Raw genomic sequence first — 144,179 nt, forward strand, 5'->3', positions numbered from 1 at the left:
GTTAATTTATGATATTTTACTCTTGCTATTTGTGAAAAGGGAACTTTTCTATTTATTTTATAATTGTTTCTTTTTGTTACATAGAAAAAGTACTGATTTTTGTTATACATATTATATTTATCTGCCCAATTCAACTCTTTTGTTAGTTGTAGTTTTCAATTTGTAAACAAATTATATGGTTTTTCTTGTGGATACCATATTAATTAAAAATAAAAATGCCTCTATTATTTTCTTGTATTTATCCCTTTTAAGTACTTATCTCAAGTACTGACTAGAACTTCAAAAACAACATTAAGTACTACCTGCATTAACAGGCATATGTGCCTTGTTCCTGACATAAATAAGGATGTTTCAAGCTATTTTACCGTTAAACACAATGTTTGTTCAAGGTTTTTAGTAGATTACTTTTACTGATTTAATAAAATTTGACTCAGAACTAGATGTTAAAATGATGGGCCTTAAACGTCATTTATTGTAACAATGTTCTTTTTCTACTTTAAATGAAATATAATGAATTACATTAATGAATTTTCTAATTTTGAACTATTGTTGAATTCCTGGTTTAAAAATATTTTTCTTGATCATGAGGATAACTTATTTTTAATTTAATACTAAATTTAATTGGTTAATGATTTATTTGCATGTTCACATTATATTTCTAAGTGAAATTAATCTACAATTTTCTTTTGTGAATAGTAATAATTATTTCTCTTTGATCTTAAATGAACTGATCCTAAATATTGTCTGGACTTTGTACATATATTATTGTTACCTGTTCTGTTTCTTCAGTGGTTATAGAACTATTCATGTGTCAAACCCTTGTTTTGCTTAAAGAGCATCTTCTAAATTTTGACATATTTTGGTGTCAAGATGTATAAAGTGTTCTCTTACAATTTCCTTCCTATTTTCATTTTCTGTTTTGTGGTTATGACCTCTTTCTTATAGTAGATATTGCTTATTTGTTTGTTCTCTCCCCCTTTTAAAAAAAATTTTATAACTAGAGGTTTGTTTCTGTTGACCTCCCTCACTCATTTCTCCAGCCTCGATACCCCGTTTCTGGCAACTATCATCTGTTCTTTGTATCTATGAGCTGGTTTTTTGTTTTTGTTTTTTGGATTATGAATATAAGTGAGCTTATACTATATTTGTCTTTTTCTGATTGGATTATTGAGCTTATAATGCCCTCAAGATCTATCCATGTTGTTGAAAGTGCCAAGATTCCATTCTGTTTTATGCTAAACAGTATTTCATTTTATATACAGTGTGTCCGTAAAATCATGGTGCACTTTTGACCGGTCACAGGAAAGCAACAAAAGATGATAGAAATGTGAAATCTGCACCAAATAAAAGGAAAACCCTCCCAGTTTCTGTAGGATGATGTGGCAGCATGTGCGCATGTGCAGATGATGATGTAACACCGTGTATACAGCGGAGCAGCCCACGGCCATGCCAGTCGAGATTTGGACGGTACAGAGGAAAGTTCAGTGTGTTCTGTGGCTCTCTAAATTTGAATCCATGACCAAAGTGCAACGTGAATATTCGTGCATTTATAACGAAGCACCACCACATAGAAATAACATTACTCGGTGGGATAAGCAGTTGAAGGAAACCGGCAGTTTGGTGGAGAAACCCCATTCTGGTAGGCCATCAGTCAGTGACGAGTCTGTAGAGGCTATACGGGATAGCTATCTAAGGAGCCCTAAAAATCTGTGTGTGAGCCCACATCGAACTGCACTGAATAGGTATGAAACTGGGAGAGTATATATATAATGGACTATTAAACTGTTTCTATATCTTGGCTATTATAAATAACACTACAGTGAACATGGAGGTACATTTATATTTTTTTGAGTTAGTGTTTTCATTTTCTTTAGATAAATACCCTGAAATAGGATTGATGGATCTTACGGGAGTTCTATTTTTAATACTTTTGAGGAATTTTATACTTTTTCTTATAGTGGTTAAACCAATTTCCATCCCTCTCAAAGTGTCCAAGAGGGGTTTCCTTTTCCCCACATCCTCACCAATTCTTGTTATTTCTTGTTGTCTTGATAATAGCTGTTCTAACAGGTGTGAGGTGATATCTCATTGTGGCTTGATTTGCATTTTCCTAATGATTAGTGACTTTGAATATCTTTTACATACCTGTTGGCCATTTGTATGTCTTCTTTGGAAAATTTCTATTTGGATCTTCTGCTAAGTTTTTAATTGTATTGCTTCGGGGTCGAGGGGTTGTTCGATTGTTTTTTGCTACTGAGTTGTATGACTTCTTTAAAAATACATGTTGGGGCCCTGGCCAGTTTGGCTCAGTGGTAGAGTGTCGGCCTGGCATGCAGGAGTCCCGGGTTCGATTCCCGGCCAGGGCACACAAGAGAAGCGCCGATCTGCTTCTCCACCCCTCCCCCTCTCCTTCCTCTCTGTCTCTCTCTTCCCCTCCTGCAGCTAAGGCTCCATTGGAGCAAAGTTGGCCCGGGCGCTGAGGATGGCTCCTTGGCCTCTGCCTCAGGCGCTAGAATGGCTCTGGTTACAGCAGAGCAACGCCCCAGATGGGCAGAGCATTGCCCCCTGGTGGGCATGCCGGGTGGATCCCGGTCAGGCGCATGCAGGAGTCTGTCTGACTGCCTCCATGTTTCCAGCTTCGGAAAAATACAAAAAAAAAAAAAAATACATGTTGGATATTAACCCCTTATTGGATATATTTGCAAAAATTTTTTCCTACTCAGTAAGTTGTCTTTTCATTTTGTTGATGGTTTCCTTTACTGTGGCATTCATATTCATTATTCCCCTATATCTCACCTTCATTTGTCAAATTAGGAGAGAGGTAATTTATTGGTCCCCATTATACTTGTGGTTTTATTAAATTTTCCCTAAAATTATATATTTTTGCTTGATGTATTAGAAGGAACATAAAAGTTTGTGACTGATGTTTCAATGTATTTACCTCTTTATCGATATAAAAATCCCCTTTGAAAATTACATTTCTACTTGATTTATGTTGAGTTTGGTTTTAATATTGCAAACCTGTGTCCATTGTTAATATTTTAGAATATATTTCTGTTCCCTTTACTTTGACCTTGTCTAAGTCTCTTTGTTTCTGGTGCCTCTCTTGTGAGTAACAGATAGCTAGTCGATTCTGTGAATACTGCATAAATAGAGAGGTGACTGTGATAAAATCAGTAGTTATGAAGCATTTTAAATAAATGAATATCAGGATTGGATTTGCATATGGAAATGTACCTTTCCCACAGGTGAAGAAGAAAGTGGAATAAACTCAAAGGTTATTGCTTAAGATTTTAGTCTTCGAATCCTCCTATTTTAGTGCTTATCTAAAAGTGAAATATTAAGATAGCTACAACTTCTGCAATATAAAGAAAATGAAGTTTTAAACCACAGTTCAAAAGATTTTGACTACCAGATGCAAATAAATCATTTCTTTTTTGAAGATATTTTAAAGCTTTCAAAAAGTAATGACCACAGATTAGAACACACACTTCTAAAGGAAGGATGTCTTGCTTAGCCTTACATCCATGGTACTTTATGCATAGTGGTGTGCAATTAATGCTTACTTGATATAATTAAATTTAAAATAGATGACTTTGTTTTTCTGAAACTTTTTTTAGTCATTCATTCCATAGAACTGTCATAGCAAGTCCTTAAAGCTGAAATAAACTTTCATAATCAATGCACAAATTAACCTGAATTAGATAAATTAACTTGATACACGAACTAATTTGAACTTCTTGGAACAGCTTTGAAGTTGAGCCAGTTGCTCTAAAAAGCTAGCCCAGGGAAAGGGTTAAATGACAACTAGGTTTCTATGTTCACTGAAAAGCCACATAGTCATGCTTTGTACCCCCACTTGATAGTAAGTCTGCAGTTGTTAAAACAACCACAGTCACCTCACCCCACCACTCCCTACACATATACAGAAACCTCTTGGTCACTTCTCCCTGTCTGTATCCCCTGAAATAGCTCTCCAGTACCTCTAGCATAGCAGGCATTGTCTTTTGTGCATTCATTAAACACTAAGTCAGTCCCAGGCACTATTCTTATTGCTGGAGATATAGCAATTACCAATGCCTGTTTGTCTGCCTGGGCCACTGGTGAGATCCAAAGCTGGGTTTGAAATAGGTGAAAAGAGTTGGCAGTATATGAGGTATGCTATAACATGGATGAACTTTAAAGACATTGTGTTGACTGAAAGAAGGCAATCACAAACAGCCACATATTTTTATTCCATTTTCACAGAATCTCTAAAATTGGCAAATCTCTAGAGGCAGACAGTAGGTTAGTAGTTGATGTATGTATGCGTTATAAGGGATTAACTCATGTGACTACGGAGGCTGACAAGTTCCAAAATCTGCAGGGTTGAGTGAACAAGCTGGTGACCCAGGAGAGCCCCTGGTATTGTTCCCGTCTGAAGGTTGACAGGCTTGAGATATAAAAAGAGCTGATATTTCAGTTTGAGTCTTTCAAGTGATTGACAAGACTCACTCACATTAGGAAGAGCAATCTTCTTTACTCATTCTGGTGATTTAAATGTTAATCTCATCCAAAACATCCTCACAGATACACCCAGAATAATGTTTGACCAAATATCTGGGCACACTGTGGCCCAGACAAGTTGACACCCAAAATTAATTATCACAACTTTCTTTTTGGGGTAATAAAAATGTTCTAAAATTAGACAGTGGTGAAGGTTGCAAAACTATGGATATACTAAAACCAACTGAATTTGTACACTTTAGAAGGGTGAAAATTAAATGATATGTAAACTGAATCTCAATAAAGCTGTTTAAAAATAAGCCGATGTAATACATACTCAAAACTCAAAAACAAAAGTGAGAAATATAGAAAAATCCTAAGAGAAATATGGGTGCCATGAGATGTTCATCCAGAAAGTTTATCTGGTACCTTGTTTTTCAAAGTGTAGTCCGTGGACCAGCAGCCTGAGCATCATCACCTGAGAGCTTGTTAGAAGGGCATGTCTGCCCCGTGTTCTCTGCCTTTTCCCTTCACGACCCAGCTGTCCATGCTACACTTCATCTGACAGCGTGGAGCGGGCCTGTCCCTGTGCACACCGCAAGGAAGAGACATTTCCCAGCACCTGTGTGTCTGTGGGCGCCTCTAGCCAAACCCAGCCGTTGAACCATTGGAAATGCAGCTGACCTTCCCTGAGGTGCCGACACCCTTCACTCATAGCATTCATTGAGCCATCACACGGCATCCCGGTGACATTCTTCACAGCTGCTGGCAAAGGCCTTTAACTCATCTGGTATTTAAAGAGGGTGAAGCGCCCTCTGGCTATATATAGCGTGTGTCGGTGTGAGCTGAGCCTGGCTCATCTTCCACTACCTCTAGTTTAGGGTTTCACACCAGTTTGTAGTCTGCGGGCAACGCAGTTACTGTACACAGTGCTCTCCTTCCATCTTGTTTGTGCTTTTGCATTTCTATTCCTTTTTTTTTTTATGGGCTCTTCGTCAACAGAGAGTCACAGGAGAGAGCTGGAACACACCATTTTGCAGATAAGGAAAAGAAGCACCAGAGAACCATGCAACTAGGAAATATCAGAGTCAAGATGCCATCTGAACGGAGTCTTTCTGATTCCAATGTATTTCACCTGGAAATGGAAATATTTTTCTCAGCATTAGAGTCCTTAGCTATAACAGCATTAACCTAGGAATCACAGGGGATCCCCCAGCATTTTTTTTAAAACCATAGACTTTTTATAACACCCCCAAAAGATGTTACCATGCAACTATGTTCTTATCCCACTCTAAAGTCTCCTTAGTGCGAGCTCTCATAGAAGAAAATGATGCTACATATCTCCACATGTAGATTTTGAAATCAAAGCAGGACCATATCAAAAGAATCATGTATGTAATGTGTAAGAACTGTATCAGCAAAGACACTCATCTATGACCAGGGACAAAGCTACTCTTGGTGGAGTAAACAGGAAACCTGCCACCTGCCCGAAATCACACCTTGAGTCTCAGATTCTGCTCTTAGTTTCTCCCTCCTTCCATTGTGGGAAGTTTCTACTTTAGATATTTGATCTTAGTAAAACAGTGTTCTGCCCGAGGGAGGACAAAAGCATCACAGACGTGTGGAAGAGACTTCCTTAACTACAAATGAATAAATGATTATTTGGGGTATTCCTCTATTCTAAGTGATTTAGTGAGGAGACATAAATCCTGGTGTACACTCTTATGGAGACCTGTACTTTCTTATGGTTACTTCCTCAGTAGATCTTTCCTTACTCACCTATAAACTCCATGAAGATGGAGGCTTGGTCTCATTTAAAGCCCTTTTCTTCATTCAAAGCCCTGTGCACAAGATGCCCAATCAATTGTAGTTGAATGGATGATCTCGAAGTCTGTTTTCTGTTATTGTAAAGATATTGGTTACAATTATTATTTGAAAGTAGGCAAAACACATTAGGCTTAAGCAAAACAAGTTTTTTACCCAGCCTCAGGAACACACAAAAACCAGGGGATAGTTCTCTCCTACCTTTTTTTTTTTTTTAATCTGCTTTCTTTCCATTCCTTTCTGTTCCTTTGCTTAATTTTCTTTCCCACTACGTATCAGCTTTCTCTACGTCTCAGTCCACAGGCAAAATGTTTACATGTCTTCATTTTAGCTACCTGGGAAAATATCAGCATTTTCATTTCCAATATCAAATTTCTAAAGAAGGGAATTTCAGGGCAATTAATCACTTGTGTTCAACAGGGTGGGACTCCACTGTGTGTGTGGCAGCTTTTGCCATGGTGTTTTGGGGGAGTCTGCCACAAGGCAGTTCCTAAACAGAGATCCACTGCGGGTGTGATCTGGTTATTGCCACTTCCACTGTGTGAACTAGCAGTTCATTTTGTTAATTTTTTTCTTTTCTTATTTTGAGGTCTTTTCTTATTCTTACCAGAACTTCTTATAATAAACATATTAACCATTTTGTTTTATTTCCTGAAATAAAATTCAGTGTAGAAAACAGAAATCATTCTAGATATTTTTAACATAAAGGGACTAAACACAGAAAATTAGACGCTTATCAAATTCCTGGCAGTTCTGTAGGGACAGCTTCTAGGCGAGTCCACTGCAAATGACTCCTGAAACATTACAGAACTGGTCCTTAAGGGTTTTTACCACATCTGCCACCATCAAGAACATTTCACTGCAGCTGAGACCCAAAGAGTAGGAAGCCTCCATCTTTGCCACACAGGTATCTCCTGCCAACCACGCAGATGGGGATTAGAATCTGGAATGCAGCTCCAGAACACCTCTCATCTCTGCAGCGGGACCGAAAAACAAAGCTGAAGAGCCAAGTGAGGGTCTGCTTCCTTCTGCCTCTAAATCCCCGAAGGAATGGATTAATCAGTGACTCTGGTTTGAGTCTATCACTCTAGCTGCACAGGAGCCTGACAAATGTCAGATTTTACCTTTCAAACTCTGAGTTACAGGAAAGCACATGAAGAGGAAGTGGGACAAAACTCTTAAGCACCACTTGATCATCATGTCTAATACACACTTATAAACTACACATGCACGTGCACACACGCACACACACACGCAGAGTACATTCGAAGAGATGTAAATTGTACCTAAAACTTACAAAGTCATCCCAATCCAGAGGTACTTATTAAGTATTAAATTCTAGGTTCTTTTTATCCTCTGGTACTGTCATTTGAAAATAAGATAGCTGGCCCTGGCTGGATGGCTAAGTGGTAGAGCGTCAGCCTGGTGTGCAGGAGATTCCCGGCCAGGGCACACAGGAGAAGTACCCATCTGCTTCTCCACCCCTCCCCCTCTCCTTTCTCTCTGTCTCTCTCTTCCCCTCCCGCAGCCAAGGCTCCATTGGAGCAAAGTTGGCCCGGGCGCTGAGGATGGCTCTGTGGCCTCTGCCTCAGGCGCTAGAATGGCTCTGGTTGCAACAGCAATGCCCCAGATGGGCAGAGCATTGCCTCCTGGTGGACGTGCCAGGTGGATCCCAGTCGGGCGCATGAAGGAGTCTGTCTGACTGCCTCCCGTTTCCAACTTCAGAAAAATACAAAAAAAAAAAAAAAAAAAAAAAAAAAAAAAAAAAAGATAGCTGTAGAAATACAAAAATCAAAATAACTGTTAGGAAATAATACAATTTTTTTTAGTCAAAATGGTATTCAGTGCTATTATTCTTACAATTAAAAAAACAGTTATCAAAAATTTACAATGGACACATTAATTCAAATCCTACTTTGAGCAGTTTGAGCATTTTTGGCCATTTAAACCAGCTATAGGCAAATCGTGTCATCGACTAGGCTCCAGTGCCTCTGCTGGGCACTCTTTAAACACATAGATGAGATGGTAGTCTCAACTTCGGTCTGTTTTCAAAAACAACCAATGATGCAGAATTCCACAGGATCAGGGGGAAAAAAGGCGGGTATCGCAATTAAGTGATAGTCTCTATTTCATTTGATACTTTATTGAGGTTTTCCAAAATCTTTAATTCTTAAAAAAAAAAAAAAGTCAGACTCCACTAAACCTGTTAGAATATGTTTATTTAGTATTTAGACAGAAGCTCAGAGCGTTGTTTCTGCCACACTGTATTGGCCATGCTCTGCCTCCTTTTTGAGGTGAGCCGGGCGGACTGGATGCCAGCCCACAGAAAATGGATTTCCAGAGCGGAGTCCGTCTCCACACTCAGGTCCTTGGCTGTAGCTGGCGGTGTGGTCCTTGGGGCTCCCCTAGCACGACCAGTGGTTGGTTTAATCAACTGAAGCCTCATTCCAGCTGTAGCATCCTTGAGGAAATGAACCTTCTCTGATGTGCCTTTCAGTAACACTTTGTTAAGCCATTCTCTCCATCTTTACTATGGACAATCACGTGAGCTCATCCCTTTTGGGTAGTCTGCTGAAAAAGAAAGTGATTGATCTTGTGTTCAAAATCAGTGTTTCCAATCTTCACAATACATCAAAATAACCTTTAGAGATTAAAGAAATAATAAGCCCTGGCCGGTTGGCTCAGTGGTAGAGCATCGGCCAGGCGTGCAGGAGTCCCGGGTTTGATTCCCGGCCAGGGCACACAGGAGAAGCACTCATATGCTTCTCCACCCCTCCCCCTCTCCTTCCTCTCTGTCTCTCTCTTCCCCTCCCGCAGCCAAGGCTCCATTGGAGCAAATTTGGCCCGGGTGCTGAGGATGGCTCTATGGCCTCTGCCTCAGGCGCTAGAATGGCTCTGGTTGCAACAGAGCAATGCCCCAGATGGGCAGAGCATCGCCCCCTGGTGGGCATGCCGGGTGGATCCCAGTCGGGCGCATGCAGGAGTCTGTCTGACTGCCTCCCTGTTTCCAACTTCAGAAAAATACAAAATAATAATAATAATAATAATAATAATAATATGTAATATAGATACACCCAAAGATTCAAATTCAATGGTCTGAGTATCAGCATTTTTAAGATATCCAGGTGATTTTAGTCTACAAGCAAGGTAGAAAATGACTATAAAAACCGATGGCCCGGCCTGACCTGTGGTGGCGCAGTGGATAAAGCGTCGACCTGGAAATGCTGAGGTCGCCGGTTCAAAACCCTGGGCTTGCCTGGTCAAGGCACATATGGGAGTTGATGCTTCCAGCTCCTCCCCCCTTCTCTCTATCTCTGTCTCTCTCTCTCTCTCTCACTCTCTCTGTCTCTCCTTCTCCTCTCTAAAATGAATAAATTAAAAAAATAAAATAAAATAAAATAAAATAAAATAAAATAAAATAAAAAAAACCGATGGCCCAGTTACAGTGACCACGTGGTCCTTATTTACCCAGGAATTTCCTGGTTTTAAAACTGTAAGTCTTGTGTCTCTGGAGTCCCTCAGTCTCAGGTAAATGAGGACAGTTGGTCACCCCAGACCTAGAAATCTCTCCTCTTAACCTCCAAAGAAAGCCTGAGCTGTGTATATGCCCAGGGTTATGAAGAGGACACAGCCCTGGGCTCACAGGCTAAAAGCCTAGGTTGCAGCCCTTCCTCTGCCATTCCCTTTGTGACCCTGGGGGGAGGGCCTCAAATCTTTAGAGATAGAGTTTCCTGCTTCCTCGGTGCCATGTCACGGGGCTCAAACAACACACACATGATAGAAGGCGAAAGTGAGACTCAAGGAGGATAAATGACGATGTTGGGGTTACTGAGTTGGTAAGAGATGTGCCCAGATTCTCAGGCCTGATGGTCCTCCGCTCTAGCCATCCTGGAGGAATGCGAGGGTGTATTCACCCAGCGAGGACTCGTGAATCACTACCTTGGGCTGCGAGCGGAGCAGACAGCCCCCACCTTCCACACGCGCCCACATAGTGTGTGAGTTTTCTGGATTTTTCTCTTTGATGCTTATTTAGTACTAAGTTCATTTTTTATAAAATGTGTTTGGAGGAGATAGTTTAATTTTTTCCAAGTTGTAGGTCCTAGGGGAGAGTTTAGATTGTGCCTGAGCAGACTTTGAAGGGAAGATTCCAATTCCACCCCACCGCCACCGCCAGAATTCTGTGTTGGGGTCCATGCATATGCATGCATAAGTGGTCTTCAGGCTGCCCATGGAGACACGTTATGTTAGAACTTTATTGTTAATATTTCTCATGTTTTATCTTTCTGAAATAAAGATAAGTCGAGTACAAATAATACTTACCTTTACTTCAATGTGTATACATTTTCTGCAGTAATATTTTTATTTTCTCCCCAGACTACCCTAATTTAATGGTGTATGATACACTGAATGAAGTTATTAGTTTTCAGCAGATCAAAATATTTCTTTTAATTCAATCGACAGCCTTGTGAAGTAGCTTTTAGGGGATGGAGAACCTGCCTGAAGTCATCATGTGGCATCCCCGGGACAGGAGCCCACGCAGGTTACTGAAGGCAATAGAGTATGTGCACACCCTTTCCACACTTGGACAACATAGTGTGCACAGATTCCACACTCACAGGAAGTACAGAATTGCACCTCAAACAATACAGGGTGTGGCAAAAGTAGGTTCACAGTTTTTTGTATGGGAAAAAATACAATAATAATACAAGAAAAACTCATGTTCTTTGTTTGTTTTAGGAAAATAAACTCATGTTTTGTGACAACTGTTAAGACTACACTTGCCTCACCCTGTATTATTGGAAGTCATTAAATAGCCCCACTCTTAAACTCTCCCATCATAAAATTTAGGTAGGTGTCCCTCAAAGTTATAATGAGCTTAAAATGGTATGTTCACATTTGTAGGGACTATCAACTTTCTACCATTTGACATCCCATCAACAAAAACTTGATACCAACAGACACTTACATGAAACAGAAAAAGAATTGGAGCCCAACAACTCTGAGAAGACTTTCCAGAGGCATCTAAAGATTGCCTTATACTCTTTTGACCATACACTCTGACAATATAGCCTTCGAATAAATTTGCTTAATGAATAAATAAGGGCAACTGGCACCTTGTTTAAGTGATATTCTCATCACAGTTTGAGCAATTTGGTAGGACCCACTCGCCTATCTAGTGCTGAAGGAACAAAAATGAACAGATTTTTAAAATAATTATTCATAAGATGTCAACTCTCATAACACTGTTTCTTCATTATCTGCCGACCTGAGGGGCTCTTGCTTTGCTCTCAGAATAACGTGTGACATGCTGACATCCGGCTGGTCGATGTTAATGAGATATTTAGTGGGTGAGAGAGAAAGTCTTGATAAGTAAGTCCTTCCTCGACTCCCTTGTCTGCCATCCGTTGAGAGAATTCACATCGTTTCAGGGCGCAGAGTGAAATGAACTAGTAGCGGAGAGTCTAAGATCCTAAACATATATGTTCTAGAGCCGTGATGGTGAACCTTTTTATAAAAACTGCCCACTTTTGCAGTGTTGGTCAACCTGGTCCCTCCCGCCCACTAGTGGGCATCCCAGCTTTCATGGTGGGCCAATTGCCGCGCCATTTGGTTGCTCCACTACTGCCCACCATGAAAGCTGAAACTCCCACTAGTGGGAGGGAGGGACCAGGTTGACCAGCACTGCGAAAGTGGGCGGTTTTTATAAAAAGGTTCACCATCACGGTTCTAGAGGATAGGAGGCAAAGAACAAATAGTGATACAAGAAAACTCTAGAGTCTCTTGAGGGAATATTTAAGTATCAGGGAGAAAGTGTAGAATAAGAGAATATGGCAGCCAAGCAAATGTCAACTCCTGTAGGTAGAGCACAGAGCACATTCCTAGCAGCTGTGGCTGATGCAATGCTGTGAGAACACTCCAGCTTCTGAAACCCTCCTTGGCACACTCAGGAGGGAGCTCGCCTGCTGTAAGGAAATAACTCAGCACCAACCAGGCAGCTCCCTGACCTTCTTAGCCATTGGCTTTGAAGAACACGCTGTAACACCCTGTAGGCTGAACCTGTGTGTATAAGCTAGCTCACTTCCTGAATAAAGCGGATCTGAGTCACTGAACCTGGTCCCCGGAGTCGGTCTCTGCGTCTCCATTGTCCTCACCCCCGGTGGGCCTTGCCCACAAATTCCTTTTACAGTGTTGTAGCTTTGTGACCATGGATAAGTCACTTAAACTCTCTGAACCTGTTTTCCAGTCTTAAATAGGAGATGAGATGCCTCTGAGGACAGTGGTGATGATGAACTGGGTTAATCTACAAAAAGTGTCTTGTGCAGAGAAACATTCAAAATTATACTAAATAATAGGAATTTAAGTAGTAAGTAGTTCATATAATATTCAAAGGGACAGGCTGACCACTTGGCGGTCAAACTCATGGCTCTTAATCTTTTATTGTAAGAGGATTTGTATTAGCCAAAAAATAAGGCCTTCCTTAAGTGATAGTAGTTTTATTTAATAACCATTCATTTAAAAATACATAGTGATCATCAAAAACACTAACCTCCATCATAAATTCAAAAGTACTATAATAAAAAAAAACTCCCTGTAGCTGTAAAAACAACCATATGTATTTGTGAGATCTATATATTTATTCAGTCTGCAAGCAATGTGTGGCGAAGAAATTCTTACAAAAGTTACTGAGGTCCCCATGGGGGCAGGCTTTGGAACGTGGTTGAGAATCATTACTTCCAGTTTATGAAGGTGAAGTTCCATAACCTCCTCAACTTTGCCCCAACAGAAATACTTCACTCTGCTATAGATGAATATCCTCTGATTTTATGTAAGTTTGAGACCGACGTTTATGTTATCTAGTGCCACTTACAAATAATGAATTTCTTTTAGGATTTAGTGCCTTTTTTTTTTTTTTAAAGAACTAGGGTATGGGTTTTTATTACATAATGAGAATTGCTGAGGCAAGTGGTAAATATATCAAAGGAATCTACTTGCTGGCCCAGACAGAGACTTCTGAAGTGGCGACTCCAAAGCCTGATCCTTTAGTCAACAATTGCTTCCAGAGTGGACATGATTTTTGAAACTGATTCACAGTAACCAAACTCGGGGGACTGTTACATAAATGAGAATGGTGGCGTGTGGTTTCACATAGAAGGAGATATCTATCCAGTGGGGGAGCACTTTGGTGCCCACTATCTAGCACGCTGTCTTCCTAGTGTTGAAGTATTTGGGGCCAAGTTATTCCTCAAAGATTGGCTAGGAAATATTGACTTTGGCCAATATACTCCATAGTTTCTGGTCAGTTTTTTTTTCCTCCTTTTTCATGCATTTTGCTTTGAACACTTTTAAGAGCATTCTTCAGGACAATCTCTGTGTTTGTTTTTCTCCTTCTTTGGATTCTACCCAATTTTCATCCAATTTGAAGTGTCCCTACCTCTTTGGCTAAGTTTACCCAGAAGCAAACCCTGAGAAGAGGAACTAGTTTCAACTATTTATATGGAAAGGGGGTTCCGGGAACCACTAGTAAGAGCTGGGAAGTGAGACAGAAAGGGCAATGGAACCATGACAGGGTATGTTAAGGAGGAGGTTGTTATTGTGAGAACTTAGGTCTCAAGCCCACAGAGGACGTCTGGGAAATGATGTAAAACTCTCCTCAGAATGGCTGCACTGTGAAGGCTAAGGAAGCTGAGGCCTTTATCTCCCACCTTCGTCACCATTGGCTAAGGGAGGCTCCCAGAGACATCTATTCCCCAGAACTTTTGGCTTTCCCACCTTCACAAGCAGAGCATATCATAGAGAGTTTGCTAATAGGAAGTGACAGGTGCTCACAGCAGGAAGTCATCAGGTAAAACAAACATGGTGAGTGAGGAGGGATATGAGTAGGATACTGACGGCATCTACTAATATCCTCTTGGACGGGATTTCTGTCATGCCATTTCAAAGATGGTGTCTCTCTGAAATGATAAATGACTGTTTAAGTACTAGGTGCAAGATGTCAAGGTAGGTTTTCTTCAATGCATGGGCAAGGACTCTGAAAATTTGTGTGGCTATTTTCTTAGGACAAGAATAAGACCTTTTAAGCTTTAGGTATTGCCTACTTATCCTGGTTCCTAAGGTTATTGAGATGATGAAATATGACAGAGAGAAAACATAGAACAGAAAAAAGTGGTCCATTGCAATGTATTAGTTTTCCACTGTTACTGTAACAAATGGTCACAAACACAGCAGCTGGAAACAATGCACATACTTGTTATCCCCCAGTTTCTGTGGGTCAGAAGCCCTGGCACAGTTTATAATGGTCCTCTGCTCAGAATCTGAGCTCAGGGTGTCAATAGAGCTTCATTTTAATCAGCGGAAAGAACCTTGTTCTCAGCTCATTCAGGTTATTGGCAGAATCCGTTGCCTTGCGGCTATGTGATGAAGGGTCCTGGCTATCAACTCGAGATTGCTCCCGGGTCCTAGAGGCCATCACAGTTTTTTGCCATGGCATCCTCAATATGGCTGCTGGCTTTATCAAGTCATCAAGAAGAATCTCTGCTAACATTGATACGTAAAGACACATGCAGCCCCATGTTCATTGCAGCATTGTTCACAGTGGCCAGGACATGGAAACAACCAAAAAGCCCATCAATAGACGACTGGATAAAGAAGATGTGGCACATATACACTATGGAATACTACTCAGCCATAAGAAATGATGACATCGGATCATTTACAGCAAAATGGTGGGATCTTGATAACATTATACGAAGTGAAATAAGTAAATCAGAAAAAACCAGGAACTGCATTATTCCATACGTAGGTGGGACATAAAAGTGAAACTAAGAGACATTGATAAGAGTGTGGTGGTTACGGGGGGAGGGGGGAAAGGGAGAGGAAAAGGGGGAGGGGGAGGGGCACAAAGAAAACTAGATAGAAGGTGACAGAGGACAATCTGACTTTGGGTGATGGGTATGCAACATAATTGAAAGACAAGATAACCTGGACTTGTTGATCTTTGAATATATGTAACCTGATTTATTGATGTCGCCCCATTAAAAAAATAAAATTATAATTAAAAAAAAAAAAAGAAAAAAAAGAAGAATCTCTGCTGAAAAGGAATCTCATAGAAGATAATCACAGGAATAACAGCCCAACCTGTACCACACAAAGTAACCTAATCAAGGGAGTGACGTCCCATCACTTTTGACATATTATATTCGTTAGAAGCAAATTCCAGGTCTACTCAAGGGAAGGAGATTACACAAAGGTGTGAACTCAGGAAGCAGGAAATCACTGGGGGTCATTTTAGGATCTATCTGTCACAGATACCCAGTGAGTACTCACTAGATAGCAATTTGCTTCCCCAGCATTTGATGCTTCCATTACTGCACCTATTACTACCATCATAGTAAATTTAGGCTAGAATAAAAAGACTCATGATGGACATTGGCTCTCTGGGATTGAGAAAACAATTCAGACATGACAGCTCCATGGTGACAACAAACACTGTCAGATCATATTACCTGTCTGTACACAGTTATCACACATTTAATGTGGTGAAATGTTATGGCCACATCACAGTCAGGCTGAGCTGATGGTTTTAATTTGGACCTAAGGCTAGAGCGAGGCTGATGCTTTTCACTGCTGGCTACACTGAGGGGCGAGGGGTCATATTTCCATGAGTTTCTGCTATCAGGAGGAAGGCTTTGTTCCTGTTTTATCTTGAACTTTTCAAACAAGTGAAAGCTAGTGTTTACCAGGTGGAAAAAAACCTGTCATTATCCATTAGTCCCTTGCATTTTATATTGAATGAGATTCAGAGTGAGTTATGGAAATATAGGGGTTGGCATATTCAAGTTCTGGGACTTCTAGATGGCAATTGAAACCTGGCTTTCTTAAGGATTTGATGGGGAAATAAAAGAGCTGCCAAAAAGTAACCTGAGGATAAGCTACAAAAGTACTTCAGGTACATGTAACTACTGTCATTTCTGGATGAAGAACTTGAATAGACATTTCTCCAAAAATAATATAAAAATGGCCAAAAGCGTGTGAAAAAATATCCAACGTCACTAATCACAGGAGAAATACAAATCAAAACCACAATGAGATACCACCTCAAATACACCCATTAGGGTGGCTACTACAGAAAGAAAGAAAGAACAAAAGAGAGAAAGAGAAAGAGAAAGGAAGGAAAGAAGAGAAGAAAGAAGGGAGGGAGGGAGGGGAGGAGGAAGGAAGGAGGAAGTATTGGAAAGGATGTAGTAAAACTGGAAACCTTGTGTACTGTTGGTAGAATTAAAAATGATACAACTGCATGGAAAACAGTATAGAGGTGCCTCAAAAAAATTAAACACAGAACTACCATATGATAAAGATTTATCAACTTCTATGCACATGAGCAATGTGCATCTCTGCCTGTTTATTAGATGCACATTACTTTTACATAATTCTATTATTCAAAGCAATCTCAAGATCATCCCAGATTCTAGAGAAGCAATAAGGCCACCTCTTGATGAAAGGTATGACATGCTTGTACAGCAATGAAGGAATAATGGGTGGTTATTTTTAGACACCATTTTCCACAGATAATTTGATAGAGGGATGATGATAATCCTACTTTTGTTTTATTTAGCATTGCTTTCATTGTGAGTTTTTCATCTGTAGTTTGTAATTCTGTAAATTTGTTTATGCCTTGTGATTTTTAAAAAAATATTTCCAGCAGTTTAAAAAATTTATTCATAAAATGTCTTTATATGTTTGTTGATTGTAAAAAAAAAAATAGGATGGTGTCCCATTTCCTATCATATTTTTTGTAAAACTCTCAGTTTGTTCTATAGTATTAAATTCTTACATGCAAAAAATTCTAAAATTTTGTTTTCAAGTAGCAAAATCTGTTGAGGTCTTTTTGTTTTGTAACATTTTTTGACAAAATACATAATTATAGTGAATATTCATCTTCTTTATGGCAACTTAATTAATGTCTTCTTTAATTTGATGGAATTTCTGATAATCTGGGTTTGGTATAAGCCAGACAGACAAATACTCTTGGGAGTATACATGTATTCACAGGGGGAGCAGAGAAAAAAAATATTGAAATAATAACTACTTATTTATTTTATCTTTAAAAATATAAAAATTAAGTTTTACCAATACTTACCATAGCTTGACCAGGCGGTGGCATAGTGGATAAAGCGTTGGACTGGGACACAGAGGACACAGTTGGAAACCCTAAGGTCCTTGGCAGCTTGAGCATGGGGTTGCTGGCTTGAGCCCAAGGTCACTGGCTTGAGTAAAGGGTCACTCTGTCTGCTGTAGCCCCCTGGTCAAGGTACATATGAGAAAGCAATCAGTGAACAACTGAAGTGCCGCAACTAAGAATTGATGCTCCTCATCTCTCTCCCTTCCTGTCTGTCTGTCCCTCTCTCTGTTTTTGTCACACAAAAAAAGAAAAAGAAACACTTAACATAGACATGAACCCTGGGGCCTTTGCTTAGATCAGTGGTTCTTGAACTTTTTGAAGTTGGAGCGCATTTAAAATCCTACAAATAATTGTAGGCGCACTATATACAAATTTCTGAGAAATATGTTATAATAATTAAGTCAAATATTAAAGAAAAAAAAAGTCCAAGCATGCTTCTATGGAAATTAAATGAAATAAATACAACAAAATTAAATTTATTCTGACATTAAAAAACATTTTTGTTACATTTTTTGAGTTATGCTTTTTAGAATTCGTAAAAAAAAGGGGTTAAAAAATAAAAAAATGACAAAAAGGTAATCTTTTTATATATATATATAGATACATTCTTAGAAAGATTTAGTAAATTCAGTAGGTCCTGGCATGAATGTATTGTTTTTTCATTCTTGTGTTTATGAGAAACATGAGCCTGATGTGTCCTAGCAATTTCATCAATGTTTGGGCATATATTTGAAAGGCAAACTCTCATTTCCTCGTCAATACATTGAAGAATTCCTCTCTTTTTACTCTTGTGTTGAGCGCAGTAAATCCCCACCATACATATCATCTTAACTTTACACCAAACAAAGGATAGAAGAAACTTGCCTCCAGTCTTTCCAGGGAACATGGGGGGTAGTGTAAACAATTCAGTACCAGAGCTTAACAGCCTTTTGTAACATAATCAGGCAAATGAGGTGGGGGGTTGGGCAGACTGTCAGCTTACAGCCAATTCCCTATACCGGTGTCCTCCAAAAATCTAAACTCCAAAAACCTTGTTGGTTTTTTGGTCCCCAACAGGCACATATTTCTCTGGAATACCATCGGGCCATGGTGCACACTTTGAGAACCACTGGCTTAGATCGCATATCAGATGTTGGAGCTTCCCTGAGAGAAGACGAGGCTCTAAAACAGGGGTCCCCAAACTTTTTACACAGGGGGCCAGTTCACTGTCCCTCAGACCACTGGAGGGCCAGACTATAAAAAAAACTATAAACAAATCCCTATGCACACTGCACATACCTTATTTTAAAGTAAAAAAACAAAACGGGAACAAATACAATATTTAAAATAAAGAACAAGTAAATTTAAATCAACAAACTGACCAGTATTTCAATGGGAACTATGCTCCTCTCACTGACCACCTATGAAAGAGGTGCCCCTTCCGGAAGTGTGGCGGGGGCCAGATAAATGGCCTCAGGGGGCCGCATGTGGCCCGTGGGCCATAGTTTGGGGACCCCTGCTCTAAAACGTGGAAGGTTGGTGGTGCTACCATCCATTATGTCTTTTCAGAGCATTTCAGCATCTTATCTTTTACACGTAACTAAAACTTAGATTTACATATTATAGTGCCCAGTTTTATTTAAAGTATCCTTCAAATATGTATAAGAAAGCTTCCTGCAAATAAATATAGACTGAATACACTATTATCAGTGCAAATATAAATGAAAAACAAGAAAATAGAGTTGACATTCTAGTTCTTATTACCTACCTTAAAAGTGCTTCAGATCTGTCAAGAGATTGACCATAATGATTAAAATGAACAAGACAACTATTTGACATATAGAGATAGACTTACATCCAATGTAATACATTTTAGTTGCATAGCTAAGAGTAGGATGAAGTTACTATGATTGGCAAAATGGTTTATATATATAAGAATCTAATATATAAGGGTAAACCTCTGTAATTTTTCTCAGATATTAAAATTAATATTATACTCATCCAGTACTTGTCCCACTGAGCTTAATGATGAATGTTTCCACTGAAGTTTCTTAGTTACAACATTTCTGAGAGAAAATTTCCAGCTGTTGACAGACATTAAAAATTGATATTGAAATAAACTTAAGAAGCAGTTCTTTGAAATTCTTTTAAAAATATCTAAAGCAGTATTTTAGTGAAGCATATTCAATTATGCCGCCTTTAATAAAATGTTATTGATAGCCATTTTAGAGTATAAGTAAAATTCATTACTACTAATAATAATACAAAATTAAATATAATAAAATAAAGTAAAACTTGAATTTTCATCTTTATCACATAATTTTATAATGCATATTTGAATATAATTTTTATATATAGTCATATGTAACCATGAATGAATACATGTGTACTATCAGGAATATTGCTGGTCCACACAATGGGCAAATTAGAAATAGTGCTCTTTAAGTAAAAGGGTTTTTTTTATTAGTATATTCTTTATTTCTACAAAATAAAAAGATATAAAAGTAATCTGTATAAATAACAAAAATATGATTATTAAGCTTAAAATAATAAAGAATTTAATCAAAATAATTACAAATAATACAGTCAGAATTTTTTTAAATGATTATTTCTATGTTTACTTACTTTAGTATCTCTCCGTTTCCATACTTTCTGGTTTTCTCAAGATGCAAACCTTAAGTAGTTTTAAGTATATTTTAATTTTGAAACACAATTAAACACCGAAACTAACAACTGAATTTGGCTAAGTTACTTATAACCTTAGAGCTAGAAGAGTATTTAGATATGTGTCCAATAAATTATTACTGCAAACATTTTAGTGTTGAAATTTACAATATTTCAGAGGAAATTGATCTAGATGCTAGAAAACAGCTTAAAGATGTTACTCATCTATTTATGGCCTATCAATATCACATTCTCTATTTCAGCCATCCGTGTATACCAATTGTAACTTTCTGTGTAACAGTAGTATTTCATATTTTATATATTTCTTCAAATGAACACCAAAACAGACATGGTATTCTTTTAGTATCAAAGATCTTTTCTTAATGATGATATTGTTGGATATAAAAATAGAATTCTCATTTAGGAAATTTTGCTTTTGTATCAGTGATGCGTTGGCTGTGGGATTCCTAGCTAGAATTGGTTTCTTCTCCCTTTTAGTTTGTACCTGCAACAGAGAGATTGCAATTTCTCTATGTCAAGAGATTGCAATTTCTTTAGTAACAATAATAGATTTTTCATATGGGTCACTTTGTTTTTTAAAGGAATTTTTTAATCTCTTCGAAGTTTCAAAGGATATTATGTGTTTGAATTTTGGTATCTGCAACATTTTGTTCATAACATTAATTCTTTTAAAAATATGTTACATGAGCCCTACACAATACATATAAATGTGACATTTTTCCAAGTATACTTTCTATTCTAGAATTTATACCTTTATTAATACCATCAAAAAATTCTAAAAGGGTTGTTTACCTGCCTCTACTTGCATTTTTAGTAACCTGATGTTACCAACTCTATTTTCTATTACAAAATACTTACATTTGGTAAATGTGTTTCCAATACTTTAATTTTGATTGAGGCTAAAAACTGGTTGTATAGTCGGTGTAATATATATTAAAAAAACTATTCAGTGTTGTTAAAGAAATTTTTTGCTGTCTCATTTTCTCCCAGTTTAAAAAAAAATTCACAGAAAGTAGAATATAGGTATTCTATCATTAAAAAAAACTGTTGCAATTTGTTGTTTTCCCATGCACAGTATGCTATTACAGTAGTAACATTTTATCTTTGTAAGTAGTCTACTATTATTGATATATATATATATATAAAATCGCTTTTTAGTTAAAGCAGCTACTGGACAAAAATGTCCCAAATGGTCACATGTAGAAATATAAAACTTATATCTTGAAATTCACTTATCTAGCAATGATTGTCATCTGTTCTACATGGCTTAGATTTATGTGGTGTGCAGGAGACAGCTTGCACTGGTATCGAAAGCATACCATTAAATATTCAGGAATTTCTGAGCCAGTTTTTAAACTATTGGGAGCTTGAAATCAGCCTTATTAGGAGTGCTTACACCACTGAAATTGGCAAATGCCACAACCAGGGTTTTGTTTTTCTTTTTTAAGAGATTCAGTTTGTCAATACAGCACTCAACAATATATAAAATATTAGGATAATTATTAAAATTACATTATTAAATGATATCATGCATGTCATCTGTTACTGTCTTAATTTTTGCTTTGTATTTCATCTCCTAAATAATGAGCAATATTGCTATTTATTGTTAATGTTTGTATTATACATAACTGTTAGTCATAAAGTTATCAGGTTTTGCTATGGTTTCTACCAAATAAAGAAAATTCCCATTGTCATTAGCTTTTGTATATTATTCTCCGAATGCTAAATTATTTTACTAAACATTTAATTATTTATAGTATACATTATTAGTAGCATGTTAATGTTTTCTCATCTTTAAATAGTTTATTTTTTGTAGCATCAATAATTATACATATACGTGTGTGTGTGTGTGTGTGTGTGTGTGTGTGTGTGTGTGTGTGTGTGTTGTGTTTTAGGAGAGGTAGAGAGAGCGAGACAGAATGACAGGAACATTGAGCTGTTCCTGTATGTGCCCTGACTGTTTAATTTTCAATGCATATAAATTATGGTGCATTTCACCCTATTCCTGTTTTAAGACAATCTGCCAATCTGTGTTCCCATTTTCTTTGTGCAGCTGTTTGCTTTTCTCCATCCTTAAAGGGTTTATAAAATGAATTTATTTTTAGAAATAATACTTTCAGCTTTAAAAAAAAAAAAAGCTATAAAGAAGTTACCGGGTTTAGAATTTTATTTCATCATTTGTCAGAATTCTTGTGTAAAAAGTTTCCAAAAAGTAGAAGATAGAATTGTCTTATTTAAGATGGATAATCTCCACAAACAGCAGATGGAGGTTCTTCTGTTTAATATTCAGGTATATAAACATGTAACTGGATTAACAGAAAGTATATTTTATCAATGGGCTCAACATTTTTTTACTCTTTTTTTTTAAAGAAATCCACTCATTCTTATTGACATGGAAACAGAGAGTGAGTTAACCGCTTGCCCCTGCTGTGAAAGGTCTATACTAGAGTCTTCTGAGACTAGTCATTTCATTTCCTTCTTTCTCCCTGGCATTCAAGGATCCAAATAATTTTCTAACACTTTATTGTTCAATATAGTCTCAGTTCTGTTTTTCTGATTGTGATACGTTGTTTTCTTATTTTTTGAATATCTGGGCAGAAGTAATGTGATCATTTAATACATTTACTTTATAATGTGTAATATTTTTGCCTGCCTTCTGGTGGCGCAGTGGATGGAGCATCAGCCTGGAATGCTGAGGTCGCTGGTTTGAAACCCTGGGTTTGCCTGATCAAGGCACATGTGGAAGTTGATACTTCCTGCTCCTCCCCCCTTCTGTATCTATCTCTTTCTGTATCTCTTCCTTCTCTAAAATGAATAAATAAAATCTCTTCAAAAAAATAAAATGTCTAATATTTTAAAATTGTATTTATTTAATGAGCCATTAAACTTTAATGGCAATTAAAATTATATGATAAAATTTTCACATCAACCAAAAAAAACGGCTATGATATAATAAGATCATTAATATGGTAGTGGTAAATAAATATTACTTATTACATAGTGATTTGTGTAGAATGAAAGCAAAACTGAACTTAAGTTGGAGACTCTGCAATATCAGTTTAATAATGAACCAATGACACTACATACTGTGAATTATAAAATGAAGCCCAAAATTTACTTTTACCAATACAGAATTTTTCTATTTCACTCTAAGTTATTTTCTGATGAGCACATAAGTGTCCAAGTAGCTTCCAGGGTTAGAAGCATTGTTTATTATTACAACAACAAAGTCTTTTGTTTTTTTAACTTATTTCTTCTTCATGAGTCAAAGCAAAATTATATGTCTACTCTATTATGAGAAGACATTCTACTGGGTTGGTCAGGGAATAGTCACAATAAACATATAAATATTGATCCTTGAAACCTAAAAAAAGAATAGTAAAAATATTTTAAACAATAAACATGCCTACTGTGTGAGTGGCATTCTTGGTTGTATAGGACATGCTTCTATGGTGGGATGCACATTCAGGTCTGGGAGGACCCTTTCATTACTATAGTTTAAGTAAGTGCTAATAGACATTATTGGTACTGTAAATAAAAACAACATCTACAGTAGTTAATTTGATCAGTCTGTTCCTTTATGATTTCCTCCATTGGTTTTGCTTTCTCTTTTTTTTGCTTTAGAGTTATTTTCCTCTCTGAAATCATGGTACTAATCATCTATATTTTCTGCTATTTTTTGAATATTTAAAAACTTTTCAATTTTTGAATGTTTTAGTACATAATAGATAGCAAGAATTTAATTTTTCTCCCAAAGTTTTATCTATTATGTAATCATCCTCTACTTAGTAATCTTTCTCTATTGATGTAATTTTTATCATAATAATTTTTCATATACTAGAGTCTGCTCCTGTAAATATCTCTTTTATTTGTACATGGTTTTGTATCATTAACAAGATATGTAGGTTCAAAATAGGTAGGTTTTATTATTTAGTAAGATGACTCCTCACTCATTATACTTTAGTTCCCTTTTTTCATGAAATACTTTAGTCCATTTCTTATTTTAGAAGTCTAACATAAGACTTGAAAAAAAAAAAAAAAGATACTTCAAAGAGGGAAACAGGAAGGCAAAAAGAACTTCCACCGAATAGATGCCGTTGAGGCATAAAAACTATGTGAGTTTATATAGGAAGGTCATTTTATTTCCTTATCTCAGCTATCTTGAAGCTAAATGATATAAAATCATCTAGGTAAGACAAAGAAGGGAAAAATACATAAAACTCTACTAGAAGTATGAATCAACAAACAGTCTTGCCATAGTACTCATTGCTTTTATAATTTGCTCTTTAGAACATGTTATATAAATAGAAAGTTTCTGAAAATATTCTGAAAAAGTAAAATTTTATTTTCATAATCGTTTCTCCTAAATCTGATATTTACTTCACATTGCTTCCTACAGAAACCTTACCTCCTACTAACTTTTGTGAAGTGTCATATATTCTTTTAGTAAACCTGACTCAAGATTCAGGGAAGCCCTGGTTTTCAAATCGAGAGGTTTGGCTTGGTTTCATTTTGAAGTTTTGGAGGTTATAGAAACTAAAGCAAAATGAAAACTCTAGAAATCACCAAACCTTGATTTTATAATAAATATTTTGTAATAACCTCTGTTCTACTCCAAATGCAACTTATAATAAATTAACCTGCCTACACATAGGTTTTGAAAATTTAAAACTTTTTGACTTTAATATAAATAGAAGGAAAGAATTTTATAATTTTAATATACAAATACTTGGTCACAGTCACACTAAAAGATGTAATGAAACTGTTAGATATTTGTAACTATGTAGTGATCACCATGATTAAGATCACGACACATGCAGATTGATGAGGTGTGCTGTATTGGCAACTCAAAATCCTGAGCAGAGAGACTGTCAGTAATGTGATTTTCCAAAATAATAAATCACTTTTGATAAAATTCAGCCAAAACCAAAGTATTGAATACAATCTTTTCTTGATTTTTATGTAGTTGCATAATTGAAAATTTTGGTGTATGTGTTAGACACATTGGAATCTGGACTTATTTCAGTATATAGACATCCAATTTCTGAGCATATTCCAGAAGTGATATTAACCCTTCACATTTCTAAAGGGTAGGTCTTCCATCCAAATGTGGTATTGCCAGTATCACAGTGAGGTAAAGGACTGATCAACCATTATACTCTCAGCTAGGTCAGACAAATAGATGTGAGCACAGCCACAATAATAGAGAATGGATGGAATTCCAAACCGTACAGAAAACAATAACCCTAAGAAATTCAGCTGTTTGAATCAACAATCAGAAAATAAAGTCATTAAAATTTTTTTCAAAATATAGAATAATCTGAAAATAATTTCACCAAGTCATCCCCTTAGCTCTATAGCTACAAAAAGTAAATGAACCTACCTACACACAGATTTTAAAAAAATAAATATGTCTAATGCTAACATACATATTTTACAGTAAGTGAAATATTTCCACTTACAAAAGAGGGCTATTTTTAAATAGAATTACTCTAATTATGTTTATATACATAGGGTGAGGGCTACATGACTTGAGTTAGAATTTTATTGAAGTTTTTCTTAAGTAATTCTCACATGTCACTTGAGGGAGAAAAAAGCCTATTACAAACCAAATATTTAAAAATTTTAATAAAATGTCAAGGCGCTAATGGCCTCCTATAAGTTCAGAATCACCGAGCTCAGAGTCATGCTGCCTAATGCTCATCACCACCAGAATCTCGAATCTCCCCGTCCTATCCATGACACCTGCCTCACCCACTTCCGGGGAAATCATTGCTTCTGAGATCAGCATCCTCTTTCTGAATGCTTCTAACTGTGAAGTGTCTCATTACACTAATTCAGAACATGACAGGGAGCAAAGTGAAGCCATGAACCCTGGGGCAAAACTGAGTTTGAATCCTGGCTCTGCCACTCATCAGCTATGTAAACTTGAAACTCAACCTCTCTGCATTTTTATCTCTTCATCCGGTAAATGGGGGTGATATTGCTCTGGTTCTTCCAAGACTCAAGAGGTAACCTATATGAAGTGCTTGAGACAGTGCCTAGGAGATAGTAATTGCTACATAAAGGTTAGCAGAAATTTCGTCCTGGGTCTTCATTATACTCTTTGAATACTTTGAATAGCAGAAAATTGGTAGAGCCCCAGCTAAGGAGCCTAGATCCTGGTGCAATTTCTCATGTGGCATAATTTCTTTACATTTTCATCATGTTCTTCTAAAAATGGGGTTTCTAGTTTGAACCTATACTCAGGTGTGTTCTGACCTACACAAGGTATTCATACGGACACTTAAAATTCGCTGCCTCCTCTACTTCTAGAGATGTGTCCAAAAAGCTTATTCCTATAGGCAGCTTGAATGTCATTTGACAAAATGAGGTATCCAAGGACTTTCCTTTGTTTTTTATAATTGAATTCAATTTATACTGTGAGTCTTGATGCTACTGGAGACTGAGACTTAGCTATTGAGTTAATTCGAATTGTTTCCTTGGCTTCCCTCAGGATCGCGTCAGAATTCTGGACCCATTGGTTCACAGAACTCATAGTGTCAAGGTGTCAGGGTGCAGGGGGAGAAGGCATCTGGCTGTCAGTGGCATCTACGCTGTCATCCACTCAGATGTCCTGATTCCGTTCTAGACTTCAGTCATTGGTCATTGTGAGACCAGTATGCGCTCTCCCCCTCTACCCTGCTGTTCCCATCATTAAAGCCTCTTTAAGACCCTGATTCTTCTTTGAGTCACCCCTGTGGGGGGGGCTGGAGGGAACTGCTCTGAGTTGTGGAAACTCGGCTGTGTTTTCAGACACTAGAACCATCTGCTGCTGCAATGTCATGCTATGACACAGGGACCCGAGAGGCTTGCACCAGGCTGGTGGCGTGCAGTGCAGCTTGCTTCTCCCCACTCCCACCCCTAGACACAACCCGGAGACAGGTCTCCTCTGTTCTCCTTCCTCCAAATTTACCCGGTTTTCTCAACCCTCAGCCCAACCCCCTTGCCCCGTGAAGCCACCAGGTCTCCTCATGTCCTGCTCGAATCTCTCCGACCTTGTTCAGGATAAGTATCTTTGTTCACCTCTGTGGAGGGGGATACTGACTCTGAGTCATTAGGCATTCTTCCAGATAAGCCTAGGCTCTTTTGTAAAATCAAAACTTATGAACTGTACCACATTTAAAATCTACTTTCTCCTATTCTCCTATGGCACCTCTTTCCTGAAGAAATGAAGGCAAAATACCTAGCTCCCCAGATTGGAGGGAGACAAAAGAAGGGAGGACAGGGGTAACAAGAACCATGAGAAAAAGTGTCAGTTAGAATTATACAGTTGCTCACCTTATCTGTTTTTGATGCATTCAATCAAATGGAGTCACTTGAATGATCAAATAAGAAATATTATCTTAGCACCTATTGGTTTATATTATTTTAATTTAATTTAGTCATTTTAGAGAGGAGAAAAAGAGGGAGAGAGAGAGAGAGGGAAGGGAGGAGGAGCAGGAAGTATTAACTCCCATATGTGCCTTGACCAGGCAAGCCCAGGGTTTTGAGCCGGTGACGTCAGTGTTCCAGGTTGATGCTTTATCCACTGCGCCACCACAAGTCAGGCCACTTAGCACCTATTGTAGGAAAGGCATTGTGCTAGGTGCTAGATGTACAAGGATGAATAAGACATGGGCCTTATCAAAAAAAAAAATTGCCCTCATCCTTCAACTAGGTCTCATTCTCTCCATTTTTCTTCTGCTTTAAGAATGTATAATTTTTTTAGCTGTATTATAAGTTTTTCACCTGTGTCCTTGTTTCAGATCTCTTGTTTTCCACTTTTATGTGCCTCCTCCTTGTTCTTCACATTTACTTTTTTAAAAAATCTAATTGTATTATTCCTTTATTTAAAAAATTTGCATCCCTGGCCAGGTAGCTCAGTTGATTACAGCATCGTCCCAATACACCAAAGTTGTGAGTTCCATCCCCAGTCAGGGCACATACAGGAATCAACCAATGAGTGCATAAATAAGTAGAACAACAAATCGGTCTCAATACCCCCCTCTTTCTCTCTCTCTCTCTCTTTCTCTTTCTCTTTCTCTCTAAAATCAATAAATTTTAAAAAAAATTAAATTTGCAGTGGTTTCCCTCATTGTCAGGGTCAAGTGCCAAGCAAAGTCTAAGTGCTTAAAAATAATTATTTCCTTGAATTCTCTAAACAATTCTGTCAGGTAGCTATCTGACCTCGATTTTAAACAAGGAAACTGAAGCTTAGAACACTATGGAATCCTCAGAAATTCACAGAGCTTGGATAGCTAGCACTCACAATCGGCTTTCTTGTCTCTGGATCCACTGTTCTTAGTATTAGAGTTAATGTTCTTGTTCCTTGATCAGTTTCCCGTTACACTAAGGTGTGATCTATATAGAACGACTGCCGCTACCGTGACTACTATTAACTGTAACACGTAACCATTGCTTTAGACTGCATGCCCTTATTTACCTTCAGTATAAAGAAGGAAGGAGGAGGAAGACACTTACCTCATTGGCCAAGTCGATCAATCAGCCAAATGAACCTTGGCAGTCCATGGATGACAAATTTTGAGCCGAATCTCCCTCATATGCAACACATGACATACGAAGATTTAAAGATAAAATACGTCACTGGGAAAGACGAATGGAAATCCCAGTCTTCTGAATTCTCTGTCCACTAAGTCCTACTGCAGCACATAAAGCTACTGTCCGAATGAACAGAAACCTTTTAATAAGTTAGCCTGGTGTGACAGGCAACCTTACACGTTTGAAAGCTTTAAAATATGGCAATTAATCACTTCTCTAGGAAGCATGTGGTATACAGCTACCTGGCGATTCACAGGCAAACCTCAGAAACACCAACGTTGCTTATGACTGTAAACCTCACTCAACATTTTTTCCCAAGTGGTTTCACTATGCAGTTGGAAGAGTGACAGTTGGACTTAATGGTTTTCTTTTCTCACTTATCTTCAGAAACCAATCCATCTCACTGCTGCAGTGCTTTGCAACTGTTTTTAACCCACGACCCCTTTGGATAAACGTAAAAGTCTCACCACACCATTCCCTCCATCTCCGACTCCCACTCTGATCTGTGAGATTTGTGTGTGTAGAGAACAAATTCTGTTTCCTGCATACTGTGCAAGGCTAGTAAAAATTATTGCATTTTCTTTTTTAAGTGATTGTAAGAAAAGAGGTGTTCGCTTTCTAAATATAGAAATGTTTTAATTTATTTTTCTTCGAGTCACATACTGCGTTCTTTGAATAATGCCCCTTCCTGCCCCTCCCAGCTACTAACTCAGTGTGTACTCATACTTGTTAACAATTCACGGCCTATTCTTGTGCCTACTCTTGTGCAATATTAAAGTTCAATTTAAGAGTCTAAATGGGTCTAAATTGTCCTAAAATCTAAAGTATTTGTCATTTATGAAAGAGTTCCCAGCTAAAAATGAAGTCAAGCAATAGGAATGAAATTCACAGCCTCACAAGTAATCTGGGGATCAGAGACCCTCCAAAATTATGTGGTCTCATGCTTTCCACCCCACATCCATGGGGTCCAAAACCTTGGCCCCAGTGGCCTGGAGATATCTGAATTATAGACAAGCACTCAAACTGATTCTAATATCCACCCAGATTGGGGAACCACTCAGTTTCATTGCATTCTTAGGTGAGGAAACTGAAATGCAAAGACATTAAGTGCAGACATCCAGTCTGTAGACCTAACTTCTCTCTTCACTGGTATGTGGCTCTAAGGCAAACTCACCCAGAAACCCTTAGACACAAGGCTGCCTTCACTTTCCGGTGATTTGCTAGAGAACTGGCTGTTGCGTTGCTGCTTATCCCTTTCCTCACAAAGAACATGCATGCAATTTCAGCATGTCATGGTCATTCAGTATCTCTGAAGATGAATCCTCTAACTTATTCCTGGAAGTAGACACCTAGTTATGTAAAGGCTTGGTGGTTCAGCTCTTCAGAATGCAGATGTTTTAATTGACTTCCCCTACCCGTTTACACGGCCATCTTCTGCTGTGCTTGGTGCTTCTGATACAAGTCTTGCTCCTTCACTTTCATTGGAGAGTAAAACGTTGGCTGTCAGTGATGGGAACTGGAGGCATTTGGCTGCTGGCATCTGTGCAACTCCTAGTTAGAAAAAATATTTCTTTATAGTCACCTTTTCTTTCTATCTTTTCCAAAAGTTGACTGGAAAGCTAAAAGTGACAGATGGATTATATTCTTTTATCTCCTCCAGTAAAATACTACTAAAGGAATTAAAGAAACCTGTAATCCAGCAAGACAAAGGGAAGGCCTGTTCCCAGTTTTGAATGATGTAAAGCAGGTGACGGAGTGCTGACTGATGTAATAGATGAGCGAGGTAAAACCTAAAATGCTTACCCAAGGGGATGCCAGTGACAAGTGACTTATTTGCCCCAGAGAATTGAGGAACAGCTACTATGACACATGGCAATGGGTAGAGCTTAAAGCAGAGTGTAGAGGGACAGCTTGAAATTCCAGATGTGCATTCATATACCACCTTCCACACCGCCATGCAGAGATGCCAGCAGCCAAATGTCTGAGGGCGTCTGGATGAGTTTTCTGCAGCTGTCATAACCAGGTGACACAGACTCGGTGGCTTCACCAACAAGGATTGATTGTCCCACAGTTCCAGAAGTCTGACAGCAATATGTCAAAGGGTTGGTTTCTTCTGAGATCTCTCTCTCTCCTTGACTTGTAGATCATCTTCTCCCTCTGGTTTCTCATGGCCTTCCTTTTGCCTGGGTGTCCTAATTTCCTTTTAAGAACATCCATTATATAGGATTAGGGCCAACCCATATATCTTTTTACCTTAATTACCTCTTGAAAGACTCTTATCTCCTATTGTCATTCTGAGGTACTAGGGTTAGGACCTGAACTTATGAATTTGGGAGGAACACAAGTCTATGACAGCTTTAAAATTTTTTTAATGTTTTACTCATAATCATGGCAATCAAAGATCACTAAAAATATGGCCTGTCCTGTGGTGGCGCAGTGGATAAAGCATGGACCTGGAATGCTGAGGTCACCAGTTTGAAACCCTGGGCTTGCCTGGTCAAGGCAGATATAGGAGTTGATGCTTCCTGCTCCTCCCCCTCCCTTCTCTCACCCTTCTCTCTCTCTCTCTCTCTCTCTCTCTCTCTCATCCTCTTTCTCCTCTCTAAAAATGGGTAAGTAAAATCTTTTAAAAAATCACTATAAATATAAAGAAAGCTCTGTAAACATACTCACTCAAACAACCCCCCCCCCAAAAAAAGATAATGTAGGTAATGGAGGGAAACTTCAAAGATACTAATTAATATCTTCAGAGAAATATAAGAAAATCTTAAATTGATAAAAACCAGAGCTGAATAGTATTTTTTTAAAGCAACCAAAAACAAGAACTTGAAAAATAAAACCATGATAACTAAACATAAGTAAACAAAAAATGGAGAGTAAAAGTCAAAGAAAGCCCTCAGAAAATTGAACCCAACAAAATGTAAGAAACTGAACACATGAAAACACAGCTAAAGTGAAAATTAAATCTAAGAGGTTAAAAATCTGATTAATAAGAATTCCAGAAAAAAAATAGAAGAGAAAGATGGAAGGGAAAGATATGATCAAAGAAATAGTACTAAATTTTCTCAAATCTGTATCTCTAACCTCTAATTTTAGACTTGATTGCCTGATTCAGCTACCTACTCAGTATCTCCAGTTGGATGTCAAATGGGCATCTCAAATTAAATTTCTATAATTGCACTACTCTTGTAAAATCTTCTATCTTAATAAATAAATTTTTTCATATAGACAAAAAATCTCAAAAACCTCATATCACATTAGAAATTAATTAAAAATTAATCATAGACTGAATGTAAAATGTAAAGATATAAAATTTATAGAAAAAAATTGGAAGAAAAATCTTTACAACTTGAATTTATCAAAGACATTTTGAATATGAATAAAAATATGTTACAAAAAAGTAAAAACCACTGTTTTATGAAAGGCACTATTGAGGAAATAAAAGAGAAAAGCCATAGACTAAAAGAAAATATTTGCAAATCACATATCCTATAAATAACTTGTATACAGAACATACAAATAACTCTCACAATTCAACAATAAAAAACCAACAAAACAAAAAATACCAATTTTTTTTAAACGAGCAAACGAGCTGAATGAATACTTCACCAAAGAAGATATATGGGCCCTGGCTGATTGGCTCAGTGGTAGAGTGTCGGCCTGGTGTGCAGGAGTCCCGGGTTTGATTCCCGGCCAGGGCACACAGGAGAGGCGCCCATCTGCTTCTCCACCCCTCCCCCTCTCCTTCCTCTCTGTCTCTCTCTTCCCCTCCCACAGCCAAGGCTCCATTGGAGCAGGGTTGGCTCGGGCGCTGAGGATGGCTCCGTGGCCTCTGCCTCAGGTGCTAGAATGGCTCTGGTCACCACAGAGCAAGGCACCAGATGAGCAGAGCATTGCCCCCTGGTGGGCATGCTGGGTGGATCCCGGTCAGGTGCATGTGGGAGTCTGACTGCCTCCCTGTTTCCAACTTCAGAAAAATACAAAAAAAAAAAAAAGAAAGAAAGAAGATATATGAATTGCCAATAAGTATAATAAAAGATACTTAACAGTATTAATTATCAGGAAAATTAAAATTAAAACCCCAAGAGATAGATACCACTACCTATACAATAAAATGGCTAAAATGCTAAAATCTGCAATACCAAGTCTTGACATGAATGTAGAGCAATTAAAACTCTCATACATTGTTGATGGTAATGCAAACTGCTACAAACATTTTGAGGAAAATGTTTTGAAGTATCTTATAAATAACCTAGGAAAACAATGTTTTAATTAGACACTGGCTAAAGACAAAAAAAATCCATATAAACACTGTATTCTGATTGATAAATTTGTTTCTCAAAAGGTTACATATTAGAAAATTTTTAAATTTACATGTGCACTAGAATTGAACAAATAATATATACACACATACACACATATATACACATTATAAGAGAGCCAGATCTCTCATTCTCAAAACAAGAAAAAATACAAATAAGCAAAAGGGAATGCTAGGAAGAAACCTATTGTGCCATGTTGCAGTGGGAGGTCTCAGGAGGAACTCATGATTTTGTAAATATATATAGATATAGAAACAGAAATAAATATAAATTTGTGTGTATTCATGGATTATAGTATATAGATAGTTGAATAGATGGGTATGTCCATCTGTCTATCTGTCTCCTAGCCAAGTCTGTTTACAAATTCTAGAAGCAGTGAGATTCTAGTAGCAACCTAGCACCTATACCTTGGTTTCACAATAGCACTCTACAACAAAAGAAACCAGAACTTCTTGAGGAATGGTTGATTCCCATGTTGGATCAAGAGAAATACAAAATGAGCCTGGGCGCCTTTTGTGATGCCATAAAGGAAGGAAGTACTATTTAAAAAAGAAGAAAAAATAGAGGCATGTGAAAGGATTCAATAAATGAATGGGGAAGAGAGGACAATTATTCCTTACAGATAACCATTGAAAGATTTAAGGGAAATAGAAGCATTAGAACACCACAGTGACACAAACTTGGGATCCTGATTATCATGGAAATGCAATATTGATTAGTATTACCTACTTCAAATTTCTGTCATGTAATGGAAAAGTATAGTTCTATCTAGATTGAGTCATAGCTATTTTGGGTTTTCTGTCATGTTAATTCAACCTAATCCTAAAACAAGGCTCATTCTAAAAGTTTTATTTTGCCCTGGCCGGTTAGCTCAGTGGTAGAGCGTCGGCCTGGCGTGCAAGGGGTCCCGGGTTCGATTCCCAGCCAGGGCACACAGGAGAAGCGCCCATCTGCTTCTCCACCCCTCCCCCTCTCTTTCCTCTCTGTCTCTCTCTTCCCCTCCCGCAGCGAGGCTCCATTGTAGCAAAGATGGCCCGGGCGCTGGGGATGGCTCCTTGGCCTCTGCCCCAGGCGCTAGAGTGGCTCTGGTCGCCACAGAGCAATGCCCCGGAGGGGCAGAGCATCGCCCCCTGGTGGGCAGAGCGTCGACCCCTGGTGGGCATGCCGGGTGGATCCCGGTCGGGTGCATGCGGGAGTCTGTCTGACTGTCTCTCCCCGTTTCCAGCTTCGGAAAAATACAAAAAAAAAAAAAAAAAAAAAAAGGTTTATTTTGACAACCTCATATTCTAGTTTTTCTAGCAATGCCCCAGCAATCATTTACTTAATGCCTACAATGAACATTTGACATACATTAATTGATTTAATCCTTAAAGCAATGCTATATATTTATATTATTATCTCCCTTTTGCAGTTAAAGAAAATATTTCCCAGAAAGAGCTAGTTTGTGTGGCAAAACCTAAATGCAAGTTCATGTCTCGTTGGTCATGCTTTTTCCTCCATATCCGAAGGTCACCCCAGAGAACTTTTAGGATACTTCCAAGGACAAGAACAGTTTAATCTTTCTTTTGAGGGGCTAGATGTTTATTGAGGACTGGGAATGTTAACCTGTTCTGATTTCAATGACACCGACAAGTGACATCTCACAGGTTACAATCCCTAAAATCCTTCAGAAGAGATAGCGCTAGAAATCTCAACTCAGGAAACTTCCTTCAGCCACCTGACATTGTCAGAACTTGCCTGAGCACTGAGAAGATGCCTCCCACACCGTGCCACCGGGGGTAGCAAGTCTTCATGGGTTTCACCAGTCTCTTCCCTCTTAGTATATGCATGACATCTCCCAGTGAGGATGGCGTTTATTCTTCCCTTCGTTTGAGTTTGGGCTGGCCTGGGACTGCTCTGACCGACAGCCACAAGAGGAGCCATCTGAGGGAAGAGGCGATGTTGGCTAGCCAGCCTAGCTGAGCCTTCACATAACTCAAGCCCCAGCTCTGTCAGACTGCAACTACATAAAAGACCCCAAAGAAGAACCGCCCAAGTGAGCCATTCAACACACAGAACCCGGAGAGAATTGGAAATTGCTTTAAGATGTGACAGTCTGTGGTGACTTATTCCACAGCAACAGTTAACAGGAAACCTGCTGGTCCCACTTGACACAGACATGGGGAGAGTACTATGGTCCACTGGCCAAGAGGCTTTTGGGGGGGCATCTTGCAGAATACAGCAAGGAAAGGGAAAACCCAAAGTAGTCTCCCACTCTCATCTCCAGCACCGGCCCAAACGCTCCAGGAACAGAGAAGGGGACCACATGTTTCTCCCAACACAGCTGTCAGCTTCTTGTTATACCTTCAGTAAAGGCAAGATTGTAAGAAGGGAAATTTCAAAACTCGACATGGTTAAGGCATCACAGAGGGCACAGCAGTGGGTAAGGGTAGAGTAGGGGAATTCCAGTCACCAGGGGTAGTCCCTGGTTCTTTTTCACCTCCAGGCCCTATTCATGCTTCATTCTTCTGGAATGCTTCCCCCACCCACATAAACTGCATTCTCTCCCAGCAGAGCTACACTCTCTCGGTTCTTAACCCAGAACTTTGTCATCTATGGGAGACATTCCCAGGGGTGGCTGTGTAGGACTGCTCTCTGTCCCTGTGCTCCTGCACTCTGTTATAGCATTGTAATTCCTTCTTCAAATATCTGCCTTTCCCACTGAACTGTGAGGTTCTTGACCACAGGGAACAGTTCTTTCATTATTCTGTTTCCTTCTCTCATCCCCCTTAGCCTATACATCAAGAGTATTTGTTGACTGAATGATGCATTTTTCCAAAAAGGCTACAACGTAGTGTTCCAGATGTATATATTAAAACATAGCAGAATGTGTTTTACTAATACTATTTGAAGACAAAAATAATCCTTGCTATTGTTTTGTTTTATATCCTGATCTTACAACCAAGGTCAATGAACTCAAATATTCACAGAGGTGAGCTGGAATTAGACTAGTCAGAGAGCACATGCTCATCTAAAGATGGAACCTGTCACTCACTCCAGTAAGTCCTGTAGGACTGCACTGCGCACCCATGTTGCTTCTAAAACTATTTCAAAGGAAACCCAAAATCTGCATTTTATGTGAAATGTTGGCCAAGTCAAGCATGTCATCAAGGCAAATCATATGTGTGGTCTGAGGTTGGCCCAAATCCTGACAATTTGTAACGTCAAAGAAATACTTCATCCTTGTTTCTAACTCAAGTGTCTCTCTATCCAAATGGCTTTTTTTTCTGACCACTGCAACTAAACTAGTACCCTACACACACACTCTCTCTCTCTCTCCCCCTCTATCTCAATGAAAACAATAAAATTATATTATTAAATCCTAGATAGGTACTACTGACTGCCAACATCCTTTGCCTAAAGCCAGCTCTCTTTGTGCTAATCTAAAGGTCGTGTAGCAAGTGTAATTATTCTTGACCGAACCAGAAGGGTTACAAGAGAACTGAAAAAGGAATAACTATGTGTGAAAATACTTATCAATAACCTAAAATCGGATCCCATAGTTGACACAGGGAAGCAGAGCTCTCAGGGACAACCTGACACCAGAACTCACCTTGGGGTAAAATGGGGACTTCCCAAGGCAAAGCAAGCAGCTGGGCTTGGGGTCGGGAGCTGCAGGTTCTTAGAGGTGGCTGGTGGGTGGGGCCGGAGCAGGCACCGTCCGTACTAGCACTGCCAGCATGGGAAGAAAGTCCATACGGCCACCCGTTCAGAAGTAGCCACGCAGAAACTAGGTCCCATCTCTTTAACTCCGTGTCCAGGGTCTTCCCTTGTTGCCAGTGGGGTCAGTCAGTGCTCAGGAAGCTGAACTTGGGAGGCTGACGATAAATAATGGGCTCCTCACTTTTCAGTTTTCTCCTGCCCTGCCCTAGTAATTATGGTAATAACAGTAATAATGACGATAGTAATGATTTGTATTATCCTAGCTAATACTGACTTGGTGTTTAGTAAGTGAAGATACTTTACATGGATTATCTCACTTCATTCTCAAAATGACTTCTCTAAGTTATTTTCTTGCATTATTTTATAATAGAGAGGATTATTAGGACTTAAATGTCTAAGATTTACTTACCTAGGGTCCCACAGTGACTGCGTGGTGGAGCTGGGGTCCTTTATTAGGTATTTGAAATAGTTGCATTAAGAAAATAAGCCTGCGAACATTTATCCTAGCAATGGAACCAGGTTACACTTCATCTAACTTGCCTGTTGGTAAATCATCCCTGAACACATCAACATTTGTGAATCTCTGAATGGTTTCCTGTTGTCCTATCCTGGTGCCAACAGAGTCCCTTAAAGGGAAGGAAAAGAAACATACAGGAGGAGTATTCTCATGACTGTTTTCTTTCCTTGTAGGTACCGCACATTCTTTGTTTCTTTAAAAAGAGGCGGTGACATCAAATCAGACCTAATCCTCGATTTCAGCCTTCGCCTCTTGCTCACTGTGTCTTTAAGAATTTCCCTAACCATGAGGACGGGAAGAGAAACTTCCCACCGCATCCCAGGCCCCGGTCCCCACTTGCCAAATCCTTTAGGTTGGCTTTCTGATGTGAGCCATTACCCACGAGGGCCCCAGAGCTGAGACGTGAACTCCGTTTCTTCGAAGGCTCCACCAGAATTCCCTGAAGTGAGAGCTTGAGTCTTTTTACTCCCCCCCCCCCCCCCATCCTCCTTCTTTTTGTACTTAATCAACTGGCTAAATCCTCTGAAGTGAAAAAACGCACATTTTGTTGTCTGTGACTTACTGAGGCTGAAGGCTGCTCACAATGGCTATGAACCGGCTCTGTATCAGGGATGAGTGATTTCTCACACTTAATCTGTTTCCATCCTAGACTGCCGAGTGGGTCCACCGGGCCTCGGAGCTGAGATATCACATTTCCCACATTCCTGCCTTTCCTGCTACTTGCGCTCCATTATTTATTAAGGCCTGGAGTGCCCCTGGGGTTCATCCCCAGCTGGGGTCAGCCTTTTCAGGCCCTCCCTCGTCCTCAGGAGTTGGGTTTTTATAAAGGCGTGAAAGACTCCTACCCCTGCAAGGCTGCCGTCGGATGTTATTAAGAACAGCAATAAAGACACAGAAAGAAGCTCAACTGGGAGAAGCCATTTCTAAGATTTGAGGACCCAGGGTCAATACACCACCTCTTAAGGTTTCTTTTCTTCCCATTTTGTGTCCTGGCAAAAGCTGATATTCATCTGTCTCTATCAAGACACTTTTCCGGGCAAGTAATTGAAAACTTAACTCCAAGGATTCACCCCGTCTCTACCGCAGGATGGCAAAGTCTTGGGGTGAATTAGGGTTTCAGGAATACTGGGCAAAGGGGTCCAAAAACTGCCCTCAGGCGTCCTGTTTTCGCCATCTCTTTCCTTCACCCCTGTCTGTATCCACTTCTCTTTCTGGCAGTGTAACGGAAACCGTTTGTTTTCTACTCGTGGCCCTCAGATACATTAACTTGGTGTCCTTTCAATTCCGACAGACCTATGCGTCTTTGCTCTCTGGCTCTGATGTCAGCATTACCTGCTGCTGCTGCTGCCCAGAGAGCTGGACATTCCCGGGCCTTTGAGCTCCCGGCGGTGGGCCTTAGCTCTGACACACAGGCCCAGAGAGAGAAATACCCAACTCCCTCTCCCGGGTTCTGATGGCTGGGCAGTTGCCCCACCTCCCATGGAATTCAGCCAAAGCTCCAGAATTGTATCCTTGGTATTGCATCCTCCCCTGACCTCCCTTTCTCCCCAGTCGGACTTCCAAAACTCTCAGCTTTTCCTGGGAACAAAATTTTTGTATGAGGAGAATTCCACCCAAAACAGACAGATTTATTTTTGCATACTTGTCCAAAGACTGAAATCCAGAGCTGTCCAAGCAAAAGTTTCTGACGGTAATTTGACGTTGACTGCTTTGCTCAGTACCCACCCCTAAGTCAGTCAGAGTGGATACAGGACACACGTGATGTTTGGCCACACGTGGGTGACAGTCCACCCCTGGATCAAGAGTAGGGCCTCAACCACCCGGACCATGTGGACTAGGAGAAGAGCTGGTGGGAGGGATGGTTCTGGAGGAAAAATAGGGCCTCTTATTTGGAGGGGAGGATGAAAAATCCGGGAATGGGTGCTTCAGCACTGACAGTGGGGTTGGCAAACTGGGCCAGGGCCAACAGCCCGTGCTTATACAAGTTTATTGGAATATGGCCACACCCATTTGTTGATGTTATGTTTATGCTGCTTTCAATCTAGAAGAGCAGAACCATGTAGCTGCCACAGACAGTGTATGACCTGCAAAACCGAAAATACTTACTCTCTGGCCCTTTATTTTTTTTATTTTTATTTTTTTTCTGTATTTTTCTGAAGCCGGAAACGGGAAGAGACAGTCAGACAGACTCCCGCATGCGCCTGACCGGGATCCACCCGGCACGCCCACCAGGGGGCGATGCTCTGCCCCTCCAGGGCGTGGCTCTGTTGCTACCAGAGCCACTCTAGCGCCTGGGGCAGAGGCCAAGGAGCCATCCCCAGCGCGCGGGCCATCTTTGCTCCAGTGGAGCCTCGGCTGCGGGAGGGGAAGAGAGAGACAGAGAGGAAGGAGAGGGGGAGGGGTGGAGAAGCAGATGGGTGCTTCTCCTATGTGCCCTGGCCGGGAATCGAACCCGGGACTTCCGCACGCCAGGCCGACGCTCTACCACTGAGCCAACCGGCCAGGGCCTTCTCTCTGGCCCTTTAGAGGGAAAGTCTGCTGACCCCAAATACAGTGTCACTTTGGAATATGCTCTGATGTTAGTTTGTGGTACATCCTGTGTGGTACACTGCGCAGTCATTAACTGGTGTCATCATCACACCGTTAGGCAGTTTGAGCTGTTTTCTGCAGACCTCCAAGTTAAGGGAATGCTTGAGGCGCTGCAGGGGTTGGCAAACCGTATGTATGCTAAAACGTTGGGTTTCCCGGGAGGGTCTCGGCGACCCGGACCCCAGAGGGGCAGGAAGGCCAGCACACAGGGCTCCCGGAATCCTACCCTATTTTGCGTTTATCCATTTACCCACTGAGTCAAACGTATGGGACTCGTGGGTAGGAATCACAGACACTTTTAGTCTCAGTCCTGCTCCATTTGAAAAGTCCTTTTTCTCCTCTGAATGAAGAGTAAGGCAGTCTGTGACTTTTCGGTTAATTCTTAGGTACCAGGAAGAATTAACAGGAAAAACGTCACTTTAAGTCACAGTCTTAATTCAGAGACTAAAATGTAGACTATCAAGTCACATTTTAACAAAACACATTTTCTCTCACAGGTCAGATTTACAACCTCCCCCCAAACGCACCTCCCAGTCCACTACTCCTGTGCTGGTTCTCTCCTCCACCCCGTCTGTATCTGTATTTCTCAGGTCAGTAGAGAAAATTAAAAGAAAAAGAATGTCCAGTCCTTTATCCAAATTCCAAATTTAACAAAGTTAAGTCTTATCTTTTCCCACTCTTCTTTGGTTTAGGAATTCCAGTTTCTGACTTTTCCAAAGCTGCAGTTTGGGGAGAAAAACCATGAAAAGAGAGCAGAAATTATTTTATTAGACTGATAGGGACAAAAATGGACATTTAAAGTGGACTCGCTCATGGGCAAATTTATAAACTCTTTGTAGGTTCCCCTGATTGGCTTGTTTGTTCTAAACAGGGCTGTCAAACTATGGGAGGTGAACCAAATTCCATCTGGTTTTTGTTTTGTTTTTGTATTTTTCCGAAGCTGGAAACGGGGAGGCAGTCAGACAGACTCCCACATGCGCCCGACCGGGATCCACCCGGCACGCCCACCAGGGGGCGATGCTCTGCCCATCTTGGGGCGTTGTTCTGCCGCAATCAGAGACATTCTAGCACCTGAGGCAGAGGCCACAGAGCCATCCTCAGTGCCCAGGCAAACTTTGCTCCAGTGGAGACTTGGCTGCGGGAGGGGAAGAGAGAGACAGAGAGGAAGGAGAGGGGGAGGGGTGGAGAAGCAGATGGGTGCTTTTCCTGCGTGCCCTGGCCGGGAATCAAACCCGGGACTCCTGCACGCCAGACTGATGCTCTACCACTGAGCCAACCGGCCAGGGTCTGGTGCCTGTTTTTATGAATAAAGTTTTATCAGAACACAGCCATGCCCATTCATTTACATAACATCTATGGCTGCTTTTGTGCAACGATGGCAGAGCTGGGTAATGGCAAGAGACTATATAACTCCAGAGATTCATATATTTACGGTCTGGCCCTTCAGAGAAAAGATTTCCAACCCCTGTCCTAAGCTTTGTTTTCCCTTTGGCTGGCTGCTTCTGAAGCTCTGTCAGTTCATCTTAACCACCTGCTGGGGTCACCTTCCTCTAGACTAGAGTACGATCCCTTTTAAAAATGACTCCCCATCCACATTCCTCCCATAAGCTCCACAGCTGGTCCCGGAAATTCATAATCCTTGACTGCCATCAAAGAAGAATGAGGTTATTTCTCAATCGTAGCAGTCGACCCTGCTGCCCTAGGTTGTTCTAGAACTCTCAGGCAAGCTGTGTCACTGTGGCCAGCCGCAGGGGGAGGTGTGAGGCGCTCCTGCTGGTCCTGCTCTCATCCCTCTGTCTGGTTTGGAAGCAGACAATGGCACACCGCACCCTTCCGCCTGATATATGTACAAGGCTAGAGGGAATCACCAAGGAGATTCTTCTACGCAATTCTAATTTCTACACCTTGTTACTTTTATATATTTGATGTGGATGAGAAATGTGGTGGGTTTGGATCCCTAGAAACAGTCTTAAATAACTTCTTGTTGAGATTGACAAAGCAAATACAACAGGCCCAGTTAAATTTACATTTCTGATAAATAGTAACTTTTAAGTACAATTTGTTACAAATTGTTCATGAGATACATTGGCACTAAAATATTATACTTTGTTTAACTGCCATTCAAATTTAACTGAGTATCTTGTGTTTGTGTGTTTCTTAAATCTGGCAACTCTCATTCTTGTTTTATTTATTTTTTAATTGATTTAAGAGAGAAGATACAAAGAAAGGGGGTGGGAGCACTAGAAGCATCAACTTGAAGTCGTTGCCTCCTGTATGTGCCTTGACCAGGCAAGCCTGGGTTTTGTTGTTGTTGTTGTTGTTGTTGTTTTACAGAGACAGAGAGAGAGTCAGAGAGAGGGATACATAGGGACAGACAGACAGGAACAGAGAGATAAGAAGCATCAATCATCAGTTTTTCGTTGCAACACCTTAGTTGTTCATTGATTACCTTCTCATATGTGCCTTGACCAGGGGCTACAGCAGAGTGAGTGAGTAACCCCTTGCTCAAGCCAGCGACCTTGGGTCCAAGCTGGTGAGCTTTGCTTAAACCAGATAAGCCCGCGCTCAAGCTGGCGACCTCGGGGTCCCGAACCTGGGTCCTCCGCATCCCAGTCCGACACTCCATCCACTGCGCCACCACCTGGTCAGGCAAGCCTGGGGTTTTTCTTTTTTTTTTTTTTAATTTTTCTGAAGCTGGAAACAGGGAGAGACAGTCAGACAGACTCCCGCATGCGCCCGACCGGGATCCACCCGGCACGCCCACCAGGGGGCGACGTTCTGTCCACCAGGGGGCGATGCTCTGCCCATCCTGGGCGTCGCCATGTTGCGACCAGAGCCACTCTAGCACCTGAGGCAGAGGCCACAGAGCCATCCCCAGCACCCGGGCCATCTTTGCTCCAATGGAGCCTTGGCTGTAGGAGGGGAAGAGAGAGACAGAGAGGAAAGCGCGGTGGAGAGGTGGAGAAGCAAATGGGCGCTTCTCCTGTGTGCCCTGGCCGGGAATCGAACCCGGGTCCTCCGCACACCAGGCCGATGCTCTACCGCTGAGCCAACCGGCCAGGGCAAGCCTGGGGTTTTTCAAACTACTGATCTCAGCATTCCAGGTTGACACCACCACAGGTCAGGCAATTTCTTGCTCAAGTGATTTATTGAAGAAGTGCTTTCAGGAGAAAAGGAATGAGGGAAGCAAAACGAGGTGAGGGGAGGAAGCTAAGCAAGGCTGTGGTCTCAGGTGGAGATAGTCTTTGACCTGATCCCACCGGGAGCTCTGGAACATGAACTGCACTGCAAGGTGGGTCCTACCTTAAGGCCAGCCTTTGGATCTCCATGTCTGTCAGTCATGAGGTATGGGTTGCTTCCCAGGTAAGGTGGATCCCCTTGGGGGTTCAGCTAAGGGGTAATCCTCCAGATAAGGAGGCAGTTGTGGGCTTTTAGGAGCCAACACTTACAGCAGTTGGGCAAGGCATATACTAGTCTAGTAAAGGGCACCAACAACATCCATCCCAGATCTCCAACAGGTTAGTGACTACTTTGAGAGTTGCATCTGATCGTCTGCAATATCATCTGCATCCTTGCATTTGAGCCATAACTTCCAATTTAAGATTCTGTTATGTCTCTTTATGCAATGGGTATTATACTTCCTCACAATAGGTTTCATGGCTGTAGAAAACATAGATCGGGCTCTAGTCTGGGTAGAAGGTAACCGGGGTTCAGATTTTGCCTGTGCTATTTATCAGTTCTTTTTTTTTTTTTTTTTTTTTTTGTATTTTTCTGAAGCTGGAAACAGGGAGGCAGTCAGACAGACTCCCGCATGCGCCCGACCGGGATCCACCCGCACGCCCACCAGGGGGCGATGCTCTGCCCATCCGGGGTGTCGCTCTGTTGCGACCAGAGCCACTCTAGCGCCTGGGGCAGAGGCCAAGGAGCCATACCCAGCGCCCGGGCCATCTTTTGCTCCAATGGAGCCTTGGCTGCGGGAGGGGAAGAGAGAGACAGAGAGGAAGGAGAGGGGGAGGGGTGGAGAAGCAGATGGGCACTTCTCCTGTGTGTCCTGGCCGGGAATCGAACCCGGGACCTCAGCACGCCAGGCTGATGCTCTACCACTGAGCCAACCAGCCAGGGCCTATCAGTTCTAATAACTGTTTTAAATTATCAATGTCAGTTTACTTATCTATAAAATGAAATTTTTAGACACATCTCTCACAAGATTATTTTTACTTTTAGCTCTCATTCACAGCGTCAAAATCTAGCTTTCTCTTTCCCTTTATACGGAGAAGTCTAGTCATCACCCTCCTCCCCCCCGTCCATGAGTTTAGGCATTTATTGGTAGCTGATGCTTGTTTTAGGTTGTCAGTGGAGAAGGCAGATGCTGGGTCTTTAGTCTGTCTTAGAGATTGAGCTCACCTGTTACCGAAAGTGGCAAAGCTTGTTTTCTTATAATTGGGCACATTATTTAAGACAAGTGGGACAGTACATTTGATCATGCTTATTTTAAAAATTGCACATCCCTTCCAGTGAACTCTTGGAGAATATCTCCAAGTAGTTTTTAATCTGGAGAAGTACCCCATATTATAGAGATGTTAAAGAGTTCTGCAATAGTAACTATTAATATATTGGTAGAACTCAGAGGGCTCCTCTCTACCTGAGAGTCTAATCCAGGCCCTCTCTCTGCCCACCATTACCCACGCAGGCCGTGAGCGAATCATTTTACTTCTCAGAGCCCTGGTTTCTCCCTCTGCTAAATTATGGTGTTTAGACTGTGATGTTCAACATGGAATGTTTGCAAAGGACCCGGGTTTCATTTAATATAGTTTTCAATAATATTTTTATAACATTTTCTGATTCCAAAGGAAATACTTGTTTATTAGATGTAATTTGGATAACACAGATCAGCAGAAAGAAGTAGGTAAAACTGTGTCCTGCCCCATCACCAGAGAGAGCAATGACTATCTTATTAGTGTGTTTCCTTCCATCTTTCTCAGTATGTGTGCATTTGTATATTTATGTGTGTTTTCCAAAATTGAGGGCCTACTGTATATACAGTACTAGATCCTCCTCTTCTATGAAGCAGTGTTTGAAAACACTAACAAATTATTTGATGTTCAATTGTTTTCATGTCGATCTTTTTTTTCCCAGTACATGAACTTGTGCGGTGGAAGTGTTTTCTTTGGCAAAGTCCTCCCAGCCTGGAGGTGTTGTAAAAAACTATGTTAAGTCTTGGGAAATGTCATAAATGATTTAACAGCTTGGGTGTCAAACTATGAACCCAGCAGAGTGGGTGAGTGCTTCAGAAATCTTGAAGGCCCGGAGATAAGCAGCACTTCCTGTTTCTTTTCTAACATCAAGATGGTGGTTTCCTGTCGGCTGTTGATGTGTAATGATTAGAATTTCTTTAATAGCACACTGAGAAAGTATTTTAGTTAGATCAAAGTACCACACGTTGGATGGATAAAGGAGGCAAAGGAGTCCTATACAACCCGAGGATTGGGTTGGAAAATAGTACTTTGCCTGAAATAGAAATAAAAAGGGAAAAGAAATAGAACAAATTATGAATTTAAAAGAAAAAGTTTAGGTGTTAAAAAAAGTCTATTCGACTTTGCATCTATATATAAGGTTTCTTTATCAGATAGAAGGAGAAGTATGTGTATTTGAATTTCTAAGTTCTCTAACAAGACATTGAAAACTCATCGTTAAGAACTGACTTATGAACAAATTGGTATTTATTGTGTGATTGTATGTGCTCAGATTGATACATATATCACCTAGCTATAATTTTTTTCTACCTTGAATGTGATTTCCCTGAATTCAGAAGATATACCTGCTACAGACAAGGAGAAAGAGACTCAAAGAAGTCAAGCATGTCGTTACAGCTTCTGGCAAAGCAGGTGTCAAAACCAGAGCCTCCAGCTCCCAATCCATTGTTCCTCTCTCTCTATTCCACTGTAACCAGGAGAATGTATTCCGGGCACTACTAGATGTTCTAATTTCTATAACTGGCCTCCATAATATAGGCTTCCCTACTTCACTCCACTCCTATAACAGAACAAGGATGAATTTGCTTTTTGAATATACATAATAAAGAGTTATAAGAGTGAAAGGAAGCAAGTCAGGAGGTGGCCCCTTCCTAGGCCCACTGGCAGCACCTATAGAAGTCTTACCTTGTTGTGGCCCATTCATAAAATCTGGGCCGTGTTTACTCTTATCTGGGAACCACCAACCTGAAATAGCAACTAGTCTCTAAAAATAGTCCTAGTCATATAACAAATAATTGTTAAATTCCACAAAACCGAACAACTGGATATTTCAAGCTGCAGGGAAGACATTCCCTTCTATAACTGCTTATTGAGCACACAGTAGTACCAGGTTCTGTGCTTTAATCTAGAGACACTACGGACAGGCATGGTTCTCCCCTGCCTCATTTCCTTACTTATTTACTAACCTGATATGTATAAGGCCCTGCTATGTCCCAGGCACTGGGAGAGGAACTGGGGATTCAGTGGTGGGTAAAAACAGACGCGATCCTCCTCACGGAGCTTGAAGTCCAACTGGGAGGGAGAAGGGCTAAATGATTAGATTTAATGTGAATCCAAATCTGATTTCTCTTGTTTCTGAGTCCAGGCACCAAGAGTCTCTGCCACCTTGCACAGGAGCCTGGGAGGCTTGATACAGTGGGTGCAGGACATCTGTATCACTAATGCACAGCCTTTAGTGATTGCATAACCAGCAGTGTTTGCTGTAAAAGCCAGCATTTCAAACTGTGGGGAAAAGACAATAGTCTGAAAAATTATAAAAGGTGGGAAATCTAAATAGTTTCTTCTTCTTCTTCTTTTTTTTTTTTTAACAATCTATGAAACATAAGCTTCTTGCAACAGTCAAAGGGCTGGCTGGAGGCAGAGTCATTAGATTAATATATACAATTAGATTAGATATATACAAGTATATATCCACCATCAACCCTTTCCCCTACAAGTCAGCAACAAAATACTCTCATTTTTCATGACCTCAGTCACGTCTGTAAATTGCTGGCCCTGACGGGATCCCCAAAAGAATATTAAAAATGTTAAAAACTGAGGAAAAGTCCTACAAAATCTGGAAATTCTCCCAGATAGAAGAAAATAATGAAGCGAGGTGGGCCATGGTCCCCAGTGTCCTTTCCTCTCTGCTCAGTGACGCTGCTGTAGAAAGCACAGCACAGGACACAGTGGGACTCTTCTCCTTTCTCTCCCTTTAACACCCCCTCCCCCACAAAAGTGTAGTTTTTCCTGGAGAACCAAAGAGCGCTTTTCAAACTAAAGAGGACTGAATGTTAGATATATTTGTACAACTACAGTTGTCTTCTGTAAGTTTTAGAATCTTAGATTTTTGAAAAAAAAAGCTCCATTATATCTTTCAGGATCTCATAATTGCCCTGTTCCAAGCCTATCCAGTAAAAACCACAAGGAGCTGTTTTTCAGAAGGGACAACTGCAATCGAATCTGTTCAAGCAGAGAACGTGACCCCAGGCCAAGACTCAAAGGCTCACTGGCCCGCCCCCGAGTTGTCGCTTTGTATTCCTTTCATGTGAATCAAAGATGAGCTAGAGGTGATTCAGTTCTTTGGTGCACTTGAGACTCTAATACTTGCCGTGGCCTGGAGCCCTTGCAAAGGTTTTGAGTTTTCATCAGCGTTCATTTTTAAGTGGTTTAATTCTGCCTCTGATTGCCAGGTGCTAAAATATGAGCCTTCACACTTGTGAGTCACCCGATTTAACCAAGCTGTGGCTTTACCCTCAGAGAGTTTCCTAGGTGTGAACCTAACTGCGCCCCGGACCCACAAAAACATTTTAGTCAAGATTTCCAGGGTAAATTCTAGCCCACCATTGTCAAAACCACATCGACCCCCACCCCCACCTCCCCACAGAGAATTACTCCTCCTACTCTGGGCTTTGCAAGAAGACCCTTTCAGTAAAAAGTGGGGGAGTTAGAGGCATGATTTGCCCTTCAAGAGGCTCTCTGCTTTCTTTTTCTGTTCCTGGCAGCTCCAACATACTCCAGGCATCCCAAATAGTTTGAATCAAAATGAAAGAGAGAAAGGAGAAACCAAAGTTGTTCACACGCCAACTAGATTGCTCAAAAAAAAAAAAAAAAAAAAAAAAAAAAGGCACGAGATAAAAGTCCTTCACTCAATTGACAAGAACTTATTGAGCATCTACAACAGGGGTCTCAAACTCAACTCAGCATGTGGGCCGCATAGCAAGATCACAGCCGTTCGGCGGGATGCACTAGGTCTACAAAAGGCAACTGTTACGCAACACTTTTCTCACTGCAGTTGAAAACAAAAAAAAAATCAGTACAACAAGCACAATCGTACATGCAGTTTACTCAGTGTCACAAAACGACCAGAAACTGTAGTTCGCATCACAACTGCTGTTAACTAAGCTAATATCTAGCTAGGATGCTAGAGAAATGAAAAATACAAGTAGGCCCCTAGGCTTACTTAATTTTATCCAAAATATTTTGAACTTCGTGGATTAGTCTGTGGGCTGCACAAAATTGTTTGGCGGGCCGCATGCGGCCCGTGGGCCGCGAGTTTGAGACCCCTGATCTACAATGTGCCTGGAATGATAAGAAGCTTGATGGGAAATCTCTGGACCGGCCAGTGAGACTTTGAGTCTTATGTTGGGATCACGCTCCCTGCTTGAACAGACTGGATCTCAGGAAGCGAATGAAGACCTGATCTGTGGCTTTGAGACAGCAGATGCAGATGGCACAACAGAAAGAGAAAGGACCCGGGAGTCGCACAGGTTGAGCTTAGGCCTTGATTCCACTCCTAAGCTGGCTGCAGGGTCTTCGGCAAGTATCCTCACTTCCTTGAGTCTTCCGTTCCTTGTTTGTCCAATGAAAATAACCGATCGGGCAGAGTTACTGAAAGGACTTAGAATAAAACAGTGTAGAGAAAGTGCCTGGCACCCCTCCGACTCTCTTACCTCAGAGAATTTACAATTAAGATTAGAAAAACAAATGTGGACATGAGAAGCACTTGAAAACACAATGAAAACACAAATGAGACAATTAGAAAATGAAGTATAGCTTTAGTCATAGGATGCTCGGTGGCCATATTTCATTCCGCTAAGATATCATCTTTTGTAAACAAAACAAAACAAAACAAAAAAACCTTCAATTTCAAAGATGTAAAATGTGGAGAAAATATGGGTATTAAAAAATAAAATTAAGTAAGCAGTGAGTTGCAAGAAACAACATTTTTGCAGATAAGTTTAAAAAAAAGGTAGGAAGCTATTTGCAAGCTGTAGACCCACAAAGCTGTCTTTTTATTTTTCCTCTTCTTGCTTTTTTCTCCTGTTTGTCCTTTTTTTACCTTGAAAAAATTTGTGTATTTTTTGTAAGAGCCCTTAGAACTATCTTGGAACGAGGCAGGGAATAGGTTTCTATACAGAGAGATGGTCAAACTTACTGAACCAACTTAAGTCTTGCTCTTGGCAGTAGCAACCTAACAGACTGGTTTCCTAAGCCCCAAATGGGCTATGATTTGTGGTTTTCCAAAATCTCAGGCTAAAGAAAATGTATGTAAATTTATCGCCAAAAACAATTTCCACCTAATAAACTCGTTGCTGAAAGGAAGCATGCAGCTTACAGAATTCTTTTAGATTCGTCTCTTTTTCCTTTAGTGCGTGTGTGTTATTACCACCAGGCCTGTAGCCTAGTTATACTGTCAGACCTTTCATTTCTCCTCAAGGCAACCGTAGTGGTTGCATGCATGAGGTGCGGGCTCTGTTGTTTATTAAGGAAAGGCTTCCGTGTGTTCCATTTGACAATGTCCTATCAAGCTATGACCTAAATCTTATGGAATAAACCAGAAATACTTCTTTTTCTTAGCCCAGATACTATAAATGTCTTTGGGCATTTTGGATAAATAAGGGGGCAGGGTTTGTAGTTTGAAAGAGACAGTAGTCTGTAGGGACCGAGAGGAAAATGACCAGGATCTAGTCCAGTGCTTGACTCATTGGAAGGTGCCTATAAAGTTATTTGTTGGCTGCAGGCATAATGCCAAGGACAGCTGGAGAGAGAGAAGATTGAGAGCAGTGGTTTAAGGGAGGTTTCACGTCATCTAATCACAGACTAGTCAAAATTTATCCTAAGCACTAAGCGGAGTATGACAAGGTTAACTGCAGAAAATTTGTAAAGTGCATTTTTACAAAAGTTTGCCTCTTGATGAATATTCCAAAACCCTTGATCAGGCATGTTATCTGTCCTACAGGCCTCATCGAGGTGTGCCTGCAAGGAAACTCATCTCACTTCACTCACACTGAGGGTTAATGACTGAAGGGGCTTGCAACTTGCTCTCAGGCATGTGCAATATCCAATGGCCTCACCACACTTTGGTTTTCTCAGTTGAACCAAGTTTTGAATGTAGATTCCCCCAGAGATTACTGAAGTGGGGTGATGGATGGATGGATGAACAGAAGTTGGGTCTCCGGTTAGGGTTATAGGGCTTATACACTGTGCCCCTCCAGAAGTTATCATTTACATAGTCTCGGCTGAGAACCCTGCTAACCAGAGCCGCGCACCACACAGCCTGCCTGACCGTACGTGGCGGCTGTGGCATAGAAGAGAACTACAGAGCCTCCTACCATGCACCTAACCAGAGACACGCCTAGTTAGCAGTGGAGCTAGAACCCAGGCAAGGACAACTTCTGGATATCCCAGGAAGAGAAAGCCAGTCTGCACCACAAATAAAGGATGTTTGGGATTCTCAAACTTAACAGACTTTTACAAAAGACAGAACGGACCTGGGCCAGAAACAACTGAGATACGTGGATGGGAGCAGAGCACACACTAAGTCCTCAGCCCAGCTGCGGTGCCATGTGTGGTGGGTTTATAAATCAGATGAGGTGTGACACTCGATTGTACGTGTCAGCTTGGTTAGACTACCATACACGATTATTTCATCAAATGCTCCCCTAGGTATTGATGTGAAGGTACATGGTAGATGTGGTTAACATCCACAATCAGTTGACTCTAAGTAAAGGAGATTAACCCTTGACATGTAAGTGGGCTTCATCCAATGGGTTGAAGGCCTCGAGAGCAAAAACTGAGGCTTCCTGGAGAAGAAAGTCCGTCTCAAGACAGCAGCGTCAGACCCTGCCTGAGGCTTTCAAGTCTGGCAACCTGCCCTGCAGATTTCAAACTTGCCAATTCCTTAAAATCAATCTCGGGTGTGTGTGTGTGTGTGTGTGTGTGTGTGTGTGTGTGTGTGTGTGTGTGTGTGTGTGTGTGTCTTTTTAAATTTAGAATATTATTAGTAACACATAGCTCCTCCTTAATAGGAAAAAAACACAACCATTTACACAGTAACTAAAAAAACCAGCCATTTAAGAAAATAATACAGTGATCAGCTACTACCAGAGAAAATAGTTCCTCTCATTTGATTTTCCTGGCAAACCCAGCTGATACCAGATATGTGTATCAAATAGATTCATGCTTCCCAGATATATATGCATATATCCATCTCTTTAGGATCCCCCCCACCCACCCCAAAGAGTTCTTCACACTTGAACAAGGCCACCCTGGCCCAGCCTCAGAGCCTGGAGAGGCGCAGGAGCAGCTGCTGAGCGCCAAGGCCGCGCAGACCGAGCTGGGCCAGCGGTGCTGTCTGCTCTGGTGTTTCCCCAGCCTCCTTGAACCTCAAGGCAGAGGGGGTCGAGTGGGAGCAGAGACACGGGGCCAAGAAACATCCGCTGCCCCAGGATGACTGCCTCGCCCCAAAGTCCTGTACCGGTTCATCCCTGGAGGCCTGGCCAAGCTGCTGGCAGTCTTTTGAGCTGCTGGCCTTGGGAGGGCAGAAATTATCAGAGGACAAGAACCTGGCCTTCAACGAGTGTGTGTATATCCCTGTCTGATGCAGGAGACTCCACAGAATTAAAAGCAGCATATAACAGCCTTCAGTCAACCATCTCCATTGGTTGCCCACTATGTGCCGGACATCGTGGATGCAGCCAAACGTGAGTGATGCAGAGAGGAGGAGGATGTCATCGTGAGATGGCGCCATTGGTTCCGAGGAGGTGAAGTCAGCCCTGCTCTAGAATGAACAACAGGACTGACTCTCTCAGGGAGAGTTGCTGCATCTCAATGTGAGAGGTGCCTTTACTTCAGCCCAGGAAGCAGCCACACCAAGTTGAAGATTTAACTTGTAGGTGGAGAGTCCACACCAAGGAATCTTTGCTGAATCTTATACAAGACTAACCAAGGGGCCTTGTGCAAACTCATTTCCTTTGTGCCTGTTCACTCACTATGTTAAACCTGTGTGCAAACCTCTTTCATGGTTGCTGAAATCTGGAGCTGGGTTAGGTTCATTTCAGCAAGTTACTGACACTTTCTTTTCTGAATCAAATAACTGAAGCAGTTGAAAAGAGCGCCGGTTTCCTCTGATGCTTGCAAGAGGGAAGCTATTTGAAACACTAAGGGTCCCATGAAGGCTGGTCCACCTTACTGGGGTGCATTTGAGGGTCGGAGTCAAAAATTGGGTTTGGAGGATCCTGTAAGAATTACTGAAGCCTGTGGGAGCAAAAGAGCTATTTCTTTCCCTCTCTTCCTACTCACCTGCAAATGTGGAGAAGATGCTAAAATGGCAGTCAATGGTTCGGGTTTACATCCTGCAGGCCCTTATGTGGTTTGAGCTTTCAGCCACTGTCACCAAGCCCAAATGATTTCCTCTAGTGAGAAGAAGACTATGGGAGATGCATAGGTGAGAAAAAGCACAAGGAAATTAATTATCTTGCATTTAGATCCTGGCAGGTTCTACCAATCCTGGTTCCACCTATGATTGTGGAGTCATTTGGATCCTTTAGACTTTTTTTTTTTTTTACAGGGACAGAGAGTCAGAGAGAGAGAGATATATAGGGACAGACAGACAGGAACGGAGAGAGATGAGAAGCATCAATCATCAGTTTTTCGTTGCGACACCTTATTTGTTCATTGATTGCTTTCTTTCTCATATGTGCCTTGACTGTGGGCCTTCAGCAGACCGAGTAACCCCTTGCTCGAGCCAGCGACCTTGGGTCCAAGCTGGTGAGCTTTTGCTCAAACCAGATCAACCTGCGCTCAAGCTGGCAACCTCAGGGTCTCGAACCTAGGTCCTCTGCATCCCAGTCCGACACTCTATCCACTGCGCTACTGCCTGGTCAGGATCTTTTAGACTTTTAATGAAAAGCATAACTGGTTGTTGAGATTGGAAATAAAGGGATGGAAGTGTTGAACTTTCCCCCCCAGCTTTATTGAGATATGATTGACATGTAACGTGTAAACTTAACGTGTACAGTACGGATATTTGATACATTGTAAAATGATTACCTCATATCCTTAGCTAACACCTCCATGAAAAGAGGTTGAGAGATACTCAGTGGGTCCCTGGAGGAATGAGTGCTTTCACAGAGAGGGACTTGCAATTGTAAAGGAAGAGCCACCTCTGTGTGTTGATCTGGGGAGATCACCAGATTAACTGAAAAAAATCTAAGTGAAAAATGGTATGTGTGTGTGCACATGCACTAGATTTTATGGGAAAAAAAGTATAGCTATAAGAATATATATTTGTATTTGCTTGTATTTTATAAATATATAATGGAAAAACATCCCGTATAACCTAAATTAACTCCTAAAATATTTATCTCTAAGAATCAGAGTAGAGTCAAGGATTAGGTAGAGGGTATATGTATGGGATGAAGGCACTTTACTCAATGTGCCTTCTCATATTTGACTCTTTTTTGTGGTAAAATGCATATAGTACAAAATGTACTATTTCAAAGTATGCAATTCACTGATATGAAAGACATTCATGATATTGCACAACCACCATAGCTATCTACAATAATTCCAGAAGTTTTTTTAGCATCCCACTAGGCAGACCCATACTTACTATGAAGTAGTCACTTACTCTCCCTCCCCCAGACCCTGGAAACCACAAATCTGTGTTCTATCTCTATGAATTTACTTATTCTGGACATTTCATATAAATGGAATCATATAATCTGTGGTTTTCTGTGTCTAGTGTCTATAATATTTTCAAGGTTCATTCACATCCTAGTACATATCAGTATTTTATTTATATTTATGGATGAATAATTATATGAATATAACATATTTTGTTTATCCATTCATCTATTGATAGACATTTGTGTTGTTTCTATCTTTTGCCTATTGTGAATAGTGCTGCTGTAAATATTTGTATCTAAATTTTCTGTTTGCATACCTATTTTCAGTTATTTTACATATATACATGTATACCTAGGAGTGAAAGTTCTGGGTTATATGCTAACTCTATGTTTAACTTGTTGAAGAACCATGTGTGTGTGTTTCTTTCATTCTATTAATGTAATGTATTACATTGATTGATTTTCAAATGCTGAACTACCCTTGCCTTGCTGGAATAAATCCCACTGAATATGGCATATAATGGTATATACAGTGTGTCCATAAAGTCATGGTGCACTTTTGACTGGTCACAGGAAAGCAACAAAGGACGATAGAAATGTGAAATCTGCACCAAATAAAAGGAAAACTCTCCCAGTTTCATACCTATTCAGTGCAGTTCGATGTGGGCTCACACACAGATTCTTTAGGGCTCCTTAGGTAGCTATCCCGTATAGCCTCTACAGACTCGTCACTGACTGATGGCCTACCAGAACGGGGTTTCTCCACCAAACTGCCGGTTTCCTTCAACTGCTTATCCCACCGAGTAATGTTATTCCTATGTGGTGGCACTTCAGTATAAATGCGCCGATATTCACATTGCACTTTGGTTACGGATTCGAATTTAGTGAGCCACAGAACACACTGAACTTTCCTCTGTACCATCCACATCTCGACTGGCATGGCCATGGGCTGCTCCGCTGTATACACGGTGTTACGTCATCATCTGTGCATGTGCACATGCTGCCACATCATCCTACAGAAACTGGGAGGATTTTCCTTTTATTTGGTATAGATTTCACATTTCTATCATCTATTGTTGCTCTCCTGTGACCGGTCAAAAGTGCATCATGACTTTACGGACACACTGTATATAATATAATGATAGGCTATTGGATTCAGTTTCCTAGTATTTTGTCAAGGATTCTTTGTACCTATATTTATATTGCTCTGTTCCTTTCTCTTGTGTTGTTTTGGTCTAGCTTTAGTATCACGTAATTTTGGCCTCAAAAAATGAGTTTAATTGTATTTCTTCCTCATATTTTTTAGAAGAGTTTGAGAAGGATTGGTTTTTGGTAGAAATCATCAGTGAAGCCATCTGGTCCTGAGGTTTTCTTTGCTGGAATGTTTTGACTACTTTAATTGCATAGGTCTATTAGATATTCTGTTTCTTCTTAAGTCAGTTTTGGTAGTTTGTGTGCTTTTTTAAGAATATGATTATTTTGCCTGACCAGGTGGTGGCGCAGTGGATAGAGCGTCGGACTGGGACACAGAGGATCCAGGTTCAAGACCCCGAGGTCACCAGCTTGGGCACAGGCTCATCTGGTTTGAGCAAGGCTCACCAGCTTGGACCCAAGGTCGCTGGCTCGAGCAAGTGGTCACTCAGTCTGCTGTAGCCCCCGGTCAAGGCACATATGAGAAAGCAATCAATGAACAACTAAGGTGCCACAATGAAGAATTGATGCTTCTCCTCTCTCTCCCCTCCTGTCTGTCCCTATCTAATCCCTCTCTGTCTCTGTCACCAAAAAGAAAAAAGAAAAGAGAATATGATTATTTTATCTGTTATCTAATTTGTTGGTGTACACTATTCATATTATTCTCTTTTAATTATTTATGTTTCTGTAAGTTTGGTAATATTGTCTCTACTTTCATTTCTTATTTTAGTAATTTGGTTCTTCTCTCTGTTTTCCTTAGTCAAACTAAAAGTTATTCACTTTTTATTAATCTTTTCAAAATTAACTGGTTTTCTCAATTGTTTTTTGTACTCTATTTTACTTCTCTCCAAACTTTATTTAATATTTTCTTTAAGCTTTGCATTGTTTGCTCTTTTCATCTAGTCCCTAAAGGTATAAAGTTAGATTATTGATTTGATATCTCTTTTTTTTTGAAATGTAGAAATTTACAGCTCTGAATTTTCCTCTGAACACTGCTTTAGCTATACCTCACAAGTTTTCATACTTTAAAAAAATTTTATTAATCTCAAAATATGTTCTAATATCCCTTGTGATTTATTTCTTCAGCCATTGGTTGCTTATGTACATGCTCTTTAGTTTCCACTTATTTGTTAATTTTTCAGTTTTCTTTCTCATTGATTTCTAGCATTATTCCATAGTGGTCAGAAAAAGTACTTTGATAATTTCAATCTTTTTAAATTTATTGAGACTTGTTCTGTGGATTTCCTGGATGTGATCTATTCTAGAAAATGTTTAACTGCACTTTAGGAGAATGTATATTCTGTTAGATCTAATTGGTTGATAGTGTTGTTAAGTCCTATATTTTTATATTGATCTTTTGTTTAGTTATTCTATCCTTTATTGACATTAAGATATTGAAGTATTTTCATTTTAATAAATAATAGAACTAAGTCTCAGAGAGCTTATCTGACTTTTTCACATTGGACAAACAGAAATCTCTTGACTTCAAATCCATAGATCTCCTAGTTTTTCCTATATGCAAAAAAATTCAAAATAAATAAAGACAAAAAGATATACCTTTCCTGATGTAGTTGCTCAGCTGTGTCACCTTTTATTATTCATCAATTTATCCTGTTTAACCCCTTTATATATACAGGAAATATTTGTTACATTTGTTACACACTATAATTAAACCATGTTGTGTGTATATCTATGGCTATTTAAAACCATATTCAAAGCTCAGGTCACGTAGTTCCATGAGTTAGAGCATTGTTCTTATATGCCTAGGTTGTGGGTTTGATCCCTAGTCAGAGTATATACAAGAATCAACTAAGGAATTCATAAATAAGTGGAACAACAAATTAATGTTTCTCATTTTTTTCTCTTTCCCTTCCTTTCTCTCTAAAAGTTAATATATATATATATATATATATATATATATATATATATATGTCATAGTCAAAGACAATGGAAAATTCCATTTATTGGTTCAGCTAGAGTGATGCACTTTTGACCACATATAAATATTTATTTTGAGAGAGAGAGAGAGAGAGAGAGAGAGAGAGAGACACAGACAGGAAGGGGGAGAGATGAGAAGCATCAACTCATAGTTGTGGCACCTTAGTTGTTCATTGATTGCTTTCTCATATATGCCTTGACCTGGGAGCTACAGCCAAGCCAAATGACCTCTTGCTCAAGCCAGTGACCTTGGGCTCAAGCCAGTGACCTTAAGCTTCAAACCAGCTATCTTTGGGCTTATGCCAGCGACCATGGAGTCATGTCTATAATCCCATGCTCAGGCCAGTGAATTTGTGCTCAAACTGGTGAGCCCATGCTCAAGCCAGATGAGCCCACACTGAAGCTGGTGACCTCAGGGTTTCAAACCTGGGTCTTCTGCATCCCAGGCCAACATTATTTTCTGCACCACTGCCTGGTCAGGCCACCATGTGTGATTTTTATTACATACATTTTCTTTAATAATTTAGGGGCAGTTAGCCTAGTGGTTCTCTTATGCTACTGCCCATTAAAATCATCAGGATCTTTCAAATATTCCTAAGTCCAGTTCTCCCTACAAACCAATTACATCAGAATCTCTTGGAGGAGTCTCTGAATGACTACTCAGGGAAATGACTTCAGGGCCAGGAAAAACTACAATAGGTTTGAAACTGACTTTCTCAATTACTGGCGGTGGACCCCTGATCTAGTCACTGCACCTCTCTGAACCTCAATTTCCTGTCTATAAAACAAGAATAGTTATGCTTTGCAAGGTTGCTGTGAACATCAGAGGCAAAATATGTAAACTTCCCAATGCCTGCCACATCGGCCCTCAACAAATGGAGTTCTGTTGGTGAGGCTTCCTCTGTCCCACTGCTCTTAAGCTCCTTGATCCCCTTTCAAAGCGTCTTTGCCTTCATTATCTCGTGTAATCCTCCCCACAAGGGAGATAGGCTGCAAGTTATCTCCAGGCCAAGGAAGAGCATCTGAAGTGCCAGACAGTTAATGGGATGGATTCAAGAGACAATTATGCATTCTCTTCATAAAACATGCTTATAAAGGGAAAGATTCTAAGCAGCCGTCTAATTGGGGAAAACAAAACAAAACAAGACAAAAAGCATAGGGTTAAATGCAGTCATCCTGAAAATGAATAGCAGTGTGAGCATCTAGTATTTAAAACTTGCATTGTTAAATTGCAGGGTGCTGTTGCGTTTCGGTGGCAGGATGGTAAGCCATGGGCCTTTTTCTTTTCTCTATTTTTTAAAAATTTAGTCTTTTTGTCATATTCCTTTCCTTATTAAGTAAAACTTGTGATGCCAGAGATGAGATACCATATGTGTGTGTTCATATTTATACATAAATATATAATTTTCTAGAAATCCAATGCTATGTGTTTTTTTGTGAATGATCGTTGCAATCTGTTCCTGACTTGGACATTCCCCAAGGAAAAGAAGCAGGAGCCTCAACCCCAAGCCTAGCTCGACAATTTCATTTCTCCCACTTCAGAACATCTGGAGAATGATTGGTGTCTAGATCCATTGGCATAAGGTTATCCTATTTAGCTGCACAATAAAATCACCTAGGGTATTCTAGTCCTAGAGCTCAGTTCTGACACCAGAGAAGCTTGGTCTAGAATAGTGCTTCTGATGCTGCAAGTCTGGGATGGAGACCAAGACATTGCATTTCAAACATGCTTGATTCCTGGTGATACGGGTTTTGTTAGTCCTTGGACCACACTGATTGAGAGACGAGGCTAGAAAGGAATTCCTTTGCTCTGTTTTGAGAGTATTAACACATGGGTTTTATAATCATTTTGGGGGGGGCTGCTACATTAATTACAAAAATGAGCATTTGGGCTTACATTGCCATTCTAAACTTGTATGCTTCATTTCTTGCCAGGCCAGGAGTCTCTTGTGTTTGTCAAGAGGGCAGAAGACTCCCGCTTCCACCCAGCCAGCATCTATTGAGCATGTGGCTGTCAGGCTGGGGAAGCCTGGCTCCTGTTCCCCATGGGGCGGGCTAAGGCAGGGCTGCTCACACCTCTGGGTGCATCAGCATCACACAGAATGCTTGGTGGGAGTGCTCTAGGGTCCGGCCTGCAGAGATTGATTTTATAGGTCTGGCCTGCAACCTGGGAAGTAGTGGTACTAACAATAATAATAGTTAACATTTTTTTTTCTTTTTTTCTTTTCTAATGAAGCTGGAAACGGGGAGAGACAGTCAGACAGACTTCCATATGCGCCAGACCGGGATCCACCCGGCACGCCCACCAGGGGGTGATGCCCTGCCCCTCCGGGGCGTTGCTCTGCCGCTCTGCCGTGACCAGAGCTACTCCAGCACCCGGGGCAGAGGCCAAGGAGCCATCCCCAGCGCCCGGGCCATCCCCGCTCCAATGGAGCCCCGGCTGTGGGAGGGGAAGAGAGAGACAGAGAGGAAGGGGGAGGGAGAAGCAAATGGGCGCCTCTCCTATGTGCCCTGGCTGGGAATCGAACCTGGGTCCCCCGCACGCCAGGCGACGCTCCACCACTGAGCCAACCGGCCAGGGCCAATAATAGTTAACATTTATTGATGTTGCTATATGCCAGGTACTGTTCTGGTCATTTCACAACCTAAACCCATTGCATCATCACAGTGATCCAAAGAGCTTCGGCTTTTACGCTGAGTAGTATTGCTCCCAATTTACAGATGAGAAAATTGATTTTTTTTAAAGTCAAGGAATTGACCAAGGTCATATAGTTAAGAAATTGGCAGACATGGGATTCTACTGTGAGTTCATTCAACACAGTTAGATACGGAGGTCCTTTACTCAAAGTTTCTGATTAGAACGTGAAAGAAAAATGGAAAAGGCAAGTAGTCACAAGGACAGTAAGTGGTAGAGTCAGGATTCAGAGCCTAAAAGGCTACGTCAGATTCCAGGCTTTGGTCCAGGTGGCTCTGGTGCTGCCAGCTCCCAGGTCACACCTGGAGTTCCCACTTCCAGGTCTGCTGAGCCAGCAGACTAGCTGCCTAGGACCTTCTGGGGGAGCTTTTTAAAGTACAGTTTCTCAAATTTCCCTCCCCATGTTTTTACTCTGTAGGTCCAGCATGAGGCCCAGGAATCTGCATTTTAACAAGCATACCCCCCCACCTCCAGGTAATTCTGTTGCACAGCCAACTTTGAAAACCAGTGGAAGGATAATAGGACTTTGAGGCTGACAGCCTGGATTTGTGTTCTAGCTGTCACTCAACATCTCTGTGTCGTGACTCATTTATTCTTTCACTGAACAATTAACAAATATTGGAGTATTTACCATATGCTGGCATTAGGTGCTGGGAATTTAATAGCAAACAAAACAGACAAAAAATCCCTTCCTTAATGGTACTTAGATTCTGGTTTGTCCAAAAGTAATAAATGCAATGAGGTCAAATTAAGCATTAAAGGGGGTCAGAAGGGTTACAATTTTAAGTGGAGTGGCCAGAGAAGGTCTCATTGGGGAAGATGACATCTGAGTAAAGATTTAAGGAGCAAGAGAGTTGTATGGAGATAGTGGGAAGGGTATTCTGGGCAGAGATAACAGCGCTTGCAAAGACTATAAAATGGGACTGGGCTTCACCTGTTCAAAGAACAGGAAGGCTAGTGTAGAGGAAACAAAGTGAGTGAGGGAGAGAATAGAAGGAAATAAATACAATCAGAGAAGTAACAGAGAGGAGACGTCATCTAGAACTTTGTAGGCCCCTGAAAGAACTTCGGCTTTTACGCTGAGTGGATGGGAAGCCATTGGAAGGTTTTGAGTGAAGTCATTTGAATATTCTATCCTAAAGGATACCCTAGTTGCGGGGTTGATAACAAACCATAGCAGGAAGAATGCAGAAGCCTGGAGACCAGTTGATATATTTAGAAAGTAGAGAAAACAGGATTTGCTGAAAGTTTGGGTTTGAATTGTCAAAGAGAAAAGTCAAAGTTCTTCAATAAAATATATTCAATCACTGATTTATTTTAAGGAATTCTTATTGGGCACTGAGCTTTGCACAACTATACATTTGTCACTGTATAAAGCCTTGCAGGTACATTGGTAAACTAGCCATAGAGTACCTGCCCTCATGGAGCTTATGTTCTAGTAATATGAGGACAACATGGACCTAACTCTCTGGGAGGTTGTGACAATATAAGGTGTATAATACAAAATCTGACACCCAGTAGGGCTCAACATATCATAGGTTTCACTATAATACAGGAAATTTAGCAAAGTAGTAGTATATTAAGGTTTTAGAGAACATAACATTTGTGCTAATAAAATATAGATGAAGGAAGTGATCATAATGGAGTAGATTAAAGAATTAAATTGTATCATATTGTGATTTCCCAAATAATCTGACATTCCTGGTTTTTGATTTTCATTTCAGTATGGTAGATAGTCCAGTAGACTAGTACCAAGAGAGTCAGGAGGCCAAAACCTAAGACTTGGGCCCAACTCTGGAAAAGCCTTTGGGTGGCTTTTGGGATTCAAATAGCACCACTTTTTGGTGACTTGCTTGCTGGGATTGGATGTCAATCAGGAACATTTGGCAATGTCTAGAGACATTTGGTGTCATGAATGGGGAGTATGGGTGAGGAGTATGTTACTGGCATCTACTGGGTAGAAACCAGGGATACTGCTAAATGTCCTATAAAACATAGGACAACCCCTTTCTCCTCACTAAGAAATATCCAGTCCAAAATGTCAATAGTGAGAAAAGGTTGAGAAACCATGAGATGAGGAAAAGAAAGGTAAAGTCATAAAGAAAACCAGTGGTTTGAGAGGAAAGTATTGTAAATGTAATGGACTCCGGAGGGACGTCATCGTGTCACTAAAGAACAGGATACTCTGAAGAACCCGAGTGGACTGGTTTAACTTTATTCTCTGAAATGGCCCTCCGTGGAGGTGATTATCCATTCGTCCTACTGTCTTCACCAAAGGATATAGGAGTGTGTTTTGTTCTGTTTAAAGGTCCTGTTTGCCTGGACTGGGATGCAGGGCAGTCTAGGAACAGGGAAGGTCTGTTTGAAGATGTTTTATTCTGGGAAAATGAACAGGGGCAACAATGCAAAAGAAAAGAGACAAATTGTTCTTTTAGTTCCAAATAAACGCTTGTTTTCTGACACTGCCTGAATTTAAATGGTCCTCAGTTTCACTGTGAAATTAACATCTCTTTGAGGTTAATTGTGGGCATGGGGTGCCATTCACACCACTTCCAGAGCTATTGTCTGTCTGGAATGCAGAGGGAGCAGCACCCCATGTGGTGTACTTGCTTAACGGAACACTTGCTTCTGCGTTTCTTATGCCTTCATCCAAATATCCCAACCCGAAGTGTCAGGCACAATTCACACGCTAACCCACTTCCCACACGTGCCTCTCTCATCCGGAAGCAAGTAGGGCAAGTCTACTGACCATGAGCCAGAGCACTCGCTTCATCTCCCTACTTTTGAAGTGGGGGAATTGAACAAGCTCCCTAAGATCCTTTCAGCATTCTTGATCAACAATTCTCCTCTGGTCCTGGAGTTTCTCATGGGGAGCTACCCCATTACTGAGGGCAAGGGTTTTGTGTGAGAGATGCAGAACTCATAATTATGTAACATCAGCTGCAAACCTGGTCTCTTCAGTTATTTTACCTGTGGGGCCACTGGAAAAATCTCTTCAACTTTTTAAGGGTGTGTGGTTATATTTTTAAGTTTCCTTCTATCTCTAAAATTCTGTGCTGCTATGGATCCTAAAATGAATGACTCCAAGTTGGAAGGGATCTTGAACTCTATTTTGTAGTGCAGTTACTCTGAAGTTATAGCGTGAAAGAATAGTAAACAAGTGTGTGATTTTGTAAAATTTTGTAGAAATTATTTTTTTTCTATCTTTGGAAAGTAAAATCTCTTTTTCATCATTCTTACATGTTATTAGAATTCTTTCCATAAATACTGAACCAGTTTTAAGTGCCATTATACATATACCAATGGATACATAGACACATTTTTTTGCATCCTCTAGACCAGAGAGAGTTAGATTATATTATGTTTAATTGTTTTTGGTTAGTTTACTACAATAGTAACTTTAGATTATTTAAAGTATCTTTAGCTGTTAAGGAGCCCATCTTGTGCAACCATATTTGCTTTAGGTACAATGTAACTTGGATATTTTGAAGCTTATAAGAAGCTCATAGTAAATAAATCTTCTTGCCTTGACCAAGTGATTTTTCACCCATAGTGAAGATTCAAAGAGGAGATTTGAAGCTACACAGAGAATGTTATTCTAAGGGAGATTTTGGTCTTCCCAAACTAAATTTATTTTTATTTTTTTAAATTTTTAAGTAAGAGGAGGAGACTCCCACATGCACCCTGACTGGGATCCACCCAGCAACCCGTCTTTGATGCTCAATCAACCGAACTATTTTTAGTTCCTGAGGCTGCCCTGCTCAGACTAACTGTGCTATCCTCAGCACAGGGGTGATGCTCAAACCAATCAAGCCACTGGCTGCGGGAGGAGAAAGAGGGAAAGGGGAGAGGGTGGGGGAGAGAAGCAAAGGGTTGCTTCTCCCATGTGCCCTGACCAGGAATCAAACCTGGAATGTCAATGCACCAGGCCGATGCTCTATCCACTCAGCAAACTGGCCAAGGTCTCTCCAAACTAAATTTTAAAAAAAGATGCATTATGTACCTTTCTCAAATTTATCATCAAGGAAAGCTATCAAATCTAATTCTCTGCAGGTCTTTCATAGGAGCATAAATTCTCCACCCATAGTGAAGAAATAAGTGAAAACTGCATTATTTATTGCAAGATACTAGTCATCTTTGGATACTTGCGCTTAGAGTTCTTTAGAAAGTATGGAGAACAAGGATAAAGAAAATGCACATGAAAAATACAAAACTGTTCCCAGATAATGTTTTATTAAGCTTATTTCCCCTTCTCGTCTTGCTCCTCAATTCTCTGACAGCCTACTTATCTCCTAATGTTCATTCTCAACACAAAACTGTGACCCAAGCAAACAAAATCTTGTTACAAAAATATGTCCGTTGTATAAAAATTAGAAAGATGACAAAAAGAAGAAAATAGAATTTGTCCATAATTCCACATTCCGGATATAGCTACTGTTAATGCCTTGGTTCTATCCCTCCAGGTTTTCGTTCATGAATGTATTTTTAAAAGAGGTTATACTCTTCAAACTACATTTTACCCCCATTTTTCTTAATTTACAATATGTTATGTGCACTTCCGGGGACAAGTCTTTTTTTCCTAGGAACCCACTCTGATTTAATTGTATAAATCCGGTTACTTCTATTGTAGAACCCTAATGATGTTTCTGACTTTCTACTGTTGTACACTTAGCTGCAGTTAGTAAATACCCTGTCACTTCATTTTTGTAAACGTCTTTACCTACTTTTTTAGAGTAAATTCCTAGGTATGGCATTTTGGAGTAAATGTTGTTGCCCACACTTAGGACCTTGACACATACTGCTGTCTTTAAAACTCACACTGATGTTATTTTATCTAACTCCAGATGATTGACACATATATGCCTAAGCAGGCAGACCCTCTGTGGCCTTTCAAGCTCAGAAAGTCTCTGGAAATAAGCGACGATTTAGGAAGTGTAGGTGGTTGGGTTGACCGATAGCCCACAAACCATCACAGGAGTTCAAAGGTGACATTTATATAGAGTGATTTTATCACTCTACTATTATGATTTCTGGTAAAGAAGTGGGTGAAAGGCAAAACAGAAAGGGCTTTCCTTTGAGAAGAAAAAAATCAAACTTCACACAATAACAAATCCAGATTTAACTCATAATAGTAAAACACCACTAAATTCAAGCTTAATGAAATTAAAGAAGCAATTAAAATTGAAAATGTATATACCTTACAACTTGGAAATTCTACTCCTAAAGTGGATTGTTAAATTAAATTCTTTTTTTTTTTTTTTTTTTTTTTTTTTTTTTTTTTCCATTTTTCTGAAGCTGGAAACAGGGAGAGACAGTCAGACAGACTCCCGCATGCGCCCGACCGGGATCCACCCGGCACGCCCACCAGGGGCGGTGCTCTGCCCCCCAGGGGGCGATGCTCTGCCCATCCTGGGCGTCGCCATATTGCGACCAGAGCCACTCTAGCGCCTGAGGCAGAGGCCACAGAGCCATGCCCAGCGCCCGGGCCATCTTTGCTCCAATGGAGCCTCGGCTGCGGGAGGGGAAGAGAGAGACAGAGAGGAAAGCGCGGCGGAGGGGTGGAGAAGCAAATGGGCGCTTCTCCTGTGTGCCCTGGCCGGGAATCGAACCCGGGTCCTCCGCACGCTAGGCCGACGCTCTACCGCTGAGCCAACCGGCCAGGGCAAATTAAATTCTAATTAAAGAATTCTTGCATATAAAAATATAAAACTGGAAAATTAATTGAAATTAATAAACATCATCCATTGATAGAAAGGATAACTTAATCATGGCATGTTCATACAATGAAAGATGATAATAGGAGATAAATATTTCGATATAAATCATGGATAAATTAAAAATATAATTTTAAGTTAAAAAAGAAAAGATATATGTAGAACAATAACACAGAGAATAGTACTATACCTTAAGAAAATCAGGCCCTGGTTAGTTGGCTCAGTGGAAGAGCGTCCACTTAGCGTGTGGATGTCCTGGGTTTGATTCCTGGTCAGGGCACACAGAAGTGACCATCTGCTTTTCCACCCCTACCCCTATCCCTTCTCTCTCTCTCTCCCTCCTTCTTCCCCTCTCACAGCCATGGCTCGATTGGTTCCATTGCATTGGCCCCAGGTGCTGAGGAAGATGGCTCTGTGGAGCCTCTGCCTCAGGCACTAAAAATAGCTCAGTTGTAAGCATGGCCCCAGATGGGGATTACTGGGTGGACACTGGTTGGGGCGTGTTCACGAGTCTGTCTCTCTATGTCCCCTCCTCTCATTTGGAAAAGAAGAAAAAGTAAAGGAGAGAAGAGGAGAGGAGAGGGGAGGAGAAGAAAGGAAAGGGAAGGGAAATCAATGAACACACACAATCATGGCCTGAAAGACCCACACCAAAAATATGATAGGCTTTGCTTCTGTGAAGTGACAAATAATAAGATTGGCAAGAGTGACAGTGAGGGGGGAGGAAAAGTCTTTTAATTTATCTGTCTTGTTATATTAGTTTCATAGTAAAAATCATGCTGTTTTATCTCAAATGCAATCCATTATAAAACCCACTATTGTTTTATGTACCACTTAGGAAGAAAATGACCACAATATGTACTGATTTTAAAATGCACCCAATTTAAAAGATGCCGAGGTGAAAAGAAAAGTATAAAATTCTCTCTATATAAAACAAAAATGCAAAAGATTAAGATCTGCTAATTCAAGAAGTGGTGGAGATACAGAGTGATTGGTTATTTAAATCTGTGAACTTTTAAAAACTTTTGCAAAGGAAAAAAAAAAACACATCCAACATTATAGGGAATGGAATTTCTCCATAATACATAGCATTTTAAATGCGTACTGCTTATGTAACAAATGCACCTTTTTATGAGTGCTCCCCAGATGAATCAGAATGTGGTGAAGGCGGGAGACATATCCTTGAAGTTTTGTAACTGGAGAAGCGTATAGCTCGTGTGTCTTATATTCTTAACATTTACTCAAGAAATACTTGTTTGCTGATTGAAGTTCTTCTGATTTAAAAGAACAATCTGAAGCCCTGGCCGGTTGGCTCAGCGGTAGAGCGTCGGCCTGCCGTGCGGGGGACCCGGGTTCGATTCCCGCCCAGGGCACATAGGAGAAGCGCCCATTTGCTTCTCCACCACCCCCCTCCTTCCTCTCTGTCTCTCTCTTCCCCTCCCGCAGCCAAGGCTCCATTGGAGCAAAGATGGCCCGGGCGCTGGGGATGGCTCCTTGGCCTCTGCCCCAGGTGCTAGAGTGGCTCTGGTCGCGGCAGAGCGATGCCCTGGAGGGGCAGAGCATCACCCCCTGGTGGGCAGAGCGTCGCCCCTGGTGGGCGTGCTGGGTGGATCCCGGTCGGGCGCATGCGGGAGTCTGTCTGACTGTCTCTCCCCGTTTCCAGCTTCAGAAAAATACAAAAAAAATAATAATAAAAAAAATAAAAGAACAATCTGAAGAGGGAAAAAAAAAGAATCCTCTGTTCAAAAACCCCACGTGCTAGGAGTGCGATGCTTCAGACTTAGGTATTCAGCTTGACAGCCCATCACATCAGTGCAGAAATCTACAATATGAATGTTTGCTATAACGTTATTCCCTGGGAGAAGAAGCAAGCTTAAACCAGTTCTGGCTCCTTCGTTCGATATTAATTCATCGTCAGGGTTCATGGCGATGGGAACTATCTTGCCCATGACACTTTATTTTCTCCCCTGGACTTAAAGAAAGCCTTTCTTTGGAAAGTGTTCAGGAGAAGGGGCAAAACAGTCTAGTAGAGTTAGCACTGCCAGGTAAAATACAAACTCCCAGTTGAATTTGAACTTCAGATAAACAATGAATAATACTATAGTATATATAAGTCTGCCCTGTTGAATTTCAGATAGATAACATCTTTTTGCTATAAACGTGTGCAAATATTACATAAGATACATTTATACTAAAAAAAATATATCCATTGTCTGTCTCAAGTTCAAATTTAACTGTTTTATTTTCTGTCTATGGCAAACTTACCCGGAGAACAAATCTGGTGAAAAGAAAAGGTGAAAGATGGAACTGGGAGCTGAGTGGGAGTGGGGGGGGGACAGAAAATAGAGAATAGGTTGCAAATGGCTGCTAGAAAAAGAAAATAAAAACCCAGGAGCTGCCCTGATGGGGCATATATTTGAATTGGAAACCGTGTCCATTTTTCTACTAGCACAGAGGGTTCCATTCCAAATTATGTACCTTTTAGAACCACTCCACAATGACTGTGGCCTCCGCAGCTGAGTTATCAGTTTGTCACTATCTAATCAATGTGTCCCCATGGGGCTGGGGCCACCTTCTCAGACTTGAGTTCTGCCGCTCCCTTCTTTTCCACTGATGAGTTCTAGAACCCTGGAGCCCTTTTTATTTTAAACTCTGGATTTGAATACCGTATGCAATGTGAACAAAAGCTTTGTGCACCAGCTTGAAAGGAGACTGCCAATCCCCCCCCCCGCCCCGCCCCCGCCCCGCCGGGTCCCTCAGCCCCTCCTTGGAGAAGCTGGAGAACGTCAAGTGCTTGCCCCCAGCAGAAATCATTTTCTGTGGCAACCTCACAACCTTAGCAACTTCTAGAGCACAAGCCGACCCTGAGTGCTGAAAAACATTACAAAAAGAAAAAAAAAAAAGACCCCTTCCTGTTCCTCTCTAAGTTATAAAAATAGCAGGAGGTGGGGGTGCGGGGAGGCAGAGAGAGAGGTGTCGAGCAGACATTCCCTGGGTCTGAAGGAAGCAGCAGACTCCACCGTGTCTCACACCTTCCCTGGGTTTGCCTAGAGAGTTGCTGCTCGCTTACTCTGGTGCCTGCACACCGGTCTAGAGAGGTTAATATCTTCTTTCCTCTTTGGTTTTACTTGCAATGGCTGTTGAGGTGAGAATTTAGTTATTGGGTGTTTTTCACCTTATGTTTTGATCTCAAGGGGTTTAAAGTTACTTTCACTTTTGCCCTGCTGGGAAAAAAGTACAAACCCTCACCATGGGCCCCTGGTAAGGGAGGCCTCAGGAGAAGGTGCCTCCATTGTGGTTCTAGCGTCAGGGGCAGAGCTGCTCAGGAGGTGGCAGGCTCTGACCACCGGCTTCCCTCCTGACTTCATGTAACTTCCTGCTCACAGCGGTGTGGTGGGGGAGGCAGGAGTTTCCCCGTGTTACAGACGAGGAGACTGAGGCAGAAAAAAAGAGACCAAGGGATTTGGCCATCTACATTCAAAAGATGCTAAAGTCTCTGGAAACGTAACGAGAAGGAGAAGATAGAGAAAATACTTTTTTTCCAATGCTGCTTTCAGAGAAAAACTTGCATGCAGATGAGAAGGTCTCTCTGATAAGCTGCTCGAAAAAGGAAGGAAGGGAATGGAGCAACCCGCCCAGGGGTTTGCAATAGATGGGGCTGAAGCTGCCTTCTAAGGAGAACGGCAAGTTTGAACACAGGGCTTTCCTTGTGCTTAGGGGCTTCGTAAGTTTGGGGTCGGAGTGGAATTGTTCTGAACCACTTCCCTTTGCTGCCGGCCTCTGCTCTGATAGCATATATCAACAGGAGAGGTGGAGTGGAAAAATCACCTCTCTTCTAGTTGACAGAATTCTCTTTTTGAAGAATCTTTCCTGTTTTGATAGTGATAACATTTTGGAAGCTAGAAAGTAAAAGAACAAATATTGACTGACTTAAACCTACGAAAGCTGGATTGTTAAGTATGACCACCATACTTGGTGAGCCAAGGATCATACAACATCTGAAGAATATACCACAGTATGAGAGTCAGAAGTCTAAGCAAGATGACAACTTTAGGGAAAAAGCTATCATTAAGATTCTCTGAGAGAAAACATAATGCATATATGAAATAAAAATAAGGTTCTGTGTTCCCTGGCCAGATAATCCAGTTGAGAAAGTATCAGCCAGAGCACAAAAGTTGCTGGTTCAATCCCCAGTCAGGACACTACAGGGACAGAGCGATGTTCCCCTCTCTCTCTTCCCTTCCTCATTCTCTAAAATCACTAATTTAACTTTTTTAAAAAAATGACGCCAAAACAAACAAACAAAAAGTAAGATTCTGTGTTTTAAAAAAGGTGCAGATAATAAGACTAAATTTTGGAAAATAAAATTCTGAAAGCAGTAATAAACATTTTAATAGAAGCACTGGAATGTAATTTTGAGGAGATTTTTCAAAAAATAGAGCAAAAAGACAAAAGAGATGGAAAATAAAAGAGAAACTTACAAATTAGAGCATATCCAGAAAGCTAAGTGTCCAAATGAAAGACATTTTAGGAAGATAGAGCAGACAAGCTATCAATGAAATAACTAAAGAAATTTATCCAGAGTTTTAATAGTCTGATGAAGTTCATCAAAATAAATTACAAAATAAATAGATTCTCACCAAGACTATGGAATTTCAGAACGTTAGAGTCAAATAAAGAATCAAAAAAGCTTTCAGAAAAGAAAATTAAGTTTACTTTCAAGGACCAAGATTCAGAATGGCTTCAAGTTTCTTGATAAAACAGTGAAAACTGAAAGACAATAAAAAAATTCTGAGGGAAAAATAGTTTCCAAAATAGAATGCACACAAAAAAAAATTAAATTTCAGTAGAGATTAGAGACATTTTTAGATACACAATGTTTAAAAATTTTGTAGCTTGCCATGACCAGCTCAGCAGTGGGCATGCCCAAAAGGAAGGTGCTACAGGACTTAAAAGAAAACACACACAAGACACAACATACAGAAAAGATGGGAAAGGGAACTCCCAGCCTCTAGAACTGAGAGCCCAGATCTCTGCCGCCTCATCGTACTTATTGGTCTCTTTGCTCATCAAGCAAATCAGCAGAGCCTGGGTCAGATTAGTCTACAGTGGATTCAGGTGCAGAGAAAGAGGATCAACCTATGCCCCCCAGACCTGTAGGAAAATAGCTACAGGGATCAGATGCTTCCTATAAACAGTCTTAGTAGTGCTTGCCGGGGCAGCGGAGCAGCATTCTGTACCCACAGGGCTTGGCATTCCAATGTGCGCACCCAAGACTTATCTCAGGACGACAGTCTAATTCCCGGCCCTTTTCCTACAGTATCTCCCTTGGACTTCTTTCTCAGGAAGTAATTTTAGGAGGTGTCATCAAATTTAGGGATTCAACCAAGAGGACAGATGCAGGAGACACAACTCATAAGAGATGGAGACAGAAAACCTGAGTTATGCAAATAAGCCAGGCCAGAATCAAAGACCATTATCTCAGATTTAGGGCTTCTTTCATTTTATATTGATTTTTTATCAAATTGCCATGCACGTGATTTACCAACAGCCAACAAGATTTATTTATTTTAAAATTTATTCATTTTAGAGAGGAGAGGGAGAGACAGAGAGGAGAGACAGAGAGAGATAAGGGGGGGAGGAGCTGGAAGCATCAACTCCCATATGTGCCTTGACCAGGCAAGCCCAGGGTTTCGAACCGGCGACCTCAGCATTTCCAGGTCGACGCTTTATCCACTGCACCACCACAGGTCAGGCAAGATTTATTTTGATAGTTATCGGTTCCCTAGGGCTTTTCCCCACTACTTCCCATATCCCAGAAGCACCGCATTCAGCTCTTTCTGCTAACTTTTGGCATTTGCCTTCGAATCACTAATAACATACATCTAGTTCTATTTCTTGAGTTTTCCACTTTAGTCATTTTCTATATGTTTTCTATTCTGGAAGTTAAAGATATATTTCCCTTTCATCATCACCAATGCAAAACCACATACCTCACACGGGATAGGTCTGCTTATTCTGAAAGCTGTATCTTGCCTTGATTTCCATCCACACTGTGCTGAAGCTTTGGTTTTGTTTCCTATGGCTCCAGATAGTGTTTTGTATGGTGTGGGTTAAACTGATGATTGAACTAATGAGTTTGAGGTAAAGCAAAGACCAGGAATTGGTAAAAATACAAACTTCTATTATCAAGACAAGCACACAAATGTGTGAACAAGATTTTCAGCAGAAACATGACAGAGACCATGCAGGATATAGGGCCACATAAAGAAAGTGATAATAAGTAGATTTACCAGGGCAGCACATGTGAGAAATAAAAGTAAGTTCAAGATCAAAGAAAACACAGCCTTCTTTAGATACAAATTGGCAATTAGCCTAGACACCTTGCAAGTGACCACAGACGGGCTACAAGATCCAAACAGGAAGTAACAGCCTCAGAAATCTGAAAAGCCCCAGATGCAAACTTCTACGCTTGGATCTGCCAGTGCTGATCTCTTGTGGGGACAGACCCTCTCTTGGGCAGCCCCTTGCTCCAGGCTTACTATATAGGGTTCTGATAGGAACTGCTTGTCCTAAACATCTTATCTTCCAGCCACGCTGATGGATCCAGAGGTGGGCGCACGATCCAAGGCCCAGTGAATTCGAGTCCTTCCCTAGGATGCTTAAAGAGTCTTTCAGGAGGAAGAGGTGCCACATGCCACCTGAAAATCAGAACTTCTAAAATTCATAGGAAAACGAACATTGGGGGGAGCAATTAGCATCTTCTGCCGTAACTGCCGACTAAGACGATGTAACGGAATATTGTAATTGGGATTTCTCCTGCCTCATGCTTGATTGCGGCACTGTCAGGGCATAAGTCTGGGACTTGGCCCTTATGCTGTTTGTTGCTATTATATATGCAAATTATTCCTTTCCATCTGAGAGAACTGGGTTAAAAATGGAGATAAAGAACAGGCCACCACAGGGTTTCAGAGAGAAGTAGGGGGCGAGGAAAACCTGTAGATGTGTAGAAACAGTGGATCTTGTTTACAAATTTGGGTAAGCTGATTAACAGCTAGCTAAGGGGATAGAGCGGGTTATTTGGTACTAAAATAAGTCCATTGTTAGAATGAGTCGATATTATAGATAGCAAAGGAAACAAATTTAGTCATTTCTGGATTCTCCAGAAAACCTTGAGAGTTTAGCTGTGGACCATGCAATGCAGATGTCCCTGGGTAAGGTCTGCCTGTCCTTCCCAGGTGCCTCAGCCTGGGTTAGAGCAGGTCCGCACAGGTTTTCGCTTTGGAATTTCACAACACCAACAAGATCAATTTCAGGTCAGGCAGATTGCCCACTGCCCACCGTCTGTCACGTTTAGCCCTTCCTCGTGTCTGCCCAGCCACTCCGTGCCGGTCACCTCCTCCCATCTGTGTGCCCTACAGTCAGGCCCTCAACTACTCAGGCTTCCGTGTCCACTTGAGCTGCTGATGCTCCTGTTGGCTTACAGCAGGTAAAGACAAGCTCTGATCATCGTGCCCAAGGACACTAGTGAGGTGGCGTGGCGAAACAGGGTAGGGAGGAAGAACGGAGGCGGGCCTTTCCTTGGGGCTTATGCGGAGGGAATGTTCCCAAAACTAAGTCTCACCGAGGGAGACACTGAAAGTGCACATTGCTTCTGGTCGCCCAGGGTCTGTCTGCTCTTTCTAAAGGCAACCCTGCTTCCTTTACGGCACCCACCTCTTCCCGGTTGAGGATTCCCTGGAGGAACTCTTTCCAGGGACGTCCCACACTCTTCTCTAGCCAAAGAGCCAGAACGATGCTGGAACCAGGCCAATCGAGTGTTTTCTCCTGAAATGTGTGTCTTAAGCAGAAAGACAAAGAGACTCAGAAGGCTGCAGTTATGGTCAGTCCAGTAGAAAAATCCTGTCCAGACTGGTTCCAGAGGAAGAACATCACAGGGATCCCTCCGCCCAGCCTCCAGCCATCTTATCCCTGCGCCTCCCCAGATCCAGTTTCCGACCTCTTTCTCCTGCTCTGCTGAACTCCCAACAGCCCGATAATTTCCTCTTTTGTTGTGTCAAAGATATTTTCATTATCCTGTGGATGGGTTGATTCAAAGTTTTTCATTTGTTTATTGTTGGTTGTGTTTTTATCTGTTGCTTTATTCTATTTTATTTTGTTTTTGCCTAAATGAAGCCAGGGTATGTTTCTCCAGTTATAAGCAAAGAAGCCTGTCTTAATCAAGTCTTCATTTAATGTGCATGAGAAATCCACATTCCTTCTATGCACTCCATGTCTTATAAACCAGCGCCCAGGTATTAATAGGTTAAATATGTATATATTTATACATATCCCTACATATCACTCATCCACTTACTATTCTAGGTGTATTTTAGAGTTCTCTTACATTAGTTGATGATGAACGGTAGGAATGACTAAACTCTTCCTAATGTCAACGGGCAGATTAGGGGTAAGCAAAAACCCCAAGGTTAGTCTTGCACTTATATAAAAGCGCCCCGTGTACCAGAAATGAGGTTCAGGTGATTTCTTTCCATCTTTCATGTCACCTTACAATATGTACATGAGCATGACTATAAGGAATCTGTTCACTTTGCCCTTAGTATCCTGGGCAACCCCACTGACTGGTCTGATATGCTGGGTTCTTCTAGTCCTGGTGAGGCTCCTGTGACCTTGAGCAAACCATTTCTTTCAGATCTCAGTTTATTTATAGAATGAAAGACATAGAGAACATGAAGCCAAAGTGTAGCATTTAGTGATCACAGGAAATATATATCTTATGGCCCTGGCCGGTTGGCTCAGCGGTAGAGCATCGGCCTGGCGTGCGGGGGACCCGGGTTCGATTCCCGCCCAGGGCACATAGGAGAAGCGCCCATTTGCTTCTCCATCCCCCCCTCCTTCCTCTCTGTCTCTCTCTTCCCCTCCCGCAGCCAAGGCTCCATTGGAGCAAAGATGGCCCAGGCGCTGGGGATGGCTCTTTGGCCTCTGCCCCAGGTGCTAGAGTAGCTCTGGTCACGGCAGAGCGATGCCCCGGAGGGGCAGAGCATCGCCCCCTGGTGGGCAGAGCATCACCCCTGGTGGGCGTGCCAGGTGGATCCCGGTCGGGCGCATGCGGGAGTCTGTCTGACTGTCTCTCCCCGTTTCCAGCTTCAGAAAAATACAAAAAAAAAAAAAAAATATATATATATATATATATATATATATATATATATATATATCTTATAATATGATTATCATATTCACCCCAGACTCTGTGATTCCAGCTAGGGCCAAGATCCTGGAGACGGGCTCATCCTCCTCAGTTTCTCTTTAGTCCATCTGCTTCTGTCCCTCTCTGCTACCACCATGACTCTAATATTGTCAGGACTTCTGCAGTAGCTTCCTCAGGGGCAACTTCGGCCTCGTCCAAACTCTTCTGTGCAAGTAAGCAGAGATCTTTTTAGAAGGTGAATCTGAACATGTTGATCCCATTCCTTTTAGGATAAAAAACAAAACCTTTCATCCAGTCTGACCCTTTGCATTTCTTCAGTCTCATCTCCCACTACTTTTGTTTTATCAATATTTTATTTTGTTTGCGTTTTTTTTTTGTGACAGAGAGAGAGACAGAAAGAGGGACAGATAGGGACAGACTGGAAGGGAGAGAGATGAGAAGCATCAATTCTTCCTTGCGGCACCTTAGTTGTTCATTGATTGATTTCTCACATGTGCCTTGGCCGTTGGCCACAGCTGACCGAGTGATCCCTTGCTCGAGCCAGCAACCTTGGGTTCAAGCTGATGAGCTTTGCTCAAATCAGATGAGCCCGCGCTCACACTGGCAACCTCAGTGTCTCAAACCTGGGCCTTCCACATCCCAGGCCGACACTCTGTCCACTGTGCCACCGCCCGGTCAGGCTCCCACCACTTTTGACTTTGCCTTATGAGTTCCAGGCACACTAGCCAGCTTTCAGTTTCTCCAAATACTGAAGATTCTCCTTGTTCCAGGGTCTCTGCACAGCTCTTTCCTGTGCCTCTAACCCTAAGTTCCTCTTGCCTAGCTATTTCACTCATCCTTGAGATCTTGGCTCAAACATCTCATCCTCAGAGAATCCTTTCCTAACCTCTCAGATAACCCACGTAGCCCTGTCAAGTGAGCCCTCTCCTTCCCTAAAAGGTCTTTATCACAGTAATTAATTATAAATTTAATTATATGTTTATTTGAAAGGTGTTATTTCCCCCACTGTTTTGCTGACCACGACAACCCCAACAGCTAGCACATAGTGGATACATAGTAAAATCATTGCATAAATGAGTCAAGGTATGTAATGAGAATGTGTCCAAGTATCTCACCCACCTCTCCTGCTCTGTGTAGGATCCATATTACCACCCACGCCAAATCTACCCGCCTTGATCAACTTCTTCCCTATCCTTACAAAACATAGTTTTGGGAAAAACCACAGTATAGTAAATTATAATGAAACTCATCATCAATAATGTATGTAGTATATATACCTCTACTAGCATTTTATTTAATAATGAAAAATGTCTATGTTTAGTTTGAGTCCAAGAAATGTTAGCAGTATTTCAGAGATTAAAAAAAAAAAAAAAAAACAGCCAGTGATTGTGACGTTCTGCTTTATTCTGCTCCCTTAGGCCCCTATGTCTTCCCCATTGAAGGGTCTTCTTATCTGCTGGTCCCATCATAAGAAAGCTACACATGTTCTCCTCTGCCTCCATTCTCTTCTATCCTACTGCATGGATATGGAATTCCTTCCATTTGTGTACAGCTTGAGTGCTTCCCTCCCAGTAGCTCTTGCCATCTTTGTATAACAAATGACATGGGTTTATTCCTTTTTCTGGATGGGCCAACGACTTCTGCAGGCCCATCCCATGTGGCAACAGATAATCTCCTTGAACACCGTGTGGGGTCAGCTACAGTCAGAGGCATCAGAAGACAAACCAGCTCCGGGTCCAATAGGAGATGAGATAACAAACGTGATGATTACACTGCGAAGCTCAGTGGAATCTAAGGTCTTTTCCGGCCATGGGATATAGACAGCCGAGTGATTGGAGAACCCAGGCTTGGCAACCAGGCAGACCGGGAGTGGATTCCTGGCGCTGTCTCTGTGAACTTGAGCAAGTGGCACCTCTCTGTGCCTCAGACTCATCATCCATGAAATGAGTACAATGATGCTGACCCCATGTAGTAAAACACAAAGCAGGGACAGTGGAGCAAGAGAGCTCGGTATGTAGTAGCTTAAAAATGTAGAGTTCTCACGTTTTCTGGTTCTGAAGACATGGAATCCCAACATCAAGTAGGAATCTTTTGCCTTCCATCTGCCAAGTCTCTACTATAATATCACCTGCTAAGAAAGAAAGGAATTAACTGAGTATCTCCAACGGGTGCTTTGTTAGTCTGTGCATGGATTGGCTCCTTCAGCTGACCTTTTGTTGTTGTTGTTGTTTCCTGAGGTGTTTATAACGCTGATGAGTAAGATATTTTTAGGAAGCAAAATCTCTCTATTATTTTATGTAATTGCTGTTAGGATAATTTTTCTAGGTAAGTTCATCTGTCATCCCTTTGTGCTTCCTTGCTATCTGAGTTTAAAAGGCTATAATCATCTCAGTGTCATTTGTTGGGTGATTTTGCCTACAGGGGACCATTGATAATATTTGTAGACATTTTTATTGTCACAGCCGGGGAGCGGGTGCTACTGGCCGTTAGAGAGGTAAAGACCAGCCGGCCGCTAAATAGCCTGTCGTGCACAGGACAGCATCCCGCCGCTAAGAATTATGTGGCCCTCTATGTCAGTAGTGTCGAGGCTGAGATACCCTGATTTAGAGTGAAGCTGTTCATCTTGTCAGAATCAAGAGAAACTTTGCTTGAATTTGGTAGCTCAGCAGCCTCAATTCTAAGACAAGCACCACCCAGTAAACTTCTTTTAATTCCCTCCCTCCTCCCTGGCTCTGACGAACAGCTGCTTCAAAATAGTAACATGCAAAGTCTATCTTAAACACATGGAGTCAAGAAATGCAGAGTTAATGTTTAAAAATTCTAGGCTGGCACTCTGCTGTTAAAAAAAGACAAAGCCCGAAGGTGCCAGGGTGTGAGTTAAAGACGAAGTGTCAAGCCAAGCTTTCAACTCCAACCCTGCTACTTTTGGCTTTTGTGGGCTTGGGTCAGACTCTCTCTGCTCTCCTGGGGTGGTTGTTCTGTGGTTTCCTTCTGACTTCTATAGAACTTAAAGAAACAAACAATGGCAATATTCAGAGCAGGCCTCAAGAGAAAGAGGCGTGAGCTTATTTAAGGTTTGGAATCTAGATTTGTAAATAGTATTTTTTGGGGGGTAAAGTCACTAAGATGTGGCACTCTATGTTCTAGATTTTTCACACTTAAAACACACTATTGTCTTTGGCACTTATCTGTTCAATAAATCAGTTACCTGCTAATTTTGTGAGATACAAAAGATAAGATGGCACGGTTGCAAAGCATGGTATTGTGAGACAGAACAAAGTGGATGGCAGCCCCAGCTCTACTGTTTACATTTGGCTCAAGTTACGTAATTTTGTAATTTCTCTGCATCTTACCTTCCCCTTTTATGAAATGGGGATTATAACCTCTGCTTCATGGATAGACATTGTGTGTACAATAGCAACTAGAGTTCTGGAACATAGAACCCCTTACTAAATATTAACCCCTTACTAAAAAACAGGGTCTGTCTGTCTAGTTACAGAGTTGAACTACATATAGAGGAAAAGGTAAACTAAGAATATTGAGGTAACAAATGGCATGACACCTACCTGGAGATTTTAGAGGATTACAAAGAGATTGTCCATAATTATTTAGCCAGTGCCAATAACTACTAGCTATGTGTATATTTGTATGAAGATGAAAAGAAGGATCAATACACCAAGGCAGAAAAGCCAGGGGAGACCAGTAGGTTGTTATAATTCCCTGAACTGTAGCATATTCACAACAGCATAGTGATATGGGAAGCTAGAAAAGTAGTTGGTCTGTACTAGTCAAATATCACCACAATATTGTATAGTATACCCCCCCAAACTCAATGATACACATCAACAATTATTTAAGTTCATTCTCATGGGTCTACTGGTCAGCTGAGGATTGGCTGATTTAGACTGGACTTGCTGGGTAGTTCTGACTCTGCTGTGCATCAGGTGGCTTGGATCCAGGCTATGGGTTGAGCTCAGGTCGTCTCCACATGTGTTCACTCTGGGACCAACAGAGACTAAAGAGCAGCAGTAATCCAGGCTATGTTCTTCTAATGGCAGATCCAGAGCATAAGAGCCAAGCCAAGCCAAGAAACATTTACATAAGACCTTTGTTCGTACAATACCTACTCATATTCTATTGCCAGAGCAAGGCACATGTGGTAGGAAAGTGTACTCCACCTTCAGTGGAAGGGCGTAGCAAAATTACAAGGCACATGTACAAATCTATAACCCTATTATAGAGTAATGGAAATTGGAACCAATCATTAAATCTGTCACTGGGACCATGAGGGCAGATATTAAATATGGATGTATTGTAATAAGCTGTTAAAATATTGGCCACTATAAGATATCTTTGTAGGGAGTTGTGTGTTCTGATCTGTAGCTGGCAGCAATGTATGGAATGAATTGGAGAAAAGAGAAAGGATACCAGAGGCAAAAAGAAAACACTGCTAGCCCTGGCCGGTTGGCTCAGTGGTAGAGCGTTGGCCTGGCATGCAGGAGTCCTGGGTTCGATTCCCGGCCAGGACACACAGGAGAAGTGCCCATCTGCTTCTCCACCCCTTCCCCTCTCCTTCCTCTCTCCTTCCTCTCTGTCTCTTTCTTCCTCTCCTGCAGCCGAGGCTCCATTGGAGCAAAGTTGGCCGGAGCGCTGAGAATGGCTCCATGGCCTCTGCCTCAGGCGCTAGAATGGCTTTGGTCGCAACAGAGTGACGCCTCAGATGGGCAGAGCATCACCCCCTGGTGAGCATGCCGGGTGGATCCCGGTCGGGCTCATTCAGGAGTCTGTCTGACTGCCTCCCCGTTTCCAACCTCAGAAAAATACAAAAAAACCAAACAAACAAAAAAACACTGCTGTAGCCTGGGAGGAAGGGCATGATGAGCTGCATGTCAGAGGAGGCATCAGAAAGGATGAGAAGGATTGGGAATATGGCCTTTAAACGATTGAACTATTGATAGGCTGTGGGGGGAGGATAATGGCTAACAAAATGAAGTAATCAATGATAAATTTGGAATTAAAGGGTTTAGTTCTTGTAGTCTAGGAGAATGGTAAAACAACTCCTGATAATTGCTTATATATTTTATTAACATATATTTTATTAGCACTGTTTACCAGAAACAGTGCTAAGACTTTTATAAATGTTATTTTATTTAATCTTCAAAATAACCCAATGAGATGGGTACAGTTTGTATCTCTGTTTTTAAGAAATGGTACCCGAGGTTAAGTAAGCTGCTCAAGATGACATAGCTAGAAAGTAGTAGAACCAGAGTTGAGAGGTCACAGGTCACCTCCGGAATATAGTCACCACTCATCTGTTACCGGCTTCTTACCCTGCTGTGTAACTGAAATGTTCTTATTTTATACCAGATTTAATTACATTCCAAGCTAGTTCTCTGTGGCCAGCCAAAGAGTCTAAATGGCAAGTGGAATTCTGTGAAAATGCTGTGAATTTTTAGGATTAAAAACAATGTAAGGTGGTCCTGGCCTTTATCCTCAGTGGATAAAGCGTTGGCTTGGCATATGGATGTTCCGGATTTGATTCCCGATCGGGGCACACATGAGAAGAGATCGTCTGCTTCTCTCCCCCGCCCTCTCTCTTTTCTTTTCCTCTTCCCTTCCCTCAGCCAGTGGCTCAATGGGTTCAAGCATTGGCCGGATGCTGAGGATGACTCCATTGGTCTGAGCATGTTAGCCTCAGGAGCTAAAAATAGCTCGGTTGATTCAGTATCAGCCCCAGACAAGAGTTGCCAGGTGGATCCCAGCTGGGACACATGCAGGAGTATGTTTCACTATCTCCATTCCTCTCACTTAAGAAAAATTTTAAGGCAGTGGGGCAAGCAGCCATAACTGATGTTCTGGTCAACCAAAATGGTCACGGCAGACATAAGAGTCACATCTACAATTATTCTGTGGAAAGCCTTTTATTAATTACTCCCATTAGGTAGCCCTACTTCTTACTCCCTCCTAGCCTAACCACCTCCCAAGTACAAATTTAGAATAAAAGAGAAATTGCCAGTAGAAATACATTACACTAACTTTAAAATGTATTCTTAACACTGACCCACCTTTCCTTGATTGAGCAGGTGCCACACACCTGGGGCTCTTTTTCCTTCTGGACGCTGGAAAGAGGACTGTAGTTCAGTGAGCATGTAAAGAGCTTTTACATCTTTATTATGATGTCCAAGGGACTACTCTCCTCTCCTCTTCGTATTCCCACTGCATAGTCTTCAAGGATGAAGCCTCCACACCCTGAAAGGCTCTCTGAGTTTATGTCCAAATTATCAGCACTACTGAAAAAGCTTTTATAAAATATCTCCTTTAACTACTCTACACACTACTTCTTTTTCATCAAGACTTTGCTCCTTATTCTGTTTTAGAAAAGCCTCTTTGAGTGATTGAGATACAAGGAGAGCATTCCGGTTTTTTACACGAAGGTGGCAGAGACGGGTCTGAGGGAATGTAGACACTGGCCACGGTGCCGCAGGTGGTTCTACCAGCTGACTTGAAACAAATTCAAATGGCAAATCTTCCTGACTGCTAGAGCGGGGCGGGGGGGGGGGGCGGCGGCATTTTTCTTTTCTTCCCAAGAATCCGTACACTTCTCATTTTTGTCTACTTTGCTGAAGGTAAAAGCCCAATGGTTGTTCTTCAGGAAGTCAGGGTCAGTCTCTGCCAGCCGGTTAGCACCTGCCAGGTAGCACAGCAGGTAACACTTCTGACAGCCACACACCTCAGTTTCTTTCAAAGCAAGTTTTTGTTTTTGTTTTTCTAATACACTGTCAATTTAAAAGGTGTCAATTTTGACAACCTTCTTGCTCTTTTTTTAAAAAAGGCTGGGGTTGGGAGGTAAACAAAAAGAGAGATTCACCTGTGGTTCCTAGAGATGATCTCATTTTGGCTCCACGGAAGTCAGTGAATTGGATGGGAGCAATATTTGTTCGGGGTTCACCGTCAATGCCTTAGGAAGAGAACCACACCCTGGACAATATGTGAAGCATGTGAAAGAAGAAAAATGATGAGTTAACGTCTAAAAAGAACAACAGTAAAGGTACAAGTGTGGCAATAACTATAAAGATAAGCTATGTGCGGAGTGTGCAAAGAGTTTTAAGAAGCAAACGGCTCTAGAGAAGAGTGCACGGGGTCAGAAGAATTTAGGCAAGTCATTTAACTTCTTTGTCCCTCCATTTCCTTCTCTGTTAAGTACAGGTGGTTATAACTTCTCTGTTAGTTTCTTAAGGTTATTTAAAATTTGAAAGCACTTTGAAATTTATGTAGTACAATACAAAGTATCGCTATTCAAATTATGAAAACTTTGAAGTTGGCTTAGCCTAGTGTTATATTTCATCTAAATTTATAAAACAATGCAAACTATTTTGTCGTGAAAAAACTATTACACCCTGGCCGGTTGGCTCAGTGGTAGAGTGTCGGCCTGGCGTGCAGAAGTCCAGGGTTCGATTCCCGGCCAGGGCACACAGGAGAAGCGCCCATCTGCTGCTCCACCCCTCCCCCTCTCCTTCCTCTCTGTCTCTCTCTTCCCCTCCCGCAGCCGAGGCTCCATTGGAGCAAAGATGGCCTGGGTGCTGGGGATGGCTCCTTGGCCTCTGCCCCAGGTGCTAGAGTGGCTCTGGTCGCAACAGAGCGACGCCCCAGAGGGGCAGAGCATCGCCCCCTGGTGGGCGTGCCGGGTGGATCCCGGTCGGGCGCATGCAGGAGTCTGTCTGACTGTCTATCCCCGTTTCCAGCTTCAGAAAAATACAAAAAAAAAAAAAAAAAACTATTACACTAAACATGATTTGATAGAAAGTACAGTGATCTCAGAGGTAGAAGACTTAGGTTTCAGTATTACTGCCTTCGATGTTTAGCTCTGTCACTCTTGGAAAAACTTGCATTTCTGCTGCGATTCAGTTTGGTCCTGTCAACGTGGATATAATGTATGTTCTGTCAACCTTGTTGGAATGTTGTGAGTGAGAGGCACGTGTGGGGGAGTCTTTGAAAAGGATAGAGTCCAACTGACTGTAAAACCCATTCATTGTTTTCTTTATGTTGAAACTATAAATTATCTCTGAGTTGAGTGACAAGATTATTAGTGAAAAAAGAACCAGATGTAACAAAATCCCTACACACTATATTCAATCAACTTTCCCCTTATACCATTATATGTTCACATTTCAACAGTAGAGATAGGTATATTAAATATCTGTTTTCAAATATTATTCTCAGAAGATAGGGTAACAGATGTTTTCTACTTCTTTTTTCCTATCCCTCTTCATACTAGCTCCTGTTAATATATACCAGAGGTCCTATAAAACCCCTTCTCTGTGTCACTGCAAACCCAAGAGCCTTCCATACAGGCTCAGTTGCTATGTGACAAGAGTAGACTGCCTTTTTCCCAGCTGCTCTCCTGCTTAGCACCATCGAGACCTCCAGGCGCCTCTGCTTCTTCTGTTGAGTACCACAGGCCCCACTGACCACAATTCTGGGCAGCAGTGCCACATCTGGGCTGCCATCAGCTGAAGATGAGTTTTCTGCTGCCATTCGTACATGGGCCCTTGAGCAGCCAAAGTTGCTGGAGTAGGTATCACTATCCCATTTTTTTTGTTTTTGTTTTTGTATTTTTCTGAAGCTGGAAACGGGGAGAGACAGACTCCCGCATGTGCTCGACTGGGATCCACCCGGCACGCCCACAAGGGGGCGATGCTCTGCCCCTCCGGGGCGTCGCTCTGCCATGACCAGAGCCACTCTAGCGCCTGGGGCAGAGGCCAAGGAGCCATCCCCAGCACCCGGGCCATCTTTGCTCTAATGGAGCCTCGGCTGCGGGAGGGGAAGAGAGAGACAGAGAGGAAGGGGGGGGGTGGAGAAGCAAATGGGCGCTTCTCCTGTGTGCCCTGGCCGGGAATTGAACCCGGGTCCCCCGCACACCAGGCCGATGCTCTACCGCTGAGCCAACTGGCCAGGGCCACTATCCCATTTTTGACATTAGGCAGAGAGGACAACTTGGAAAAATAACTCAGTCCTAGAAAGTTTTAATGACATGGACATTTACTAGGTTCACACTACAACACAGCTAAACTAAAGGTACCTGTATGTCCAGTAGTTGTGGCCATCGCCACCGCCAGGCAGGTGCAGATTCTCATTGAATTCAGGCAGACAGTATTGAAACTGCAGAGCTGAAAACTGGTGGGCCATTACCTTTATTCTAGCCTCGCACCAGCGGGCAAGAAAATACACACATGCCGCAGACCAGCGGGCTCGTAATTCTGGGTCTTGAGTGAAAACGGTGCAGAATTAAGAAAACAGCCTAATTAAGAAAAAAGGATGGGATGGGGAGGCCTCTTCAATGCTGATGGCAATATCCGGGTGCCCCATAGCCCCAGTTTGCTTTATTATATAGCCATATGCAAATCAAAGAAGTCCTTGATACAAAGTTACACATCTGAGGCTAAAACAGGAACTCTCCCAAGGCATAAACAGGAATCCCCCTACCATGCATAAGCGAAATCAACCAACATCTGAACAAACAAAGAGTGAGAAGAAGGGCATGTAAATTGCTTCCAGCAACTTAAGCAAGCAAGTGAAGTGGGTGCAAATACTCAGCTTCATAGCCAATATGGAGGTGGAGGGGGGAGAACTTAGCCTTTTGCTAAGCCTTGAATTAACAAAGGCTTTTTGCCACTTGCAGTCTACAATACACACAGCAGGAAAAACACCCCTCTTTCCATTCAGGGCTCCCAAAACCACTGACTTTCTCCCGGTTTTCCTGGAATCAAAGGCCCTGCCAGCCTTATTCACCTCTGTTCCCCTTCAGCACCCCACCATCTTGGCTGCCTGCCTCCTCTGTGCAACAGCGTGGTCTCTGCCAAAATGGCCTCCTCGCTCCTCCTTCTTCACAAACTTTTTAAAAACTACCTAGGCCCACACAGACCCCTCCTCCAGCACACATTAGCATAACCAAGCAGGAAGGTAATCAACCATATCACCAGGGTGACGGCCATTCACGTGGGCAGCGCCATTTTTAACAATAAAAGTGAGCAAATCCAGAAAATACAGTTTTTACAAACTTATTTGCCCACCAGTACCACACTAGACTCTGGATGATCTGTCCCCAGAAAACCAGGACAGGTTGGATCGCTCCCATGGGCACAACAGTGGTTCCTGCTCAGATCCCTACCCTAAACAACAACAAAAAACCCTGACTCATCAAAGAGGTCATGACAGCCTACGAGAAACCAGCTTCAAGCTTCAAGTCCTTGTATATATCTAAGATTTTCTTCCACTTCCTTAGTTTCTTTGAAGCGAAGTCTTGTATTTTACCCTCTCCATTTTATATGCTTTGGAAAGACAGAACTAAATCTCCACCTGTTCTAATAAACACAACATGACAGATGACCAAAAGTGTGAAAGCCAAAACCATGTGAAAAACTGCCTCAAAAGATTAGAAGCCCATTTGGAGGGAAAATATGTGGGTTGCTAGTGGGAGTTTCTCACTATTCAGAGTTTTACAAAGGCTTTTGCAAAGGGGAAAGGTTAAGAGGAGGTGAAGTGTGGAGATGTAGCTAAGATTTCTTTAAAACTGTTTAAAAGTCAGATTGCTATTAATCTATGGAAATATCACTTACAAATATTAAAAATCCCCTCAAAAATAACCTTCAATTCAATCTTGTTGGAAAACATGATATACAAAAAAAAAATAAAAAATCAGTTGTATAATGAACGATGGTAGACCCTGATGACCCGGAGAGTGACAAAAAACAAAGAAGGACAAAGGTGGTGACCGGGAGGAAGAGGCAGGAGTGTTGTTTAGAATCTGGTTTCTCATTACAAGAGTAATAATAACAATTATGTTGGAGTCTTTAAGGTACATTACTAAAACTTTGAAATCGTCATCCCTTGGTGGTAGTCCTAACAGTTCTTCCTTTCTTGTGTTAAATACTAAAAGTTATTGTCATCATAAGTACAATCTTATTATTATCTTTGAGGACTGATGTTACAAAATGGAAATAGAATTATTTTAAGATTTTCGCAGTGAACACATTCTTGCATGATATTTTTAATTGGTGTTATTCGTTCCAGTTTTTTTTCCCAGATTTATCAATGAGTGCATTTGTTCACCAGAAGTAATAATGAACCCACACAATGCAGAATTGGATGCAAAGCCCACTGAATTTATTCAGCCCACTCCTACAAGTTTTAAGGCATAATTTACAGAATTCAAACCTCCCCTTAGTTTATTTTTCAGGAACTATGGAATAGAAACCCATTGTAGTTTTGTTGGGTTTTGAAATGTATCCATAATTAAGTCTGACAGACCATGTACTGTGTTACTAAGGATGACTTTTTTAGAGGAGGATAACCTTTTGTTCTTTAATGAAGAATAAAAGCTAACAACTTCTAGGGTCTAATGGCCGAGTAAAGCCAGATATTATACCAAAAATCTAGTCTAATTAATTAAACAAAGAAAAAACAAAGTGTGTATATTTATATTTATAGATATATGATATAAGTATATATATATTTATGAATATAAGTATATACATACATACCATTATGTAATATATATGTAATATATATATATATTTCATTGTCACTTAGACAAGATATAACTTCTTATCATTCTCTGAAAACAGAGAGCCATACTTCCTAGTGATTTACACATCTCTAAAACCTAATAAAACTCAGTGAGGACGGAAACAATGTCACTTAAAACATCAAGGAAAACATATTATTTAGTCAAGGACAAAGTCCCAGTCATGGAGGAAAGTACTCAAATGATCAAAGATAATGCAGGAAAAAATGACAAAGAAGTTAAAATTCTTAGGAAGATGAAAGATAAAAGATATGTAAGATAGATCACAGTGATTAAATGTACCTATAATTTGTTATGTGAAATTACATAAAATGGGATTGAAAAGGCATAATTATAAAAGAAGTTTCTTTTCTAAACATTGGAAGACATAAATCTGTACATCAATAAAAAACAAGAAATTTCAGGAAACTTAATACCCCCCCTCCACATACACACACACACACAATAAAAACAAGAGGCTGGGAGAGAGAGAGAAACAGACTGCTGAAGTTACGTATATATTTTTAATGTCATGAATCCATGTGTAGATGATGAGATATAAGAGAGAAAAATTGAACTGCCTTCAGTATTCTCCATTAACAATGTTGTCATTCAAAATTAAAGCAAGAGACAGAACTTCTCAAGTGTGTATAAACTATTGGAAGTGCAAAATCGAACTAACAAATAGGTGAATCGAATTAACAAAATCAGGCAGGGAAACACTTGCTTTAAAAAGATTGCCATGATTTTGAACCTCGTAAAATAAAGATAAGCCTTCCTATGGGAATAAATATTATAGAACAAGAATAAAAATAATTATGGTACAGCCATCAAACACTATATGAAAGAATTTTCATGAACTGAAATGGAAAATGTGCATGACATTTAGTTTGAAAAGATATGTGAAAATAATTTTATAGTGCAACTAACTTAAAGAGAAGTAGAGAGTGCCTGACATATAGTCAATACTAAATATTTAATAAATGATTAATCTTAAATACGTCAAAAACTTTAGAAAGAATGCACAAAGGCACTCTTCATTCTACAATCTTCTGTTTAATTTCTCGCCAAATGCTTGTGATATTTTATTTTTATAATTTAAAGGTAATCAAGTATCATGTTAGTTAAAAATTATGCCAATGAACTGACTATTCAAGAACATTATTCCTAGAACGTGGTGGATAATTTCTGAGGAATTGAAAACTATTTTTTAAGAACTAAAGCTATTGTTCATGGTATTGACAGAAAGATACCACCAGAAGCTTGGGTTTTACATAATTTCACTTCCTGCCTGAAAGCCCCGTGACTGGAAGCTGTAAAGGACGCCATATTGATAGTTCTCTCAATCCTTCGGGCGACTGGTGGGAAATGTTCCTCTCAGTTGTTGGACTGATCTGCCTGGATGATGAAAGAGGCTCTGCCTTAGACTGAGTGCCCCACCAGCAGACCCCGAGAAGAGGATTTTGTGCACACAGGATTGGATGAAGAGCACCAGGGATTGGGGGAGCAGGACAGGAAGGGGAGGAAGCCTGGCAGATACAATCCTGAGGAGAGGAGCTGCGGGCTGCTCAGGCTGAGTGCATTAGTTAAAGCTCAGAGATGTCCCTATTCTTCCTCCAAGACAAGAGAAGTGAGTTTCCACCTACCCCCACCTGTCAATCATTGGTTAAGGGGAGAGAGGGCACCTCGGCATCTCCCATGGTAAAGACAAAGGGAGCTGAAGGCAGCCCCCCAGAAGAGCAGACGATGCAGGATGGAAAAGCTGAACCTCACAAGCCCTCCCCTCCCGAAGCACTGTGACCAGTCAGCGTGAGTGTGTGCGTGCACTCATCCATTTTTCAGGGCGGGGGGGGGGATGCTAATGGCTTTAGTCATATACCTGGGACTCCAATGAAGTTAAGATGTACTGACCTAAAAGAATCTGGGAAGAATTCATTAAAAAAGACCACAGTGGACTATAGTTAATAATACTGTACTATATATTTGAAAGTTGCTAAGAAGCTAGATCTTAAACATTTCCATAGCAAGAAAATAAAGTTTGTAATTATGTATGGTGACAGCTGTTAACTAGACTTAGTGTACTGATTATTTTCAATATATGCATATAGTCAAATCAATACGATATGCACCTGAAAGTAATATAACGTATGTCAATTATAAAAATATATATACTGATATTAAACCTATTTTTTATTATTTTTAATTTTATTTATTCATTTTAGAGAGAGGAGAGAGAGAGAGAGAGAGGGAAAGGGGGAGAGACAAGAAGCATCAACTCCCATATGTGCCTTGACCAGGCAAGCCCAGGGTCTCGAACCAGTGACTTCAGCATTCCAGGTCGACACTTTATCCACTGCACCACCACAGGTCAGGCCCATTTTTTATTTTAATTAAAATTTAAAATGATGAAATATTTCAAACATATATAAAAGTATAACTAAACAAAAATCACAGAAATAAATGGTAAAAAGGGATTCAAGGGGGTCAAGGAGGAGCTTGCACTGATACAAGAATAGGTAAATACAGGGCAGAATTAGTTAAGAACAGGTTTAATTTAAATTTAGTATAAAATTAAGTGGCATTTCTAGTTAGTAGGGAATACAATAGCCAATAAATAGTGGGTCTGTGTGGAGATGGTTTTCCTTTTGTAACTCACATCATTTGCAAAACTAAATATCATATGCATTAAAGATTTTAATGTTTAAAATATATAATTCAGAAAACTAATAGAAAATTCCACAGGAGAATATTTCTATAATCTTTGAGCGGGAAAAGTCTTTCTTTCATATGATCCTACAAACAAGAACATTAAAGAGAATTAAAATGACTGTGCAGCTAAAGGATCATAAGCAATTATGATTGACAAATAATTTAACAGCTCATTTGCCAAAGGTACTAAACTTAGAATCATTCAGAAAAAAAGACAGTGTAAACATTTTGTAAACCTCCCTCTTCCAAGGCAGTGGAACAAAAGCCTTAACAGCCTCATCTCCCATAGTTTCTTACATCCGTCAGTGTCTAAATACATAGTCAGAATTACAGGATAACAGACTGAGATGAGAGGTACTAAAATAGAATCATTCAGAAAAAAAGACAATGTAAACATTTTCTAAGCCTCCCTCTTGCAAGGCAGTGGAACAAAAGCCTTAACAGCCTCATCTCCCATAGTGCCTTACACCCCGTTAGTGTCTAAATATATATTCAGAATTACAGGATAACAGACTGAGATGAGACCTTAAAATCCAATCATCTAAATCAATGGTCCCCAACCTTTTTTGGGCCACAGACCGGTTTAATGTCAGAAAATATTTTCACGGACTGGCCTTTAGGGTGGGATGGATAAATGTATCACGTGACCGAGACAAGCGTCAAGAGTGAGTCTTAGACGGATGTAACAGAGGGAATCTGATCATTTTTAAAAAATAAAACATCATTCAGACTTAAATATAAATAAAACGGAAATAATGTAAGTTATTTATTCTTTCTCTGCGGACTGGTACCAAATGGCCCACGGTACCGATCCATGGCCCCGGGGGTTGGGGACCACTGGTCTATAAATGCCTAGTTTCACAGGAGAAGGGGTTGAAGCCCAAAGAAGCTGTGACTGTTTCCAGCCTGAACACCTTGTTAATGGACGACAAATACAAGTTAGAAATCACTGATTGTAGTTTCCGCTTCTACCCATGAACTTTTTGTATGAGTCAAGACAGTCTTGATGCCTGACCTGTGGTGGCGCAGTGGATAAAGTGTCGACCTGAAAATGCTGAGGTCGCCGGTTCGAAACCCTGGGCTTGCCTGGTCAAGGCACATATGGGAGTAGATGCTTCCAGCTCCTCCCCCCTTCTCTCTCTCCTCTCTGTCTCTCTCTCTCCCTCTCTCTCTCTCCTCTCTAAAAATGAATAAATAAATTAAAAAATTTAAAAAAAAAAGACAGTCTTGGGAAGCACTCTTTTCCCTCTGTCACTGATGCACATGCGACACCAATCAGGAGACATGGGCTTTTGATTAAATTTCTGAAGGAAATTAGGCATGCCAAGACTAAGTATAACCAGTAACCTGGTGTAACTTTATTAAGACCTTCGATTTCTGCACTTTCACCAACAGTATCTCACTGGGAGAACAAGGGACTAGTTCTATAAGCTCCAATTACCCCTAAGACACACTTACAATCCCAAGGACCAAAGTAAGTGGGGGGCTGTCTCCCCCAGGAGCCAGAAGGGCTCCAGACATGCTGCTGGTTTTGTCCTCCTGTTCCCCCAGCCGCCTGTACGCGTTACGGTGTGATCAACTCAGTCATTGGCCACCTTTGCATATGGGTAAGAACACCAGCCTTTTCTTTCCCATCTTATCTGATATCCTCCTTACAAATATGCAATCACATCTTTCATGAAGAGCAGCTGAGAAGCCAGCCTGCAGCCTGCCTGCCTATCAGGGTAAGCTGTAAGGCAGAGTGGCGGTTTAGAAGAAACCACATCAGTGAGGACCTCTGGTCTGTTTCTGTCCCAGCCAGCAGAGTGGAGGAGAAGGTGGCCAAGGACTGAGGTGTTTGCTGAGGACTCACAACGAGAAGCACTTGGGACTCTAAAAGCAAACAGGACACTGTGCCTTGAAGGGGCATCCAGTCCGGACCCGTCTGCAGGATCAAACATGGTCAGGCACAAGCCCCATGCCTGTAACAGGCACGAGCACCACTTACCTTTGTTGATGTTAGGGGGCGGGCCCGATGCTCCGCCACTGCCTAGTAAGTGCCAAGGTCCCCCTCTGGGGTCTGACCTCTTTCAGATACAGTTAGCACAAGTTAGAACCAAACAAGACAAGATGTAACTGCTCTTCCCGGTGCAGAGCTCTCAGGTTTAACTTCTGCTGAGTCTGATCCTCAGGACTCGAGCTCCTCCTGCTCCTGTGGCTCTCCGCCTCTCTGTCCCCCCTCTCTGGGGACAGAGACCCCCGGCTTCTCCCTCACTCAACCAATAGGATCAGTCTGTCGCTATCAGGTGTATCTTAATAGGGCCCTTACCATCAGACTGCAAGTGTCCTGCCTCCAGCCAGCTGTGGCACCTGTGTCAGTTCTCTTGAAATGTGGGCAGCCCTACTCGCTGGCCCCGGGGCGAAGTCTTACTTCCCATGCCGTGGGTTCCACACAGGCTAACACCTCAAATGTGCAGTGCGTTCCCTGGCTTTATTATTGGTCTTCACCCCTGTTCTTCCTTATCTATTTCCATTGTTATTGTTGAGGGTGCTCTTTGGCCTCTGTCTCTAGTTCTCCAAATGCCACCTCAAAGATTAATAAGGCACAGGTGTTTAATGGGCACGCTCAACAGTGACAATAACGACAGTAACTAACAGGCTGGCACATTTACAACAGGCCAAGCACTGGTGTTACATGCATTATCTCAACCATCATGAGAACCCCACACGCACAGGTTTTCTAAGTACTGTAGGTAATTGTCTTAGTTCAGATTGCCCCCCACCAAACCAGCCCCTGATGTAAGAATCTGGGTGGAAGTAGTTGTCTTTCACTTAGGAGGTGGTCCCAGGAAATAGAGTGAGAGTGTAGTGATCTGAGATAGGGAAGGTAGGAAGGCCATGAAGGATAGATGGGTGGACAGCCACTGCCGGCAGCTGGACTCAGTGCCCTGGGGCTTCTGAGACTGCAGAATGCACCTCCAAATTATGCCACCGAGAAGACAGGAATCTGCCTGACCAGGTGGTGGTGCAGTGGATAGAGCGTCAGACTGGGATGCGGAAGGACCCAGGTTCGAGACCCCGAGGTCGCCAGCTTGAGCACGGGCTCATCTGGCTTGAGCAAAGAGCTCACTAGCTTGGACCCAAGGTCGCTGGCTCCAGCAGGGGGTTACTTGGTCTGCTGAAGTCCCACGGTCAAGGCACATGTGAGAAAGCAATCAATGAACAACTAAGAAGTCGCAACGCGCAACAAGAAACTGATGATTGATGCTTCTCATCTCTCTCCATTCCTGTCTGTCTGTCCCTGTCTATCTCTGTCTCTGTAAAAAAAAAAAAAAAAAAAGAAGACAGAAATCTGGAATAGTTATCTACCAATTCCCATTCTTCAGCAATAGAGCATCACCTGGGGTGACTGAACTCGCTGAAGAACTTCCAGACTTTGGGGACCAAGACTCTCCCATGACAGAAAGCACAGCTGTAAATGGGAACTGTGGAATGGGCCAAGGTCATATGGGCAAGACACTAATGGTGCCTGGTACCGTAATATGGAAGAGCAATAAGGAAAGGGCACAGATGGTGAGAAATAAGATCTGATCTCATCCTCATTAAGCTGACAAGAACATTAAGCACCCCTAAAAGAATTTAAAATTCATCCACTTAAGAACTATTCATTGAATATCTACTGAATTCCATACACAATTGCCCACATAGTGGGTGTAGGAGTGAGCAAAACAGTCATTGGCTTTATGAAGTTTACATTCTAGAACAATTAAGTACTAAACAAATAGTGCTATTCAGAGGTCCACAGTGGCCAGAGAAGGGAGATAAGTGTGAGCTGAGATGATCAGGAGGGTTTCCTGGAAAAGGTGGGCCTCAGGCTTGAAGATGCCTAGACAGTGATGGGAGCTTTTGTACTAAACGTTCTCCTAACGGAGAGCCTGGGACAATGACCACCATATCGCCCCATGACAAATCCAGCCCCTCATGTGTCTCTGTGTCCTTGGTTCTGTGATGCTTTCCAAGTGGGCTCACTGGGTCAGGACCTGGGGGCAATTGGTGCTGACCCCATGGTCCTGTTCCCTCCCAGCCCTCCTGTTTGATAGCTCAGGGATCTGGTTTATGAATAGAGAGCTAGACTTGGGACTTTGAGTCCATTTCGCTTAGTTTTTATCTGCAAAGTAGCATTTCAGATATGAAAAAAGAAAATCCTCCCGACTAGTTTGCAACTGGCAAGTGAAACACACAGCAGCCTGTCAAGCTGCTCCTTGCTGTCGCTTGGGTTCCCAGGTACCTCATGCAGAGATTAAATATGGGGTGACTTGGTACACACCACGCACTTGTGTCTGCCACTTCTTTTTTAGGCATTTTATTGAAGTCTCTGGTGCCTCTACTTTGCTTTTTTCTCTAGAGTTACCATATGATCTTTTCATCCCCATAAGTGCTAGACCAAGGCTTGTCAAACTGACATCTGAGGGTGACACCCGCTGTTCCTGCCTTGTCACTCTCAAGTATTTTGATTGCCTGTCACACAGATTCTTTAGCACCCAACAGACCTTGTAAGACACCCACTCCAGCTCTACCCCTGACCTGGCCACAGAAGTAGAGAAATTGGGTAGTACTGGAGATTGGCAGTGAGCTCAGGTTGGAAGAACAGGACAGGCTTTTCTGGGAGAAGTGGCTTATATCCATATACACTGTGGACTGCTCTGTTGGACCATTGCAGTATCTTCACTGATCTCTCTGCCTCCTCTCTGAATTCCTTCTGAGCACATGGGAAATCCTTCCTGGCCAGAGATTATAAACATCTACATGAACTGGTGCCAACACTTCTCTGACCTCACCTTGTACTACTGCCCCATCCATCCCTTCTTCTGTTCCAGCCACCCCTCTATCAAGACACGCACACTCCTGCCACAGGGACTTTGCACTTTCTGGTCCCTCCATCTGGAACACTCTTCTCTAGATATCCGCATGGTTGACTCGCTCCTTGATTCATGTAGGTTTCTACTTAAATATTTCATCCAAGAAGTCTTCCTTGATCTCCCTATAATACAAGCACCTCCCCTTCCATTCCGTCACTCTGTGTCCCCATCCTCTCCTCTGTGTTCTGCCACGACATCCCATACGTTGTTTTGTTTGTTTATTTCTCCCCAACAGAATGCATACACCAGGGACTTTGCCAAGTTTGCTTACTGTCCTATTACCGGCACCTAGAACAGGGCTTGTCACATAGTAGTTCATCAATAAATATATGCTAATAAATAAGAAGGATTTAATGGGTTAATGGCCCTGAGCCCAGACATATTATGACTTGAATATGAAATATTTACAATATGAAAACTCTTTCCACCCATGTAGGTGCCACTTTCATTGTCTTTCTGATGTAGAATGTTAAAAGAATCCAACAAAGGCAATTGTCCAATGAATCTTTTAGGGGAAAAATGATCAAGCTCATTAGCAATTAGAGAGCTACTAATTAAAACAGTAGGAGAGTAGAGCGTTGGCCTAGCGTGCGGAGGACCCGGGTTCGATTCCCAGCCAGGGCACACAGGAGAAGCGCCCAGTTGCTTCTCCACCCCTCCGCTGCGCTTTCCTCTCTGTCTCTCTCTTCCCCTCCCGCAGCCGAGGCTCCATTGGAGCAAAGATGGCCCAGGCGCTGGGGATGGCTCTGTGGCCTCTGCCTCAGGCACTAGAGTGGCTCTGGTTGCAACATGGCGACGCCCAGGATGGGCAGAGCATCGCCCCCTGGTGGGCAGAGCGTCGCCCCTGGTGGGCGTGCTGGGTGGATCCTGGTCGGGCGCATGCGGGAGTCTGACTGTCTCTCCCTGTTTCCAGCTTCAGAAAAATGAAAAGAAAAAAAATAAATAAATAAAAATAAAACAGTAGGAGAACCTGACTGGTGGCAGTGCAATGGATAGAGAGCATCAACCCACAATGCCGAGGTCTCCGGTTGGAAATCCCGAGGTCGCTGGCTTGAGCACAAGCTCGTGGGCTTCAGCGTGAGCTCATTAGCTTCACCATGGGATCACTGGCTTGCGCATGAGATCCTGAACATGATCCGAAGGTTGCCAGCTTGAGCCCAAAGATCGCTGGCTTGAATCCAAAGTTTCAGGCTTGAGCAAGGATTTGCTGGCTTGACTTGAGATTGAGGTCCTATACCCAGTCAAGGCACATATGAGAAGCAATCAGTGCACAACTAAAGTGAAAGCAACTACAAGTTGATGCTTCTCACTCTCTCTCTCTCTCTTCCTGTCTCTGTCTCTCCCTCGCTCTCAAAATAAAAACGAAGTAATGAGATATAACTACTGTGCAAGATTTGCTAAGTATTGTGCTCACCAATGTTGGAAAAGCTAACACTAGAATGGAGAGGGATATTCCACTGTGGCCAGAGTGTAGATGCAGTCAACTTTTCTGACTAATTCGTATGCGTGGAAAGACTCAGAATATGCAGTTTTTGTAATGTAGTGTTTAAAGGATATTTATGGGCATGAGACTTTTTTTGCAAATAAAAGAATAGGCTAAATCAGATATTTAGAGTACCATCCCATCTTTAGTTGAAGGAGTCTAGATACGAGAAAGTTGGGTCACAAAATGTTAAGTGTTTATCTCAGGGAAGCAGGAATACAAATCATTTTAGTTTCTTCCTTTTATGCGCCTGTATTTTCTAAATGTTTTATAAGTAACTTGCATTAATTTTTCACTTTTCTATTATGCAAACATTATATGAGAAATTGATAAATGTTGATAAGCAAAAATAAAAATCATCTCTAATAAAGGTAAGTACTAGTAATAAATAATAATAATAATAAAATTTTTTTTTGTATTTTTTCTGAAGTTGGAAACGGGGAGGCAGTCAGACAGACTCCCGCATGCGCCTGACTGGGATCCACCCGGCATACCCACCAGGGGGCATTGCTCTGCCCATCTGGGGCGTTGCTCTGTTGCAACCAGAGCCATTGTAGCACCTGAGGCAGAGGCCATGGAGCCATCCCCAGAGCCCTGGCCAACTCTGCTGCAGTGGAGCCTTAGCTGCGGGAAGGGAAGAGAGAGACAGAGAGGAAGGAGAGGGGAAGGGGTGGAGAAGCAGATGGGCGCCTCTCCTGTGTGCCCTGGCTGGGAATCAAACCCAGACTCCTGCATGCCAGGCCGACGCTCTACCACTGAGCCAACCGGCCAGGGCCAATAATAAATATTTTAATAACAAAATATAGTATATATTTGATGCTGGAACAACCCCTTCCCCAGCGTCCACTCTCTGATTACTACGGGACCACACGGTATGGACAGGCTACCGAATGCCCAGAGAGCTCCATGACCTTGGTAATTTGGGTTGGCAGCCCTCGGTCCTGAACTCCAGCCAGCCTCATTCCAGAACAAGCAAACCTTACTCTAGTTTTCTTAAATGGGGTTTGTCCCAAGTTAGTGGCCTTGTAAGGAACGCATCGACCCATGCTGAGACAGGCCCACCGAAAAGCTTTCCATCAAACTTTACCCCCCACAGACTCTTCTATACATTCCAGGTCTGGGACTTTGGTTGTTTAAATAGAGCCCCATAGGCAGATTCTTCACAGCACAAGAGAGAGACTCCAAAGGCATTACCTTCATTTAACTTAGGTAGGTTTAGTTTTCACCTGCTCCCTCCATGTTGAAAATAGCCACCTACAGGAGAGACTGAGAGAACTAGACCACATCCTGGAAGGTGTTCTTCCAACCGATGTGTTGATAACTAATAATGTCATCAAACCATATGGCGCTTTATAATTTAGGGACTATCTTTTCATAAATCATCTCGTTCGGCATTTATAATTCTAGGATGGAGAAATGAGAATCCAATCTGGGGTGGCAGAGAGTGGGAGTCCTGGGACCTTACCTACATAAAGTTGAAATAACCTCTCTGAGAAGCAAGCCGTGTCGGAAACACCTGAGTCTGCTTTTCCGCTGTGTGAGTTTTGTAGGGCAAACACTCAAAGGAACATTTCAATATTTCACACCTTTGCCACGTTTTAAGAAAAAGTCTTCACAAAAGGAAGGTTTGGAGGCTTTAATGAGGTCAAAGGATGTCACCTATGGCTTTGGTTTTAAAGAGGAAGTTTACAAATCAAATAGCTAGGTGGATAAAATAATGCTCCAGAGAACGTCACTTAAGAGGTTTCCAGACATTGAGACAGGCTCTGAAGAAAGTCATGGAATCTCCATTCCTGAAAAGTGTTAGCATTGTCTTTGAACAATACTGTGAAGCATTGAAGAATGAACAATGAGCCTGACCAGGCGGTGGCACAGTGTATAAAGCATCAAACTGGGACGCAGAGGACCCAGGTTCAAAACCCCAAGGTCACCACCTTGAGCGCGGGCTCATCCAGCTTGAGTGCAGGGTCGCTGGCTTGAGTGTGGGATCATGAACATGACCCCATGGTCACTGGCTTGAGCCCAAAGGTTGCTGGGTTGAAACCCAAGGTCACTGGCTTGAGCCCAAATCACTGGCTTGAGCAAGGAGTCACTCACTCTGCTGTAGCCCACTGGTCAGTAGCCACCCTGGCACATGAGAAAGCAATCAATGAACAACGAAGGTGCCGCAGTTATGTGTGGATGCTTCTCATCTCCCTCCCTTCCTGTCTGTCTGTCCCTCTCTCTGTCTCTCTGTCTCTCTGTCTCTCTGTCTCTCTCACTCTCACACACACACACACACACACAAGACTGAACAATGAAGAAGTATTGAACAATAAAGAAAATTGAGTGTGACCTCAGGAGTAAATACAAGGAGGCGATCTGAGTGCCTGTCAGTCCCTGACTGCCCTATTTGGTCATTTGGAAATTATCTAAGGCATGCTGTGTGCCTAAAACAATAATAATAATAATTAACATCCACTGTAACATAACATTCCTTTTTGTGTGACTACCTCATAGTAGTTGGGTAACTAGGAGAGAGCAGAAACTGACATTAACCGAGATCAGGCGATTATCATACACACTTAACTCATACCTTTCACTAATGTAAATTGAGCTCCTACTGTATACTAGACAGCGTGCTTAAGGCTGGGAAGTTAGCGGTGATCCTTGCCCTGCTGGAGGTACAGCCCAGCGGGACAGAGAGACTGAAGGAAACAGAGATTGCGAATCATTGCCAGTGCTGAGGGCTATTGTGAAAGCTGGTAACCAGAAAACTGCATTCTGATTAGGCTGAGACTTGAAAACTTGGTAGAAGCAGCCACACTAAGACTCAGCATGGTGGCCCAGAGCTCTGTCTTCCTGTGGGGGCCACAGATGATCCCGAGCTTTCCTGATTAACAATTAAAAAAAAAAGAACTCTCTCCAGCTGACAGTGAAGGGATTCCTGTTGATACATGCATGCTGAGGCCAGAGCCAGGAGGCAGCCTTGGCTCAATACTACAGGTTGGTCCCTATAACCAGGGTGGGGCTCTGGTGACAGCCCTCACTTAGGAGTCGGATGAGTCTGAGTGTGAAACCTAGCTCTGCTGTGTGGCTTTGGGGACATGTATGGCCTCTCGGGGCCTCAGTTTCCATTATTGCAGTGTGGGAGATTAATTAGTCTTGTAGGGTAGTTTCTGTGGAAGCAGACTCTGAAACCAAGCACGATGCTTCCCAGGAATGTGTGATCTGTAATGGACAGGGAGGGGTGTGGGATTAGACATGGGTAGAATTCAGACTGCAGGGAAAGTCCAACAACACATTCGCCAGCCCCGGAGAGAGCTCTGGAGCAAAGGAGACCCGAGAGAGTTGTTCCATGTGGGGCTGGAACAACCTAACCTTAGAGCCCTGCTTGCCCAGTCACTGGATACAGGCTCTCCCTGAAGACGCAGGGTGGGCTCGGCGGCTGTCTGCATCGGAGACCAATCAGAAGGAGCTGACAGCTGACCCAGAGATCCGTGCTGACCCCCACCCCCAGCTAGGAAGCCAGCCCTCCTTGAAGGGAACCCTGGGTTGCACACTTGTATCTACCACAAATACTGCAATTCTGAAGAGTGAGAGTAAGTCCTTAAAACTACCTGGCATGGCCCTGGCCGGTTTGCTCAGTGGTAGAGCGTCGGCCTGGCATGCGGAAGTCCCGGGTTCGATTCCCGGCCAGGGCACACAGGAGAAGCGCCCATCTGCTTCTCCACCCCTCCCCCTCTCCTTCCTCTCTGTCTCTTTCTTCCCCTCCCGCAGCCAAGGCTCCATTGGAGCAAAGATGGCCCGGGCGCTGGGGATGGCTCCTTGACCTCTGCCCCAGGCGCTAGAGTGGCTCTGGTCGAGACAGAGCGACGCCCCGGAGGGGCAGAGCATCACCCCCTGGTGGGCGTGCTGGGTGGATCCCGGTCGGGCACATGCAGGAGTCTGTCTGACTGCCTCCCTGTTTCCAGCTTCAGAAAAATACAACACAAAACAAAACAAAAAAAAACTACCTGGCACAACACAGATGGATCATAAATGTTAGCTAAATCCTAATCATTACTGCATATTCATTCCTTTATTCAGCGGGCTCCTATCATCACCTTTTCAAGCATTTTTTTTATTAAGCATCAGTCCTTTGCTTATTCTGCAGCCTTCAAATAGAAGGATCCCGTCCCCTGACATTTTATCCTTTAAGGGAATCCACCTCAAACCTTTCTCCTTAATGAATTCTTTCCAAATACTACATATTACCCTAAGGGATCTTAATTGTCTATTGGACAAATATTTGTTAAGCCTCTGGTCTCCTAGGGCTGGGAATAGAATGGGAAAAACATCCAAGTTTACCATCAAGTGTACCTTCTCTCTTGTGGGACAGTCCTCTGACCACTTCTACCCCACCCTGGCTACCAGCACTGTGGTACCCACGTATGCCATCTTGAACTTGGTATTTTTTTTTTCTGAAGCTGGAAACGGGGAGGCAGTCGGACAGACTCCCGCATGTGCCCGACCGGGATCCACCCGGCATGCCCACCAGGGGGGCAATGCTCTGCCCATCCGGGGCATCACTCTGTTGTGACCAGAGCCACTCTAGCGCCTGGGGCAGAGGCCATGGAGCCATCCTCAGCGCCCGGGCCATCTTTTGCTCCAATGGAGCCTCAGCTGCAGGAGGGGAAGAGAGAGACAGAGAGGAACGAGAGGGGGAGGGGTGGAGAAGCAGATGGGCGCCTCTCCTGTGTGCCCTGGCCGGGAATTGAACCTGGGACTTCCACATGCCAGGCCAACGCTCTACCACTGAGCCAACTGGCCAGGGCCTGAACTTGGTATTCTAGTTTGGGATTAGAGCTGCCCCCTTCCCTGCCCCCAAGTATTTCTGTGTTACTAGAAAGCAGAGATAATAGCTTACTGAGATTTAAATAAAAGTCTCCCCTCCCCTAACCCAGTGTGCAATGTGCATCTAATATTATGAACTGAATTGAGCTAAATTGAGTTGAACTGAATGAAACAGAGGCTTATCTTGTGTTTGGCTCTGGTTATCCTAATAAAAGTTAATAGCTTAGTTTAAAAGAAAATTCTTTCAATTGAACTACTAAGCTGATTGAATGTGCCATGAGACGACTTCTTGCAGTTTATAATCCTTTGTACAGATGGAAAGAAAGCCTGTTTGCAAAGAGGCTTTCAAATTTGTTCCTACAATGATTACTGTACAAACCAGTATAGCTTAGTGGTTAAGAATGCTAGGCTGATCCTAGCCAGTGGCTTAGTGGATAGAGGGTCAGTCCAGCATATAAACATCCCAGGTTAGATTCCTGGTCAGGGCACACAGGAGAAATGACCATCTGCTTCTCCCCTCTTTCCTCTCCCTCTTCTCTCCCTCTTCCCCTCCTTCAGTGGCTCAATTGGTTCAAGTGTGGCCCCAGGCACTGAGGATAGCTCCATTGGAGCACATCAGCCTCAGGCACTAAAAATAGCTCAGTACTCGAGCATTGGCCCATGATGGGGTTGCCAGGTAGATACTGGCGGGATGAATATGAGAATTTGCCTCATTATCTCCCCCACACTCCCCTCAAAAAAAAAAAAAAAAGTCTGTTAGGTTATGTAATAAGTTAACATAGGTTTGAATCCTTCTTTTGGCACTGTGTGTCCTTGGATAAGTGACTTAACTTCTCTGGGGCTCAGTTTTCTTTTCTTTTTTTTATGCCAGAGACAGAGAGACAGAGAGAAAGACAGATACGGACAGACAGACAGGAAGGGAGAGATGAGAAGCATCAATTCTTCATTACGGCTCTTTGATGAAGCTCCTTAGTTGTTTATTGATTGCTTTCTCATATGTGCCTTGACAGGGGGGTTACAGCAGAGCAAGTGACCCCTTCCTCCAGCCAGTGACCTTGGGCTCAAGCCAGCGACCATGGGGTCATGTCTATGATCCCACACTCAAGCCAGCGACCCCATGCTCAAGTTGGTGAGCCCACACTCAAGCTGGTGAGCCCACACTCAAGCCAGATGAGCCCCCGCTCAAGCCGGCAACCTTGGGGTCTCGAGCCTGGGTCCTCTGTGTCCTAGTACGACACTCTATCCACTGCACCACCTCCTGGTCAGGCGGGGCTCAGTTTTCTTACCTGTAAGAATATTAAATTAGGAACAATAATAACGTATATCGCTAGGATATTATAAGCATTCAATGACATAATTCAAATAAAATGCTCAGAACATAGTGAGACCTTAATAAATGTTAGTTATCATTATCATTGCTATTAACCCAGGAAGCCATGTACACAGATAGGTGAATTCTTTCCTCACTCACCAGCAACTGACTTCATGTTGAAGATGAGCTGCGTAAGACCGTACAGTTCTTGTTGCAGCTTTTCTACTAGATTTGATTGTAGAAGTATATACATTTCCTAAAACATTAAAGGACTTCTCTCATTTTAACTCCATAAAATCCAGTGTCTTAATAGTATTTAAAAACAACAACAACATTCTTTCATTTTGTCTCCCCCCCCAAAAGCTTAAAAGCCCAGAATATTTTAAACTATGCCTTCATTACTTTTGTGAAATATACTGTGAAGCATTATCATAAATAATTTAAATCAACCCACCAATTTGTCAAAATAAATTAGCAGCCATACCAATGTCTGTCTGGATTTTGAACTAGTCTCTGGTGAGTGAGTGTGTGTGTGTTTGAATAAATGATAGATCTTGGCTCTCTCTGAATTTACGCATGCCCAGTGAATTGAGGTAACTGAGGATTTCCGCGTTGTCTAGTTAGCGATCATTTTGTATTTGGCTATCAGGGGCCATGCATCTTTCCTCCAAGTCATTTTTCAAACAGACTGAACAGAGCATTGCCGTACATGTGTGCATCTCCTCGGTGGCGTATGAGAGAGGCCTCATCTCTCATCCAAACTGGCTGTTCGCAAGGCTTTTGCCAGGAGGCAGCCATACCTGAGTCATGATCCTATAGGATGGTTAGTAGGCTTCTCTCTGGATCCAGTGGTTACCCTGAGACAGGGGATTATAAGCGCAGTGCTGGCGGGTAAGAAGCACAGGTGCGCCGAGACTGTAACTCAGGAAGACTTCCTGGAGGAAAGGTGTTTAAATTGGAGCTGGAATATAGGCAGAGGCGAAGCAGGAGTGCACGGATGGGGTGAGCCAGGGCAGACGGGTGTGTGAGTGAAGACCTAGAAAGGTTTTGTATATAAGTTGGGGCTTTCTCCTAAGAACCTATAGGATCTACTGAAAGTCTCTAAGTGAAGAGAGACACACTGCATTTGCATTGGTTAGCTTTCATTGAAAGTACAATAAGCATCTTTATCTAGTCCCACGCACGAGTACAGGTATATAATCAAGGTTGTTAGAAATGTAATAATCAGATTTACTTGTTTCGAATGATATAATGCTGTTCTTTCCTCTGGAAAAAAAATACATTTTAACCCTTCCTATGTTATGGTTTGTTTAGGGCAACTGCCTATGTCATAAGGGAAAATTATGCTAGTGTAATTTCTGATAGATAAAACAGAAAGTTTTTTTTTAATCTTTTTTTTTAAAGTAATCTTGTTTTTTTATTTATATATATATATATATATATATATATATATTTTTTTTTTTTTTTTTTTTTACAGGGACAGAGAGAGAGTCAGAGAGAGGGATAGATAGGGACAGACAGACAGGAATGGAGAGAGATGAGAAGCATCAATCAATCATCAGTTTTTCATTGTGACACTTTAGTTGTTCATTGATTGCTTTCTCATATGTGCCTCAACCGCGGGCCTTCAGCAGACCGAGTAACCCCTTGCTGGAGCCAGCGACCTTAGGTCCAAGCTGGTGAGCTTTTTGCTCAAGCCAGATGAGCCCGCGCTCAAGCTGGCAACCTCGGGGTCTCTAACCTGGGTCCTCCGCATCCCAGTCCGACGCTCTATCCACTGCGCCACCACCTGGTCAGGCAAAACAGAAAGTTTTAATGCTTTTCTGGAAAGGGATTTTTTTTAATGGATCCCAGTGTATTTTAATCTTCACCACACTTAAGATAGAGAAAAGCATAAAAGGCATTGCAACTTAAAAATACTATAACTGGCCTGACCAGGCGGTGGTGCAGTGAATAGAGCATCGGACTGGGATGCGGAGGACCCAGGTTCGAGACCTCGAGGTCGCCAGCTTGAGCGCGGGCTCATCTGGTTTGAGCAAAGCTCACCAGCCTGGACCCAAGGTCGCTGGCTTGAGCAAGGGGTTACTCGGTCTGCTGAAGGCCCGCAGTCAAGGCACATATGAGAAAGCAATCAATGAACAACTAAGGTGTTGCAACGTGCAATGAAAAACTAATGATTGATGCTTCTCATCTCTCTCCGTTCCTGTCTGTCTGTCCCTGTCTATCCTTCTCTCTGACTCACTCTTTCTCTTTGTCACTGTAAAAAAAAAAATACTATAACTGGTTTATGTATCAAATATTTATATATATATGAGTATTACTTCACAAACTTTTAGTTATATAAAGCCATAGAAAGTATTGTATTCAGCAATTCTGAAACCTTTTATCCTCATGAGTCCTTATACTGTTAAAAATTATTAAAGCCCCTAAAGCCATTTGCTTATTGAGCTACACCTATTAATGTTTATTAGAAATTAAGCACAAGACATATTTGAAACACAAGGATGAGCAAGCATAGGGTCCTTCAACCATCAGAGCCATAATGTTGTCTCGTATTGTGTGGCCCCTAGCAAACTCCTCCACACACTCGTGAGAGACGAAGAATGGAAAAAGTAATAGTATCTAATATTATGAAAAGAGCTTTCCCCCACAGACACCCTGAAACATAGCAGGGAACCCCATGGTTTCTCTCACCACACTCTGAGAACCACTAATCTGCTCCAGCTAGAAGATTATATCCAAAACATTCTTCAGGGCTAGTGAGGATGACAGCCACATTTCCTTCTGTCCCCACAAAGTCACTTACTAGTGATTTCTACATGTATTAGGGTAATGTTGGTGGATGGCTACAAATTAACTCCAAATTTTTAATGGTTTGCTTTTCTCTCACAGTGAAGGTGTTCCTAATCGGTGTGTCCCTCCTTTTTTTTTTTTTTTTTTTTTTTTTTTTGAGAGAGAGAGACAGACAGACGGACAGACAGGAAGGGAGTGAGATGAGAAGCGTCAACTCATAGTTGTGGCACCTTAGTTGTTCATTGATTGCTTTCTCATATGTGCCTTGACCGGGGGGCTCCAGCAGAGCGAGTGACCCCTTGCTCAAGCCAGTGACCTTGGGCTTCAAGTCAGCAACCATGGGGTCATGTCTATGATCTCATGCTCAAGCTGGTGCTCAAGCTGGCTGGGCCTGTGCTTACGCCAGCGACTTCAGCGTTTCGAACCTGGGTTGGGTTCCTCTGCATGCCAGGCCAACACTTTATCCACAGCGCCACTGCCTGGTCAGACTCAATGTGTGTCTCTTAAGGTGATCAATACATCCCATTTTGCCCAGGACTGACCCGGTTTTAAAACTGAAAGTCCCACATTTCAAAGGCCCCTTAAGTCCTGAGCAAACTGGAACCCTTGGCCACCTTAACCCCTCTCCCCTCTCTTCCCCACACTTATTCAGGGAGCAAGGTTTCTTCCATCTTGGAGTTTACCTTCCATTTCTAGATCTCTGCTTCTGACAAGTAGAACAAGACGCACCCACTCCTTAAACGCTTCAGCCCAGAAATGATACCAGTCCCTTCCACTCGTATTTCATGGTGGAAGGTGGCCAGCAGGATGGGTAACGTAGCTGGGCAGCTGCGGTTTTTAGATGGGAGAACATACACACTGCTTACGGGGTGAACCCTTAGCTACTTTTGCCCAAAAAAGGATATTATCCAGCTTTATCTCCATAACTGTGCTGAGAGGAAGGTAAGGTGGGTGTTACAGATGCTACCCATTATTCATTCCTAGGGTTATAGGAGATGAGAAAATTGAGTCCTAGAAAAAAGTGGTGAAAAAAATCGCCTAAAATGCAAAAGAATTTTTTCTGCTATCTGGTCTCTTTCTAACTGAGAACAATGGCTGCTAACATATCCTTATCTGCCAAGCCAAGAGCATCTATTTTTCTGTGTTGTATCGGAGGCCCTAACACAAGGGATGTTCAGAAAGCATGCTGTCCACCCACTGGAGATTTAAGTTCCGAAGTGTTCTATGACGTCATTAAAATTAAATCACTTAGTAAAAAACAAAAAAGGATTTGGTTTAAAATAACCAGCATTGGCCCTGGCCGGTTGGCTCAGCGGTAGAGCGTCGGCCTGGCATGCGGGGGACCCGGGTTCGATTCCCGGCCAGGGCACATAGGAGAAGTGCCCATTTGCTTCTCCACCCCCCACCCCCTCCTTCCTCTCTGTCTCTCTCTTCCCCTCCCGCAGCCAAGGCTCCATTAGAGCAAAGATGGCCCGGGCGCTGGGGATGGCTCCTTGGCCTCTGCCCCAGGTGCTAGAGTGGCTCTGGTCGCGGCAGAGCGACCCCCTGGAGGGGCAGAGCATCGCCCCCTGGTGGGCAGAGCGTCGCCCCTGGTGGGTGTGCCGGGTGGATCCCGGTCGGGTGCATGCGGGAGTCTGTCTGTCTGTCTCTCCCCGTTTCCAGCTTCAGAAAAATACAAAAATAAATAAATAAATAAAATAAAATAAAATAAAATAACCAGCATTGATTGATGAAAGAGCACATTTATTTTCACGATAAGTATTCTTTAGGAATATTGACCAAGCAAATCATATTTTAAACACATCAGGAAAATTGCACACCTTTAAAGAAATCCTCTCCATTGCAAAATAATCTATCTGAAAAACTAAGTGAACCAAAACTATTTTCCCAGTTGATGTTTGAAAGGGGGGATGTTCTTGAAGTGGTAAGATTCTTGCATATTCTTCTCTATTCCCTGCCCCCTTCTCTATAACAAGAGGCAATCTGGATGATAAAACTCTCCCTACTAAGAGTCATCCAGAGCCTGACCTGTGGTGGCGCAGTGGATAAAGCGTCGACCTGGAAATGCTGAGGTCACCGATTCGAAACCCTGGGCTTGCCTGGTCAAGGCACATATGGGAGTTGATGCTTCCAGCTCCTCCCCCCTGTCTCTCTCTCCTCTCTTTCTCTGTCTCTTTTTCTCTCTCCTCTCTAAAATGAATAAATAAAAATAAAATTAAAAAATAAATAAATAAAAAAAGAGTCATCCAGAAACTTCCCTGCCACATCCTCCTTTCTAGAAAGACCTTCCGTTCTGTACACCCCCTGGGGTACCCTTCTGCTTGTTGGATGGGATGCTTCCCAATTCATGAATTGCTTAATAAAACCAATTAGATCTTCAAATTTACTTGCTTGAATTCTGTCCTTTTTTTTCCCTTTCTTTCATTTTTGCATTTTTCCGAAGCTGGAAATGAGGAGGCAGTCAGACAGACTCCCGCATGCGCCCAACCAGGATCCACCCGGCTTGCCCGCCAGGGGGCGATGCTCTGCTCCTCTGGGGCGTCACTCTGTTGCATCCAGAGCCATTCTAGCGCCTGAAGCAGAGGCCATGAAGCCATCTTCAGTGCCTGGGCCAACTTTGCTCCAATGGAGCCTTGGCTGCAGGATGGGAAGAGAGAGACAGAGAGGAAGGAGAGGGGGAGGGGTAGAGAAGCAGATGGGCGCTTCTCCTGTGTGCCCTGGCTGGGAATCAAACCCGGGACTCCTGCACCGCAGGCCAATGCTCTACCACTGAGCCAACCAGCCAGGGCCTGAATTCTGTTGTTTAACAGCTGAAAATGTAAACATTGAGATTTGGAGGCTTCATCTGAGTCGTATGATTTTAAAATAAAACATGATTTTATTTTGACTAAAAATTGATCTTCTGGCTCCTGTCAACATTCACATGTGACTAAGAAAAATACAAAATGTATCTTGTATTTTACATGGTATTTTCTCAAAGAATCAGTAGTTAGAAGGGCAATAAATAGTAAACGTTATAAATGCTTGAGATGTACATTCTTGTGCACTGTATCAAATTCCAGGTTATGTTTTGCTTTTCATAGTACATCTTGTCTGAAGGAATTAGTTGCTTCCAAAGAACTTTAAAAAAAATTCTTCTTTGGTTCTGAGATGAAGCTCTTTACTTGAAGTATAATTTGCCCAAAGCATGTAAATATAGACAGTGGAAGTTCTTTCCGCGTGATTCGCCAAAGGGGTGTTAAAATATTTCTGTTTTTTCCCTACATGTGTGATTTGAAAAGAAGTGCTAAATTGCTAAAGGAAATTAAAACGGAGGGGAAAAATGGAATTCTACACTTTGCAGTTTTTGAGCAATTTCTGAGCCCTACATAGCCAGTTAAGCTGAAAATCCAATTGTTGTTAAAGGAAAGACTGGTTGGAAATGGGAGGGGTGTGTGTGTGTGTGTGTGCGCGCGTGCGTGTGTGCGTGCGTGTGCGCGGGGGGGGGGGCAGGGGAGACAGTAATTAAATTAAACCATTGTGTTTGGTGTCTTCAGTTTAGATGGAAATGCTGCAGGGAGCATCTGAAAAGCAGAAAAATTAAAAGGAGGAATAAGTAGTTGCTTGAGGGGCATTTCATTCTGAGGAGTGGCTTTGAGTTTTATTTTTATTATATATTATTATAGTCATAATAGAATAACATTCAGAAAGTATAGAAAAACAGGAAGGAAGGAAGAAAGAAAGAAAGAAAAAGAAGGAAGGAAGGGAGGGAGGAAAGAAGGAAGGAAAGAGAAAGAAAGAAAGAGAGAGGAAGGAAGGGAGGGAGGGAGGGAGGAAGGAAGGAAGGAAGGAAGGAAGGAAGGAAGGAAGGAAGGAAGGAAGGAAGGAAGGAAGGAAGGAAGGAAGGAAGGAAGGAAGGAAGGAAGGAAGGGGAAAGAAAGAAAGAGAGGAAGGAAGGGAGGGAGGGAGGGAGGAAGGAAGGGAGGAAAGGAGGGAGGGAGGGAGGGAGGGAGGAAGGAAAAGGAAGAAAAAGAAAAGAAAGAATAAAAACCTTTGTCCATAGGCCCAGGTCCCAAACAAGAATCACTATTTTAATTTTAATTATTTCCTTTCAGTTACAAAACACTTCTAATGAGATATCCTCTTTTGCCTGACCAGGGGTAGCACAGTGGATAGAGCTTCAGTCTGGGACTCTAAGATTCCAGGTTTGAAACCCTGAGGTCAATGGCTTGAGCATAGGCTCACCAGCTTGAGTGTGGAGCCTCAGGTTGAGCACGGGATCATAGACATGACCCCATGGTTGCTGGCTTGAATCCCAAGGTTGCTAGCTTGAGCTCAAGATCGCTGGCTTGAACAAGGGTCACTGGCTCAGCTGGAGTGCCCCACACCCAGCCCGGTCCAGGTACATATGAGAAAGCAATCAATGAACAAGTAAGGTGCCGCAACTATGAGTTGATGCTTCTCATCTCTCTCCCTTCCTGTCTGTCCCTCTCTCTCTCTAAAAAAAAAAAAAATAATAATAATAATAATAATAATAATAATAATAATGTTATCTCTCTCCTTTCCTATCTGTCCCTGTCTGTCTCTCTCTCTAAAAAGAAAAAAAAAGAATAATGAGTAAAAAAAATTGGACCTCATGAAAATTATAATGAAATCAGGCATTAATGAAATAATCTTACAAATAAAAATATGAGTAAGAATATGTTATAATTTTATGAGGGGAAAATCACAGGATACAATGAATATGTATTTGATGAGCCTAACCAAACCTAAGATAATCAAGAGAGACTTCCTGGAGGAAGTGATATACTGGCTGAAAGTAGAAGGGAATGTGTCATGAGATGGGCAGGGAAGAAGGGTCAGCATGCTGAAGGACCTGGGACAGAAAGGAACATGATGCCTAAAGCACTCTTGGGACTGAGAGGAGGGACAGATGGCTGGAGAAAGAGCATAAAGAGGCAGCTGTGCAAAGCAAGGTTCCAGAAATGGTGAGGGGCCGAATCAGTAGCTTTTCACTTGAGCAGGAAAAGAAACTTCTAAGGAGATGATGGCAGGTGAGGCCGGAAACACGTAGTTGTAATAACAAGGGGCTAGACTGGAGAATTCTCTAGATTGAAAATCAAGTCTTGGGTGCTGATTGAAACCTGAGAATGCAGGAAGACAAGGCTCTAAGAACGACTCCCATTTTCTGATTATACAATTAGATGAATGGTATTGGTTCTCTGGCATGGGAATCTTCGAAGACCATATTGGGGGAAAGATCATAGATTTGATTTGGGCACATTGGTTTGAGGTTGCTTTGAGGCAACCAAATGGAGATATGGGTTCGTTGTTGGATACTTGTGTGATTAGAAACCTTAGCCGATACATGAATGAAATATTGCTATCTTAAACTCTTCAAAATAGCCCAAATTATTTGGAAGAGAGAACCTCAATATAATCTTTTCCACCTGACCAGGTGGTGGCGCAGTGGATAGAGCATCGGCCTGGGACACAGAGGACCCAGGTTCAAAACCCCAAGGTCGCTGGCTTGAGGGCAGGCTCATCAAGCTTGAGCGCAGGGTTGCTGGCTTAAAGCCCAAAGGTCACTGGCTTGAGCCCAAGGTCGCTGGCTTGAGCAAGAGATCACTTGCTCTGCTATACCCCCCCTGCCCCCTGCTGCCAAAGCACATATGAGAAAGCAATCAATGAACAACTAAGGTGCTGCAATGAAGAGTTGATGTTTCTTATCTCTCTCCCCTTCTGTCTATCCCTATCTGTTCCTCTCTTTGTCTCTCTCACCCCCCCAAAATATATATACACACATACATACATGCATACATACATATTTATTCTATATAATCTCTTCCCCTAAAAAAACCAAATAGCATGTAATAATAGTATAAAAGGCATTGGGCAATAGGTCTCTTTCCGTAATTACTTGCATTCATTTACTCATATATATTTGTTTAAATACCATGTATTAAATAAATAGCTATTGTAAGTCTAGTCTAATAAATATTATGCATTTGACCTGTAAAAGCTATCTGGACTTCTGGGTGACACGTGAGTGTGTGTGTGTGTGTGTGTATAATTTTATTCACTAAAATATGCACTCATGAAGCACTTGGAAATCAAATCTATTAACACACTGATATTTGGATTCATTTCAAAGTATTATACTTAATAGAAAGAATCCATTTCAGAGCTTCAGATACCTCGGCTTTAACTGGAGCCTTTAACTTAGAAGTGAGTATGCAATTTATTAATAGTTACTGCTCGGTTGTTTGAAGCTGCCATCCTCACGGTGTAGTATCAAAACAGCTACCCTCAACAAAGCACCTGAACTCCCATTCGTATCAGGCTGCTATTTGCTAACAAACCCTGAATGGTTTTCATGGGTAATGGGTTGACATATTGTCCTTGACACATGGCACATAGAGAACATGCTTGATTCGGTCTTGCAGCCCTCGGGCAGTACAGGAGGAGTGCAGACGTCCACGGCCATGCCCACCGAGCTGCGCAGGAGCCCTCTGGATCCAGTGGGTATTTGTGGATTCAAATTCCAGAGGCTCATAATGTGGAGTAAATATGAACGTTATACACAAGTTTGATGAAGTTGCTCATGTCCATACTGCTCGCTGATACAGTGGTTGAGCAAGTTGTGGTCTTCAATGTGGCACTCGTGGGGGGGGGGGGAGGTCTGGGGAAGGTATGCGGGAAAGATTACTATGTAATAAAGGAGACTGTGTGTGTGTGGGGGGAACTTAGAAGTGTGTCTACATTTGACCTTTTCATTTTAACACCAAAGCACGTTGGAGAGTGTTTTAGGTAGACCAAGTATATTTTGGCAGGATGGCTCCAATTATTAGGCTTTTTTTAGAGTCTTTTATTTTTAATTTGATCATTTATATATATTATACATGGTTTTCAGCCTTCCACCCCAGGATACACGTGACACAACTGTCACAGTCTTATGGAGATAGCCACATTTGGAGGAAAAAAAAATATTCTCATTCTACAAACATTTCTATTTTTATTTTGTTTTATTTTGTAAGATTTTATTTATTTATTTTAGAAAGAGAGGAGAGAGAGAGAGAGAAAGGAGGAGTGAGGAGCAGGAAGCATCAACTCACAGTTGCTTCCCATATGTGCCTTGAGCAGGCAAGCCTGAAGTTTTGAACCTGCGACCTCAGTGTTTCAGCCCGATGATTTAACCACTGTGCCACCACAGGTCAGGCCCACAAACATATTTTTAAGTGTAACTATTTATAGCCTCTTCCCTGCACAGCCTTCACAGCTGTTCAGGTACCTCGGCTATACTTTGGACTCGAAGTACCAGAACCAGGAAGGGCTGGGTTAGAACTACAGGCAAAGCTGGAAAGTTCATTTTCATAACAAACACCATGGAGCCATTTCCTAGGAGAAAGAGCTGGAAGAGCCAGGCTGGGTTTTGAGCAAGAGAGAGACAAAGATAGAAGGAGTAACATCAAGTCTGTCAAGGAAACATCTGACAAGAATTTATTGTTTAATTTCACCATGAGTTGCAAGACAGATTTTTCACTTTGTTGCCCCTTATGGAGAATTTAGGATTTAAAACTGGGGGGACTGCTATCCATGTTTCTCTTTAATGAAACAGATCATAGAGGGATAAAAGAGCTGGGGTCATTGGAGGCGCACCCCCTGTTCTTGGACATTAAAACGTCACTGCAGAACTTGAAATTGCTACAACATTTAGTAGTGAAGGAATAGCACCGCTAATTACAAACACACAGAAGATGGACATCCACAGATCCCCACAGCCCAAGGGTCCCTCCACCTTTCTCCTCCCACCCACAAAGGCAAATTAAAGTGTCCGTGGCTGAGAGACAAGAACCTGGGAAAAGCCTGGACTCTGCGCTCATTTATAAAAATAGTATCTTACTTACAAACTTTCGATTTTTAATCATTAAATACCCAGCCAGGGCATTAATTGTTTTCTTGATCCTAGCTCCTGGCTACTTATTATTTTACGTACCACACATCTGTGAGAACCTGCTACGTGTGATGTACTGGTCTGGGCAGCTGAGCTGCAGCAGCGAACAAGGCTGAGGATGATTCCAGCCTTCACGGGGCTTGCGTCCTGTTGAAGTTTCGGTGGCACCACTGTGTTTTAATGAATCAGAATTGGCACCACAAAGGGAAGGGGATCTGGTACTTGCCGTCTTGGGCCTTTTCTCCAGGCTGGTCCCCGAGGCTCTGCTTTATTTCTTCCTAGAATCATGCCAGTAAGTAAGGAAGTAGCTGCCACCAGGAGGCAGAGATAACAAAGGCAGTCTTTCCTAACACACTTCGGCTTCTCTTCGGCATAGCAAACGGGGTTAAAAGTGCATTTTGTGTCTTTCCTATGGAAAATATAACTTTCTAATAAAGCCATCGCTGGAACAAATTCTGATCTCTGATGCAACGTTTTGGGCAAGTTTAATCAAAAGGAAAACGTCAGTGTGTGCTTTGCCACGAATCTTCAATGATCATCATTCGCCTCTTAACTTAACCTTGGTTTTCTGCCTAGCTGGTATAAAGATATACACTTACCTTGACTTTATCTAAGTAAGAAGCCTTATATAACACATCCAGGATGAAGACACTGGTTTCTCTCACCAGCAGTCTGTCAGATAATTAGTCCTCAATGCTTGTCATTGGATATGCTACCCAGCTGTCAAGTCATGATAAGTAGAAATTATGGAATCAAGGGCTATAAACTGGAGACACTGTTCCTCCTGGAAATAATGTGTATACAAACAAATGTAAGAGAAAGAGAGATATTAAAGAGAGAGAGAGAGAGAGAGAGAGAGAGAGAGAGAGAAGATCCTAATAGCCATCTCCCGAGAGTTCTAGCTCTGGAAAACTTAAAAGAAATGATACTGTAGCGCAGGGGTCCCCAAACTTTTTACACAGGGGGCCAGTTCACTGTCCCTCAGACCGTTGGAGGGCCGGACTATAAAAAAATCTATGAACAAATCTCTATGCACACTGCACATATCTTATTTTAAAGTAAAAAAACAAAACGGGAACAAATACAATATTTAAAATAAAGAACAAGTAAATTTAAATCAACCGACTGACCAGTATTTCAATGGGAACTATGCTCCTCTCACTGACCACCAATGAAAGAGGTGCCCCTTCCGGAAGTGCGGCGGGGGCCGGATAAATGGCCTCAGGGGGCCGTGTGCGGCCAGCGGGCCATAGTTTGGGGACCCCTGCTATAGGGTGTATAGCTTTAATAAAAATAAAGTAAATGGGTCTTCTCCCACAAATTAATCTTTTACATGTCCTGAGCCAGTATATAAGAAATTTCACCTGGGAGAAGATGGTGAACAATTTCACCTCAGACATTTTACTGAGGTATTTTAAAACACTGAGGCAAAGGAAGGGTTAGCAAAGAGAAGGAAGAAAAGCACAAACATAACTACCAAGCCTTCGGCATCCCCCAGAGGACACTTAATTGTCAGATTAATAGTTCAGACCTTTTATGACAAATGTCAAATGTTTGATGCTTCTAGAGGAACAGAGTAAGCTGGAGATGGAAATTAGGCTTTGCATCAGTCTGAGGAAGCCAGGCCCAGGTATTGAGGTGCTGTGTGCTGTACGGGAAGACCAGTGTGCTCTTAGCCAGGGCATCTAAGTCCCGGTCACCCTGGGTAAGTAAGTCATCGAATCCCTACCGGCTCTCGTTCTCACTATTGGGCCAACAGGCTGGCTCCCAGGGGCATCTCCAGCTTTATGATTTTATGACACATCACCCTCGGTTTCTGACTCATTATGAATTGTATTTAGAGAGTAGGCAAAACAGACTTCCTTGACCTGGCCTGCCCACAGGCTAAGAATAACCAGCCCCACGCCAGTCCCAACCTGAAGCTCACCTTCCTCCAGAGAGCTTTCCTTAGCCAGGCCTATTCCCACTCTGGTGCCTCTGTGTTCCATTAGCAATTGTGCATGTTCTTTACATTTGATTGTCTACAGAGTGATTATCATTCTTGTGTGCGTTATTGAATGCCATGATTATTGTGCGGTGTAGTAGAGAAAGCAGGAAAACATATGAACATGTGTTAAATAATAATATTCCTATATGTTCCCATATTTCATTACTGAACAGTCACAATTAAGTAAAAAACAAAACAAAACAGAACAAAAATACAATGGAAAGCATGGTTACTAGAGTCGGAAGACATGGGTTTAAGTCTTAGCTCTGTGACCCTGGGCAATTACTTAATCTCTCTGATCTGTAGTATCTCCCCTGGAAGAAGATGGTGAACAAGGTTGACCTCCTAAGATTTTTTTTTGTAAGATTCCTTGAAATACTAGGTATAAAATTCCTAGCACAGAGAAGATATAGTATTATAAATCATAATTCTCTATTTCTTAGGTTAAGTACCAATTCTTTTGGAGGTTTAACTTTCTGGTAATTTCAAACGTTTATCATAGTCCTTTGCACATAGAAAGTATCCAATGACCACTAGTTGAAATACACTTGGAATTCATAAACATGAAAAGGAAAAAGGACAAAACATACAGGAAAGAATGCTTGCCCAAGATTGGGGCACCAGATCTGGTTCTCATCCTGTGACCAGCTGAGTAACCTTATAACCTCTGGGAGAACCATCCTTAAACCTTGAACAAGAGCAGAATTCGTCCTGGTGGCCCTCAGACCATTTCCTGTACATGTGTTTTATTTGATGTACGAACTATTTTTTTCTGAAACATGACTTGTTGGCCAACATAAAAAAAAATTGTGCAATTTCTCATTAAAAAATCCAGATTGCTGAAATTTAATGGAAAGGTTTGGCAGGCGAGTCCTTGTTTGCACATGACTGCAGTCTGTGGAGCCGAGCTTGGCTCTCCCTGCAGGCGGGCCACGTGCTCCAGAGCTCACACCGTCCCCTCCTGGCCCGCCGCCCTGGTTTGTGCCACCTGCCTTGTTCCTGGCCTGGAAATACTAGACTAGACAAACCTCTGGAGCCCCAGAGTTGTTCTAATGTTTGGAGCCGGAGAACCGAAACTGTAGAGGGCATAGCTGGGGGGAGGGCCGGCCGTGGTGTCCAGGGGACTCCAGCTGGTGCCCTTGAGGGCCAGTGCCTCAGCCAGGTTCCAGCTCTCTGTGGCCGCGCTAAGCGGGCTGGAGAGCACAGGGGTTTATAAAGGAGGGAAACTGGAAGACGAAACCTAGCTTTGCTCAATAACTGTTCCCAAAATGTTTAGTAATATAGCTGAAACCTCATTGCATTCAGAGAGTATTAAGGAAGAGGCCATACCTTCCCTTCCAGAAGAGTCTCCGAATGATCCCTTTGGAAGAGAGCCACGTGGTGTGAGAGAGTGGAGGAGAATATGGCTTTCATGAGGGGTAGTGGGCCCTTTCTCCTGCCTGTTACTGTGCGGGAGTTCATTCTGTGGGCTCCCTAAGGCCACAAGTGCCTCTTCCACCCCAAAACAATGTCTCCGTGGAAGGAGAAAGTGTGGAGCTAGAACTTGGAGAAACTATATATCAGCATCAGCAACATGACATGCAGAAGGAGCATTCAAAAGCCACTTCTGGGCCCTGACCGGTTGGCTCAGCGGTAGAGCGTCGGCCTGATGTGCAGAGGTCCCGGGTTCAATTCCCAGCCAGGGCACACAGGAGAAGCGCCCATCTGCTTCTCCACCCCTCCCCCTCTCCTTCCTCTCTGTCTCTCTCTTCCCCTCCCGCAGCGAGGCTCCATTGGAGCAAAGATGGCCCGGGCGCTGGGGATGGCTCCTTGGCCTCTGCCCCAGGCGCTAGAGTGGCTCTGGTCGTGACAGAGCGATGCCCCGAAGGGGCAGAGCATCGCCCCCTGGTGGGCATGCTGGGTGGATCCCGGTCGGGCGCATGCGGGAGTCTGTCTGACTGTCTCTCCCCGTTTCCAGCTTCAGAAAAATACAAAAAAAAAAAAAAAAGCCACTTCTGATAAACAGCCTGAACGGGGAAGCCCAGAGTCGGGAAAGCAGCCTCATGTATTGCAAAGAGATGCATTCAGGTGAACACACTCAGGAAGGGACCTCCTGTCCTGTTACTTAACCCTCCCACGGACTGTCTCTGCCTCAGCTCTCAGATCCCACGGATTCCTCGAGAAACGGCACCCAGATTCCTTTACCAGGTGTCCTTGCAAACAGCCAAGCAAAAGAACAGGTGTATCTGTAGCTAAAGGGAGAGAGGGAGAAAAAAAAACACTGATCAAGGCGAGAAGCAATCCTGTGTGTAATATGCTGTGGTAGTTAAATCGTTATCCTCTTTGAATTCTTTTAGAAATAAAATAAATATAAAAAGACAAGTAATTTTCTCACCTAATTTGCTTGTGGAGCTGATAATGAAGTGTTGTTGGTTGCATCACCAGAATGAATTTGTGATACTTGCCGTAGTGTCTCTGCATATTTAAAGATGAAAATGTTCTTTCTGGTGCTCAGTAAAAATATTATTTTTAAGAACCCCCTCCCCCAGCCATTCCTGTAGCCTCCATCCCACATTTATGGAGCAGCAAGACTACCTGAGATCAGACAAAGATCAGCTTCACACCCGAATCCTCCTGTCAGCCTGCCTGTCCCTTGACTCTGAGAAACAGGCCTGGACTGAGTCCACAGAAATCCCAGATGTTCTAAGAGAGATCTCCTCCCTCCACCTTCGTTTGTTTCCTGCCCTTTCCCCACTTACATTTCAAAAATTGGGAGGGAGGAAAAATTGCATAATCGTTCAAAGCTCCAGCACCAGAGGCACATCTGCTTTGGAATGCCCAGCGTTATTTACATAGGTATTACTTGAACTTGGGGAAATTATGAAACTCCTTAAGCGTCAGTTTCCTCATATTCAAGTGGAAACAATAATGGTAACTGATAGGGATTAGGACGAGGATGAAATGAGTTAATGGGCTAATGAATGGAAAATATTTAATGCAGGTGTGGAGCACGGTAAGAGCCCCATACAAGGTAGATTTCATCATCATCATCATCATCGCTGTCTATTCTAGATGATCCCAAAGGAGATGCATGTCAGAGTACCCCAAGGAAATTCTTTTTTTTTTTTTTTTTTATTCATTTTTAGAGAGGAGAGGGAGAGACAGAGGAGAGACAGAGAGAGAGAAGGGGGGAGGAGCTGGAAGCATCAACTCCCATATGTGCCTTGACCAGGCAAGCCCAGGGTTTTGAACCGGCGACCTCAGCGTTCCAGGTCGACGCTTTATCCACTGTGCCACCACAGGTCAGCCCCAAGGACATTCTTTAAAATACATATTCATGGATACCACACCCAGAAACACTATATTAGAACCTCTGAGAGTGGTCCTCATGATTTAGTTTAAGCTCCCTTGGTGAGTAAACTCTCAGCCAAGCCTGAGGACCATTGATCTAGGCCTGCCTACAAACCTTAGAGACTGAGTGTGGAGACGGGGACCTCTCTAGGGGGGGCAAGGTCAAAGACAGAACAGGGCCTGCCTGATGCTTTGAGAATCGTGTTATTTAGTCTTCAGGAAAGAAGGTCATCACACTGTCATTAGGGATAAATCATTCCTCTTCTCTCAGCGTTCTTTTTACTCTTATCTATTGGTGCCAAAGACATTAATTGCCAGCACACCGGGATCCTCCAGAGAGATTGAATTTGTTCATTCTTTGAGTGGGTGCCACAATGAAGACAGCAGCTTAAATACAGATGAAATTTTTTAAAAATTTTTATTTACTGATTTGAGAGAGAGCGAGCGAGAAACATGGATCAGTTTCAGTATGTACCCTGACTGAGGACCAAACTGGCAACCTCTCTGTGTGTATCAGGATGATACTTCAACCAACCGAGGGACTACGTAAAAAAATTTTTAAATATTCCTTTTTTAAAAAAAACTGGCAGACAATGCCAGTTTTTCTAACTAATAGTTCTAATCAAGTTTAACTTCTATAAGACTAATTATGAAATATTATTGGTGTGATACCCTCAGTTGGAATGATCAGTAAAACACATTTCTCCCATGAGATACGGCTTCTTCGGCCAGTTGGGACAATGGCAGGTGAAGTAGGTGAAGAAGCAAATAAACTCCCCGTACCAGCTGACTGTGTCAAACCAAGAATTGTTTTGGCTGTGGCAAAGCAGTTTCTACTCAAGCTTTCTTACTTCTGAGGCTACTCCGGTGATGGGTTTTGGGAAACCAATGTGGGTGGTTGGTGTGGCCAGATCTTGACAAACCCTCAGAATCAGGGAGAGCAAGCAAAGCCCTGCATGTCCTCATAAACATCACAGCCACGACAGGTCCCCTGCAGCCAGGGGGCCCACTACAGGCTGGGGAGAGAAAAAGGATGCAGCTCATTCCCAAAGCTGTTACATCACCACTCTCTCTCCCACTCAAGAAATATCTTGGCCTGTAACAACCGGCAACCTTTTTAGGGGGTAAACACACATTTGGTCTGTAAAAACCGAATTGTTTACAAATTTTATTGCTTTGTTGGGGCTTGCAACATAGCTACCAGTCCCAACTGGTCTCAAGACAGGGAACATTGCTGTAAGAATGGTTCTCAGCTGGAGTTGACTTTGCTCGCCAGGAATTGTCTGGAGACATATTTTGTTGAAGCAAGTGAGGCAGGGGACCGCTTCAGGGCATGTGGTGACCAGAGGCCAGAGATGCTGTTAAACATTCTACAATACACGGGACAGGTCCCAGTCAAATGATCTCACCCAGAATGGTAACAGAGCCAAAACTGAGGAAGCTGGCAGTACAGGCATTTGTCAGACCCGACTCCGCCCACCTCGCTGAAGCCCCCAGCCCCCTCTGCATGCAGCCCATCTCTTTTGCACCCTTATCAGGACAGAAGGAGTGGTTTTTCTTGTTGGCTTGTCGGGTAGCCTGTAGACCAGAGGACATCTGCTTGCAGAAATCTCCCCACCTTGGGTGGTCAGAAGAAGAGTGTATTGCCGGCTGGCCTGGAGGAGTGCGATGGCACAGCTAGCCCGAGGAGGGTTGAGACCCCGTCCTGCATCCTGTAAGAACTAGCTCGAGTGCTGAACAAAATTTAAAAAATGAATAGATGTCATCTGTGCTGTCCCTCTGTGTTTCAGATGGTGAAATAATCAGAAATAAATGGAGAAAGTTGATGAACAGATGGCATGTGGATTAACTACAAAGGGAAGTTAAAACTAAATATCATGGTCCTTCTACCGCCCGGCCGTGGCCACTGCCTCTGCCGCCCGGCCGTGGCCACTGCTTCTGCTGCTGTTATTACTGTTATTTAACATCACTCTAAGTCATGGAGCCCTGGGGAAATGCATTCTTTATACTCTTCGCTCCAACAATATTTCTTTTTTTAAAAAAAAAATAACTCTCACATTTTTTATTTAGCTTTTTATTCATTTTAGAGAGGAGAGAGAGAGATGGGTGGGGGGTTAGAGCAGGAAGCATTAACTTCCATATGTGCCTTGACCAGACAAGCCCAGGGTTTCAAACAGGCGACCTCAGCGCTCCACGTTGACACATTATCCACTGCGCCACCACAGGTCGGGCCAACAATATTTCTTAGTGGAGCAATAGATTCTTAGTATCTACCAGTGCTCACACCACCACTATCGCAGGCATCCTAAGGAGGTGTCAGGGGTCTGAGACAGCCTGGAGGGTTAGCTCACTGCGCTGGTTTCCAGGGGTGCTCACTGTCAGGGGGGCTCCTAATAGGACTACTATGGTCACCAGTCTCAGAGGTGGCCACTCACCACAGATTACACTATAAGTTGTTCTCCTAGAAACAGTCAGGGAAGACATGTCACCTCAATGCGGGTGGGCAAAGCTATGGCATGGAGACCGCTGCCAATTCTGGAAGCTACTGCAAACATCGTCAAGCTGGCCGTTCTCTGAGTCGCCCGCCTCCCCAGGGCACTGGCAGGAGCAGGGGACCAGTAGCCCCACTCCTCAGTCACTTCCCCGTGGGAGGGAACCTCACCAGAACCTCAAGACTCCTTCTGTAAAGCCTCTTGCATTTCTTTTCTTTCTTTCTTTTTTTTTTTTTCCATTTTCCGAAGCTGGAAACGGGGAGGCAGTCAGACAGACTCCCGCATGCACCTGACCGGGATCCACCCGGCACGCCCACCAGGGGGCGATGCTCTACCCATCTAGGGCGTTGCTCTGTTGCAACCAGAGCCATTCTAGAGCCTGAGGCAGAGGCCATGGAGCCATCCTCAGCGCCCGGGCCATCTTTGCTGCAATGGAGCCTTGGCTGCAGGAGGGGAAGAGACAGACAGAGAGGAAGGAGAGGGGGAAGGGTGGAGAAGCAGATGGGCACTTCTCCTGTGTGCCCTGGCCAGGAATCGAACCCGGGACTCCTACACGCCAGGCCAACACTCTACCGCTGAGCCAACCAGCCAAGGCGCATTTCTTCTCAGAACTCACCCCCCCACCCCAGTATCCTTCTAATCAACTTAATTAGATAGGCTGACTCGTGACTTCAGCCTCTCCTTGGTGTATGGGGCGGGGCAGCTGGGATAAGGAAATGAGATGTTAGAACTGGTCTGATTTTTTGTCTTGTTTTTCTAATTCCCCTGGATTTACCTGAGGCTGAGTTATTCCCAGGAATGTTCTGACAACTTGAACAGCTGATCAGATAACTTGGCAAACGACAAGAGGAGAGTTCATCCCAGAACGCTATACCTCACGGAGAAGAGCTCAGTGTGACTCCGTTAGCATGAAAGAAGGAAGTAACCGAAGAGTGAAAGTGGCAAGGGAAAAGCAGCAAAGGCAAGCTTTAGACCAGGGGTCCCCAAACTACGGCCTGCGTGGCCCCGAGGCCATTTATCCGGCCCCCACCGCACTACCAGAAGGGGCACCTCTTTCATTAGTGGTCATCCGCATCCTGTGCTCCTGGAGTCCTGTATGTGGCGGCATCGCTCACGTACAGTACTACTTCCAGTGACGCGGGACACACGCGTCATGGCTCCGGAAGCGCGTCATATCACTTGTTACGGCTAGCAGTGACAAATATGGAACCGGACATTGACCATCTTATTAGCCAAAAGCAGGCCCATAGTTCCCACTGAAATACTGGTCAGTTTGTTGATTTAAATTTACTTGTTCTTTATTTTAAATATTGTATTTGTTCCCATTTTGTTTTTTTACTTTAAAATAAGATATGTGCAGTGTGCATAGGGATTTGTTCATAGTTTTTTTTATAGTCCGGCTCCAACGATCTCAGGAACAGTGAACTGGCCCCCTGTGTAAAAAGTTTGGGGATCCCTGCTTTAGACAGAGGTTAAGTTCATCGTCCCAAGTACCTGTTAGATGACCAGTTCAGTTCCTCTGGTTTCCTTACTGCACAATGTCTGTCGGGCAGTGCTCCACCTTCTTCTAGTCTCTCCTCTTCGATTTCTGACCACCAAGCCCACTGGACCCCGGTCCCCTGAGGTGTCCAGCCCTGCTGGGCCAATCTGTTGGTGTCAGGGTTGATTGGCAGAGAACAATGTTTTCATACAATAAGTAAGGAGAAAACACCATCCTAATCAGGAAGAGAATAGAAAGCTATACATCAACAGAATAAGGATTTCCCAGGAACAGAAATATTCTGATCCACCATGACATCTCCCCTCTGCGTAGCCGTTTTTTTAATTAAGTTCTCTGCTTAGACATATTGCTGTACTGTTTAATAGGCTCTTAACACCTTGCAGGCAGTTTATGGCCCTCCTTTGCGCCCTCGTGGTGGTACTCAGCACATTGCCGTGCACATATTAGGTGCTCTGTGTGGGTTGGCGGAGTGGAAATAAAAGCGTGGAACAGCCGTGAAGATGAAAACAATAAAAGCAAAAAAACACGAGCATGAGAGCTACTGGCAACCATCTTTGAAAATCTTGTAGAGCAGCAACCCTACTCCTGAAAGCTGTCACACCTTGAAGTGAGACAGTGTTCTGTGTGTGTGTGTGTGTGTGTGTGTGTGTGTGTGTGTGTGTGTGTGTTAAAGAAGGGAGGAAAAGCCACTACAGCTAGCTTGTTGCTCAGCTGCCCTCCTACTAGGGTGGTGGGAGCCTGGGATTCACTAATGAGCATGGGTTTTGTTGCTTCCATTAGTCCCCGTTAGCCGGATCAGAAGAGAGCATCTCTGAGCCTACGCAGCCCACAAATCCTGGAGCACTTCCCTTTTATGTGCCCCACTGCTTATCTACTCTGACAACAATATGGTGAGACTTCCCTCCCTCTGGCTTAGGGCCATGGTCACCATCAGAGCACACACAGTGCTACAGGAGTGGGCAGAATAGCAGGAAAAGGTCACAATGAATACAGAGTTCTCTTGAAAGAAATGTACTTTAGCTCAATGGCTTGTCTACAAGAACATAGGACATCTCTGCAAGGCATTTGTCAAACCAGCAAGTGCTTCTGAGAGCGGGATGTTGAACTTCTAGCTATTACTAGAGTCAATCACAAGTGACACCCCTGCACAATGAATAGCCACTCTAATAAAAAGGGCTCGGAAGGGGGAAAGATCCACCTCACTCCTGAGTGGTGATAAAGGAGGAAGGGGAGGTGGTCGGCAATGCACTGTATTTAGATTTGTCTTGAGTGAGAAGAACAGAAAGGAATGAACATCAGAGTGCTATGTAATATCAGATTGTCAGATGTCACCAGGAGGTCTTACCAGGGAAGGGGGCAAGTGTCCAGGCCTTATTTGAAAAGATGCTGTAAATGTCATTCTCCTTTGCTTCCTTAGAATTTGTAACTTTCATTTTAAGTGCTTTTCTCATTTAAAATGGGAGGGAAAAGACACTAATTTGCAATGCTACTGATGAATGAGACATGGTTTAAAATGGTTAGTTGATATGATGTGCATTTATTTTTGCTATGCAATAAATAAAACACAAGAAGACTTAGGAGCTCAAGATCCACTACTTAACCCACAAGACTAGTAGGTCAGTGATGTGGGCTGGGCTTGGCTGGGAAGTTCTGGGCTGGGCTGGGCTGAGCTATCAGATCTATGGTCAGCTGCCAAATCTTTTGGGGGCTGGGACACCTCATCTCTGCTCCACATCGGTTTTCTTCTTCCAACAGGCTACCCTGACCTTTTTGACATAATGTCTGATAAGCTTCCAAGGGACAAAGCTAGAATGCTTGAAGCTTCTGGAGGCCTAAACTCAAGACCAACACAGTATGAGTTCTGCCTCATTCTGTTAGTCAAATCAAGTCACAGGGCTCAACCCAGTTTCAGGGTTTGAGGAAGGTGCAGAGTCACCTTGCAAAGGGGTGCAACGTCAGGGAGGGGTCGAGAATTGGTAACTTTCACATATTTCTTCCACTTGGCTCTGGCCTCTGTCACAGCTTTGCCGATGCCGACAGAGGCAACCAGTGGCCGATTCAAAAGGAGAACATTGGAGTGAGAATCAGGACGCCTGAATTCTGGTCCTGATCCTGCTGTCATCACACGATGTGACACTATAACTTGAATCTTCTTTTCGCTCTAAAATGAATAAGGTAGATTTAGTGAGCTCTATGGCCTGTTTCATAACCAAAGTCCGGAGATCCCTGGAGAGGCTCCCTTCCAGTAGCTCACTAAGGAACACAGTATAGACTTTTTATTAAAAAGTGGATATTACTATGTTCTTCATTATCTTCTGCTCTGTTCATCACCCACAGCCTGCCTGTTCTTCCCATTCTACTATGTTGGGTATACAATTGCTCCATAGGCAATTCAGATCCATCGGGAGGCAAATATATTAGTCTTTTAAAAAATATTTAATTAGGCCTGACCTGTGGTAGCGCAGTGGATAAAGTGTCGGCCTGAAATGCTGAGGTCGCCAGTTCAAAACCCTGGGCTTGCCTGGTCAAGGCACATATGGGAGTTCATGCTTCCAGCTCCTCCCGCTTCTCTCTCTCTCTTCTCTAAAATGAATTAAAAAATTAAAAAAATTAAAATTATAAAAATATTTAATTATCTGTTGCACAAATATTATTGAGAAAAGTGTCACAGATGCATAAATGTACAATAAATTTTACTGCATAAACAATGCACGCATGTTCCGTGAATGTTTCTCTACAGACATACGTGGTATTTAAAATATATAGTCATCATCTTTAGAGGAGTGGGGAGTGAAGAGGGCTTCTGGCTTTTTGATAATGTTTTGATTTGGATACTTGTTATGTGGGTATGTTAACAATTTTGAAAATTTGTTGAGCTCTATACCTAAGCTGTGTGAACTTTTCTGTATGTTTCTTAAAGACATACTTTGTGTGTGTGTGTGTGTGTGTGTGTGTGTGTGTGTAACACTATAGAGATAGGAAATCTGAAGTTCCTCCTGGTTCTATAATTCTAATGGGTTTTTCTTGACAGTTGAGTCATGAACATTGATTATCACTGGATTATTGAAGTGCTTTTTGACAGTGTTTTCCCCTTTCCTAGGAAAATCTAGGAGCTGAATGGTCTTTTCACATCATTTATAGCCATGACCCAATGTACCTAAGTTAGGCCAATCCAAGTAGCCTTCAGATCACATATGCCATTGTTAAGACTAAGCTCTGATTGAAATAGACCCACTTTATGGATGTGCGTTAGATTGCCTTTCTTATAGAGTAGGTCCTATGAGCTGAATGTTTGTGTCCCCCCTCCAAAATATTCATATGCCAAAACTAATCCCTACCATGATAGTATTTAAAGATGGGGCCATTGGAAGGTAATTAGGTGATCTTAGTGGAGCCCTCCAGTGAATGGGATTATAAAAAAAGTCCAGGAGTTCCTCACCCCTTCTATTGTGTGAGGACAGAAGAAGGCTGCATGCAGTCTGTGAATCAGGGAACAGGCCCAGATAAGACACAGAATCTTCCAGCACCTTGATCTTGGGCTTCCCAGCCTCCAGAACTGAGAAATAAAAGTTATTTAAGCACCCAGTCTGTGGAATTTTTGTTATAGCAGCCTGAACAGATTGAGATACTTAGCTCCTTAGCCCCGACTGTCTGCTACAACCAAGCCCTTTGTCCCTGCTCTATACCATTTGGACTCCTACCGACTCCCCCTAAACTAATCTGAGTTGGATGCCAGCCTATTGTTTCTATGGGAGTCCCCTGGCACAGTCGCAGTCCAGCCTTGTAATGTCAGACGCAATACCAAGTGAGAAGAGAATGGCTATCCAAGCTATTTCCTGTTTGAAGTAGAAACCAGGTTAATGACTGGCATGAAAATCGTCATCACTTTTAACTAGGATATGAATCAGGTTGGTGTAAATGACTCTTTTATAGCTATTTTTACTTTCATTAGAGCCTTGTCAGGAGACATTATTTTAATAGGTGCAACATCCAAGCTGATTTTTTTCAACTACTTAGGTCTCCAATATTTTTCTGCCTGATATTTGTAAGGCAATTTGTGCAGAAAGGTGTAGATGAAAGTGCAGGAAGAACACTGTTTAGCGCTCTCTCCTACACCCAGAGCTCCTAGGAGTGGGATGGACACAGGGAAGCTCCCCATTTGCCTCAGAAGCTCTCAAGGAGCCACAGCCCTCATCCTTACAGTCTAAATATCTAGATAAGTCTGCCATAGGGAACACATGGCATTCTCAAGAGAACAACAGAAAACAAGGGTATTCCTAAATGTCCTCTGTACAAACCTCCTGTGTTCAAGTTACTACAGATGATAAGTCTGTGTCAATAGAAATGGATATTTATTTCTTTATACTAACACCAACTTTATTATTTTCTCAAGGGACTCATAGATCAAGTGTCTCCTAAGTCTCAGTAACAAGAATAAGTCTGCTTCTTCCAAACAGCTCTTCTGCCTTTTTAAATTTTATGTTGCAAATCATGGGACAAATCCTGTGCCCTATTTACTACTCAAATCTAAATTTGTGACCATGCATTTGTGTAAAATACAGGTTTTATGGAATGCATTTAGGATTCTAACTTTGTAAATCTTACTTTACTCTAACTTTACACCAATATTTCAATCCAGTTAATTCTGATTTTCTGTTAATGCAACTAGAAAACTGCCATGTTTTATTCTTTACTGCTGTTGTGTGTGCTTATTCTTGTACATTCTGTATTTCATAAGTCACCGCAGAGCCTTTTGGGAATGAGCTAGTATAGGAAAATAAAAGAATGAGATATAATGATGCAAAAGAGGTTTTACATCTTCTGTATATTCAGGAATTTATTTAACTGACAATTGTAAAGCTTTAGACATTGATGAAAAAAACTAAAGAAGATATAATTAAATGGAAAGATACTCCATGTTCATGAATTGAAAAAATTAATATTGTTATAGTGTCCATACAGTCTACAGATTCAATGGAAAATTCCAATGCTATTTTTCACAGAAATAGGAAAAACAGTTGTAAAATTTGTGTGGAATCCCCCAAACTGCAAATACCCAGATAATAACAAAGCTGGAGGAATCACATGTCCTGATTTCAAACTATATTACGAAGTGATAATAATCAAAAAGTATGCTATTGGTATATAAACAGATATATAGATCAATGGAACAAAATACAAAGCCCAGAAATAAGCCCATACAAATATACTCAATTAATTTATGAGAAAAGAGCAATGAATATATAATACAATGGGGAAAAGAAAGTCTCTTCAATAAATGGCGTTGAGAAAACTGGATACCCACATGCAAAGGAATGAAACTGGATACCTACTGTGTATCATACAAAAAAATCAGCTTAGATTTACGCTGGCCAGATAGCTTACTTGGTTAGAGCATCATCATCCTCATACACCAAAGCTCAAGGTTGGACCACAGGCAAGGGCACTTACAATAATCAAGCAATGAATGCATAAATAAGTGAAAAAACAAATCCATGTTTTTCTTTCTTTTTCTCCCTACCTCTCTCTCTCTCTCTAAAATCAATAAGTTAAAAAGAAAGAGACTTACAGTAAGACCTGAAATCATGAAACTCTTGGAAGAAAACATAGGAGAAAAGCTCCTTGACATTGATCTTGGCAATAAGTTTCTGGATTTGATACAAAAAGCAAAAATAAACAAGTGGGATTACTGCAAACCAAAAAGCTCAGCATAGCAAAAGAAATCATCAACAAAATGAAAAGAAAGCCCATTGAATGGCAGAAGATATTCACAAACCACATGTCCAGTAAGGGGTAATATCTAAAATATATAAGTCATATAGCTCAATGGCAAAAAAAAAAAAAAGAAAGAAAGAAATCCAAATCACATAACTAAACAATGAACAAATGTCCTGAATAGACATTTTTCCAAAAAAAAGACATACAGATGGCCAAAAGGCACATGAAAAGGTACTCAGCATCCCTAAATATCAGGGAAAAGCAAATCAAAATCACAATGAGATATCACCTCACACCTGTTAGAATGGCTATTATCAGTAATAAGAGAAATAACAAATGTTGGAGAGGATGTAAAGAAAAAGAAACCCTCACACACTGTTGGTGGGAATGTAAATTGGTGCAGTCACTATGAAAAACAATATGGAGGTTCCTCAAATAATTAATAATAGTGCTATTATATGACCTAGCAATCCCTTTTCTGGGTATCTACTTGAAAAATTTGAAAACATTTATTCGTAAAGATATATATACCCTTATGTTCACTGCAGCATTATTCACAGTGGCCAAGACATGGGAAAAAATCTAAGTGTCCATCGATGGACGATTGGATAAAGAAAATGTAGTACATATATACAGTGGAGTACTACTCAGCCATGAAAGATGAAATATTGCCATTTGCAATAACATGTGTAAATCTTTGGAATATCATGCTAAGCGAAATCAGTCAGAAGGAAAAGAACAAGAACCATATGATTTCACTCACATGTGAGATAGAAAACAGAAAGCAACAAACAAACAAACTCATAGACATGGGTAACGTATGGTGGTTACCAGAGGGAAAGGGAGGTAGGGGAAGAATAAAGAAGGCCAAGGGGGTCTAATATATGGTGATGGAAGGAGACTAGACTTTGGGTGATGCATACCCAATGCAACAAACAGATGACATAGTATAGAATTGTTCATTTGAAACCTATAAAGTGTTTTTAACCAATGTCACCCCGATAAATTTAAATTGAAAAAAACTGAGTATCATATTTTGGAGAATGCTCTGTGGTACGTTGATATCATGGCACCCTCAGGGTCTTGGAAAGTTATCATGAGCTTATAAAATATTCACAAAATCCCACTAGCTTATAGATTCCATGAGGACAAGATCTGGCTGGTTTGCTTACCACTGAATTCTCTACAATGCCTAGTAGGCACCCAAAATTATTTGTTGAATGAACCATCCTACCACTGAGCTACTGCACTGACATCAGAATGGATATTGGGAAACAACCAGCAGTTTCTGTAGCAGAAAAGCATGGAAGTGACAACCTAAGACTTAAAAATAAGAGTACATTTGGAGTTTAGAATTGTGGTTTGGAGGAAATATTACAGTAAATCAGTAAAAAGGCTTAATTCCCTCATTTGCTCTATTCATTCCATTTTAATCATCTCTGACCTCCCTTTCCTATTCCCCAAGAAATAGAAAGACTAAGAAAAAAAAAACACAATTCCATATGTTCTTTCTTCTCTAACTCCTCTTTTAAGATTCGAGAATATGTGCTAGGAAGCCAAGATTTGGAGTCTCTAACAGTTAAACAAGGGAAAAAGCAAGAAAAAGACTATGATCTATTTTCCCTAAGCCCGTTGATCTTCCTGAGTTCCTACTGTCAACGGATTCACCTCAGCAGGGTTCATTTCAATCCATTGCCAGCTAGTATGTATGGAGTCGGCATGAACGTATAAATCCCATTGTGGCTGAATAGAGGACAGCAGTGGCTCAGAATGGTATCCGAGGACCCGGAAGTCAAAACGAGATGCTGAAGATTGGTGTGACCAAGTTACTAAAGAAAGCATTTCTGTCCCAGTTAAGGGGTAAATTAAGGTGGGGGGGGGGGTCAGAATAATGAATTTTCTTTCTTCTTTTCTTTTTTTAAATTGTGCAAAAAGGAGAAGAATATTGAGGTTTTGTTGTTAGGGATACTATTCTGAATTTGTGGGAACCGCTGGACCAGTGTTTTGCGCTTCTGTGTCAGTTTAGTTCGGGTTGGGTTTTTTGCTTGCACATCAGCGAACCAAAAAGAATAGCATAGTCTCTGAGAGGAAGAGACTCTAGATTTCACACCCTTAATTAGTTCATCTATCACCATCAGCATGATGCAACAGAAGGGAAAAGTATATATCTGTAAAAGTGATTAAAACCCTATTCATGATGAATCTCAAATGCAATTTATTAAGTGGGGAAAAAAACAGACTCAAAATACTTCCTGATATATGATTTAATTTATGTAACATTCTGGAAAAGGCAAAGTGATAGGGCAGAAAATAAACCAGTGACGGCCAAGGCCTGGAGGTTGGGTTAGAAGTTGACATAAAGGAGCACATGCGCCTGACCGGGCAGTGGCGCAGTGGATAGAGCGTTGGACTGGGATGTGGAAGACCCAGGTTCGAGACTCCAAGGTCTCCAGCTTGAGCGAGGGCTCATCTGGTTTGAGCAAAAGCTCACCAGCTTGAGCCCAAGGTTGCTGGCTCGAGCAAGGGGTTACTCGGTCTGCTGAAGGCCCGCGGTCAAGGCACGTATGAGAAAGCAATCAATGAACAATTAAGGTGTTGCAATGTGCAACGAAAAACTAATAATTGATGCTTCTCATCTCTCCGTTCCTGTCTGTCTGTCCCTGTCTATCCCTCTCTGACTCTCTGTCTCTGTAAACAAAACAAAACAAAAACAAAAAAGAAAGAAGCACATGAGATTTGGGAGGGGTGCTGAAAATATTATATGCCTTGTCATTGTGATTAAATAACTTCATGCATCCAGCAAAACTCACAGAAATGTACATAAAAATGGTGAATTGACTATATTTAAGTTTTTTCTTAATAAAAATAAAATGAGAGGAAATACCTCCATGGACACAGGCATGCCAGTTTCTCCCAAGAGGACGAGGGGGTGTGGAATAGAACAAGGTGGAGGAGGTGGAGCAGAAACGACATCAGCAGCGTCTCAACTGCAACTCCAGCAGCTTCTTTATGTACCAACAGTAGCTCAGTTAGTTCTCACATTCATTTATCCGAAGGCACCTTTGCAGTAGGCCTTGGACACGGGTTATGAAACCCAGTCTGTCTGATTCCAAAACCCAACGTTTTCAGGACCATGCTAAACTGCTCCTCTTACTATGAACAGGTATCTAATGGACAGAAATGCATTTACTTCCCAGGACCTGTGGTGGAGTGCATCAGTGCCCCCTCGCACAGATGACAAAACTAAGCAGAGATTCATAATTTGCCCAAGAGCCAGAGCCAGGATTCATACCCAGGCTTGTCTGACCCTAAAGCATGTCTTTGTTGTTCTTGTTTATTCTTATCGTTGCTCTTTCCAACACTTTTTTCTATGAAAGCTGAAAATTACAAAGAGAATTTATGTCTATTATTTTTCATGTTCACGTATATAAGGAATAAGTGTGTTGTTATTAGAGAGTTTGCAAATGTAGCTACCTGAGCAATCAATGATTAACCAAAGGCTAATAAATACACAGTTAACTATACATGTTGATTAAAGAAATAAATTATAAATAATAATTATAAATAAATAAATACTAAATATGGCTGGTTAACCCTTTGAGTAGTATGAACGTTCATGTACGTCCTCCTGCTTCCTGACCATCCAGAGTAACTGGAACTAATTTCAGTTGTTAAAAAATAAACTCATTCTTGGGGGTCAGTGAGCATGAAAAAAAAACTCACTACTCAAAGGGTTAAAATTCACAAATGTTGAGTAGCAATGAGAAACAGCTTTTAGAATCAGCTGGCCCAGGTTTGAAGCCCTATTTCATGCTTACTAGCCAACCCTGGACAAACTTCTTAAACTCTCTGTGCCTCAGTTTCTTCAACTGTAAAATAAAGGTGATGAAAGTACCAAACTCCTAGAGTTGTTGTTGATATTAAATAGTTAGAATGTCTACAGCACTTAGAACAGTGCATGGGATAGAAAAAATTGATTAATGATTTTATGTCTACGGCCATACCACCCTGAACGCGCCCGATCTCGTCTGATTAATGATTTTATTTATTTTATTTTGTTTGGTGGGTAAACAAATGCAGAAGTGTTTACCTGAAACCTATGTACTCTTGTTGATCAATGTCACCCTGTTAAATTTAATTTTCTGAATAAAATTTTAAAAAGAAATATAGAAAATAAGATATAAAAGATGGTCAACTCCAACAACAAAATGCTTCTTTCCTTCTCCTACCTTCCTTTCCTTCTTTTGATCACACCCACCCACACACACAAAATGTTCTAAGAGTGATCAAAAAAAGAGCAACAGTTAAAAATCTAAAACAGAAAACAAAACCTTTCCCTGGCTCATATATCAAGTTCTATAATCCTAAAGGGATAAAAGCAGTATTTAAACTTGGGAAAACATAAAATTCCTTAAAGACAAAATCTTTTGAGCCTCAAATCCATCTTGTTTATCATTAAATACCCAGGGCTAAATAGTCTCATTGTGTACTCTATTTATCAGTGTTATTGATTTCCGATTGTATAGGGACCATATGGCTTGGCTTTCAGAGGCCGAAGTCATTTATTGGTTAAACCTTGGGAAATACCTAGATAAACTGCTTTTTTTGGGGGGGGGGGGGGAATTTCAGTTATCTATTGCTATTTAACAAGCCATTCCAAAACTTAGTGGCTTAAAACAATGATTTATTATTTTCTCTCACAGTGCTGTTGTAGACTGAGCTCATTTGGGCTGTTATAGCTTGCGGTCTCTCATATAACTGGAGTCAGGTGGTGGCTGGCACTGGAATCGTATGAGGGTTTGACTGGTCTGGACGCCAGAAATGGCTCACTCACATTGCTGGCAGTTAGTGCTGGCTGTACGAGAGCTGAGTTCAGGTGGGACCATCCGCCAGAGTCCCTGTATGTGGCCTCTCCGTGGGGCTGCTCCCCTCACAGTCGGCTGGTTTCCCCTGAAAGGAAGTGTCCCATGAGCAAGCATCCCAGGTGGCCCAGGAAAATAAGCTTCCTCTGACTCACCTCGGAAGTTCTGGAATAGCGGCAGCTCTTTCTCCTTCCATCATTGAAGCAGGTCACTCAGATTCAAGGGGAAGGGAAATGAGATTCCATCTCCAGACGGGAAGAGCGGCAGCTACACTTTCCATGTACACTTAAGGGAGGGAAGAGATGAACAACGTGACTGTCTCTGGAGCCTACCACAGCAACAGATGCACGCAGGAAAGAAACACAGGCATTAAGAGCTATCTGAATTATCGATTGGCCATTTGAACTTTGCCGGCTTGGTTTCTTCATCCCCAGTTCCCTCCCACCGACGGAACTTCCCACATAGAGTAAGAATAAAAGAATCCCTGGTCAGGAGGCGTCCCCTCGTTAGGGTGGTTGGTAATTTTAGAGCCAGATCTCATCAACCACTCCCTCTGCACTGTCACCAGCAAAGCCCTCGCTTGTCCTCGATGATTTTGCCTTAAGACCCTTAACTCCTCCTCTCTGTCCCTTCCCCTGCGTCAAGCACAGGGCTGCTTCTCCTGACAGTGAGTAAAAGCTAAAAGCTAAAACTAACAGTTCTCTTTTATTTTCCCAAGTGTTTATATTTCATTCCTAAATAAATTTTAAAATTTTAGAACACTTTTAGATTTATAGAATTATTATAAAGCTGTAACAGAGAGTTCCTATCTACCCCCCACACTCTTTCCCCTATTATTAATATCCTATATTAGTAAAGCACAGGTATTATACTTAATAAACATTGATAGATTATTAACTAAAATCCATACTTTGCTGAAATCTTCTCAGTTTTTCCCTAATGTCATTTTTCTGTTCCGGAATCTAATCCATGTTGCTGCATACCCATTGGGTTGTCTTGTCTCCTTACACCTCTCTTGATTGTAACAGTTTCCCAGGGTTTCCTTGTTTTTGATAACCCTTGAAGAGTACTGGTCAGATATTTGTAGAATGAATGTTCCATAATTAGAATTTGCCTGACGTATTTCTCAAATTTAGACTGGTGTACTATGTTTTAGGGCTGTTTTATCTTTTTTAATTTATTAACTTTAGAGAGAGAGGAGGGGGGGGGAGAGAGAGAAACAGAAACATTGATCTATTCCCGTATGTGCCCTGAGTGGGGATAGAGCCCCCTCTCTCTGCATATCGGGACAACGCTCTGAACAACTGAGTCATCCAGGAAGCACAGGGGTGTTTTAGTTGTCATCTTTCTGGCTCGAGCTCTTCCTTCTCATTAGTCTCAAGAATATGTTTCATATTTGGAAAGAAACAAAGGCTGTTAGGATAGTACCCTAATTTTTCTTAATCTGGAATCTGACTCGAAAGATCTAAAACTGTAAACCGAATTTCCTGTTGGAACCAATGAATTTCAAAACCTGCCGAACTCTTGGCAATAAGGATAATGACACTAAAATATAAATAGAAGTTAATACATGAATACACACAATTTCCTGAACGTGAAAGCACGTACATAGCCTCTTCTCTGGGGTGTAAAAAAGCCCTAGCCTGACCTGTGGTGGCGCAGTGGATAAAGCGTCGACCTGGAAATGCTGAGGTCGCCGGTTCGAAACCCTGGGCTTGCCTGGTCAAGGCACATATGGGAGTTGATGCTTCCAGCTCCTCCCCTCTTCTCTCTCTCTGTCTCTCTCTCCTCTGTCTCTCTCCTCTCTAAAAAAAATGAATAAATAATAATAAAAAATAAATAAAACCTTACTACAAATTTTGCCTGACCTGTGGTGGCGCAGTGGACAAAGCGTCGACCTGGAAATGCTGAGGTCACTGGTTCAAAACCCTGGGCTTGCCTGGTCAAGGCACATATGGGAGTTGATGCTTCCTACTCCTCCCTCCCCTTCTTTCTCTCTCTCCTCTCTAAAAATTAATAATAATAATAAAAAAGAAAGAAATAAAATGTTTTAAAGCCTGACCTGTGGTGGCGCAGTGGATAAAGCATCGACCTGGAAATGCTGAGGTCGCTGGTTCGAAACCCTGGGCTTGCCTGGTCAAGGCATATATGGGAGTTGATGCTTCCAGCTCCTCCCCCCTTCTCTCTCTCTGTCTCTCTCTCCTCTCTCTCCCTCTCTGTCTCTCTCTCTCTCCCTCTCTCTCTCCTCTCTAAAAAATGAATAAATAAATTTAAAAAAAAAAAAAAAAGCCCTGATGATTCAATCAAAATACCTGCTCAGAGCATAACCACGCACTGCGTGTGTTTTCAACCTAACCATGCAGCAGCCCTTCAAGTCTGTCAGTTTTCCTTGAATGAAAGAAACCTCGCTTCCCGTTTGTGTAAGTGAGTTTCGTGACAACCTTTCCAGGAAAATTCACAGGATGACAAGGGGCAGCCTGCCTTGGCGGCTGAACAGCTTCCACACGCGACATTTCTTCAATGTGTTGTTTGTTTTTCTCTCCTTGCAGTTTCCTTCCCCATACGGAGGGAACATATTTTCACACAATCAAAAATATGTTCATATCAATATTTGGTTGAGATTTTTGTCACAGTGCTCCCCCTTGGCATCTACTTAACTGCTGTTCAATAACAGACTTTCCATATTTACAGTGTCAATGGAGGCCTGGGAAAATTCAATTTCTTTTCTTTTCCAGCCTTTAACAAAATGGTTTTATTAAATTAAACTGTCAGCAGGGAATACTGTGGGAGGCTCGCCTGCTGTCTCACACACTCCTTCCTTCCCTCCTCAAAACACATACACTTTGTATAAACAAAAGCTGAAAATGGAAAAAATGCCAATCTAGTAACATGCATAACGATTAGAAAATTTCAGTCCGGGTACAAAATCGGTGAGAAACTTTATTTACCAAGAGACTTGCATTATTAGTCTCTGCATTGCTAACAGCTCTCCTCCTGGGCAAGTTTCTCCCTCACCCTCTCTGGGCTTCATCACTTATGTTTGGATTTAAGAGGTTATATTAGCTCTGGCTGGACAGCTCGGTTGGTGGGAGCATCCTCCCAGAGTGTGGAGGGTGCTGGTTCGATCCCTGGTCAGGGCACATACAGGAACAGATTGATGTTCCTGTCTCTTTCTCTCTCTCCCCCTTCTTCTCTCATGAAAATCAATAAATAAAAAAATTTAGGCTCTGGCCTGTTGGCTCAGTGATAGAGCGTTGGCCCAGCGTGTGGAAGTCCTGGGTTCAATTCCTGGTCAGGGCACACAGGAGAAGCGCCTATCTGCTTCTCCACCCTCCCCCTCTCCTTCCTCTCTGTCTCTCTCTTCCCCTCCCGTAGTCAAGACTCCATTGGAGCAAAGCTGGCCGGGTTGCTGAGGATGGCTCCATGGCCTCCACCTCAGTTGCTAGAATGGCTCCAATCACAATGGAGCAATGCCCCAGATGGGCAGAGCATCACCCCCTGGTGGGCATACTAGGTGGACCCCGGTTGGGCACATGCAGGAGTCTGTCTGACTGCCTCCCCGCTTCTCACTTAGGGAAAATACAAAAACAAAAACAAAACAAACAAAAAAATTTTTTTTAAACATTAAAAAAAGAGACTAGATTAGATGATGTTCGATTACTGTCCCAACACTAAAACTCCATGACATTATGGTCTTTTATTCATAAATGTCCCATCATAGCAATGGTGTTCTGGTAAGGCAGCTGTCTAGAGGGGAAAGCTCTGATTTGTGGAGTGCGTCAATTTCTGTGGTGTAAAAACTCCCATCATGCCAATTTCAAGCTATCAACTTTTTAACAGACAGCTTCCAAATTTTCTGAATAGTTAGTAAACAGTTCTCATGGCTGATCCAAGCTGGTGGCTCCAGCATACCAATCCAGCAGCTGATAAAAAGATTTTGGATTAAATTTCACTTGAGATTAAATTCATTCTGAAAAATTAAAAACTATATGTATTTTTTTTCCAATTCAACTAACATGATTCCGAGAATAAACATATTATAGAGAACCACTTTCTATTCTCATTAAAATTAGTGTAGCCACTCAAAACTCAGGCTATTACAGGAGCAACCATAACTGCCTAAATTAGTTTGGATTAGCCCAGAAGCTGAGCCTGAGAGGATTCAAATTTGGGTGGTTTATCAGGGAGACAAGATCATTATACCAGTACTTATCGGGCCCATAGTACGAACCCCCTCTTGGTCCTTAGCCCTATCAATCTCCTCCTCTCTTGTCCTTGTCTATTCTCCCAACCACCCTATGCTCTAGCCCTAGAACACCAGGCTGCGTTGGCTAACATTATCCTTCCGCTAACCCAAGTCTTAGCCTCCCCTGTGCGCTCTATTCAAGATGTGCTTTCTCAGATACCTTTTTCCCTTTACCTGGCTACTCAAGTCCTCAAATAGTATTTTCTTTGCCTCCTGGGAACTCATAGAGCACTTGTCTGGAGCCACCCATTGTACACACAACCTTCTGATCCCTACTACAACATCTACCTGATCTGGTTCTCTAAGTCCTGTGGCAGCATCACTCCACTGAGCTGCTTGTGGAAGAGAAGCTGGAACCATTTCCCCCGCCATGTGGAGAAGAGAAACTGACTAATTACCGAGTACTCCCTGTGCATGCGGCTGCCGGGAGGGAGAAGATGCTAATCCGAATGGCTCCATGTTCCCAGAGGCAACAGAACTGAAGTCATTGCAAAGAAACCAAAGCAACACGGATCAAATTCATGTTCATGGTCCCGGCAGAAGCGGTCGCCATCACGAGAGGGCTGCCCCGCTGTTTAATGTGAGACCGGAAATAAAAGCCCCGGCTGGGTCAGGGCTGATGGCAACCAGGCAACTGGAAAGGGGGCTGTGCAGTTACACCCCGAGCTCTACAGACCAGGCAAGAGAGGTGTTCACTTGCCCTCATTATGTTTCTTCCCAAAGTGAGGTTTTGCGAAGAAGTTGTGCTTTTCTGTTCAAAACAGGACCAGAAGAATGGCTTCTGCAGGAACAGGCAGAAGAGTCTGATCAAACTCTCCGGGGTGGGGGTAGGGGGGGGGATGTTCCTGGAGAGCTCACAAATAATGACCAAGGGAAAAGGAAAATCTTCTGAGTGACGGTAACTAAGGTAAATATTCAGTAGCACAAGTGAAAGCTGCAGGGACCGTCTGCTGAGCAGGTTTTGCATGAAAGTTGAAGATCCCACAGCAAATACAGTGAGCATCACCCACGTGGAGGCTGCACCATGGTGCAGAGAGGAGAGGACAGGAGAGGGGCAGAAAATCAGTTCTGCAGGGTTGGGAAACGTGGAGAAACAGCATCCAAAAGGCACTGTTACCATTCCCAGGGAGACAGATTCAGATTCTTTCTGATTATGGCCAAGAGGGAACCACATTCACGTGCTCGTCATTACCCAAAGTCCTCTCTGTTTGAAAATGCATATTCATTACCCTCTTGTCCGCTCCTACCTCCACCACTGTCCCTTCTCCCCCACCCATGGCCTCCATCCAGGTTTGAGCACTAACAGGAGGAAGAGGAGGCTTGAGGAGAAAGCCCAGCTCTTTGATGTTCCAGGGACAGCGCTGAGCCCCACACCCCGGGTGTGCATCACCTCCTCCTGCTCACTCAAAGCCCCATTGATCTTTAATTACTACTTCCCTGTGAGAAGAATACAGTGCCCATCTTTACCATTGTTCCTAGATGTCAAAGCGGGGGCCTTGAGAAATGAAGCAATTTGATATAAATATACCCAACAGGTCACTGAACATCCAAGAAACTTGACAGAGCAGCCAACATCTTAAGTTCCTTTTTTTTTGTTGTTTTTGCCTTCCTTCCTACAGAGCCATGTTTCTGTAAAACAAAGGTTCACTATCTCCAAAAAACCATGGCTAATTTATTCATAATGACTGAGGGCTTTAAAGGTAACTTAAAAGAAGGTGATTCTAAGGATAATACTTCGGAGGGGAAGAGCAATGGCCAAAATTGCGTTTGGAAAAAAAGGACAAAATGGGACTGGAAATTTTTCCAAAAAAAAATAGCATATTCAGTGTCCTAATTAGATAAAAAATTAATTAGGAAAGAGGCAAGGCAGTGGGGCTCTAAGTTTTTATCTCAGTCTCCTCAGCACACCATTAAATACCAGGAAATACACAATTAAATTATTTATAGAGAAATTAGTCTTCCTCTTCTAAAAAGGATTTAAGGCAACTTATAAGATAGTATAAAATACATCAAGAGAAAAGAAATTTAGAACTAATTTTAAACTAAAAATAAAGGTAGGATAGCAAGACAGAGACAGTGGGGGTTTAGGACCCACACAACCTGGCTGGAGGAGGAATTCTCACAGGGTGGGTAAGGGCATTTTGCTGTCAGACGAAACTGGGTCTGCATTCCTGCTCTGGTACTCTTCTGTGACTTTGAGAAAGTCCGCTTAAGCCTCAGTTTCCTCCTCTATGAAATGGAGTTTGAAAACAGCACTGATTTCATAGTCCTATTATGAGACATAAATGAGAAGGTGTTCATACAGCATTTCTCACAAGGTTTATCAAACAGTGCTTGGTAAACAAGACCTCTACTGTAACCAACGCACATACCACAGGGAACCCAGCGTATGATTGAAGTTGTTTAGCGGCCACCAGGATTATGAGATTTACAGTGGACACTGTCAATGAAAACAAATCTGTTGTTCTAGGAAAGTATCAGTTTTTTTCCTGAATCTGAGTCTAGACAAAGGTGTTTCTCCCGTGGAGTCTCACAACAAAACACAATGAGTTCCGTGTCCTAACAGTAAACACAGTAATGAGCTAGACAAGGTTGTGTTTCTTTTGTTTTGTCTTAAACCTCACTCCTCACTATGGGCTCTAGCACCTATAAGACTCACTATAGGGCTAAAGCACCCATAAGACTATAAGATAAGGCAGTCCTTTAGAACAGCGGTTCTCAACCTGTGAGTCGCGACCCCAGCGGGGACGCCTACAGCCATCGGAAAATACATAATGCATATCAGGTATTTACATTCTGAATCATAACTGTAGCAAAATTACAGTTATGAAGTAGCCACCAAAATTATTTTTTGGTTTGGGGTCACCGCAACATGAGGAACTGTATTGCGGGGTCACAGCATTAGAAAGGTTGGGAACCACTGCTTTAGAAGGTGTCACGAGATGTGATGCAGCCACGAAGTTCTCTAAAGGTCCTCCTACTCTACAGATAGATTTTAGAGTTTCAGAAAGGTTTCTTTTTCTGTTGTGTTTCTTAGCATGAGGTCCCTAGACCCTGATTTATACTTGAATTTTTGGGTAGCTCTGAACCACTGCTGTCAGATACAGAATCTTGGGGATGGGGGTGGGTGGGGCAAAAAATATTTGTATTTTTCAGAGAGGTAGTCCATAGCTGTCATCAGATTCTCGGCAGGGTCTGTAACCTCATACATCAAAATCCATTGTCCTTTAGGAAGGGATGGGCCATCTACAGGGGTGGGCAAAAATAGGTTTACAGTCATGAGCACATGAAGCAGAGTTTACTCTGTTTTATTATTTATTAACTTTTGTATTAGTTTTCGTATGAACAACAGTCAACGTGCTTTTGCCCAACCCTGAACCCTGCCAGTAAAAATAATTCAATTAGTTTAGCTGACCTCATACGGGTAGAAAAAGCTATGAAATAAAAGCACTTGATATAGAGCACTGGTAGTCAACCTGGTCCCTACCACCCATTAGTGGACGTTCCAGCTTTCATGGTGGGCGGTAGTGAAGCAACCAAAGTATAAATAAAAAGATAGATTTAACTATAGTAAGTTGTTTTATAAAGATTGATTCTGCCAAACTTAGCGAAAATCCAACATAAAGTACTTGGTAAGTAATTATTATTATATGCTTTAACTTGCTGTAACTCTGCTTTATAAATTTTATAAAGTTACTTCCCTACTTCATAAATCACCATTACTGTGGAACCGGTGGGCAGTTAGAAAATTTTACTACTAACAGAGATATAAAAGTGGGTGGTAGGTATAAAAAGGTTGACTACCCCTGATATAGAGTCTCAAACTGGGGATTTGCTTTAAATTCCTACAGAAAAGCTCATTATACTTAGCAAATTGGAGAAGGGTATTTAGCAAATAAATAAATATATAAGCTGAGCTGATAAAGGGTAGTTAACCGAGGCAGAAAATAAAAAACTTATTGTCATGAAATACTCAATTTGGCAAAAATTAATGTTATTATTACAGTGGTACCTTGAGATACAAATTTAATTTGTTCTTACGTAACCGAGCTCGTCAGTCAACTCGTATATCAAACTGCCGATACTGGACCTGCGTGCCAATGTACCAACTAGCGGCAGCTTCCCGAATCACGACTTGTATCTCAGAAATTCTCTCGGATCTCAAACAAAAATATGGACCGAGTCGCAGCTCTTAAAAAAAAAAAAATCATATGCTGGTCTGTTCGTATCTCAAGGTACCACTGTATTATTATTCTTTACAGAAGAGTTGCATTAAAAATACTTAAATTGGCACTTGTCTTACAAATAATTCCAGTGTGCCAGTGAGATTTCCAAAATTCTGAGGATTCCCAGTTGGGCAGTAAAAAACGTGTGGTGTATCCCTTACACATCAGTATACCACTTCCCCTCTAGCTGCAGGTCATGGCAGAAATCATCATCTGAACAAAGCCTTTCCACACATAAAACATACCAACTCCCTCCCATCTGACATTTTGTATCCTTCTTTTTCTGAGACCTTATCATTTTCCAGTATCCTCTGTATTTTATGTTTCATCACATTTATTGTTTCTTTCCCAGCTAGAGTAAATGCCATAAGGGCAGAATTTTGTTCATTGGGACATTATTTGTAATAGCTAAAAATTGGAAACAACTTAGAATTCTATCAGGAGGAGAGTGGAGTAAGTGATGTCATGCCCATTTGGAAAACTGTTTCACAATTACAAAAGTTAAATTAGATCCAGATTACTTGAATGAAAATCTCCTCAAATATTAATGTTAAATGGATAAAAAAACAAGTAGGAGGAAATACAGACTGATACAACTTATATTTTAAAAAAAATATAACTATATTTTTTCTACAAATCCAAATGTATGTATATAAATGCATAAAAAAACCTAGAGAGATAAATCAAATTCAAAACAGGGTTCATATCAAGATGGGAAATTTCAACATGGAATTTTGGTGTGGGGAAAAGTACTTTAGTTGTATTTGTACTGTTTATGTTTTTATAAAAATGAATTCACTAGAATTTAAAATTTAAATAAACAAATGCATTCTTTGCTTTAAATTCCTACAGAATCAATAGCTATATACAGTGTGTCCGTAAAGTCATGGCACACTTTTGACCGGTCACAGGAAAGCAACAAAAGACGATAGAAATGTGAAATCTGCACCAAATAAAAGGTGTTTTATCCCAGTTTCTGTAGGATGATGTGGCAGCATGTGCGCATGTGCAGATGATGATGCAACACTGTGTATACAGCGGAGCAGCCCACGTCCATGCCAGTCGAGATGTGGACGGTACAGAGGAAAGTTCAGTGTGTTCTGTGGCTCGCTAAATTCGAATCTGTGACTAAAGTATAACGTGAATATCAGCGCGTTTATATTGAAGCGCCACCACATAGAAATAACATTACTCGGTGGGATAAGCAGTTGAAGGAAACCGGCAGTTTGGTGGAGAAACCCCATTCTGTTAGGCCATCAGTCAGTGAAGAGTCTGTAGAGGCTATACGGGATAGCTACCTAAGGAGCCCTAAAAAATCTGTGCGTGAGCCCACATCGAACTGCACTGAATAGGTATGAAACTGGGAGAGTTTTCCTTTTATTTGGTGCAGATTTCACATTTCTATCGTCTTTTGCTGCTTTCCTGTGACTGGTCAAAAGTGTACCATGACTTTACAGACACACTGTATTGTATATATGCTTTACACATACAGTTTGATCCCAGAGTTGATAAGAAGTTTTTGCCCTTTTCCAAATTCCCACTTGTTTTTCAGTTTCTATTGTATTTCACTCAGCACTTCTTTATCTTGAAATAATTCTATTGATATGCACATGATTACCAGTGTGATGCAGTAAATATTAATTAGGTTCTCGGTGAAATAAATTATTCGCCAGTAATACATAAATTGCTAGTGAACTCAGCAAGCAGCTAAAATCCTAACTGTAGCATTGACCACAGCCCAGCTCACCCTTTCTTTCCCCCATCCCTGCTCGGTCCCAACAGCCTAGTGTCCTTCCGGAGCACTTTCTCAGGTGATTCCAGGTGGCTTTACCTGCTGTTGCACTGTGGTTACCTCCTTGGGTTCTAATCCCCTCTGGGATTCTTCCTTAACCACAGAGATTGGCTTTGGGAGCCTCTCCTATGGACTTCCTTAATACCTTGCAACTTACATGCTCAGAGCACTTACAACATTGTCTCCATCAGAACAAATAGTATTAAGCGTCTCTTAGGTGCACTACCAGATACTGTAAAGGGGCTGCCAATAGAGAAGTGAATAAAAGGTATTCCCTACCCTCATGGAGGTCACAGTGTAGGACTTTTGTTTGTTTACTTGTTTATGTTTCTCCCTAGATCTGCTGTCTCCAAATTATCTCATCTGACACTCTCACTAATAAATATATACATTTGGATCCATAGTCCCAATAATGTGCTAATTGATAGAAGTTTATTTTAAAGTGTGTGTGTGGGGGGGAGGGAGCAAGAAAGAAAAGAAAAAAAGGGTTTTGTACTTGGTAAGAGCACTATAATGTAATATCTTCTTACTATAATAAATCTTAGTTTAACCCTTTATAGTCCAGTAATTATTCTGATATAAAGGCTCCTTCATTGCAACACAATACTGGTTTTACAAAACAGTGAAAACTGCAAAAGGAGTTTGTAGCTATACAGACCGACCTCCAGAAACAAGAAAATCCCAAATAAACAACCTAATTTCACACCTAAAGAAACTAGAAAAAGAACAAAACTCAAAGTAAACAAAAGGAAGGAAATAATTAAGATCAGAGCAGAAATAAATAAATAGAAATTAAAAAAAAAAAAACAATTAAAAAGATCAATGAAACTTAGAGCTTTTTCTTTGAAAAGATAAACAAAATGGACAAAACTTTAGCCAGACTCATCAAGAGAAAAAGAGAGCCCAAATAAATAAAATTGTAAACCAAAAATTAAGTTACAACCAACACCAGAGAAATGCAAAGAATCATGAAAGAATACTACAAACAACGATAAGACAACAATCCAGAAGAAATGGATACATTTCTAGAAGCATATAACCTTTTAAGACTGAACTGAGAAGAAATACAAAATCTAAAAACAGACCAATTACTAACAATAAAATTGTACTCTTAAGTTTTCATTGCTGTCACGGCTGAAAATATCCATTTTCCTTGATATCAACCAAATACTTTCTGGTTCTTTTGCCAGGTAGTAGGCATGGCTCTCCGTCTCCCTAGTCTTGGCATCAGATGTGTCCATGTGACGTCTTTTGGCCGAAGAAACAGGCAGAAGCTTTAACAGCCAGTGCACAATTCAGCAGAGCTTTCTTTCCCTCTGTCATGGTGACAACCAGTGCTTCGGGCAGTGGCTACTACAGCAGCCTGCATCCAGGAGCTACGCTGACACGGAGCAGAGGCCCACCCATCCTGTAGTGAACACGCAGGGTTGCTGAAAAGTAAGCCTCTGTTGTCTTGGGTCGTCTAGATCTGGGAGGTTTTTACTGCATTATATATACTTAGCCAACCCTGACAGATTGAATGCTGTGAATCAAGTGGCCAGTTATTAAGTAACTGGCTCTTTGCTCCAAACCCACTCCTCTAGTTTCTGTTCTGTGATGCTGAGCCTGGAGAGTCTGCATAGTTCATGTCTTCTCTCCCAGCTAGTTCCTTGTTAGGAGGTGCCATGTGGGGGGATATTGGAAGACAGGAAGGTGGTGGTGGTGGCAGTGAGAGAGAGGGGTTGCTCCTTTGTTTGTTCACTATTTCTGTTAGCTTATCTCTGGCTGTGGCAGGTGGTTCCAGTCTCCAGGGGCGTGTGTGTGTGTGTGTGTGTGTGTGTGTGTAACACTCCCAGGACCAGTCTCATATTGGCCCCCAGAGACACTCACACCAGCTAAGTAGCACCCCACCTCTGGGCTTGCGGCTCCAAGGAGTTTCTCCTCTCAGTTCCTGAACCACTAGCGCAGGAGTGAGGAACCTATGGCTCGCAAGCCAGATGTGGCTCTT

Source organism: Saccopteryx leptura, chromosome 10 (genome assembly GCF_036850995.1).
Source record: "Saccopteryx leptura isolate mSacLep1 chromosome 10, mSacLep1_pri_phased_curated, whole genome shotgun sequence".
Lineage (NCBI taxonomy): Eukaryota > Metazoa > Chordata > Mammalia > Chiroptera > Emballonuridae > Saccopteryx > Saccopteryx leptura.